General features: G+C 33.2%; 2 protein-coding genes across 2 annotated transcripts; both read right to left on the reverse strand.

The window, feature by feature from the left end:
• Positions 1-1,093: 1,093 nt before the first annotated feature.
• On the reverse strand, positions 1,094-38,809 carry LOC142329545 (pickpocket protein 28-like). Its single transcript, XM_075374215.1, has 9 exons — positions 38,771-38,809; positions 33,527-33,747; positions 24,864-25,103; positions 13,363-13,594; positions 11,213-11,483; positions 9,594-9,653; positions 5,036-5,204; positions 1,681-1,772; positions 1,094-1,158 (listed from the first exon to the last, which is right to left on the reverse strand). The coding sequence occupies exons 1-9, from the start codon at positions 38,801-38,803 to the stop codon at positions 1,094-1,096; spliced, it is 1,383 nt and encodes a 460-aa protein (XP_075230330.1). The 5' UTR covers positions 38,804-38,809.
• Positions 38,810-48,941: 10,132 nt separating this feature from the next.
• Positions 48,942-98,513, reverse strand: LOC142329546 (pickpocket protein 28-like). The gene is made up of 10 exons (XM_075374217.1): positions 98,456-98,513; positions 97,348-97,568; positions 80,091-80,330; positions 73,390-73,501; positions 72,679-72,845; positions 71,138-71,369; positions 65,501-65,771; positions 63,635-63,694; positions 55,876-56,038; positions 48,942-49,059 (listed from the first exon to the last, which is right to left on the reverse strand). Exons 1-10 carry the CDS (start codon positions 98,501-98,503, stop codon positions 48,942-48,944), a joined length of 1,632 nt encoding a protein of 543 aa, XP_075230332.1. The 5' UTR covers positions 98,504-98,513.
• Between the last annotated feature and the right edge of the window lie 10,275 nt (positions 98,514-108,788).

A 108,788-nucleotide genomic window follows, 5' to 3' on the forward strand; every position in this document is an offset into this window, starting at 1 on the left:
GATACCCTTTTGCTATGCTTTTGTGCAAAATTGTTCATGACATTTCAGGAAATTCAATGCATAATGAAGAAATTGTAAACCGTCAATTTTCTATAATTTTCAAAAACCAATGAAGGAGAGAATGCGGCACATATGAATAAATCTGCTGTCGCAGCTCTGCAGTGGTGATAATAGGAAACAGTAATTACTTTCAGATACCCCTTGTATATTATATGATCTAATTAAGCAAGGATTAAGGAGACCTAGTTTTACCTAACAGGCACTTCAACCATTCAATTTATTGTTCAGTATGTTAGAAAGTCTGTAAGAATTGTCTTCCATGAGATTACACCAAGAATTTGCAGGCTCAGTAATTTCCAGCATCTTTATAATCAACTAGAAGGGTTGGACCCCCACACAGTAACTAAAATGAGAAAGAAGGGAGGGGATAATGAGAGGGTGATCTACTCAAGAACAATAGAATCTCCAGGTAATGATTTTCCATTCTCTCCACAAACAACAACCTTGTTAATGTACACCATAAATTCTTTTTAATAGACCTTTCTAACGGCATCTTCAATGAAATATGGGATTAAACTTTGCTTGCTCTAATTGTTCTGATATTCATTTTCATTATTCTAACTCTTTATTGCCAACTAGATTATTCAAGTTTTTTTATCAGTTCTTGTTGCAATTAAATATAATAGAATATTCTGTATTATCATTACCTATATACTGTTTATGATCACTAGTGACTAATGACCAAATCACTCAAATTCATGCTACTTTAAAAAAAAAAAAAAAAAGTATATTCTTCGTATCGTTTTATACAATCGTAAAAAGTTATTTGAATACGAATGTAAAACTTTCAACATGTATTAATTAAATCACTCTTGTTTATTTATTTATCCTCCTGGCTACTGGAGGATTATGTCCAATTGCAGCTATTTATAAAAATACAGCTTGTAAAACATTATCCTTCCTAAGTTTTTTATAATTAAAAAAAAAATTTGCTGTGTGTGAAAAATGTCAAACGTGACTGGAGTTCAAATCCAGAACCTTCTTTGGAAAAGACAAAGATGCTACCATTGCCATGGAGATTAGCTTGCTAAGGTCATATACAGCTTAATAAAAGACAGAGTTCATTGCCCTGAAGACAATACTGTTTATCAGTAGATTCTGTAAAGATCAATAAAGTATTTTTACTCATAAATCTCAAATTAGAAAATTCAGTTTCAATTTTGATTTAGAAAGAACAGGAACCAACACAAATTAAAAAAAAAAAAAATTAACTATAAATGTTCAAATTATCGCGCTTCCATAACTATTATTTATGTATAATATTGATATAAAATCCCATTACACACAGTATGTATAGAGAATTTTTGTTTTAAGTAATTTTAATTACTGCCTGATCCACTCAGTTGGCACCTATAGTTTAGTTTTTTCCTAACGATTATAAACCCAATGTCGATTACACTCAACTGAAGTAATATTCAAAGAAAATCATTGTAACCATTTTTTACTTACTGAACAAAATACATAGCCAAGTATTTCAACTTCCTACAAGCATAGGAGGAAAAAACATACATTTAAGTACTTCTACGTAAAAAAATATTATAAAAACTTCAATAACTAAACAACAAAAAAGTATGTAGCTTTGAAGATTCATTTATAAAAAAATTAGTGAAAATTCCTTACCGATAAAATCTGAATTAGATAAAACACCAACTCTCACAATACTATTTACTTTTCTTGAACGAAAAATTGATTCGACCATAGTATATGTATTTCTGAAAATGCAATACAATAATATTCTGAATAATACTCAGACAGTACTATAAACATAAAAATGTGGCTAAGTATTGGATGACTTATTCAGCAATATGGGTCAAGCCATACAATACCTTAAGCAGTTTTTTCATTGTAAACCTTTCCAGCTTTGTCAGAAAGTCTTGGCAATTCAATCATTAAAAGTTTGATTTTTTATTTTCTTAATAAATATTAAAATATAAACAAAAAAAATTCTTGAATTTTTTTGCGGGCCTCTGCAACAAAGGGGCTTTTTTTATTAATTATAATGATTACCAAAATAAGATTTAAACATCAAAATTTTTAGATTTCTAAATTTCAAATAAATAATTTTTTTATTTAGGGAGCTCCCTTACTCTGTGGGGACAATTTAGTAAATTATTTTTAATAAAAAAAAACATCCTTAATAAAAACAAATTTAAAAAAAGAACTATTTAAAAAATAGAAAAAATAAAGTAAAACTTTTGTGATAGAAATGAAGAAAAATTAAACACAGTAGTAAAATAAATGAACTTACAACATTGAATGAGACAATATAATAATTTTTATTTACCGTTAAATTGTAGCACTAATATGTATAACATTTCAAAATACAATTTATTATAATATTTATAATAAAAAAAGAAAAGAATGTATTAAATAGAATGCAGATAGGAGAATTATAAAAAATTCTACATCGGAATGACAAATAAAAATCTTAAATACATTTTCATGAACAAGCAATTTCATATAAAGAAGAAAATTCTAATTATGCTGTTCACATCAGAGATAATAAGCAAACATTTTCAAGTATAGATAACATGCAAATACATGTATTAGAAATAGATCAATTTTAATCCATTACTCTCAAGAAATATAAATAATAAAAAAATAGCAATACAAATATAATTAATGAAGAAGTAAAGTTTGAACACGACTGAATTATGGAAATAGTACATTTAATTTAAATTATTCAGATTTAAATTTAAAAATGTATATTCAAATTACTGTGCAAACAACAACAGTTCAATTAACTGCATTAAAAATCTGATGTGGACAGCACATGACTTCCTTGTACACCTAATAAATTACATATACACATTTTTGCTGCACTTCATTTAAAGTTATTTCATTTGAAAGTGAGATACGATCCTCCAGTTCTTTAATAAAGTAGACAGTTACACAATTGCTGAAATATTAGTTTTTATTAACATCAGATATTTACACAATTATTAATTCAACAATCTTATATGAAATATTACCACAGAGCAAAACTCCCTTTATTACTCGTATATTTAGATCAGTATAATTTGTATCTTCGTGAGTTGCTTATTAACAAAAGTTTTAGATTTCTGGTGTGCCATATAAACAAAAGTTAGTAGTAATTAAACTATTCCATCTAGTGAACTCCTTATACTGCTTACAAATGTTAATTTCGACCAAATGGTGTAAAATATTCAGTTTTTATTATTCGATTATTTGGTGATAAATCAAAAATGAAAAAGAAACAATCATATAGGAAAATGAAAGATAAAATGAAGAAATATACCTCAGAAAAGTGCAAGAAGATGAATATGAAAGGGAAGAAAATGTTAAGAACAAGGGAAGAATAAAAAGAATTGAGTGACGATGATGAATATAAAGAGAGAGAAAATTTGAAGACTAGAGAACGTGTACACAAATTAAGATCAGAAAAATTATATCAAACCAAAGAGCAATTAAATGATTGGCAACACAAAAACAAATAAACAAAATGATGATCAACTCCAACTTAGGGAGAATATTGTCCAACAATATCAGAGGAATAATGAACTAAAAGATAAGAATATTTGGCAATTTAATAAAGTTCAGGTGTGTATGCTTCAGTGTATATGTTGTTCTTGTGAGGGTCTACTTTTCAATCACTCTGTAGTTAACTTTACTGTAGATGAAATTAAACAGAAATTCCAGAATAATTAAATAAAATTAAACTAAAAAATCCAAAAATAATACAATTCTAAATTATAATTTTCAATTAATATTAAATAATCAAATTTTTCACCAAATCTATTAAATACACGCATATGTAATAATGCCTATTAAATTACATACACACATTTTTAAAAGTACATAAAATTTTATTTCCCTAATATCTTCTGATTTTTTTGCACATTTTTTTATTGTTATTGAATAATTATTTATTGTAAAAATTATTTTACAATCACAAGTTAATATTTATTAATAATCAATGTATTTAAATTAAAAAAATAAGTTAAAAAAAATAAATAAAAAAGGTGAAAAAAAAACCCAAAGGAGATGATTCGAACCAGTGAGAATTCCCTTTAAAATCAAAATATTTCATTAATTAACAATTTTAATTATAATTTCGATTGGAATCAAAACGAGAGGTGTACAACTAGATGTTATAACAGTGCTAAATCCAAAATTTCAACATCCTATAATTAATCGTTTTTGAGTTATGCGAGATACATGTGTACATACCTATGTACAGACATCACACCGAGACTAGTCAAAATGGTTTCATTAATGGTCAAAATTGATACTTACATTGAAATCTGAAAACTGAAATGTTTCAAGGGGGTTGGCTTCTTTGTTTAGTCTTGTGTGTGTTTGTGTGAGCTTGTTTAGTTACCGGTCCAGATGCTGCTATTGGTGAAGAGTGGACCATGTGATACGCCAGCTGGATGCACAGCAACAACTCTCTCCTGCTAAATAAAGAATTCTTTTTTTTACTACTAAATATTAACTAATAATCCCTTTCTTGTAATAATATAATTAATAAATAAATAATAAATAAAAAGACCAATATAAAATACAATTAAAATAATCTTTAAATTAACTGACAACAGACTGCTACTAGCAGGAGAGAGTCGCCTGATAAAGAGAGAGCCCAGCGCACCACCATTGGTCTGCTCTGCGTCAATAGCAGCTAAAATAAAAATGTGCGCACATACAACAAACAAACAAACCCATGCCCATCCTTTTTTATGGAGAGGGATGTGGCTCTGATCAAGGTTTATCTAGTATTTTCTTACGGCAAATGCTAGATTTGTTACCTACTGAAGTAGGAGTAGGCAATTCCACTAATGCATACTGAGTAAGACACACTACCCATTACAGATTTGGTCAACAAAATATATAGTTACAATTATTGATTTGAATAAAATATTAATTTTTATAGTATTCAGACACAAAAGTTACAGTTGAAAAATACACAAATAATATTAGTCACAAAAATAAGTAACAGAAGATTTATAATACTTACAAGTTAATATCATCACCATCTGCAATGTTAAAAAGCTGAGTACTACGAGTCCAATTTCGATGCTGTGAAATAACATCTACATCATAAGATAGTTCATTGCAACCCGGCAAACAGCCACAAGTACTGAACAATGCTTCACGATGTCTAGTATCAGATGATGATGATGCCACTAAAATATAAAAGGAAAGTCTAATTATTTTCTGAAACAAATCTAAGACAAATTAATAGTTTTAACAGCAAAGATAACTGTTATCGCTTTTCCTGTGAATAGTCTTAAATGAGCTGATTCAGTAAAAGCAAAGGTTTATTGCTTAATGACATCACCAAGAATGGAAAAACTAGCTTTACAGTAAGCATGTCATACAGTAGTTTGGTTTTTTGTCTGGTCTCTAATTGGGAAATAGTGTCCATAGTCATAGAAGATCATCCTTCCTTCCTAGATAGGAGTCCTGCCGGTTTCTATAAAGTTGCTGCTTGATGCTTCAGAGAAAACCAGTGTTCCAATTGCTGCAGCATTCTTCTAACGAATAAAGAATAATAGATTAGGAGAGAGTGAGAGGGAAGAAGGGGACAATTAACTCACAGAGGGGCTAACTATGATTGGACTAGTTTACTACATTAAAGAAGTCCCATTTTAGGATGTTATTTGCAAAAATGAAAAATACTATAAAAAATGTTTCTCCTCAACATATTTAAGAAGCAGTTTCATTAAATCTTTATTGACCCAATCAAGATTTAATGGGGGTCTCAAACCCACAATGATGTAAACTTGCTCTAAAAGATCATCTTTCTCAAGTAACTCTGTTATTACTTAATTTTTAATTACTAAATTACTAAGCTTCTTAAAAACGGATATAATACACAATTTCTGACTAAAATTCTTTAATTTGATACAAATACTGGTCATTAGTCATTATCATCATTGATTTTCATAAAATTTTAATTAAAATTTGATTATTTTATTTAAAAGAAGGAAAGTTTCAGTTCATAAAAAGGATTTCACAATATCATTTCTACAATGACCTACATGCGACCAAATATCTTGAATCATTCTAAATTACAAAATTTAAAAAAAACTATTAAAAACCTAAATGCAATATAAGAAATAAAAATTTAAACTTCATTCCATAACAACTGAAGACTGCAAGAAATTTACTGAACTTTAAAGTTTTTAGTTTCACAATCTATTATGAAACTATAGTTTTTATAACAAACATTTTATTATAGTTTTTAGTCATAAACAAAAACTATTATGCAACTTGGAACATAAGACAGTAACCTCAAGAACAACATGATCACATGCCAGGTTTACTAAGAAAAATGAGGAGTGTGGTATCCTAGAAATGTAGCTGATGTTCATCTACCTAACTGACACTATACAAATGACAACTTACCTTAAAATTCACAAAAGTTTTTTTTTTTTTTTTTGGGTGAAAAACACTTTCGTGTTATCATCGCCCATCAAAATAATAACTAGGGTGTTCCTTCTGGGATATTAAAATATTACGACACTAATAGGATTAAAGCTACGATGAAAACTAATATAATAATAGGAATAACATTAAAATAGTAAAAGAAATGCAACAATTAGGATAATATATGTAACACTAATAACAAAATAATATCAAAATTTATGACGGGTTAAATCTTATTAAGTACATTAATTCTTCTTAGAAATAGCAAGCATTTTGGATAGCTGTTTCCAGTGATACAAAGAAATTAATAAAAGATTGACATTGGCAGAAACAACATTGTTTTGGAGATATCAGTGTGCTTCTCTAAATATCAAGTAAGCTTTTTGTTCACCATTATCTCCATCAATTTGCACAAAACGCTTGTCAAGAAGATAGGTCGGTCATCTAAGGAGCATGCTTTGTCTCTACCAGATTTAAAGACTAGTATGACAATTGCTTCCTACCATGTGAGTGAGAAGACTCACACGTAGAAGAAATCATTATAACCCACCGGGTTGGTCTAGTGGTTAACGCGTCTTCCCAAATCAGCTGATTTGGAAGTCGAGAGTTACAGCATTCAAGTCCTAGTAAAGCCAGTTATTTTTACACGGATTTGAATACTAGATCGTAGATACCGGTGTTCTTTAGTGGTTGGGTTTCAATTAACCACACATCTCAGGAACGGTCGAACTGAGAATGTACAAGACTACACTTCATTTACACTCATACATATATCATCCTCATTCATCCTCTGAAGAATTATCTAAACGGTAGTTACCGGAGGCTAAACAGGAAAAAGAAAGAAGAAATCATTATAAATGCAGAGTACATGATGAAGGGCCAAATTGGGAAAGCATACTGAGATGGATCTTATCAGGAACAGGGGAGCTGTCACGTGAGTTTTTTAATGCATGTGACAACTCGTCGAATGTAAAATGAGCATTTAATTCGTCAACTGAATAACCAATTTTTTACGGTATTATTTCCATTTGTATCTTAAATTTATTAGTACAAAGTACCAGTTGATGATGACATAAATGTGCATGATCCATCTTTCAGTAGACAAAGGTTCAAGTCCTGTCTTACTCTGTTTATGATATTTCCTCGATGGGAACAGATTGTTGAGCCCCATGAAATATAGTGGGCATTAAAGTCTTCTACTATTAACAATGAGATGTTATTTGAACGATTTTGTATATATAGATTTTGTAGAAATAGTGCATCTAACTCAAAGTTTGGTGAGAATTATAGATTGCACATGTTTAATTTGAATGAAAAAGAGATCTTTATGGCGATTGTGGGAATGTGGGTAGCCTGTGGTATCCTTTAGCTGATACCCCATCTAGCAAGAAGATAGAAACCCCACCACTTTCTTTACTATCAACAAGACAGTTGAATTTTTCACAGAAATAACCTCTGAGAGTTACTTCATCTTGTTGTAGCAAGTGTGTTTCCTGGAAGCGCATTACTGAGTGTTTTTGTGCATATATCAATACCCTAACATCTACAATCTGGGAACGAAGACCTTGAACGTTCCAATGGATAATGTTCATAGATAGAGGTAACTATAGATACAGAATATATATATATATATATATATATATATATGTAGAATTACAGATAAATAAAAATTATTTATAGGTGATTCTGATTTTCTGTTGTAAATAACATTGTGTGCAGATTATTTGTTGAATATTACCCCGTTTTTCTTTCTTGTGTTTGTAACTTTTACTAAGTACTTGGTTTCTTCGGGCACTTCAGGCACAAAATCTGAACAAGCTGTTTTAATTCACTGTAGGTTCCACATTGTTTATTACTCACATTTGCAGTGGCAGCAAAAGAGACATCTGGTTTAACAAGGTTCCAGGAGATCAGTGTCTTTATGTATTTTTTTTTTTTTTTTTGTGTGACCAGAAACGATAATTTCTGCTCGGTACAAATTTTGAAAATTGTTTTTTCTTCTTTAAAAGTTGGGCAATCTCTTGAGCAAGCAGAATGAGATCCTCCACAGTTAATGCATCTTTCTTCCTTCTAACAGTCAGTATCTTTGTAGCCTTCTTTTGCACATATTACAGTGTTTGGGCAAGAAATTGTTGGTATGGCCATACTCTGACACTGGAAACATCACCGTGGGTTAAGGATGAATATCCTTATCAGACAAAGCTAATCGAGGTCTTTTCACAATACTAATGTTGGTGGTTTTATTCAAATGGACTACCAACCATCATGGAGTTTATCTGTGGAATACTAATTATGGTCATACTAGTATCAGGAAAATACAGGACCACCTCTGCAGAGCCTACGCATACTGAGGCTAGAGCACAAGACTCACTACTTAGAGCCATCCACTCATCAGCATGATAGTTTCCACCTTGGATTACAGTTGCGCTTTGTAAGGTGTCACAAAACCACTGAGGGTAACTGCAATACGAAACCATGAAGGATGTTGTTGTACAGTTGCGTAATAGTATATGTTGTACTTGATGAAGTGTATGTGTATAGTGTAAAGTGTTCTGCAGCTCTGTGTGTAATGGGAAGACAAGCTGCAGAGACTAGGCCTATAGGGATGCCACAAAGTCTTAAAGAATAAGAATCCCCATCGCAGTATTCACAAAAGCTGCTTATCATAAACATCACATCTGCAGAGGAAACAACACTTACCAACTTCTCCTTAACGAATAGCACATTAAATTGTAAAAAAAGTGAGGTAGCATTAAATGACTGATAATAATGTAGCCCTTTCTGTGAAAAACAGTGCCTTAGGACATTCTCACCACTCGGTAAAAGAATTTTTATATAATATAAAACTATCAGAATCAAACTTTTTAATAAAGGCAAAACTAATTCAGCCTTTTTTTGTTATTTCTTTAAAAGAAACACTAATAATGATTACAATAATAACAATAATAATAATAACAATTTACTTCAGGTATCATTATTTGTTTTGTTTTGACTACTGGAAATAAGTTCTAATTCACCTTTATTGATTTTATGTAACCTCAGTACATTTCAAAGAAATGTGGTTGCAACATTAAGTCCATTGGATTAATTTATTCAGTACACTCAAAACAAAATGTGCTCTTATAAATTCACAATTAACTTACTTATACTTTTACGGACGCAATCAACTTTCTTCTTTCCACATACTGGAGTATCATGAAAATCTAAAAAAAACAAACTAATGATAGATACATATTAACTAGTAATAATCCAAATGAGCACATGTACAAATTATACATGCATATACACATGAGTGTGCAGACACATGCACAAGATGCGAGCAAGGAAAGGCTACATTCTGATGTTTTTTTTATTTTATACAAAGAAAAAGGAATAAAGTAATTGAAGAAAAGATTTAGAATAGAGTAATTATCCAACAAGAAAAAATAAGAATTTTAAAATTTGCTGATTACATTATTCCATCAGAAACTAAAAATGAGCTAGAAGAAATTCTGAATGGCATAAATTGATTACTAGAGGAGAATTTTTTTTGAAAATAAATAAGAACAAACATAATGAAATTGACAAATTAAATATCGTGTTAGTTTATTATACAAATCATATTAAGGATATGAAATAAAAAACAATGACAAAGTAACTAAAACATTAAAAGCAGAGTGATAAAAGAAGAGCTTTCATGAAAAAAGGAAATCTTTTAGATTCAAATATTAATATAAGAATTAGAAAGACTTCTTGGAAATAATTTCTACTGTATACTGCTTATGGCAATGAAACATGAACAATAGAAAAAGCAGGAAAAAAGGAATAAAGTTGATAAAAATGTTGTCTTATAAAAGAACGTTGAAAATTAGCGGGGTTGATAAAAAAATCAAATGAAACAGTTTTATGATTAGATTGATTCCAGAAAAGAAAATTAGACTATAAATTTTGACACATAGGTTTAGTTAATTTGTTAACAGGCTGAAAGAAAATAAAAACTGTACAGATATGCAAAGATTTTAATATATAAAACAAACAACTGAAGACGTAAATTATAGTAATTATGTTAAAGTTACAAAATAAGCACAGAACATAAAAAAGAGTGACTAATACCATCAAACAAGTCAAATGACTGATGATTTAAATAAAAATCTTATGAAAATAAATGACGTCAAAAAAAGCACAGCAAAAAGTAAAACTTAAAACTAATTAAATCTATAATTTTTTTAAAATGATATAACAAATCAAGTTTTATAAGCCATTACAAATAAGAAGAGAAAAAAAATTTTCAAACAAAGTTTGTAGATTTTGTTTAAAAACGTATCCATTTAATTTATATAGAGGAAGCTTATTACAAAACTATCAAATTAGTATGCATTTGATTTTGAGTAGAAAATATGGATTAAAAGAAAACCTTTTTCTTCAAGCCGTATTAAAAATACAACTTATGTTTACAAATTAAACACATGAACAATGGAAAGGCAATACTTATTATTACTTATCAACAGTCCAAGATTAAAAATCATTAAAGTTAATCTTATATTCTGTAAAGCACAGCAAACAGTGCCAAGAAATTTTAATGTCAAATGTTCATTATGTAGTAATCATCAGCTTACATTCTACCACCAAAAATTACTTTTGTGTTCATAAGAAAATAATTCTAATGTATAAAAAAACAATATGGTATTTCTGCAGAAAAATGAATAACTTAGAATCGTATCAAATTAATTAAAACCAACACTCTCAAATAATTATAAAATAAAAAACATAATTAAACACTTACGTGGCTGATATATAGCATTGCAATAACAATTTTTAAGCGTTAAATTAGCTTCACATTCTGTTTCACAATTCTTATGGGTGTAAATATCAAAAAATAATAACTTTCTTTCATGGCCATAATAACAGCCTCGATCCTCTGGATCCCAACTACGTAAAGCAGAATCTGTCTCGATTAACTTGGGTGTTATATGAAGAAGCGTTCTTTTATTTACTTCTAAGTAAAGTAATGCATGTTGTAATGATGGAAGTTCACTTGGATTATGAACTATAGCCTAAATAAAATTTAGAAATATATTAAAATATTACAATTTTCTGTTCTTTTTTAAATTTATTTTAATAAATAATCTATTTATCAAAACAATAAGTAGATACAAATTTAAGAACAAGCAACTGACTTTCTTTACAGTTTCTCTGTTAAAATGTTAAGAATTTATTACCAAGACTTCTTCAATTTAAAGACAATAATTTTGTATTGTTTTATTAATTTTTTTTATTGCCTTTTCTATGGGAAACAGTTTCCTGTTTCCTCTTTCCAAAGAACGGATAGGTAAAAAAATATCAAAACAGAAATGGGCAAGTCAGAAGAGATGTTATGCAGAAAAGAATGCTATTGGAGCTAAACACAGATTTAGGAATTAAAAATAGATTGTTACAACTTAATGTTAGCAAAGATGGTAAATAGGAAAACCAGAAAAATAAACAACAATGGCTTTTAAAATTTCAAACACGTGAACGTGTTAAAAGGAAAATGTTTAATTAGCAGATTACAGAAAAGATATATGAACTGAAGAAAATTTTTTCATCAGTCAAGTAAAAAATAGGAGGATTTTGCAAAAACCACTAAAAAGCTCCTGTGAAAACTTTGATGGTCTAGAATTTGAGCCATGAATGGTTAGTGAATCTGTTTCTAAAATAAAATGTAAAGAATTAAAAATAATAAAGCAAAAGAAAAATAGAGATAAATGAATTAAGTTATAGAAAATCTGCTGAGGCAGAAAGATTTTTACAGTAAGAAATTGGAAAAATTAATTTAACGAAATGATTGATTACAAACAAAAAAATAATAAAAGCATTACTACATGGAAAATACTTCAATATGTAATAACTAAATAAATATATGCTAAAAGATTATAACAACTTGAAAAGTTTTAGTAGGTAATTCCTTAATAATAGAATATTAATAATCAGAAATTAATTGTGAGTGATAGAATTAATATAGAGTACATGAATGTCCAATAAGATGAAAAATTTGAATAACTATATCATGAATACATAAATAATCTTTCCCACAACAAATAAATTCTATGATATTTATACTTACTTAATTACTCAAAGGCTTCAGGAATTCATAACTATACTAACAATGGTTTGCCAATTCTCTGTATCTTGAGCCAACCTGACCCAATCACTTCCTCAGTTCAAACCTAATATTGTTTTTCTAACGTCATCTGAGTCTACCCAAAGATCTCATTCCATTACATCACCGGCTAAAACCCAAGCAGCAACTCTTTTGTTCCCTATTTGCATGATATATCTCGGCTCAGGACAATTTTAATTTTAATCGCTCTATATCTGGACTCAAATAAAATCTATGCACCTCAGACTTAAATTGCACTTCCTTCATTGCCCAGTATGTTTGTCTGCTACAATACAGGAGCAAATATTTTTTCTATAATTTTTTCTCAAAAATTCTAAACTTCTTTACATCCACTAAATTCTATGACCATGTCTCACAATCGCTGAACACAACCAGTAAAATTACTGTTTTTTCCTACTTTTAACCCATTTTGAAAGTAATCAAGAACTCAATAGCTTAATTCTGGAATAAAAAGGCATTTACTAGAAATAATATTTTCTCAACTCCCTCATCAATTTCATTATGGTTCATTAGAATCATACCTAGATTTTAAATTCATCAACTCTTTCCAAACACCTCCCATTCACATGAAGGCTAAGACCATCATTTGAGCTCCTACACAAATCTTATGCACTGGCATAATTTCTAATTGGTTTGAAGTTCCTTTCATTTTACAAAAAATATTTTGACATGGAATTTAAAACAAATAAAACATTAAAGAAAACAAACAGGAGAAATAAAAAAACATTGTAATTTTATATTTATAACTCAGAATACAAATAAAATATGCTTACCAAAAAACCGTTGGACCTAGGTGTACAAAACTCCTGTCTTTCATTCATACCAAAATCTAACAAAAATGAAGCTGTATTTGCAAAATTGGCACCTGGCACTCTAAAAGGTAATACTTGAAAAGGATCCCCAATCTTTTTCACATATCCTGTATCTGGAGACCAGTCTGCAGTACTCATTATATATTTGTAAGGGTAATTTAACATAGACTCTAAAGGCATTGATGAACGAAAACTAAACAAAAAAAAAAAAAAAAAATTAATAAATATAACCGTGTATAGTATTAATACTTACTTACCCGTGCTAAAGCTACAATAGAACAGGTTAGTAGACACATATTTTTACCAGAGCCTTATTGTACGCACCTTTCTCATTCAACATAATGAACAGAATCATATTATATGGTTCATTGTTTTCAAATATTTTAGATTATCTTTTGTTAAATTCTATCACACTAGGTAATATATGTATATATCTTTTAAGTCATGAAATCGCTACAGAGATTTCCTGCAAAAGTTGATCATCTGAGAGCAAAGAAAATCTGCAAGCAGCAGTAATTAAAATGCTCTAGCTCTCATGAGTTAAAAAAAGATTAGGAGTCAACTGAGGAAAGAATCACAGCAAAAGTAAAAATCTCAGTGAAACTGAACAATAACTAAACAGAATTATTACAGTAACATGTAAAAAACCTTCAAAAGCTTCTAAGAAAGACTTGACAGTTTGATATTGCACAAATATCTCTATAGAACTGCAATAAATTATAGCAACATCATATTCTAAAAAAAAAACAAAAATAAAAATAAAATTAATACAATTAAAAAAACTGATTTATTCTTTTTTAAATCTTAATTACAAAAATCATGAATAATTAAAGACAATTTGAATTTTTTAAAATAAATATACTTAACTTACTTATCAATAATAGTTTTAGAATAAAACCCTCGTGGTGGCAATAAATTAAAAGAATGACAAAGTCCCACAATCATTGAAGAAAACTGAATAAGTTTACATGGATTATCTTCCTCAACATTACACCAGGTGAGCCTCTTAAAGATTTTTTTACATGTTTTCATCTGCATCTACAATAAAAAATAGGCATAAAAATACTTTCATTTTTACTTTCATTTTTCTTGGATTATAATAGTCCAAGTAAATAACCATAGTTTAATGATGACATTTAAAAAAAGATTTTTTTTACAACAATCCCTCATTACCTTTTTCCTTTCGATGAGTGACATGGATTTTCTACAATTTTAACGACTGAAACTATTTAAATTTCAAGTAGTTTAGATAATTTCTATTTCTTTACTTGCATACTTACAGTTTTCACAGAACAATTATCTCTCATCATAATTTGTGTTATTAAAACAACACATTATTTTATGTATAAGAGTGTTGATAACAACATGCAGGCTTGTTAACAACAGTGTTTTATAAGTTTAAGACATTTTATAAGTTTATAAAAGTCAACTTATTTAAATTTACTTTATATATATATATATATATATATAAAGTAAATTAAAATTTGATCTTGTAAAAAAAAGAAAAATTAATTTCTTACAATCTGTTGATAAGAAATTTACTCACCGTAAAAAAATCAGTATTAACAGTACTAAAATTTCCCTCAGTATCAGATAAATTTAAAACTTTATCATTTGAATCCTGACACAATAAAGCAGCAATGTTTAGTGAATCAGATCTAAAACAAATAAAATTAATAATTGTGTGGCCTGAAGGTACAGGACACCATGTCACGTTTTAATTTTTTTACATGAGAACAGATTAAATTTTTAAAATTCATTATTTCTTAATCTCTGAATACATATGTTTTCTTCTATCACACATTCTATTGAAAAAAAAAACATTATTTTAATCTAAACTAATGTATTTTCCAACTGTTTAATTTTAAAAAATGGACATAGTGATTTTTACTGCTAAATGAGTTTTAATTTTAAAAAAAAATTTCCAACACTATGTCCATAATCGGTGAAAGAAAAATGACAAATATTATTATTTTTTTTTTTTTGTCTTCAGTCATTTGACTGGATTGATGCAGCTCTCCAAGATTCCCAATCTAGTGCTAGTCGTTTCATTTCAGTATACCATCTACATCCTACATCCCTAATAATTTGTTTTACATATTCTAAACGTGGCCTGCCTACACAATTTTTCCCTTCTACCTGTCTTTCCAATATTAAAGCGACTATTCCAGGATGCCTTAGTATGTGGCCTATAAGTCTGTCTCTTCTTTTAACTATATTTTTCCAAATGCTTCTTTCTTCATCTATTTGCCGCAATACGTCTTCATTTGTCACTTTATCCACCCATCTGGTTTTTAACATTCTCCTATAGCACCGCATATCAAAAGCTTCTAATCTTTTCTTCTCAGATACTCCGATCGTCCAAGTTTCACTTCCATATAAAGCGACACTCCAAACATACACTTTTAAAAATCTTTTCCTGACATATAAATTAATTTTTGATGTAAACAAATTATATTTCTTACTGAAGGCTCGTTTAGCTTGTGCTATTCGGCATTTTATATTGCTCCTGCTTCGTCCATCTTTAGTAATTCTACTTCCCAAATAACAAAATTCTTCTACCTCCATAATCTTTTCTCCTCCTATTTTCATATTCAGTGGTCCATCTTTGTTATTTCTACTACATTTCATTACTTTTGTTTTGTCCTTGTTTATTTTCTTGCGATAGTTCTTGCGTAGGACTTCTCTATGCCGATCATTGTTTCTTCTAAATCCTTTTTACTCTCGGCTAGAATTACTATATCATCAGCAAATCGTAGCATCTTTATCTTTTCACCTTGTATTGTTACTCCGAATCTAAATTGTTCTTTAACATCATTAACTGCTAGTTCCATGTAAAGATTAAAAAGTAACGGAGATAGGGATCATCCTTGTCGGACTCCCTTTCTTATTACGGCTTCTTTCTTATGTTCTTCAATTGTTACTGTTGCTGTTTGGTTCCTGTACATGTTAGCAATTGTTCTTCTATCTCTGTATTTGAACCCTAATTTTTTTTAAATGATGAACATTTTATTCCAGTCTACGTTATCGAATGACTTTTCTAGGTCTATAAACGCCAAGTATGTTGGTTTGTTTTTCTTTAATCTTAAATAGAGTCTTTAATCTTAAATATTATTAAATTTTTTAATAAAAAAAACAAATTGTAGGTAAAAATATTAACTTACGTCTTAAAATAAATAGTGATAACCTTCAAAAAAAAACCTTATTTGGAAGTTAACAAAAAAATCATTATTTTTAGACATGAAAAGACTAATCTAATGTATTACAACTAAATTCCATACATGTAATGGGATTTAAAATCACAAAATGTCTTATTAATACAACAAAAACCAAAAGTTGAGTTGAACTCAAATTGTAACCATAAAATATTACAAACAAAACAATACAAAATTATAATCTTATGTTGACTACATGTTATTACAAAAGAAAATTGTTTAAGTATTAGAAATAAATTATTAGAATTGAAATATAATCATAATACTATAATAAGTTTACGAAAAATTATTTAATAAGTTTATATAGAATTATATTTATACAAAAGCAAACATTTAAAAAAAAAAATAAATAATTTTATACATCTTTATCAATTAGTTCTTCAACGTAATCTTCCACATTTTGGTTCATAATATTGTGGTAAAAATGATTACACTTGAATGGTCAAAAACTGAAGGAAGATAATATATATCACTGTATTTCAGCACTGAAGTTGGTTTTGGATTGTATCTCATAACATCACGTGGATCTGGAAATACTAAGATTTTTTTTTAGTTTCTTCTTAAATTTATTTCCATAAAATCTGAACCTGCATTCTTTTGCTTTACTTAAAAATATAGAGGAATTTGAAATGTTTTAATTCATTCAATTCCATGTCACATACAGGTTAATTCTTTGAACACTAATAAAATAATGCTTCCAATCCCAACGTGGACCCAAAAAGCAAGTGTAGGCCTCAGTTTATTGTATACGACAATGACCGGCGGCTATCTGACGAGGATGTTCTGTCCCTTATTAGGGAGCAGAACACTGAGTTAGATGAGGCCATGTTTAACCAAGAGTATAGGCTACTCTTCAATACTGGGAAGCGTGATGCCCAATGGCATCACAGTGTGTTTGAATTTGGTGCTGGTCCCTTTAAGAAGTTTGTGTCTGAGGGTAAGTTGTATCTCAATCTCATATCTTGTTGAGTCAGGGAGTCCATTGATGTGCAAGGTTACTTTAAGTGCTGTCGTTTTGGCCACAGAGCAAATTTCTATAAGTATGCGTGCATTGTGGCAAGGAAAGTCACAAGCGTGACAACTGTCTGCAGATAGCCGAGGCTTTATCCTGCATCAACTGTAAAAGGTTGCGCAAAGAGTGCAGACATTCGGTCAACAGTAAGGACTGTAGCTGTTTCTTACATGTGGTAGAATTGTACTTCAATTCCCTGGAAAATTAGAACTTCTCATAGATGCTTGATGTCTGTGTGTAGTGTTAAGTGAACTGTTGTTGTGAGTCTCAGGGTTGCTTTTTGAAGCGTCCTTTAATAGCAGGATGATCTACAAAGTCATGAAGTTTTTATGGTCTCTCACATGCTTAATGATTTGCTCATTCTTCGATGCAAAAGGCTGTTGGTTTAGGTCTATTGCAATTGCCAAATCACTTCTTTGGCACGAGTTAGGTGATGAACTGTGAGCATTTTCTGCGGGCTTTTGTTCCTGTTTGCAGGGATGCTTTTGCATCAAGGATGGTTTGATCTAATCTCCTTGTTTTGAGTTGTTTCGGTCTTGACTAAAGTGCTGTTTTAGTAGTTATAGGGGACCTGGTAGAGAACTATTTCATGGCAGTTTCTACTGCTGTATTTTTGACAATTTACTTGGCTAGCTTACTTCTCCTCACATCTTGCACTGGTGATTGTGGGTTCATTTAGCTGTTAGTTACCCGGGTAGCTAGGTTACCACCTGGATACTTTGGTTGGCCGGAGGTAAGCGTATTTGGCACCAAACCCCGGTTAGAGTAATTCAAGTGTCAATGGGGGTCGTGCTCAGGAGTGTGATTCTCACTCTCCCAAGTACAATTTCACTAACTTTAGTATGGCAATTTGTTGAACTGGAGTGCACTAATAAGGGGCACATTAGTAAATGTTAATTGCGACCAACTTAGTATTAAATCCAATTGGTCCTCAAACTTGGAGGGAAGGTGGGAGACTAGAGGTTGTACTCAACTCCTGAACAGACAACCTGAGGAACTTTGGTACATTTTCAGTTACACTGGTTAGCACTACAATCACTAAATTTAACATTATGATGTCATGGTATGAAATTACTAAATTTATAGTATTGTAAAGTGGGTTCATACAATTTCAGGTGGTGAAAGAATGATATAGAGTTAGGCACGCGGGGGTCTTTGATCTTCTGCAGGTAGGCAGTTAGTTTTAGCAGTTCCTGTGGGCTACGTGGTTGAATTAGGTGATGATTTCTAAGAAGGAAAATTTTTTACAAGGCAAATTTTTAAGACACTAATAGCTAGGAATGAAGGAGGTGGTGTGGCAACCAGAAATGTTACAAGGCGGATGTTCTTCTCCCTCGGGGGGGATTGAGATGCTCCCAATCCCTAGGTGTCAGTATTATTAAAAATATTTGTGTCTTTTCAATCAGTGTATACAGTTTATTGGCTGCATATTTTTACATTATCTCAACAAAAACTTGTGATTAATACCACCATTGGATATTATGTAAAATATAAAAGAAGCAAAAGACAAGTCAAATTTTTATTTTGTCCAAAGCTACAGTTATTTCTTCAGTAGGAGTGTTATGATCAGCCTACATTAGAATAGCTGAAGCTATTTCATTTCTTCCAACATCTGCCTTATATTCATCCCACAAGATGCAATATGTGATCCCACTTGAAATATCTTTAATTGTGTAATTTTTTTTGTTTTCAGTCATTTGACTGGCTTGATGCAGCTCTCTAATATTCCCTATCTAGTGCCAGTCACATCATTTCGGTATACTCCCTACATCCTACATCCTTAATAATTTGGTTTACATATTTCAAACGTGGCCTGCCTGCACAATTTTTTCCATCTACATGTCCCTCCAGTATTAAAGCAATTATTTCAGAGTGCCTTAATATCTGGCTATTAACTATTTTAACTATTTTTTTCCAAATGGTTCTTTCTTCACCAATTTGCCACAACACCTCCTTATTTGTCGCTTTATCCACCCATCTGATTTTTAACATTCTCTTATAACACCACATTTCAAAAGCTTTTAATCTTTTCTTCTCAGGTACTCCAATTGTCTAAGTTTCACTTTCATATAAAGCTACACTCCAGACATATACTTTCAAAAATGTTTTCCTGACATTTAAATTCATTTTCGCTGTAAGCAAATTATATTTCTGATTGAATGCTCGTTTTGTCTGTGCTATTTGGCATTTTATATTGCTCCTGCTTCGACCATCTTTAGTAATTCTACTTCACAAATAACAAAATTCTCCTACTCCTGTAATCTTTTCAATTCCTATTTTTATATTCAGTGATCTATCTTCATTATTTCTACTGCAATTCGTTACTTTGGTTTTGTTCTTGTTTATTTTCATGTGGTAGTTCTTACATAGGACTTCATCCATGCCATTTATTGTTTCTTCTAAATTATTTTTTACTCTCAGTAAGTATTACTATATCATCAGCAAATTGTAGCATCTTTATCTTTTCACCTTGCACTGTACTCCGAATCTAAATTTTTCTTTTCATCATTAACTGCCAGTTCTATTTAAAGATTAAAAAGTAATGGGATAGGGAACATCCTTGTCCGACACCCACTTTTATTACGGTTTTTTTCTTGTTCTTCAATTATTATCGTTGTAGTTTGGTTCCTGTAAATGTTAGCAATTTTTCTTCTATCTCTATACTTAAACCCTAAATTTTTCAAAATGCTGAACATTTTATTCCAGTCTACATTATCAAATGCCTTTTCTAAGTCTATAAATGCCAAGTATGTTGGTTTGTTTTTCTTTAATCTTCCTTCCAGTATTAATCTGAATGCTGAAATTGTTTCCCTTGTCATTATACTTTAAGTGAAACCAAATTGGTCTTCTCCTAATACTTCTTCTCTTCTCCTCTCAATTCTTCGATACAGAATTCTAATTAAGATTTTTTATGTACGAATAGTTAAGTTAGTTGTTCTCTATTCAAATTTATCTACTCCTGCTTTCTTTGGTATCATGACAATAACACGCTTTTTGAGTCTGACAGAACTTCCCCTTTTTCGTAAATATTACACACCAGTTTGTATAATCTATCTATCTCTTTCTCACCTGTACTGTGCAGTAATTCTGCAGGTATCCCATCTATCCCAGGAGCCTAACTGCCATTAAAATCTTTTAATGCTCTCTTAAATTCAAGTCTCAGTATTGTATCTCTCTTTTCATCCTCTTCGACTTCCTCTTCTTCCTCTTATAACAACATTTTCTAATTCATTTCCTCTGTATAACTCTTCAATAATTCCACCCACTTATCGACCTTTTCTTTTGTATTATAAATCGGTTTACCTACTTTGTTTAACACATTATTAGATTTTAATTAATGTACCACAAAATTTTCCTTAACTTTCCTGTTTCCTCCATCTATTTTACCAATGATCATTTCTCTTTCCACTTCTGATCACTTTTCTTTAATCTACTCTTCTTTCACTAATTTGCACTTCCTGTTTATAGTATTTCTTAACTATCGATAGTTCCTTTTACCTTCTTCATCACTAGCATTCTTATACTTTCTACATTCATCCATCAGCTGTATTACATCCTTTGATATCCAAGGTTTTCTACCAATTCTCTTTGTTCCGCCTAAGTTAAGTTTAAGTAAGCTGATTTAAGAATTTCCTTTTTAACATTCTCCCATTCTTCTTCTGCATTTTCTACCTTACCTTTTTTACTCAGATCTCTAACTCTGTCCTCCTAAAAATCTTCTTTACCTCTCCTTCTTCAAGCTTCTCTAAATTCCACCGATTCATCTGCAACCTTTTTATCAGGTTTTTAAACTCCAGTCTACATTTCATTATGGCTAAATTATGGTCGCTATCAATGTCTGCTCCTGGATAAGCTTTGCAGTCGATAGTTAATTTCTAAATCTTTGTTTAACCATGATATAATCTATCTGATTAGGTGATACTTGCAGTATCACCTGGCTTTTTCCATGTGTGTATTCTTCTATTATGATTTTTAAAGTGGGTGTTGGCAATTACTAGATTACACTTCATGTAATACTCAATAAGTCAGTTCCCTCTTTCAGCCCAGCCCGTATTCACCCACAATATTTCCTTCCTCGCCTTTTCCAATGCTTACATTCCAATCTCCAACTATTATTAAATTTTCATCCTCTTTTATGTGATTAATTGCTTTGTCAATTTCTTTGTATACACACTCTTAACTCATCATCATCATGGGCACTTGTAGGCATATAAAAGTTACCAATTGTTGTCGGCTTAGATTTTGATTTTATCCTTATTACAAAGATTCTATCTCTATGCATTTTGAAATACTCTACTCACTTCCCTATCTTCTTGTTCATTACAAAACCTACTCCTGCCTGCCCTTTATTTGAAGTTGAGTTAATTATTCTAAAATCACCTGACTAAAAGTTGTTTTCCTCTACCCACCGAACCTTGCTACTTCCTACTGCATCTACATTTAACCTATCCATTTTCCTCTTTAAATTTCCTAACCAACCAATCTATTTTAGAGTTCTAACATTCCATGCTCTGACTCTAGAATGTTATTTTTTTTAATTTTCTGGTGAACTGTTCCTGGTAGTCCCCATTCGAAGATCCAATCAGGAGACTATTTTTCCTCCGAAATATTTTACCAAGGAAGGCGCCTCCATCTTTGTTGCATGAAAATGCAGAGAGCTACATTTTCTTGGAAAGTGAAGCAGCTGTCGTTTTTTATTGCTTTCAGCTGCACAGAATTCAGAAGATTGAGTAATGCTGATATGGCCATTTAAGTCCTCCTGACCTACGCCCTCAACAACTATCGAAAGAGCTGCTGCTCTCTTTCAGGAATCATTCCTTAGTCTGGCTCTCAACAGATACCTCTCCGATATGGTTGCACCTTTGATCCAGCTACTTTCTCTGTATCACTAAGCACTCAAGCCCCCTCAACACTGTCAAGGTCTCATGATTCACAGACCAAGATTGTGCAATTAAGTGACCAAAACTTTCTTTTGTAAAAATTTAAGTTATTAGTTAATAGCAGAGTAGGGAGATATTTCTGCAAATCAGCAGTCAGGACTTTGTAAGTCTGGTTGTAGCTTGTGAATCAATAGATTTCAGTATATATTTTTGTTTTGCATCCTAAAGGTATAAATCATTACTCTCTTGAATTATTTTCTTTTCAGCTGAATTTAAGCTTCAATTTACTCTTCAATTTTGCTGCAATTCAGTTGCATATATCATATGAGACTGTACTTGGCTGCTTAAATGATAATTTGAATTTTGTGTTAAAAATATCAATACAAAGGTTCTCCTTTGGTTTTTCTCTTTTATCTATTTTATTTTCAACACAAATCTTTAGATACAAAGAAAACAGTTTTCTTAAATTTAAATGTGAACTTAAAAACTGTTTGCTAGTCTTACCTCTAAGTATTGACTTATGTATTTTGGAACCAAATTTATGTGCTTTATTACATTCTGAATTGCTGTGTCTAGAGTTTTGTTAAATAGTATATGTCATCCTCATCAATCTATTACAATTAATCTGCCAGGACCTTGTATTTTAATCGCATGAATAACAAAAGTATTAGATATGAACTGGGTGTTAAAAAATATAAGTTTATAAACCTGTACTTCGACCTCTTTGAAAGTATAAAGAGTGGAATTCTCATTTGGTTTTATATCATCCTTCACCCTACTTTGTTTCTGGGTTTTATTTTGATACATAACAATACAAATTGTTTTTTCAGACCATGGCTTTTTCTGGAACACCAGAATGAATAAAAAATTTCTTTCCATTCATTATCTGAAATTTTTTCATAGCATTGCATTCTTCACAAGCAAGAAGTTTGTTTTATTTTGCCAGATCATCTTTACCATTATTATTTGTATAGCTTTCACCACCTAAGTACTTTTTTTGTACACTACAAATCCATTTTTTATAGATCATGTGGTGTTTTTTGCCTCACTGTTCTATTAAAGTTTTCTTTAATACCTTTCCACTGAGGTTTAGGTGTATCATCTTCTGATTCTTAACTAATATCAAAAAGTGGTTTATTTATTTTTTATTGTAAAAAGTCAAGAGTTATAAATACTAAATAAAATTGTGTAAATGAAAAAAAATTTTACTATTCAATTAAATTTAAAAATAAAAAATACTGACTGCAATTAGAGTAACAGTACACAAAGACCTACATTTGACATGTTCAATACATTTGACATACTCAATAAGAATATGGTAATAACTTGGAAAAATTATTATTACTATTTTAACTTGTCGCAATGTGTTATTTTTCATTTTTTAGAAAAATAATACTTCAAATACAAGCCATGATAATATTAATCAAAGGCACACAACACTATGTGTACTTTGTATGCAAAAATACTGTCCTGCTCAGAAGTACATTACACTACATGTACATGGCGTGCAAAAATATATTGTAAATAAATATGCCTGAATGTAGAGCTGTTTATCTCTATAAAAACAGTACATGATGACAATCTAAAAGTAATTATCTCTGTTTACATTCAGAACTAGGGATGATATTGTATACCACTGGAAAGAGCAGAAAAAGAAGTACGCAAGCTGCATTCATAAACTCTTTTTTGAATAAACTAGACATGGTAACCTTTATCTTTGAACCACAGAATAATTATAATTTTTTATACAAAGCTGAAATAAGAAATTGGAATTTAATTAAACATGATCGTATAATTTTAATATAGTGCAATAATTACGATTCAAACACATATTTTCTGACAGTCTTTTCATAGAACATGTGTAAATATTTTATACAGTTTTCTACAGTAGAAAATAGAAAAAAACACATAGGGAATACATGTAGCGAGAATCAATATCTTAAAACTTGGTTTTATCTGTTGAAATCTTATCCTTACTTCACAATCTTCAATTTTCAGGAAGCTGAACCTGAGTCATTCCAGGTGTTACAGTCATCAATGATTAAGAATCAGTATGATTCAAGCACATATTTTCTAAACAGTCTTTTCATAGAACATGTATATTTATCTTACAGGGTATTCTACAGTAGAAAATAGAAAAAAAATGGGGAATACATGTAGTTAGAAACAATTTCTCAAAACTTAGCTTTATGAAATCTTATCCTTATTTGACACTCTACAATTTTCAGGAAGCTGAACCTGACTCATTCCACATGTTACAGAGTCAACAAGTTATGAAGGTACATAGTTGTTAAACAGGATCCTAAAAGTTACATAAAACTTAAAAACTAAAAATTAAACCGCTGTATTAATTACTCATATGTTGTCAAATTTCCCATCTGATATTTCATAAACAAATCTGAAATGTTGAAAAGCGATATAGGTATCTGATTGTCACTGCAGAATGTGATTGCAGGGAATGGAACATCCCAAACAGGTACCATTTTTCCATTTAGAGTCATTAAAATAGGATTATTTATGTATGCAAGAATCTGAGATTTTATTGTAAATACCATTCCAACACAAACCAAAACTACAGCAATTATCCAATATAATCTGCAAACAAAATAAAAGAAACAATTTAAATAATCAAAATTTACATTAGTAAAAGTAAAACATAAAATTATTTTATTTTTTATTTAAAGATGACTTCTTTTTATTTATTTCTGAATAACAATTAAATTATGTAAAACCACAGAAAATTTAATAAGGTTCTGTTGAATATCATGAATAGATGTAATTGTTGAACTACAATTATATTTTATACAAATGCAAACATATTTCTGTTATGATTCTTATTATGTTTCAAAGATTACTTTCTTAGCACCCATAAAATAAGTAAATTTCTCACACAAATGAATTTATGTAAATAGCATAGTTCTTGAGCTACGTGGATTTGAGAAGATTTTCAAATTACTACTTCCAGTATTGTTAGTGTTTTAATACAGCAGAAACTTAAAAACAGCTAGTTTAATGTTAAAATGAGTGGTGAAAATGTAGATGAAAGATTATAAATCTTTCATCTACATGTAACTTATTTTAATAATTTCCCGGATTACAAAATTTATTCACTATTTTTAATCAGCCTAGATAATATCTTGCTTAATAATCATAATTTATGTAATATCCAGTATTTTATTCATATATTTAATACCAATATTCTGAATTTTATAAAAACTCTCCTCCATTTCAATAATTATAATGAAAAATAAAAATTTAATTCTGTAATAATAAAAATATAATTTAATATCTTATATTTAAAATGATACATTGATAAATGACCAGCAACAGTCATTTAAAATGAAATGTTTAACTACTCATTCTAACTACTAATTCTTAACATTTGTGGCCGTGGTTATAATACCTAGTGTGAACAGTGGGATAGCAAGTAGTAAATAGCAAACAACACCAATTGGCCACTAGCAGCCAACCAACATAGCAAAGTTATTTTCCATAAAACAAATTTCTGTATTTCTGATTCAATCCCAATCAGCCTTAGCCCTTTTTATATACTACAAATGGATGTAGTTACGCAGAAAGGAACTAACCCAAAAAATTTAAAAATGTGTTTTATATTAGAATAATGATGGCACAGGACTCTTTTACTTAATGTAAAATAGAACTAATCCTCATCTTTGTTTATATTTATAATAATTACATTTGAACTAATCCAAATTTCATTTTTCAATGAAATATGGTTTGCAAAAGAGAACTAACCAACAAAACTGCAGATTAGTTCTGTTTTGCTTTCATATGGTAAATGTATGTTTCTGGTAAACATAAGCAAATAATTTTTAATTCAAGGTTAGGTAATGTTTTCTTTTTCTTTTTTTCTGTTTAGCTTCTGGAACCACCACAAGGTATAGCTTCACAGGATGATATATATGATTGTAGGTAAAGTGTAGTCTTGTGCAATCTCAGATCAACCATTTCTGAGATTTGTGATTAATTGAAACCTAACCACCAAAGAACACTGATATCCACGATCTAATATTCAGATCTCAATAAAAGTAACTGCCTTTACTAGGATTTAATCAGGTAATGGTTTGGCTAATATTGTTTGATGTTCTGTTGACTGCTCTTTTCGTTCTGTTGATTCTAATTTTATTTTGTAATAAAACACTATTGTATAAAATCTGATATTTTTAAACATATCTTGTTCTGTTTTAATACATGATTAGTGAATAACTATCAGAATACTGTAAAAGATTTCAGAGAATGAAAAGCTATTTTCATTGCTAGGTTAGTGGGAATTTGTGTGAATATTAATAAACTTGTATGTTTGGTTGTAAATTTCTTTTCTTAAAACTTATAATAGAAACATAATCGACTTTTATTTCTTTATATGTAAAGTGTGAATACATTTTCTAGTTAATAACAAAAGTTTTCAGTGAAGACAAAAAGGAAATTTGTAAGGCTAATGTTTTATGTTATTATTATTACTATTACTGGGTCCCCACGGCTGGTGAAAAGATACAAAATCAATAAAATCGATGAGAAGAAATTCAAAAGAAAAAGATCTCCTCAAGGGTGGTAGCCTCTGAAAACATCACCAATGAGGGAAGGGGGGACGCTAGCGCTGAAGCCGTAGTTCTTCGACCATGCGGCTGATCGCTTCTGCATGCGACGCTTCCATGCCCCACGGAGGGGCGTTAAAAACGCTTTTAACTCCGCACGATGGAGCGATATAATTCGGGACCTGGAGCAATCGTTCCACGTGCCTCAATACATTCTTAGAATGGTGGTCGCATACCTGAGGAACCGGGATCTCATTTACGAGACCCCGTATCGCAGTCCTACGCCAGCGCAGCCTGCCGCTGGCGTAGGACTGCGATCACGTCAGGGGCAACGCAGGGGTCGATTCTCGGCCCCGACCTTTAAAACGCCGTCTACGATGGCTTGCTGAGGCTGGAGATGCCTGAAGAATCTGTCTTGGTTGGGTACGCTGACGACGTTGCGCGACTTATAGCAGACCGCGACGTGGAGCGCGCCCAACTGAGGCTCAGCCCAACCATGCACAGAATCGGTGCCTGGCTGGACGACCATGGATTGCCTCTAGCCCTCAGCAAAACGGGGATCGTGGTTCTAACGAAGAGGCGTATCGACACCCTTCTCTCCCAGCGGGCCGGAGTAGAGGTTGTCGAGACCAAGCTGGCCGCAAAGTACCTCAGTATGATGATTGACCGAAAACTTAGCTTTGCTGAGCAGCTTCGGAGAGCCGCCGTCAAAGCTGCGAGAGCTTTGACGGCTCTCACACCGGCTCATGACGAATGTCGGCGGACCGAAGGCCAGCAGATGGTGATTGCTGATGTCCACAGTGCATTCCACCCTGTTATACGGGTCGGAAGTGTGGGCCCAGGCATTAAGAACTGCAAGAAACCGAAAGCGGCTCGCGCAGATGCAACGCACCGCAGCCTTACGAGTCGCTTCCGCGAATCGGACGGTCTCCGAGCCTGCAGTACTGGTTGTCGCCGGCGTCATACCTGTTGCTGTTTTGGCAAGGGAGTGCCAGGTGATCTACAGGAGGCGATGGGCAGGCGAAGACCGGGAGACCATTGCCAACGAGGAACGCACTCGCAAGTTCCTCGCATGGCCAAGAGACCTGGGACCACGAGACCAGAGGACGATGGACCGCACGGCTTATCCCTCTGGTCAGACCGTGGACAGAGCGGCGGGATGGAGAGGTGGAGCACTACATGACCCAATTTTTAACTGGTCACGGGTACTTCTGCGCTTATCTCCATGTCATAGGGAAAGCGCCGTCCCCCGACTGCCTCTATTGCCCTGGTGTACGGGACGACGCTGAGCACACCTTTTCCAAATGTGCTTGATGGGCGGCAGATCGAGGGAGACTAGAGACGGTTCTCGGAGCATTGAGGCCCCACAATGTGGCTGCGATGATGCTCTGTAATCTGAGCAACTGGGAAAGTGTAGCCCAATTCGTCGGAAACGTTCTCAGGACCAAAAAGGTTGACCTGCATAGTCCTGAAAATTAAGTAGCACCTAATCAGGCTAATATAAGAGGACTCGACCGGAAGTAATGTGTTAAACGGTTCCGAGTCGAGTCCTGGTAGAAAGGGGGGTGGTTTTTGTCAGTGGTCTGCTGATAATGATTGGATAATACCATCAGCGGGAGTCCGACACTCCATGCGTAAATGCATTTCCACCTCCCTCCACCAAAAAAAAAATTATTATTATTATTATTATTATTACACTGTTGTCACATCATGAGTTAACTAGATTTAAATCTAATTTCTACTTCGGACACACGTAAAGACATGGATGAAATGGCAAATGATATTCCAACTGAGAATATAACCTTGATGTTTTTAATTAATTATCTCCTGCACCTTCTTTAGATGATTAGCTCTCATCGTTCACATCTGATGCTGAGACAGACCCCATGTATTAACCTGACACAACTGATGAAAGTGATTCATCCTTTTATTATGTTCTACCAATTCCACAAAAAAAATGGTAGTAATAAAAGATACATAGCTATTTCATCTTCTCCATATAATAAAGAATATGACAAATTAAACTGATTCTATTCATTTTGAAGAAAATCTATTAGTTGAAAAAAGTTGCAATGGTTGACCTAAGAATAGAAAAAGAGAGGATCAATGATTCTATTCGGAGAATGAATAAAAAAGGTAATATTCTAACAAAAAACGTTATAATTATTAAAAAATCAAAGTTTTACCTAAGCCTTTATTGATTTTGATTGGAAGTGTATATGAAAATGTAAGGACAGATTCACTTACTAGTGAAAGGGAGAAAGAATTCAACAAGTTTATTCACTTGGTTCTGACAATGCTTAAACTATGTATACAGCAGTAAATGTTAAAGAAGTAACCAAATAACAATGTTACATTAAAAAATAAATTAAAAGAAGAACATAGAAGTAGAAGGAAGTTTACTAGGGAATTTTTTACTTGAAATATTAATGTGTCAGAAAATATTCCTTAATACATTCCAAATATCTTCAAAAAGAGTTAATAATGCTCTTGTTAAAAATCATAGTGATGATGCAGATAGTATAATAGAAAATGAGGTAAAAATTGTAGTTTTAAGAAAATAACACCTGAAGAAGAGGAAAGTAATATTGAACACATCAATAGATTTACTCATTATCAATCACATTACTGTCGCTCAGAGGCACAATCAAATTACTTGCCTTTAGGACTGAAGCTTCATAAGATGTACAATACCTACGAAAAAAAAACACAAAGGTTCAATAGCTGTTAGCTTTTCAACATATAAAAACATATTTTACGGTGAGTTTAATTTGAGATTCATATCATTAAAAAAATATACTTGCAACAAATGTGATACATTTGACATCTTAATAAACAATGAAAAAGACGAAGATAAAAACTTAATATTATGAGAGAACATTATCATATTAAACTGTGGAAAGAAGCCCATGATCTAATGAAAGAAGACTTAAAAGGAGCAACAAAAGTAGATAATTTTGAATGCCTGACTTATAACATGAAAAAACCCTTCCCTTACCAAGAATTCCAAAAAAAATTATGTTTTACAAATGCCAATTGTAGATTTACAACTAAATCCACTTGTGGCATCCACTCAGGGAAGTTAGATAGAGGATTGTGCTATGTTTGGGTAAAAGGAGTAGCTGGCAGAAGGGCCCAGGAAATAGGCTCTAGTCTAATTACACACATTAATGAAAATGTATCGGGTAAGGTTACTGAACTGTCTGAGGCGATTCGTATGGAGGACAAAATTGAAATATTAAAATTGTATTATTATTAAAAACATTTTTACAAGTTCATCCTACATTAGAAAAGATTGCTCTACGCTACCTAATTCCTAGACACAGCTTCCTGCCAAATGACAGTGATTTCAGCAAAATTGAATCTCATTAGCCTAAACAACAAAGAAAGTACCTTCCATAACCTATATAAAGGTAATAAACCATTGACAGTTAAGGAAATACAAAATGAAAACTTTTTGAGACCGAGCAGATAGAAAAATTATAACTAATAGGAAGAAGGAAAAAGTAAATTGGCTGAAAATAAGGGAAATGATTTTAGAGAAGGAAAATCCATTTTCAGTTATCATGACAGAAGATTTCACTGTTGACAGAGTTGAAGTAGATTTGTCAAAAAAAAAGTTAGTAGACACCCTAAGCAGTATTTGATAGATTATGTAGTTCGACTATGGCCCAAAAGGATAGGAATAGCACCAAAAACTCAAAGTTATTAATCCCATCAGACATCTTTTGTGAAGGATACTATTCCTTTTTATGAGCAGTTGTTTGCTTCAAATAATACTGAAGATGATTTGGATGGTTTTGGGGATAATCCAAATTTCAATGTAAAATAAAAACTTTTTAGAATTTTATTTTTGACCTAAAAAGAAAATACAACAATAGGCTATAAGAGTTAATGTAAATCTAATTTTACCCGAACTTGACTTTGTTAAAATAAAAAATAGTGTTTGATTATTAACTTTGTATTATTCTTTTTCAAAAAGGTAAAAAGGAACTACGCTACATTTGTGGCACAGTTCCTTTTAGAAAACTAACCAGTTTGAAATCTTATATATAATGGAACTAACCCTCAGTTTTTTTGTTTTTTTTTAACTTTAAAGAGTATTAAATTCTTATTTAACTAGCTAAAAAGAGCATTTTTTATTAAGTATGTGGTGAAAAAATTATTTCCATACAGAAAGGTTTAATATTTTTATAACAAAATGAACTTCAATTGTTACTTATTCAGAAACTATAAATTGTGGGTTAGTACCTTTTCTCATAACGTCTAATTCATCTGTTATTGTAGGTAACTGTAATCGTTTTTAATTACCAATAATAATCATAAATTAATAAAATAAAAATATTCAGTGATATTGTTTATTAATGTCAGTGGAAATGACAATTAAAAAATTTGTTTATTTATATAACATACTTTAATCTACTTGTCATAAGCTTTCCAACAATGTGGGATTTGTTACGCATAACAAATGTCAAATAACCTTTAATAATCTTTTGCCATTTATAAACCACTGACTGAGAGATTTTTTCAGTATTTTTCACTCGAAAATCCTGAACTACCTAATATTTTAATATTTTTTATGTAAATCACCAAGAGTTAAATATTCTTGCTAAACAACCATTATAAAAACAAAAACAAAGATTACTTTCTTATTGCTGATGAAATTTGGTTATCTTTTTTTTATTTCATCTTAATGCGGTTTTATAAATTAATTAAAAATTTAAACTTTTATAACAACAAACTGAATAATAAAACATATATAAATAACTTATTTCAAGATGTCTGTAGTTGCCTTTATGACAATTGACAGCTAATGGTCAAGAGTTGGTAACAAAGATGACTGAAAACCTTTTGATGAAAAAACATTTTATCACATAATTCAGTTTCATTTGTTAAGAAAATTAAAATATTAAATCATCACTGAACACTAAGAACATAGAAAAAAGCTTTGTTGTTGATGATCAAATTAAGTTGTCTAACTCTTCATTGTTCACATTCTACCGTTCCAGAACAATTCACATTATTTCAAACAATTCTCATTCATCACATGAAAAACATACTAGTGACTAGTTAATAATAAATTTTGATCATTTTCATGTTTTGAACATAAAACTATTTTAATGTCCTATTTTCACAGTCAGCATCATTAAAATATCCCACCAGTTTAGTCTAATGGTGAACTCGTCATCGCAATCAGCTGATTTCGAAGTCGAGAGTTCTAAGGTTCAAATCCTAGTAAAGTCAGTTACTTTTATTTGGGTTTGAATATTAGATCATGAATACTGTTATTCTTTGGTGGATGGGTTTCAATTAACCGCACATCTCAGGAATGGTCGACCTGAGACTATACAAGATTATATTTCATTTACATTTATAAATATCGTTATTCATCTTCTGAAGTAATACCTAATGGTGGTTCCAGAGGCTAAACAGAAAAGGAAAAGAAAAGTAACATTAAAATGTTCTTATTAATTTTAAATAATTAAAATTCACACAAAAATAATAAACAGAAGTCAAGGTAAGTGGCAGGCTCTAACTGTTGAATTATATAAACCAGTTGACAAAGTCTCCCTTAAGTGTACAACTGTCATGAAAGAAATTAACATTTACAAACGATCAATACTTATAGATTTAATGAACCGTTACGGTAATCATCATAATTAAAACACATTTTATACAACATATATTACAGTTTTCATTGAACTCAAACTAGTGAGAACAATGAACTCCAGTATATTTCAAAAATATTTTTATTAGAGTAATGCAGCAATGAATGTCTTGTATTTTTTAAATGTAAAAATATAATATTACAAACATATTTTGTTTTTAAAGAGGGAGTGTATTTTCATAAATAATTTCCAGTAATTATTATTCACAATATTAATATATACTGGGTAATATTGGAAGTGTAATTTATTAATATATTTAATTAATAATTCAATTTTAAAGAGATACGTAACATTTAACTGAATTGAAACAAGAGATGCTTTTGAAATATTACTAAATTAAATAATTCGGGTCTGCAAAACCCTGTTAATGATCAGAATGTAAGTAATAATTACAATCGCCAAACTAGTTTTAAAAAAATTATTTATTATATATTTACTTAGTATTTTTTTTAATATATATATATATATGTATACATAAAATGTATATGTATATATTATGCAAATACTGGTTTTGATTAGATTTAGTTATTTGTGATTCATATTCTATTTGCCCAGTAGTAGGGAACAAAGAAAATTATATTAGTGAAGAAGAAAAGAATGCACAAAAACATCTCAAAATATTTCTGAAAATTTGGGAAACATTATCATTTTTAACAGAAAAAATTAAACTGTATTCAGAAATTTATACAAGAAAATATATCCCTTTCACCTTGCAGTTAGTTAATAAGGTATGATTTTTTTTAATAAATATTCAAGTCAAGTGATTTTTATAACAAAATTCATCTAAGTTTACCTTTCGTATAAAGGTCGTCCAGCTTCTCCAAAATATCGAAGTCCATGCAGTGATGTCATATCACAATAACTTTTAAGATACATACTGAAGATTTCCCAATATCTTTTATCAATAGTAGCAGCAATTCCTGTTGCTGCTGAACCGGGTAAGGAAGATGCTGATAAATTACCATGACTTGCTAGAGATTTTCTTCTCACATAATTACCATAGTAAGGTTGTCTCTGAAAGTATAATTAGTAATATACATGCTGTGAAATACCAATAAAACAAATCATTACTTAAATTATTTAATTTTAATATGGTAAAGTAAAAGTATATTGAATATATTTTATGCAGTTAAAATGAAACACATTTATAATCATATTAATTAAAGGAAAAACAACTCGATCAACCATCAATAACATCCATCCAAAAATAAGAAATAGTATTAGAAATTCAAGTGTGCACAAAAATTATATGAAAAATGATGAAGGTGGTCTTGTTAAGAACAGTATCTAAACCAAACATTTTTCTACAACACAAACACAGAAGTATAATGCCAACATGCAATAATACAAGTCAATTTACATGGCTAGAATAGATTTATAACTGATGTGGTCATTTAACAACCAGAAAGTACAGCATAATTGTTTTACTGTTGCAAGACAGAATGTTAATTGTTAACTTTCTTTTTCCCTTTTTCTTTTTTACCTTTTTTAAACTAAAAAATAAAAATTAGATACAAATTTTAACTATTAAATAACCACTGGAAATTAAATCAATACTGGCAATTAAAACTGAATTAATGAAAAAAAAAACCACAAGAACTAAACACATTAAGCAGTAGCATCGAAATAAGGAAAGTTTATTCATATTTATAAAACATATGATGTATGTAATGTTTAGGATTGGACATTTTAAATTTTCTCCTAAATAACAATTTTGACAAAAGTCAAACTGAGCCTCGACAAAGTATGCCTGGCTAAATCCAGAAAAGAGGAGAAATTTGTTCGCAAACTGAATCCAAACTTCACAATTCATTTATCATCAAATCATATCCCACTATCACCTCACTAGATCACATCTAGAGTTGTAACTCAGGACGTAGTCTCACCACAGGTGACACTTTGGTAGTCAATAACCATGAAAGGTCTTTTAAGGATTGCTCCACTGGCTGAACCAAACAACACCATTCAGAGTTCAGTGAAGGCGGCACTTGGATACGCTGGGCTGCTGCTTAGAAGATAACTTGCAGTCAGAAGCATTGGAATGCCCTAATAACGCACACATAAACAAGAACAATACAAAATCCAAAATCAAACCAAAGAAAATCACAGCTACACTTCCACACACAATGTAAGCTCATTCATGTAATTTGGTATACTAAAAATAATAACCGTCTTGATGGACTAACACAAAATTTTCATCATGGGACTGCAGAAAATAAGAAAAAAACAACAGGACACCATGAAATTTCAAAGATATATGCTCCACAAAGTTATACCTAGAAAGAGAGTGAGGAAAAGTGTCCCACAGTTTGGAATAGGCTTTCTAATCAGCCTCAAATAATATACTTTGCATAAGAAATCAAGACACAATCCTCAAGAATCTCAACTCATGCTAAAAGCATCTAATTAAATCTACACCATAATAAATGTCCATACCCCCCACTAATAATAAAAACAAATCTCTTAAAGGACAAAAAGAAAACATTCTGAGACCTACTTAATTAAACCATAAATAACAACCCCAAAAATCATGTTAAACAACCAATCGGAGACTTCAGTGCTCAACTAGACTAAGAAAGAAGATACTGTAACATCACCAGAAAATGGCTCACCAAAAAGAGAACAAATGAAAACAGACAGAGGCTCATCAATCTCTGCAGAAACCACAACCCAATCTTGAAATCCATATATTTCAAGTAGACATCTCAAAACCTGAAACTCCTCCTGCTTTTTCTAAAGTACTGCCATTCTTCTTTTTCTAAAGAAGAATGACCACTAGATCATGTCTTCATGGAGAAACATCACCATAAATAGATTTACAATATAAAAGTCTTTGGAGAAAGTAGTCACAGACTCAGATCACTACATAGTCAAAATTAAAATTAAATTCCCTACCTAAAGGAAGTATCAAAACCAAGCCCCTAAAACTAAAAGAAAAATGGACCTTACCTAACTAATCAAGAATGAAAATTACAAAAAAGCAACCGAAAAAATAACAATCACGATAAACTCGAAGATCTAGTCAACAACCTCAAACAAATTGCAGAATTAGCCCCAATAAAAATCCCATAAAAAAATCTATGGTGGAACAGCGAATGTGAGGAAAGACATCAAGCATTGCCTCCCACAATAAAAGAAGTCTACCTAGCACTGGATGAGATGAAGAATTACAAAGCAGTGGGAAAGATCAGACCTTTGTAGAGATCTGGAAACAAGCAAAACCAACAAAAATCATTCTTCATCAATAGCTTGTCAACATCTGGATCAAAGAACTACCTGAACACTGGATAACAGCGCTCATCCATCTACTACACAAAAAACCAGACAAAACAAACCTACACTCACTTCTAGACACAACATACAAAATTCTTTCAAGAATTGTCTTCAAAAGGATTGGTTTACAACTCAAGAAAGAACTAGGAGAATACCAGGGAAGTTTCAGAGCCTACAGAAGCTGTCCAAACCAGATCATGAGTCTCAAGCTAATAATGGATGATAACAGAAAAAGAAGCAGAAACATGGTAATAATGTTAGTAGTCTTGAAGAAAGCATATAACTACATCCAAAGAGAATCCCTACTAAAAATTCTAACATACCTCAGGCTACAGCCCAAATTAATAAACACGATAAAACTGATCCTCACAAACAGTAAGTCAAAAGTGAACTCTTGGAACCATTTGAGGTCAAAACAGGACTGCGCCAAGGCGATGAACTCTAATCGCTACTATTTAACTGCGCTCTGGAAATGGTATTGAGGGAATGACTCGAAAAATGCCCCCCAAAAATAAAAATAGGCCATAAAATCAAAACAAGCTGCCTTGGTTTTGCTGACGACTTGGCACTGCTAGCAAATGAAATCGACGAAGCTAACACAGGTATTAGAATTTCAAAACATTTCAAACAAAATTGGACTCAAAATATCATTTCAAAAGACAGAAATTATGCCCCAAAAATAAACACAATTAAAATAAGTAATCATAGACTATAGTAAAGTCAAAATACTAACCCAATTTAAGTACCATGGATAAATAATAACAAAAAACCTCAAACCCAAACAAGAACAAACAAACTAGCTAAAGCAGAGAAATTATCCTAGTAGATCTGCAGTAAAAAAGTCTATCCATAAATGCAAAAATAAGACACTGCAACACATATAAAATTGGAAGCCACATGCGCAGCAGAAAATTCTTCCACCTGAATGAACAATCAAAGACCGACAGACAAAAAAAATCAAAAGTTGAATTGAGAGAACCTGCATCAAGAAAAAGGTATCTTTCTGATACTTTTCCGGCAGTGGTGGATGCACCACTGCCGGAATCTTGCATCATGAGGATGCAAGATTCAAGACTTCTGAATGGTTGGTACAGTACAATCTCGACTCATAAAACACCAACAGAGGATGAAGATAGATCAGTGAAATAAAAAAGGATCTGAAGGTTGCACCAAAAGATATGACAGACAAAATAAAATTAAACAAAAAAAAATCAACAACACACTCGCTTTACACTGACAAGAATGAAACTCACAACAAGAATATATTCAACACCAGAAAGGGTATGGAGATCAGGACGTATGAAAAGCAAGTCCTGAACAGTCAAAGCCACTTGGATAAAGGACTGACTAAAGTGATCCTATGCGGTCATAAAAGATGAAAAGAAAACATATGATGCATATTAAGCACCTGAAAAACAAGAGGCACTATTCAGACTTGCTTTCTCTGAGAGAAGCAGTTTTCACTGTACAGCCAGTCCCTTTTGTTACAATTAAAGATTTACATTTGGGCTGATTATCTACTGTCCACTGGCTTTAATAGGTAAGGATACACATAACTAGAAATTATTTTCTGCTTCTCATTTTTCTGAATATTTTTTCACTAATGATTATCACCATCAATTGAAATTTTTCTATTAGTAAAAATAAGGCAATGTATTAAAAAAACTTCACATATCCACTTTTCTTAACATTCCTGATGTGGGATACTTGTTATAAGAATGACTACACTAGTTTAAGGAGTCTCACATTAGGTTGGCAACAACCCTTTTGATTACAGTTCGTAACATAGAAATGTATAGATTAATTTTTGATGGAATGCACCAGAACAACATTCCAGCACCTCGTTTGAATATGTCATGCCACATACAATAATAATTCACATATGTTTTAAGATCCAGAATGTCTTAAAATGATCAGTTACAAAGTTTGTTTTTTAGCCCAAGATAATATTTAACTAATAATGACAAATTTTCCAATTTAATAAATTGTATTTAGACATACTTCTTTATCAAAAAATAAAATAAAAATTATAATTCGTATGAACTTTGGAAGTGCAAAATCATTAAACATGCTTTACTGGTCCTATTTTTAAGCTTAACTATACCATGAAATTATTTTATTCTATACAACACAATTGTTTGAAACAACGGCACTTTCACCCCCAAGTTATCAGCGAGAAATAAATGCAGCTTTTATTGTTTTTAAGTCATTTGCAGCTTTTCTTATATTCATTTGTATTGTAAATTATAGTGTATTTATAATTAATGACGTTATAAATTATGACTCAAACATAATAGTTTCTCTTTGGCAGAGAAAACTGCCTTGTTCCAGCCTTTCAAATTCTAAAAAATAATCACTGCATATGTATATGTATCCACTTTTATTTTTCTGTTGTAAGACCGATACTCTTAAAATAAACTTATTAATATTTATATTTATTTTTAAATCATTTTATTAGTTTACTTATTTTTACATCTTACTATTTTATTCTTATTACTAATTTTATAGTGTAAATTTATTTATTAACTTAAATTATATCTGGGTGTTAGTTTTCCCTAAAAAACTCTTTTAAAATTAAAACTCAACATATAAAAATATTTGTATGAGAAGACTGCTGCATGCTAATTCCACTTTTTTCATATTTAAAAAAAAATTTGCTTATTTAACTCAATGTGTAGTCAGAATTTTAAACTGACATTAATGATTATATTAAATAAAATTTTACATTAATAAATGTAACTTAGTGGTAAGTAATTTAAGTTACCTTTATATAATTATTGACATGTATCATTTTCATACTGGAATTATGCATTCAAAAGAAAAAGTAACAAAGTATGCTCGTTGGAGTACAATGTTTAATAAAAGATATGCATGCAGCTTATCTGACATCTATTTTGATCAAGATAGGGTATAAAACACCATAATAAACAATATTTTATTGTTTTTCATGTCTCAGTTAATGTAAAAAATAAAAATTCCACAATTAAGTTGACATTAGTGATGACCCTCAGGCATGCAATTTGAATAGAATACAATGGATTATATGATAAGTAGTAATTTCATCTTATGTCTAATTACTATCAAACTAAAATTATTACACACCTTTTTTTAAAAACACTATCTGAATACCTTCAATTTAAAAAAAAAAGTAAACAATGATATTTTATAAGATCACAATCTTTTTTTATAACTTTTACTTACTCATATGAAAGCTATGTATTTATTTATTCAAGCCAGTAACTACAGGTTGCTGCCAAATTATAGTACTATTTTTTAAATTTATTTTACTTTTCTAGTGAATTTATCTAGAATAACCATAATAAAAGGGAAAATATGATGATCATGAGGTATTGATTTTTTTGTAAATCTTATGTTTTAGGATCCAACTAATTCACCTACGCCAAAAATACTTATATATGTACGTACCATACTGCTTTTGGCTTTATATTTCAGGATTTACCGATCTGATTTTCTTCAAATTTGGCTTAAATATGTGGAAATATGGGCATTGATCATACTAACTTTTTCAAAATTCATTAAGCAGGTGGTAATACCGCAAAAAACCCAATTTGATTTTTTTCAGAGGCATTTACAGAAAACTTTATTAAAATAAATTTGTTAAGCTTAAGCTTAACTTTTTAGAATAGTTTTTCTTAAAATTTATCCCCCACCTTCAAAATACATAGATTGGCTCAAACTCTTTTAATTTTTATTAAAAAAATTTTTCGGACTTTTCTTCATCACTTAAAGGGCTATTAAAATTAAAGTAATTTTAGCATCTATATTATATTCCAGACCCAAAATGAGAAAATAATTTTTTTCATTATTTTCAAAGAATTATTATAGGTACTTTATTTTTTCAATAATTTTAAACAATTCTCTTTTAAATTACTATTTTTTGTTAGGGACCACTTCTTTATAAATAAATTTTGACTAAATTTTCCCAACAAAGCAAGGAAGCTCCTAAATTAAACTTTTTTTATTTATAATTATGGAATTTTGAAGCTTAGATCTAATTTTTGTAACCATGACTTGACTGGCATAGTAGGAAAAGTCATGAAATACTTTGCCAGATTTTCTTTTGTGACTGGGGTATGTATAAAAAAAATTACAAGAAAATTAATATACGCTTTTAAGTATTATAAAAATTTTATTACCCAATAAAGGTAAATAACACATTCTGTACATACAGATGAGTAATACCGTTTTTAAAAATCCTTCAACAAACACATTAAAAGTATTTTCAAATAAAGAATACTTAGTCATTTTATTTATTTTTCCATCACATGGATACCAATGTCATATAAAAATTTCTTCATGCACTATGGCTCTAGGATTTCAAATAATGTTGTTCTACGAAATTCCTCAACATAGTACTTCCATTTCTTGAACTATAAATATCAGGAATACTTAGCACTATAGGACTGTGACTTACAGCTATAAGTTATTCTTTTACAATCAGTTTGCCTAAAACATTTTGTTTTGCTTAAAAATGAACACTGAAGGAATACTTAATAATTTGTATCTTTAAAAGAATGCATTCTTACACTCACCATATATCTGAGTTTCTTTTGTAGTTGAAAAACTCTCTCGAAGTGTGTTTAGTTGATCACAAAACAATATTTAGGTAAAATTTGACTTCACCTAAATATTAGTCAACAAAAAAAAATAATTCAGGTTATTTTTTTGCAAATGTAATCAATATGACTAAAGAGAGGTCATTATTCCAAGAGGTGCTGATATATCATAGCATGCAATTATTTATTAGCAAAAACATAACTATTAAAAATAATTTGCAAATAGACTTTTATCTCATAAGAAACTATTCTACAACAGGATTTCAGTTGGCTGTTGAAAATAAACTACATTATAAACATCAACAACCTGTTACCTCTTACACAGCCACCTCCATGCATGCAGTTCAATGATGATTGATCAGCAATGGTCAATCAAAAATGGAATCTGTCATTGTTCTTCCCAACATCTGTGAGGTGAACAGTAGAATTGCGATATAGCATTGCTGATAACAGATATATTGACGATCATTTCATGCAAATAGTAATAATATTTATGAGTAACAATATTGAGAGTCTGATGCCAGAAATTTGAAGAATTGCATGAAAAACAAAGAAAGAACACTGAACCATGATGAATGAACTTAGTCAAATTGTATATGAACTTCATATGATTTCTTAACTTTCATTTAAATTCCGATAAATTTTGAAAACAACCTTTTATATATCAATCCAAAAATAAACAGCAGAACATCTCACAAAGGATGTTGCAGTTCATCTGCATGATACAATGCACAACCCTTAAATGAACAGTTGCACAAGGTTTACTTGATTAGTTTAAGGGGGTAATTTCAATTATATTTTAAAACCTGGATTCAGTACCAAATTTGCTCTGCCTCTTCTAGCTGGGTATTTTGATTAGCAAATTTCTTATTTAAAGTATTTAAAAGCTGGTGTCACATGGTGCAATAACTGAATGCGGGTAGTGACACCTATGTGAAGTGGGTAAATTTTAAATGTGGTAATCTTTTTTCCACCTCCAACCATTGGAAGTCAACTATGGTGCAGTTCTCATATTTTCTTTTATCGATTACATAAAATTATTCTCAATACGAGGATATTATATTGCATATTAAATTCTATTGATAATTTTTTTATTATCAAATAATATGAAAAAAAATAAAAATAAAATTAAAATTCAATTATTTGTGCTGTTTAATACGTACCTTTTAAAATATAAATTGCTCACATATATCAGTATACAATCGCTTAAAAATTGATAATGCATTCAGTATCAATCTTTCATTATCAAAGGACATGAAACTAAAAAAAACTAAAACCTCTCCTATCATATTACCTTCTAGTAGCTCTGTTATTTACTAATATCATAGCTGTTAAAAAAACAATATGTAATAAGCCAATGCATTTTTTTATATCACAAATAATTAGTTTATCATTGAAGGAACAATTTGAGGGCAAAGAAATTTGTAAGAATTCAAAAGGTAAAATAAAAGTGTTATGTTAAAAAAAAAAATATAAAAATAAAATGAAAAGCTGATGTTCTTTTAACTGAATGTAAAATTCAACTTGTAAACAAAAAAGAATAAAACAAAAGAATTGTTTAAATAACAGGAAGGTAAACAAAATAATGAAATAAGCAAGAAAATAAAAAATATAATATTTTATTTTATAAGTTGAATTTAAAACTTTCTTACTCTAAGGCAGTAAAATTACATGACATTAATGACATAAGCAAGACATAAAAGTAGATTGTACAATCAAGGAGAACTTTCATATGTAAAAGAAATTTGATGGTAAACATCATATTATACGTTTTATGAATTAGAAAAAAAATATTTATATGAAGTGCAGTGCTTTATGTTAGCAAAACATAAACAATAATAGGAAAACTAGAAGGCCAAAAAAATAATATAGGAAATGTTAAGATGTGTAGATAAATTTTGAAACAAGGTTCTAAGATGAATTAACTGAAAAGAAACTACTCTAATTGTCATTAAAATGGTTACATAACAGATTAAAGGTCGGGTAACTTTTTAAAATAAAATAAGTGTTAGAAATAAAAATCTTGCCAGAGAATAAAGATTAGAATATGTAAAGAGGAAATAATTAAATATACAAGGTATTATAAATACTTGGAAATAAAAGATAGAGAGAAAAAATCAAAAAGAAATACAAAAGTATGTCAAACTGATCACTGCTGATGAAAAAACTAATAAATAAAACAATAATTATTTATGCCTTAGAGATATAGGGAAAGTGTAATAAATTAAACCTAGAACATTATTAGCTAATGTGTTCAGTAGCTATTATTATTGTCTTCATAAGCCTAATAATGAAAAATCGGTACACAAAATTTATTTCCTATATTTTTCACAAAGAAGTTGGTGAAAGTTATGTAAAACTACTAATTTTTTTAATGACAAACAAAAACAAACCTCTTTAATATGATATATAAAATCTCATGTTATAACACTTTTTTCTATTTTAACCATCTAAGTTAGTACTGATAGTTTTCACTTTAATATTGGCTGATGTTATTACTGGTGGTTTTGCAGCAAACATTCAACTATCACAGTGCAGTCAAAAAGGGGGTTAGATCTGAATTGTACCATTTAATTATCACAATTTTGTTTATTGTATACTTCATAAAGTGTGTTATGCTGTAGCACTTTCTTGAACATATAAAATATCAAGGTTGCTGTTAATACTGGATTTTGGTGAATTTGTGATTTGCAGTATTTAGTGTCGGGGAAAAGTAAGTACAACAGAAAGGAAGGAAATTTGGGGGAGATTAGTTGCATAATGCAGTGAATATCTTCAAAAAAAGTTTGTTATACATTTTAACAGACTTCTTCAATTTTTGAAGAACAGAAATATTGTTAAGTAACCATTTAGATATTGTACAGAAATTAAAATTGAATTTAGATATGACTTAAACTTTCTATAAGAAGCTTCTCCTATGTCAGAGTACCTAAATCTTTCATTTGTAAATGGAGACTAAAAAAAGTAATTTACAAAAATTCTTAAGAATAAAATAGATTTCTTTTTTAATCTATATTATTCAACACAATGACAGGGTTATAAATATATTGTTTTTTTTTCAAAAGAATTTGAAAATGTATTTATTATATTTTCTAAGTACTGAACTTTTCTTTCAGAAGGGAACAATTCTTTGCATGGTAACACTCATTTCAGTCAACAGTGGTGACAAGCCAAACCTGGATTAACTTTTTTATCATAATGATTCACACTCAATAAATATCATTAGAAATAGCGACTGTATAATAAAGAGTGTCCCATATAAAACGCAACCCAACCTTATATTGGTAGGTATTGAAATAATAAAAAGGCATGTGTAAATGTAAATTTTATTATTACCATCCATTACCTTACATTTAGAGTAAATGTTGGAAGTGGCCGCCATCTTCTTGAATACAAGCTTCAATTCTTTTTACAGCGTTTCTTGCAACTTTTTTCAAAGTTTGTGTCCGGATATTTAATACAGCTTGTTCAATATTGACTTTCAATTGTTCAAGTGTTCGTGGTTTGTTGTTGTAGGCTTTTTCTTTGAGGTAGCCCCGAAGAAAAAATCCGCCGCAGTCAAATCTGGAGATCTTGGTGGCCACAAGCCTCGTCCGATAACACGATTATCAAGGAATTCCTCGACGAAATCAGAAGTTGAACCTGCATAGTGCGATGTCGCACCGTCATCTTATAGCCAGCAGTGTCTGTCTTCCTCTTCCAAGAGTGCAATGAACTGAAATAAAATATCCTGATATCGTTCTGCATTAATGGTGTACTGGAAAAAAATAGGACCTATTATTTTCTTCCGCGATATCGCACACCACACGCCCAACTTCTGCGGGTGTAATTGTTTTTCGTGATAATCGTGGGGATTTTCAGCACTCCAAATTCTACCGTTTTGGCTGTTTACGTAGCCATCCAAATGAAACTGTGCTTCATCTGTGAAAAATAACGAACCCATAACATTAATTCCCTCACGCAGAAATCGACGGAACCATTGACAATATTGTAGCCGTTTTTCTTTGACGGGCTCAAAAAGTCGATGAACCGTTTGAATGCGATAAGGTCGTAATTGTAATTGTTTGGTCGCCCGAACAGTTGATTTAGACAAATTAATTTCAGCAGACAAACGTCTGATCAATTTATTTGGCGAGCCGAGTAATCGGTCTTTGATTTCAGCGACTGTATCTGTATTCAACACTGACGCAGATCTTTTGTGTTCCTTGTTAACAGAACCGGTCTCTCTAAATTTTGCAACTAACCTTAATACTGATGTTTTGTTAGAAGCCGGTTTAACCGGGTACTTATGGCGAAACAAATCTTGTACTGCAACCGCTGATTTCGTACTGAAGTACGACTCGACAATGAAAACACGTTCATCTAGCGAAAACACCATCTTGTCTCTAGCCATACACTGAACGTTATGATTGCATTGTTGTTACTATCGGTAGTGTTCTACTGCGTCACCGCGATGTTCAGATGTTGGACGAGTCCATTTCAGTAACGAGTAGGGGAGTAGCTTGACTTTTGAAATTTCATGGATGAGCGATTGATGGGTTGCGTTTTATATGGGTCACTGTATAATATAGTTAATGAATTTGAGAATGAATGCATTTGTTCAATGATCGCTCGGAAAGTCAAGGTTAGGGAAGCTGTTAAATTAAACAGCTCTAGCCCGGATAATAACTTAAGAAACATAATTTAACTTTCAATAATAAATGGTAATAATAATTAAGCTAATAATAAATAAGGTTCTCTATACATTTAAATTAACGTTTGAAATATCCTGGCCCTAAAGATTAGAATGTATATATGAAACTCAGCAGTTTAAACTTTATAAAATCAACTTTTTATTTTTATAGAAACAGAAATTTTATCAATATCAACTGAATATTTACAGATCATATTTAAAATACAACTTTCAACTTCTAACATGGTAACTGGAAACAAAAAAAAGCATCAAGCTTTTAAATTAAATGGCTTTCCTAGCATAAGAAATAAGTAAAATTTGTTACTATCCCCACATATTGTAAAATAATCATGAAACTAATACTTTAAAATCAACACATTTATTGCAAAACACATTATACACTAATAACTAATTATGCAATTAAATTAGAATTTTTAAAAACAAGAATTCATGGAAACTTGTACAATCAACAAATTTTGAAGAGGGATAAATTAAAAACTTACATACTTCAAATATATTTATTATATCAAAATGGTAATCAGTAAGAGAAAATTTTACCCTTTGATGTTTTATTTCAGGTATGACATCCCTTACATCTGGTATCACCTCACCCACTAGACAATTTTTTTTTTTTTTTTGAATAAATGTAGGCCATATTGTACTTTTGTGTAGTATAATTAATCTAAAACAAGGTATACGCGCATGCATAAAGCACAGTATATCAATAACCTATTCTCAAAAAAGTGCAAGAAAAAAATTGCACATACTAAAATGCAAATACCTTATACAACAATAATTAGCACTAAATAAGGCTGTACACAAAAAAAAAAGTTTAACTTAAAAATTAATTATTAAGAAGACAAAAAATACTATTCAAGAAAAACATGATCAGCTTTTAAATTTTTTTTGCCATTTATTTACAATAATCTTAATAATCCTTCATCATAACAATCACTATTACTTTTAAATCATGGCCTAGCCAAAAACAGATTATCAAGATCTTTACGATCATTCATGTAAGGCAGAATCCAGTGTAAAGTTTTGTAGCACTTTTCTGTAGATTTCAATTTGGAGTTTTAGTAGATTTCTTTACTCTTGCAGCAAAAGCATCACAACTAATAGGAATATTTTTTACAGCACCAGAAATATTTTTAATTTGTTTATTATTCACTTTACTGAATTTTTTATTCCATTTATTTCTTTTCCAGGTATTAGTCAACCAACGCATAGAACCAAAATAAAACATTTCAAAAACACTTATAAAACTGAATCCCAAAAACAATCCCATCAAACCACCAATATTAGCTGAAAAATAAAAGGAAAATAATATAATTGAAATATTATTATATATAATTAAATAAATAAGTAAATTAAATTAAATTTTAATTAAAATCTTATATGAAACGATCTGATAAACTGTTTCTAATTCTACTCAGTTATTACCGAACACAACAAATTTAATAAATTTGTAATGTGATGTTAAATAAGATTAAACCTGATCATAAATAACACATAACATAGAAAAATTTGATTTTGTATTTAAGGTTAATTAATTTATACAGTAAAAATTTATCTTATTAAAAAATTCATAAAATATATGTTAGCTCTGGCCCCACTGTTTCAAGTTTCTTTTTATTTTTATATGAAAAATGATGTGCATACAATGGTTATATACTGATGTAACAGATGATTTTTTTTCAAAGACATAGAAATACACAAAGAACCATTCTTAGACCTGATTCTGTAACCAAATCATTATTCATGACAGAAGGGCATCCACTCGTTTGCTCATCATGCATATTATTGTGTCCCTCATTAAACTGCCCCATTTGCTTTCTAACCGTTCCATTACTCATAGCTTTTTGACCGTAAACTTCACTAATTTTCCACTGAATATCAGTTGTTTTGACATTTCTTCATTTCAAAAATCGAACAACTGCTCTAATTACATAATCGGCGGGATTGTCGATCGACTTGAACATTAAAGCAATATTTAAACAATTATCAACAAATGTCACTGTACTTATAGTAGCAACGAAATTCTTTCCTTCACTGGCTTATAGAAGCCAATGAAGGAAGAATGTGGCACACACGCATAAATCTGCCATTGCAGTTCTGCAGAGGTGATAAAAGGAAACATTAATTACTTTCAGATATTCCTTGTATATTATACAATTTAATTAAGCAAGGATTAAGGAGACCTAGTTTTATGTAATAGGCATCTCAGGCATTAAATTTATTGTGTATATCAGCAAATCTGAAAAAACTGCCTTCCATGAGATTGCACCAAGAATTCATGGGCTCAAGGATTCCCAGGATCTTTATTACCAACAAGAAGGGTTGGATCCATGTAAAACTAAAGTGAGAAAGATGGGAGGGGATGATGAGAAAGGGCGATCTACTCAAAAGAAATGAACTCAAGATGAAAAATAGGATAGTTCAAACTTCTTTCCAGGTAATGAGAGCATCCATTCTCTTCACAATTAATAACGCTGTTTAAGAACACCATAAATCCTGTTCAATAGGCCTTTCTGTCAGCATCTTCAATGAACTACAGGATTAAACTTTGCATGCTCTAATTGTTCTAATATCCATTTTTATTGCTCTAATTTTTTATTGTCATAATTGTAAATCAACTGGATTACTGAGGGTTTTTTTATCAGTTCTTGTTACTTTTAATTAATTTAACTTAAATATAATAAAAAATCTTTTGTATTATTATTACCTATACCATTCACGATCATTAGCGGCTAACTACTAATCGATTATTAATGGCCACCACTCAAACTCATGCTACTTAAAAAAAAGGAAAAAATACTATTCTTCATTTCATTTTATAGAATAATAAAAAGATATTTTCATGTTTTTTGAAACATAATTTAAATCACACTTGTTTATTTATTTATCCTCTTGGATACTACAGGGTTATGTCCAATTGTAGCTACTTATAAAAATACAGCTTGCAAAACATGTTTTCCATACAATTAAAAAAAAAATTGCATCATGTGAAAAATGTCAAACTTGACTGAAATTGAAATCCAGAACCTTGTGTATAAAAGACGAAGATGCTACCATTGCCATGGAAATTGATTTAGTAAGCTCATATACAGCTAAATAAAAGATAGCCCTGAAGATGCCCTGAAGACAATATTGTTTATCAGCAAATTCTGTAAAAATCGATGAAGTATTTTTGCTTATAATCTCAAATTAGAAAATTCAGTTTCAATTTTGATTTAGGAAGAATAGGAACCGATAAAAATTAACAAACATTTTTATCTAAGTGCTCAAATTATCATGCTTTCATTACTATTATTTACACATAATATTGATATAAAATACCATTACACAAAAATAAATATCACATTTTTATTTTAAATAATTTAAGTGATTCTCCACTCAGTAGGTACCTACCGGTTTTTTTTCCTTTTCAAACTATTATGTACCCAATATCACTTATACGCCCAACTAAAACATTACTCAAAGAAAATCATTGTAATCATTTTTGACTTGCTGAACAGAAGAAAAAGCAAACCTTATCATTCAAACACATTACTCTACTATAGGCATTGGGAAATAAAGTATATATTTAAGTAATTTTACACTAACTTTTAACTTTAAAAAAATATATATATAAAAATATGTAATAACTAAACAACAGAAAAAAAAGTAATACTGATGACTGATTTTTAGGAAGATAGTGAAATTTCCTTACCGATAAAATCTGAATTAGATAAAACACCAACTCTCACAATACTATTCACTTGTCTTGAACGAAAAAACGATTCGACAATAGTATATGTATTTCTGAAAAAGAGATTAATAATAATATTCTAATCATACTTAGACAGTACTTATAAAAATAAAAAAGTGGCTAACTTATCCGGCTACGCTGTCAAGTCATAAAATACCTTGCTCAGATTTTTCATTGCAAAACCTTTCCAGCTCTGCCAGAATGGCTTTACAATCCAATTCATTAAAAATTTCATTTTTATTTAAATAATAAAAATTAAAACACAAGTAAAAAAATAAATTTTCAAAAATGTTTTTTTTAAATTTTGGGCCCCGCAGCAATATGGCTTTTTTATTAATTATAATGATTTCCTAAATAAGATTTAAGCATTAAAATTTCCAAAAGAGCAAAGATAAAAAGATTTAAAGCCAAATAACAAAGAGTAGAATATTCATTTTTTAGAGGTGAGGAATAAAATTTATAAAAAAAACTTTCTAAAAATATTAATATATAGGGGATAAGGTTAACAAATTTGCTTAAGTTTTCTCCAAAACTAACAACTGATGCAACAAAGGCTGAAACAAGAACACAAAAATTTTCAAAAACTGCTGTGTTTAAGGTCTGGGATTTGTAATTTTGGAAAATTGTAAACATATTTTGATAGCCCTATATAAGATGTATATAATGCAAAAACGTTTTAAAATATTAAAACTGAAGGGAGATATAGCAAAAAGCTTGGGATTGATTTTTATAAAAAATCTGTTTTTGGATTATTTAAAAATAATGTAGGAAATAAATTTGTCAAAGTAATATTTTTTCTAAAGTGCTTCTGAAAAAGATCAAAAATTGTTTTTTCTCAATATTCCCCACCCCCTGAATGAATTTTTAAAAAAATAATATATTATCAGTGTCCCATATATGGAAATATCTGAGCCAGATATGAAGAAAATTAGATCAGTCAACCCTGAGATACAAGGCCAAAAGCAAAAGTGATACACACACCTACATACGTATGAACATACATACACACATATTCACCAGGCATGTAAAAAATACAGTAGTATGTAAATTAATCTGAACACAGATGAATAAAACGTAACTTTATTTAGAAAAAAAAATCATTCCTGTACATTTTGTGAATATCTAGTAGTTAATATGTGCTTCTTCATTCTTAATTACTTTATGCACGAGGTCTGTTCAAAAAATAACCGACCTTTATTTCTTTAGTATGTAAATATTTATTTCTTTAGTATGTAAATTAATCTGAACACAGATGAATAAAACGTAACTTTATTTAGAAAAAAAAATCATTCCTGTACATTTTGTGAATATCTAGTAGTTAATATGTGCTTCTTCATTCTTAATTACTTTATGCACGAGGTCTGTTCAAAAAATAACCGACCTTTATTTCTTTAATCTTTATTATTAATTTTACAGATTATTGATCCTTGTCTCATTCAAAGTATTCCCCTCCCCTATTCACACGCTTTTCCCAGCGTTGTTTCCACTTCGCAAAGTAGTCTTGGATAGCTTTATTTGAAATGTTGAAATGGCCTTTAAGGTTGGTAATGAATTTGGTATAATGTCTTTACAGATTATTGATCCTTGTCTCATTCAAAGTATTCCCCTCCCCTATTCACACGCTTTTCCCAGCGTTGTTTCCACTTCGCAAAGTAGTCTTGGATAGCTTTATTTGAAATGTTGAAATGGCCTTTAAGGTTGGTAATGAATTTGGTATAATGTCATCAACAGTCTAAAAACAGCGTCCTTAATTTCAGAAATAAGAAAATATCTCAAGGCACTAGGTCTGGTAAGTAGGGAGGGTGAAGGAGGACAGTCATCTGATTTTTGACACAAAACTTACAAATTATCAAAGCTGAGTGTGCCGGTGCGTCATTGTGGTGAAGGAACCATGAGTTGTCTTGCCACAATTCCGGTTTCTTTTAGCGGAATTTTTCAACAGTTGTAAAACATCTTAAGAGTACGCACGGTTCACTATTTTGCCTTCAGGCAATAATTCAAAATGCACAATTCCATTAAAATTGAAAAAAAAGAGAGAGCATCACTTTGACATTGGATCGAGGCTGATGTGCTTTCTTGGTGCACGGAGATCTTTTGCCAATCCATTGTGATGATTGAACTTTTGTCTCAATGACGACGTAAATCCAACTTTTGTCTCCGGTTATGATTCCTTTATATGAATATCTCATTGTCAATGGCTTGTTTAAAAAAACGTGGCTGACAAATGCCCAGTCGATGTTCTTTCTGCTGATCGGCAATCCAACGAGGAACAAACTTTGCTGCAACTTGATGCATGTTCAATTTTTCAGTCAAAGTCATGGCATAATCCATTTGAGATACTATCTTTTTCTGCAAGTTCTCTGACAGTCAATCGACGATTTGCACACGCCAGATCATTGATTTTCTGAATGTGGGTGTCATCAGTTGAAGTCGAAGGGGTTCAACCAGACAAAGCCTTCAAGCTATCTTCAACTGACTGACGACCACTTTTAAATTGTGAAAACCATTCATAACATTGCATACAACCCAGAGCATCTTATCTGTAGGCTTGTTTCAAAAGTTGAAACGTTTCTGTGAAAATTTTCCTGTTTCACGCAAAACTTTACGTTGTATCATTGCTCCCGTAAATCACTCTTAACACTTAAACACGTTGCACTCAAATAACAATAATATGAAAACTAAATGAGATATTGACAATCCAAGAACATGTGGTTACAGAGGTTATGTGGAACACAATGTTCCACACGAACCACACATCATTAAATATCTCTGTTGGCACACTGTTAAAAATGTTCTGGTATTTTCTGAACCTTGTACGTGATTAGACATCAATTCAACCAAGTGTACTACTCATTTTTTTTTTTGTGAAAAAATACTAATATTTTTTTCTTTAATGAGGTAAATTTTTAAGGTACAATTTATTTTTGAGTCATTTTTTATTATTGCCATGAGATTTTCAATCGGGTTTAAATCTGGGGAGTTGTCTGGCTGCAGGAGCACTTTATAGTTTCATTCCTAGAAAACTTTTTCCACTTTTTTGACAGTACAACATGCTGCCAAAACTTGTTGGAATATTTCAATGCCTTGTGGATATTTTTTTTGAAGTTGTGTCACAACTCTTTCCTTCAGAATCTTGATATATTCATCACTTTTCATGTACCATCTACTGGAACTAATGAAAAAGGTATCTTCAAATGTGAAACAACCCCAAAAACTTTTTCTGAGCATATTTAACCGATTGTTGGATATGAGCTAGTGATGTATTTTCATCTGATGCTTTTCTAACATATGGAACCCTTTGTCTCTGAATATGGAAATTTGACTTATTGAAAACGTAACATTTTTACAGTCTTCTTTGGTGCAGTTAGCTGTGCTTTGACCCACAAGAGCGTTTTTTTTTTTTTTTACATTGTTGGTGTTAAAAGCTGGTTTTTAGCTGGCTGACAAGCTTTCCATCCGGCTGCAAAAAGTTGGCATCTAACAGTTCTCAAGTGTAAATCTGTTGCACTGGCTGCTAATCCTTGATTTAAGTCCACAGCAGATAATTTTGGATTAAGTTTACTTTTTCTCACAAATATCCTGTGTTAGAGAAGTTTTTCTTTTACAGCCACATTTGCCTTTCCTTTGAGGTGAAAGGGAACCGGTTTATTTGAAATGTTTTAAAATAGCATACTGTCCCTAGTCCAACATTACACTCAGAAACTGTATGTCATTGTATCATACTGGTATGCTCATAAAGAGAAACAATTTTCTTAATTAACTTTTAAGCACTTTGTTTGGCTTCTGTTATCATCTACAATTTAATGAACATCCTGCAATATTAAAAAGGAAGTTCTATTAAGGTTCATTACTACTGATATGCAAATAAACATCTAATCATGACACAATTCATATCTTGCAGCAGGACATGACCTACCAATCTAAGTTATTATTTTCTGAGTATGAAACAAGGCAAATGAAAATCAGCGCATTATAAACACTTAAAAACAGGACAAACATCTGTCAAGAATTCAGTCAAGAAGACAACTATCAACAGGATCCAACCAACACGGTCCTTAAAAAAATGTAATTAAAATATTAAAAATTTCATTGAATTTTAATTAAAATTTTCAAAATAATATGACCAATTAATTAATACATCATATGATCATAGTTTTAATCAATTATTACTCCATTCAACAAATTTAATAAATTTATTATGCGATTAATAAGAATAAACCTAACATTTTAGAGCTTATATCCCCTAAAATTAGAGGAGCATATAATAACGTTCTATCAAATAGACTGTATTTACCACAAATGCAAGGCTATCAGAGTGTTACTTAGTCAAATAATTACAAAAAAGACATAAGAACACAAAACGCAGTGAAAGCTTAACCTTGAACAAGCTGTAATATTGTAAAAATAGAATTCCTTTAGTACTATTACTAGGAATAAAATATGGGCTTACCAAAAGTTTATTATATAAAATAAATCACTAATGTGATATAGACCATCCTCTAATCTACAAAATTTAGCAAACTTTCTTACATTAAAAAAAAAAAATTAATGGCTCAAATAATTTCAATTAATTTTTAGGTATATATTAAACTACTCATAAATAATAATAAAAGATAAACAATACGTCGTTTTCAAAAAGTAATAATAGGCAGATTTTTAATATAAAAGATGTGTAATTGATATTAAAATCACTTATTCTTTTAGGATGAACTAACTGAATTTCTCTCATTTTTTTTTGTTTTAATTTCTTATCACCAAGAAAGGAAACCCGAGTCAAAATTCTGAAAATTTTTGTCTCTTAAATAATTGTATAGCGAGTGGAAGAAATATATAAACGGAAAAATAGTATAATGGCAGAAAAATATATCAAAGGTTAAGGCTTGAAATTGGCTTGTAGCAGTGTTTTACACACACATACGCACACGCTTGCATATTTGTGTAAACACACACACCCACACACACATACACCCCCCCCCCCCACACACACACACACACTGCCACTGCATCTGAAGAATGGAACACAGTTTATAAAAATGAATTTTTATGTTTACCAACAGATTTACTTTTTTCCTGTTAAAATATAGAAATACTATACAGGTATACAGAGGTAACACGCTACCTAAAATTAGGAATATACTGAAATATGATTAACAGAGCCATTAATTATAGAGAAGATAATGTAGACTCAAGATAGATTTTGATTAAATATATATAGTAACTAAAAATAATTATAATATAAAGGTTGAATAGATTAGTTAGGAAATCTCGATTTAAAGATAATCAAATAAATAAACTTATAACATTAAATGAGACAATGTAATATTTTTTACTTACCATTAAATTGTAATACTAACTTATAAAGCTTCTTAAAAACATTTTTACGAACATTTACAAGCGGTTAAATATAGTGAAGAAAAATCTAATTATGCTGTTCACATTAGAGATAAACATTTTCAAGTACAGACAACATGCAAATACATGTATTAGAAGTAGATAAATTTTAATCCATTACACTCGAGAAATATAAATAATAAAAAATGGCAATACAAATGTAACTAATGAAGAAGTAAAATTTGAACACGACGACTAAATTAGGGAAAAGGTACATTTAATTTAAATCATTTGAATTTAAATTTAAAAATATATATTCAAATTACCGAACAAAAAACAACAGTTTTATTATCTGCATTAAAAAATAAAGTATTAAGTAAATGGAAAAATTAATATTTATTAACAAATATAACATTTCTTTAAAAATAAATACAATATTTTTATATTATATTTTATTTTTATAAAATTTACAGCTACGTGGATAAACCTATTTCAATTTTGAAAATAATATTTTCAGGCCATCATCACCCATCAAATGTTCACAAAATTTATCATTAAAACATCTAGACGTATTTTCAAAACTTAAAGCATGAAAAAAATGATGTCAGATAAGATTTACGCAACTGATAGAATAATGAAATTACTGACATTTTAAAAAAATTACTTAATTTTTACATGCGATTGAAACTTTACAAAGACTCTTGATGGGTCCATTTCATTAAACAATAATTAAAAATGTAATAAAAATAAATAATAAAACTGATAAACCAAGTATTTTAAAAAATATTATAATTATTCACCGGCCAAATTTCAGTTAAAACTGAGGTGGAGGCACAACAGTCTTAAGTCACTTTTTTAATATTACGTACTTATTATAATTTTCATTTTTAACACTATGCATTTAACTATCTATCAACTGATTCACGGTCTCAAGGTTTGTTTGTGGTTTGTTTTATTACAGAAAAAACTAATTTAAATTTCAATCAGGTGTCTACATTTTTCTGCCTTCTAAACTCCAGATTAATAAATTTGACTTCAGTTAAAAGGAGTTATGATTAATTAAAATTTAGCTCTGCACTGCACCAAATTAAATATATATTCAATTTATTTTCAATTAATGCTCTCTTAATTGTTATTTTATTCTGAACTAATATTATTTCATGTAATTATTTTTATATATCAACAAGAACCATGACCGCTTATCCTTTTATATTTATCTTCAGTTCTGATCAAGGTTTACCCACTATTTACTATTTTCTTACAGGCAGATACTAGAACATCTAGCATCTGCCTAGGTAACATCTAGCATGTTACCTACTGGAAAAGGAGTAGGTAATTCCAGGAATGCATAGATTGAGTAGGACACACTACTTATTACAGATTTGGTCAAAAAAATATATGATTAAAATTACTGATTTGAAAAAAAATATTAATTTTTATAATACTATTAACACACATTAAATATAAATTACTGTTGAAAGATGCAGAAATAATATGAGTCACGTAAAAATAAATAATGGAAGATTTATATTATTTACAATTTAATATCATTATCTTCAATATTAAAAAGTTGAGTATTATGCGTCCAATTTTGATGCTGTGAAATAACTTCTACATCATAAGATAGTTCGTTGCAACCCGGCAAACAACCACAAGTGCTGAACAATGCTTCACGATGACTAGTATCAGATGATGATGCCACTAAAATATAAAAGAAAAGTCCAATTACTTTCTGAAACAAATCTATAACAAGCGAATATAAAAATAAATGAAATAACAATAAGATAAAAAATACAAATAAAAGATAAAAACAAATAGTACAAAGATAAAACAAAGCTATAACTCTTGGTTTGCTGGCATTTCTCCCACCACCACCCCGTTCAGTCACCATAAAGCATAAGACTGAATGTCTGTGTCACAAATGGCAACTGAGCCTAGAACAGTTTAGCGATCAGTATACTAACATAGCTCCTAGAGTTTACCTAACAGTGTAAGCAGACTAAGCGTGGCGCCATACACCATCGGCTTAGGTGTGCCAACAGTTCACTCGTCATATATTTACTAAAATGGTATGTGCACCCTGTCAACTACTAAAAATATATATGACATCAATAAATATAATTTATTTCGTCTAAGCAGCAATTCACTGCCACGCCTAGGTCACTGAATGACAGCAAGCATTTTATAGTGCTTGGAGCCATTATAATTGGCTGGTAGTCAGCCATACTCAGGGTTACCTTCCACAGCGATGTGATAAGTCTTTCCCTTAAGCAAACTACGGATGCCGGTTGAACAAAGCAACTGCAACTACAAACTCCCACACAGTGCACAATGCAGCACTCGCCACATTGACTCGCTGCTTGTGAGCGGCCAATTTTCCCTTTGACCTTTAAGTTCCAGGGTGGCCTGGTCTCTGCCCCCTCCAGCCCCAAGAGCAGGGCAGTCAAACATCAGGTGTTCATTTGACTGGACCTCCAAGCAGATGCACAGCTCATCAGTTGCCAGGCAGAACTGAAACAAATATCGGTTAAACTTAACACGGTTGGTTGGACCTGGGCACCCATTGCCCTTAAGTACGAGCTTGAGGCATAACAACTCCCCAGATCCTGTATAAACTTATACAAGGATCTTCCCTTAGTCATGGTATCACATTCCAGCTGTCATGCTTCCGTTGCGAGGCTCTGCAGCCTCTTCTGGAGGCGGGAGATGGGCAACTTTACAAAATTTAGATCCGGTGCATAATCTGTAACTGCGTATTGATCTTTGATTTCATGCGTTTGATCCCGTAGTGGCGAAGAGGTGCAAAGAGTTACAGGAGAATACAGAAGGTCTCCAGCTGCTCGAGGCTCACTGCAGGTAGTTGTCACACTTGTAGGCTTGTAGCCAACATCTCTGGATAGAAGGAATACAGTGAGCATTTTGTTCATATACTGTTAGGTCAGGGACCTAACCTTGACCATGACCAATGACCAATGACCATGACCAATTTTAGAGAGGTAGGTAAAAAGCCTAGCTGGAGAAGAGGGCCAGAGCTTTTTCTTTCGACCTTATCAAAAACTGGTTCTGACAATGATGATTCGGAAATGGATATAGGGATGACCACCCGAGAGGGTATGAACCCACTCATTGAAGAATTTTCACAAGCCAGGGGCAGGCCTGGCTGCTCTGCCCCATAACCATGATGTTTTGGATGAAGCATCTAAAAACACAGTATCCAGGAGTGCCTTGTAAGTTACCACAGATGTTAAAGTGTGGTCTCAACCACCAAACCCGCATCAAACACTGGACAGTACGTGCAATGGCTTTGGTTGGTTGCGCTCCAACTCGCGCAAGGAGTATTGCCAAAACTTTAGTTTGGCTTCCTTGATGGTATGAACATACTCGTTACGGGCACGCCGGTAGATTCGCAGACGCTCAGCGCACACGTAGTCGACGATAATCCCCGTCTGGTGACGACGCTGGTATCTATTCCTAGCGGACCTCTTACGCGCAGCACACTAACGTCAGAAGACCACAACTTTTTGACTGCCAAGTGGCGGACATGACGGCTCCAGGCAGTCTCTGATCAGCAAACTGGTCATCGCTTAAGGGTCCGTCCATTGGCCGAGGCCGCCGTAGGACCCTATCGCAGCCAGTCTTGATGGCCCGGCCGAATTGCTCAGCCATCAATTCCACCTCCAACCTGTGCTCCATGCGCCATTTTAATCCCTGCAAGGCAGCTGTGCACTCGCGCTGCAGCCTGTGCTGATCCAGGCCCCCGACCGAATCTGGAGCCCTTAGACCACCTCCGTAAACGATCCCATAGGATATAAGACTATGATCGCTCACACTGGCCTCGGAGCAGACAGTCCAACTACTTGTACATTGCAGCAAGTCGCCCGTCACCAAAGTGACGTCGATGTAACTTTCTCCCGGTTCGGAAGATAAAAGTTAGCGGTTGTTCTGCATCATTAATCGAGTAGAGGTTCCTGGCTTCAACGAACTGTTCGAGACCAGCGCCTTTGGGGTCACTGAGCGGTGAACCCCAGGCGGCAGAATTGGCATTAGTGTACAGAGCAACCAGCACTCTGTTGCCCGGGAGACCGTCCAGAATTCTACCCGACTAGCAAGTTATCGATACTCCATCCAAGCTGGAAGTATCTTGACACTAGTACGACATCGAACGTACCCCTTGTGATTCGCACGACTTGTGAAAAGCACATCGGACCGATGGGATATCCAGAAGACACCCGACGAATCTGAGCCAACCACAATCGCGAAGAGCGGGCGTCCCCCACGAGAATAAATAACATCCACCCTATCCGCGAACACGTGCGGCTCCTGGACCAAGGGTAGCCCGAGGTTGTACTCCTCAAGGATCCTCATGGCTTCAGTGGTGGCCTCCCGGGAATGATGCAGATTTAACTGCCCCAGGCGCAAGCGTTCAGCATGATGGAGGAGTCAGTTCTCAAAGGCTTACTCCCAACTCAGGCATCACCATAAACTGTATTTTTCAGAGCTCTCGCCCGAGCAATATCATATGCCTGCACTGCCTACCACCGACCCAGTATCCAGCGTCGCTGCCTTTCACCAAGGGACAGGCGGCGCACTTGGCAGGCGTAGACTTGGCTGGGCAATTGGCTGTCCTGTGCCCCGGAAGAGCACAGTGACCACACATTTCCAACTGCGCTCTGCAGCGGGAAGAGATGCGACCAAAGCCCTGTTCCTTAAAGCATCGGGCGACCTCTATATGGTCGACGACCCTACATGAGGTCCACCCAAAAAAGACACGTCCACCGGCCACCAAGACCTGCCGGATCTTTGGCGAGGTCTCATACACCCAGTGACTCTTTGGGGCTTCCTTCCTCCTTAGCTGCCGAACCGCTTTGGTTTCCCGAAGAAAATCTTCGACGGCCATATCCAATAACGGATTTTGACCGTGCATGGCCTTGAGAATTTCGGGCTTCTCTACCCTTGTCGCCCTTGGCATATCATACACCAATATCTGAGGCCTCCGCTAGGCCAGCAACTGGGCCTTCAGCCCGTTCTTTACCAAAACCCGACCTCAAGCAGCTGCTTTGCTTGCCGTTCAACTACAAAAATGACGCCATGGTCCCTTGTTTGTGTGACCCAGGAGACTTGGATCCTTTCTTTCCTCGGTTCTAGAACCTTCTTAAGGGTTAGCTCCGTCGCTACCGACGAAGCCCCAGGACCAGGTATTATTGGGACCACCTTGACAGTGGCTCGCTTAATTTTGGCCGCCGGCGTCTGGGCTGGCAGCGGTGGACCAATCCGCTTAAGCGAGGGCGCGGCAGCCATTGCGGCGAAGGAGACAGGCTTTTTCATCTTCTCCTCCACCCGTTTAAACTTGTGGAGCTCGCCAAGTGCTTCACTCGTCACCGGCTTGAAGCCCCTAACTCCCTCCATTACCTGGTCAACCTCGCCGGATAGCCGTGACACGACCGAATCTTAGGCAAGGTTGACGCCCTGGAGTCTCACACATTTAAGTACTAGATCCGAGACCAACGCAAGCACACTCACTCAAGTAGGAGTCGCCTAACTGTCGAAGCTCCAATGCAACCCTCGACTCCTTTTTAGAGGATATTTTGGACCATTCTGCCCGTACCTCCTCGACCACCCAAAATTGTCGGACCCAGAGTTCACCTGCCGCACAGCAGGCTTCCCTCCAGAAACCTCGCGCTCAGGACCGATCAATTAGTGGAAACCGACCACCCTACTTCCAACCGTGTACGGCTCCTGAATCAAGAGAACCTCGAGGTCGAGTTCTTCAAGGATTCTCATGGCTTCATTGGTTGCCGCCGGGAACGATGCAGGTTTAACTGCCCCAGGCGCAAGCGTTCGATATGCTGAGCCCGTCCTCGAAAGCTTCCCCCAATTCAGGTATCGCCATACGCCGTATTATTCACGATCTTCGCCCGTCTATGTCGTGCTACCTGAATTGCACGTCCCCAACTCGGTATCCAGCATCAAAGCCTTTCACCAAGACACAGGGAGCGCACTTCGCAAGCGCGATCTAGTTAGGGCAGTTAGCTGCCCTGTGCCCAACAAGGGCGTAATGACCAAATGAGAGGTGTGACCAAAACCTTGACATTTGAAGCATCAGGGTACTTCTATATGGTCTACAACCTTGCAAGAGGTCCACCCGCCGACCACCGGTCAGCAAGATCTGCTGGATCTCTGGCAAGGTCTCAAATATCCAGTGGCTCTTTGCAGCCTCTTTCCGCCCCAACTGCTGGACCACCCTGGTCCCCTTGAGAAAGTCCTTGACAGTCATATCCAACACAGGATTTTGGCTGTGTATGGCCCTGAGGATTTCAGGCTCCTCTACTCTCGTTGTTTTCGGAAAATCATAGACCAATATTTGCGGCCTCTGCTCGGCCAGCAACTGAGCCTTCAGCTCATTCTTCTTCATAACATCGGCCTCCAGCAGCCACTTCACCTGCTGCTCATTTATAACCTTTAGCACAATGCCACTTTCCCGGTTGCCCGGTTGGCACCCTGGAGGCTTTCACACTTTAAAGCCAGCTCAGCAATCATCAAACTACACTCGGACAGATAAGAGTCAACTAACTGTCAAGCTTCCACCGAAATTCAAGATTCCTTCTTTGAGAATTTAGTCCATGCAGACCGTATCTTCTCAATCCTCCCCAAACCATCAGTCCCAGAGCCAGACCTCCTGCATAGGGCTGACCACTACATCACCGTCTTTCACCACCCTTGACTTCATGAGGAGGCGCCCTTTGGACTGGTTTCGCCCTCCACAGCCTTGCTCTCCCTGGATGGTTCCAACTACCATTTTCCCCACACAGCTCGACGCAGAGATTTCAGCAGGAATTTTAGTGCAATTCGCCGGTGCCAAGGACGCTCCTATCTATATACAATATCTATCTACATAATCTCTTTTTCTGAGAATAGTCTTAAATGAGGTGGACTAATAAAAGTAAAGGCTTATTACTCATTGATATCACCAATAGATTCAGCACTAAACTAATGAGCTATTGAATAGTAATTTATGATTTCTTGCTAGTTTCAGCCAGTTTAAGAATCTTTAGATTAGATATGTTATATTTCATAAAGAATGGAAAAAACTAGCTTTACAGTCAACATGTCAAACAGTATTTGATTTTTTGTCTGGCCTGAACCAAGGCAATGTTAACTGCAAAAATGGAAAATACTACAAAAAGATTTCTCCTCGAGATGTTTAAGAGGCAGTTTCATTTCAATCGAATCAAGGTTTAACGGTATCTCAAAGTCACAATGATGTAAATTTGCTCTAAAAGATCATTTTTCTCAAGTAACCGTATTATTAATTTATTTTCGGTTACTAAATAACTAAGCTTCTTAAAAACTGATATAATATGCAATTTCTGACTAAAATTCCTTAATTTGATACAAATAATGATCATTAGTCATTACCATCACTGATTTTCATAAAATTTTAATTAAAATTTGATTATTTTATTTAAAATAAGAAAACTTAAGTTTATAAGAGGGTGACATTAATGTTTTAACAATATCATTTCTATAATACCTTACATGTGACCAAGTATCTTGAATCATTCTAAATTTCAGGATTAAAAAAAAATGAAAACAATTCAAACCTAAATGCAATAAGAAATAAAAATCTAAACTTCATTGCAATTAAAGACTGCATGCAATTTACTGAACTTATGTATTTTTTTTCACAATCTAAGAGATACATTTACCTTTTCAGTTGCTGTTAAAAATCATAAAGAATATTTACCTCATAATAAAGTAAATATTCTTTCCTCATAAGAATATCTACTTTATTGAAATGTTTATTGATATGCAAAATTTAATAGGTATGAATTATCTGTATCATTCATTTTAATGTATGTTTACATAAAAGCCATAAACAAAAAATATTCTATAACTTTGCACAACAGTAACCTTAATAACAAAATTACATGTCAGGCTTGCAAGGAAAAGTAAAGAGTATGGTCCCCTGGAAATGCAACTGTGATGTTCCAGCTACCTAAATAAACTTTTACTGTGTATAAATGACTCCTTACCTTTGTAAATCACAAAAGCTACTTATCATGTACATCATACCTCTTGTAGAAAGCAACCCTTAAAAGATCTTAAACACATAGCAAATTACAACCATAAAAAAAAATTGAGACACAAATGAATGATAATAATGTAATCCTTTCAGTGAGAAATAATGGCTTACGACACACCCACCACCATTCAGTTGCAGAATCTTTCTTTATATGAAACCATCAAACTCTTTTTAATAAAAGCTTTTAATAAAAAACAAAACTAATTTCACTTTAAACTAATTTCTTTAAAAAAAAATCCCTGTTTGCACGTCAAAAGGCAGAGGTAGATTTCACTGCTGCAAAGTGAAAAAAAAGATTTCCACCTTAAAGTTAAGAAAAACTTCAAATTTACTCTACTCAATACGACAATGGTTGCACGTGAAAAAAGTTTCACATCTTTAGCATACGACAAGCCCCATCTTACAATTCCAGCAATATTTTGGTCATCTCTTGCCGTAAGGGTTGGTCATATCAAAAATTGTTTCAGACAAAAGTTTTAGGTAACTTTTAGAGGCCTAACGATCCTTTAAACAGATTCGATAATGTGCCTATTAAGGGAGGTTTTTTTTGCTTTTGAAACCCCATTTTTTTCACCTCCTGAGCCAATGGTTGATCAAATCAAAAAAGTTTACTTAGATAAGTTTTAGGCCCTTATCCAAAGAACAGAAGGAACTTAAAGAAATTTGATATTATACTTAACAAGAAAGTTATAGCAATATTTTGTTGTTTCAAAAAGCTCCCGCATTCCACTCCCATGGTCCAATTTTGCTCATTAATGAACTCGACTGAGATTTTGGGTCATTATATTTTATGTATCAATTTGAAAGTGATTAGCGCAAAATTATGGCAGTTATTGTATACACAAGAAAGTGAAATATATATATATATATATATATATGTAAATATAAACTTTTGAACTGGAGGTGGTTTTGGGGTCTGGGGAAGTGAAACGCAAAGATATGTCAAAATTTTCCGGAAGTCGAACCATGGTACCCGTTACAGTAGGTAGCGTTCTTATGAAATCTATATAAAAACACAAAAGATTTACTTCAGATATAATTTTGTTATATATTTGATTTGGCTATTGGAAGTACATTCTAACTCTACCTTTATCAATTTTATGTAACCAAAGTACATTTCTAAGAAATATTTCAACATTAACTCAGATGGATTATTTTATCCAATACACTCACAACAAAATATAATATTATAAATTCTCAACTAACTTACTCACTTATACTCTTAAGGATACAACCAATATTCTTCTTTCCGCATATTGGAGTACGATAAAAACCTAAAAAAACAAATAAAGTTAGATATATATCGACTAGTAAATGATGGAAATGAAAACATTGGATATGCATATAAACATGAATATGCAGACTCATGCGCACGATGTGAACAAGACAAGGATGTGTTCTGATGCTTTTTTAACTTACACATAGAAGTAATGTAGGAATTGAAGAAAGTTTAAGAGTAGAATAACTAGCATAATATAAAAATTTTAAATGTTTAAATTTCTTGATGACATTAATTCATCACAAACCAAAAATGAGCTAAAAGGAAATTCTGAATGGTATGAACTCATTACTAAAAGAGAGGTTTTTTGAAAATAAATAAGAGTAATAGAAATGTAATGAAATATGACAATTTAAGTATATGACAGTTAAAAATACTTACCTTACAAGAACTTACAGAATTTTGCTATTTCGGAAACAAAATTCAGTAGACAAAATTAACTCATTAAAAGCAGAGTGACACAAGCCACAAGAGATTTCATGAAAAAACTAAGTCTGTTAGAATCAAATATCAACCTATGAATTAGAAAGACATTCTTAAATTAATGTATATAATGTAGTGTTTATTGTATTGATACATAAACAATAAAAAAGCAGAAAAGTAAGGAATAATGGCACAAAAATGTTTAGTTAAGAGGATGTTGGAAATTAGCTGGGTTGACAAAAACATCAAATGAAACGCTTTTACGATGACTACATAGAATCTAGAAAGGACAAACTATATTAATAGCCCACATATTTAACACCCAGTTAGTTAATTAATTAAAAGAAGGATGTGCAGAAAATAAAAACTGTATAGATGTACAGAGTGGAATATATATTAAACAAATAACTGAGAATATAACTTGTATTAGTAATGTTACAGTTACAAAATAAGCACAAAATATAAAAGTGACTAATACCATCAAATCAACCAAATGACTGATGACTTAAATAAAAACCTTATGAAAATAAATGACTTCAAAACACACTAAAAAGTAATAATTAAAACTAATTAAATGAATAATTTTTTAAACTGGCAAAATGAATCAAGTTTTATAAAAATATCCTTTAATAAATTATTACAAAATGTTTTCAGTCATCGGTCCAATGATCTTAAGAAAATGAAAATTATCATAAAGGTTGCAGAAAATGTTTTGAAGAAATTATTAAAAATATTATAAATATAAAATTTAGTTTTGTTTGTCTTATATTAATTTTATTGCAATTTTGCTTGAAAATAATTTTAATGCTACAATGATGAGAACTTTATATAGTTTTGCTGTGGTAGACCGACATTAAGCAATAATATGATAGAACATTTAGAAATTAAAAATAACAAGAAAAAAAATTTCAAATCAATTTTGTCAATTTTTCTTTAAAAACTTACCCTTTTAAATTATATGGAGGAAACTTACTAAAAAACTATGAAATCAGTATATTTAGACTTGAGTAGAACATATGGATTAAACAAAAAGCCTGTTTCTTTTTGAAGTTGTATTAAAAATATGATTCCACAAGAACAGTAGAGGAAAGTATAATGAATCATTACTTATTAACAACCCAAAATTAAATACCGTTAAAATTAAGATTATATTTTATAGCAATGCAAGACATAAATGTTCATTTATGTAATAATCATCGGCTTACATTCCTCCAGCAACAATTCTTTATTGTTTTCAGAAGAAAATAATTTTAATACGTAAAAAAAGATATGATAATTCTGCTATGGTATTAATAACTTGAATTATATCAAATTAATTAAAACTAATTATCGATACATTCAAATAATTATAAAATAAAGAACATAATTAAACACTTACGCGGCTGGTATATAGTATTGCAATAACAATTTTTAAGTGTTAAATTAGCTTCACATTCTAGTTCACAATTCTTATAGGTGTAAATATCAAAAAATAATAACTTTCTTTCATGACCATAATAACAGCCCCGATCCTCTGGATCCCAGCTACGTAAAGCAGAATCTGTCTCGATTAAATTGGGTGTTATATGAAGAACTGTTCTCTTATCTACTTCTAAGTAAAGTACAGCATGTTGGAATGATGGCAATTCACTTGGATTATGAACAATAGCCTAAATAAAATATAAAACTATATTAAAATATTATAATTTTTTGTTTTTATTTATTTATTTTAATAAATAATCTAATTATCAAAACAATAAATAAATACAAATTTAACGAGAACGTACCAGTAAACAGGCTTTTTAAACAGTTTCCCTGTTAGAATGTTAGTAATTTATAAGAAAAATTAAAATTTGAAGGCAATTGTTCTGTTATATTATTTTTTAATCTCTTTTCTAGACAAATCTCAACCCTCACTTTAATTTTAGACAGAAAGTTACAGAAACTGGAATCCATAGCTGTACATTTATCATAGATGAGTTCTAGCTAAAGAAACCAAAATCAAAATGAAAATTTTCTATAAGAGTAAAGCTAACAAGAGTAAAACAAACATAATAAACTGCAATGAAAAGCAATATAGTAAGAAGTAAAATATTAATCAAAACAAAATACACCAAATATTTCACAATTAAAAAAAATTTTCCAAATTTTTTAGGATGGCATCGTTTGGCAACAATGGACATAAACCTAATGAGGTTGTTAATGGATTGAGATTGTTATGTTTAATAACATGTCTAGAGATAGGGGAATTTGTATTTAACACACTGAATGTCAGAGAAAAGAGTTGTGATTATATATAGTTTCGATTGCACAAGATGTGATTCTTGCAGCTTCTGACTTTTAAAAGGAACGGTAGGTTTCAGGGGTACATCAAGGGCTTCAAGGCTGGCATGGGCGAGCGGGGAAAAGTATCTACTGGTTCCGCCACTATTAATTAAGAAGAAATTGGTTTCAGAAGTGGTCTGGCCTCCCCCCCCGTGTTGTCGCCAAAGGTGTTACTGATTAATAACTGGTGTTACCCCTGAGGCATTTAAAGGAGAGACTATTAAAAAGTTAGAGGCTAAGAAGCAGGCACTATGAATCGTTAGTGTAAAAGAAAACTCAAAAGGTGTAAAAATCGTTGTGAATGACCGTGAAACCAAGAATAATACTCGACGAAATGAAGAGGTGAATCAATATATCATTAAATCAATTGTTGTTAAGCCTCTGCAGCCCCGTATGATTGTATATGATGTGCCACAAGAACTAGTGATAAGGCTTCTTGGATGCCATTCATGTCCAGAACACGAAATATAAGTCTGCTGAATTTAATAATCTTGTTAAGGTCATATTTCTTGATGGTTGAAGGGAAAGTGACAAGGTCCATTACATTATAGAGTGTAAGATGAGGAGGGAAGGGTTGCTCATATGCCCAAACTGTTCTTGTATTGGCAAATTGGCCAGACACAACTGTCGATCAGATGAATGTCCTGCATACATCATCTGAGGCACATTTTATGCTGCCGGTACAACATATGATAGTTAATACTTTTATTTATATTTTTGTGTTTATTGTTTTGGTTTCTATTGTGTCTTGTTTTTAATTACCTTTATGTTTCGTCAGCCTTAGTATTTCATGCTTGTTTTTGTTTTTTTTTGGGGGGGGTGTAATTTAATATTGTGGTGGTTATATCTGGTTTATGTGTTTGTTTTTGGGTTATTTTGGTGTTCTGTTTATGGTTTATGTTCTTGTTTTGGTGTTTAATGTTTCGCAGTTTGTTTTTCATATTTTTAATGTTTTTATTTAGGTCTATTTTGTTGTTTCTGTTTTTATTTTGTTTTTTTGTTTATGTCTAGGTTATGAATAGGTTTACATGTTTATTTATGTTTTTGTTTTGGTAGTAAAGATTAATTGTTCTATAACAGTTGAGTTTTATTTTTGATTTACAAGGTTTTGTTTGTTTTAGATGTTATTTTATATTTCGGATTATTCTAGCTTTATTTATAGTTTGTGACTTTGTTTTTTGTTAACTTTTTGTTTTGGCGTTTTAGTTTAGGTTATTTACATGTTTAGTGTTTTGTGTTTTCCTTGTTCATAGTTTATCTTCTTGTTTTTTGTCTGGTATTGCATGTCTAGCTCACTTTTTAATGTTTATGGGTGGTTAGGGTGGAACAGCTCAATAGATACAGTATTGTTTGAAACAATTGTAAGTACGTTCATTTAGATTAGTGTTAGTACACTGATGTGTATGTCATTCGTGGCATCCTGATAGAGGCAATCAAGACTGGGAGATGTCTGTTGCTGAAGTACTAAAGATGACCTCTGGTAAAGCCCCTAAGGGCTAGGTATTGAGGGGGTGTAGTATGGCGACCTAACTGCCATTGAAGGTGACTTCCCTTTGGGTCAGAGTGACTCATGAAGAAACTTTCAGGACTAATTCTACAGGTGAAAATAATGAAAAAAGGTCATATAACATAGGTCTGGAAATGCTTTGTTTTCCAGTTACTGCTAGCAAAAGATTTTGTCTGGATTTCAGCTCTTCTAAAAAAATAACCCTTACTGTAATTTTTGGGACCCAAATTAAACAGTAAAGTTGGTTGTTTTCTTATGTAATTTGAGCTGGGAAATAGGAAAAAACAGGTCCAAGAACTCTAACTCCAGTAGTTTTTTAAGATATTTGACATAAAACACCAAATTTTGTGTTGAAAAATAAGTTTTTTTAGGTTTGTAGTACAATAGCAGAAGTTAAATGACTATCAATGCAAAAGATTTAGTAACAAAACTTGCAGAGAATTTAATTCTGAATATAAATACAGCCAATAAAAATTAAATAAAAATTGTTTAAAATCAGTTTTATATTGAAACAAAACAGACGAAAAAGACAGAAAATTGTATTATTCTTTCTGAATCTAATAGAGATTATTCTTAACACACTAAAACAAAAATAAATAAAATACATGAAAAGTTAATTGTAACAGAATAACAAACCTCAGTATTTCGAAATTTCCTCCTTCACAAAGTACACAGCACTCTGCCTGACGTAAAATATTTCCGGTGACTTTCTGGATGATCTCAGGTTCATTTCCTACAAATTCAATACCATTTCGTACTTTAATGAGTAACTCTTCTTTAGTATTAACTTTTTGTTGGTATACTATCATTTTCATATGGCCCCAAATAAAGCAATCTAGTGGTGTTATGTCAGGTAATAATCATGGTGGCCAACTGATTGGTGAATGTCCAATCCGGTTTAATAAATTAGCATTCTTGTGATTTCTAGACAGTAAAGGAAAATGGAATAATCGTACTCTAAAATCACTTGCAATTTAGTTTGTAAAGGTACATCCTCCAAAAAAGACAGCAATTTTTTTCAAGAAATGAACATTGCATCTCCTTTAAGGTTTTCATTAAAAGCAAATGGTCCCAGAATTTTGCCATAAATAATGTCAAACCAAACATTAATGTAAAGCTATGTTGTAAACTTTTTTCCACAATACTATGGTGGATTGTCTTTGCTCCATAAATGACTATTTTTAGAATTGAAGACCGTTTCTCATAAAAGTGGCTTCATCAGTAAATAAAATTGAATTTACCTCATCAGCGTTGCCTAGACGCCAATGACAAAATTTTAATCGCTGGCGGTAATCTGTCAGGTTTTTCGTTCGAAAATGCTGATACAACGAAAAATGTTTATTAGGTAAAGAAAGAATAATATGATTTTCTGTCTATTTTTCGTCTGGTTTGTTTCAATAAAAAACCAATTTCTAAAAGTTTTTATTGGCTGTATTTACATTAATTTTCTCAGAATAAAATTCTCTATAAGTTTTGTTACCAAATCTTTCGCACTTATTAGTCATTTAACAAAGCTATTGTACTCACTAAGAACCTAAAAAAAAAACTTGTTTTTCAACACTGAATTTTGTGATTTATATCATAAAAAATATGGGAGTTAATGTTCTGGGACCCGTTAACCTACTTCCCAGCTCAGATTACATAAGAAAACACCAACTTTACTCCTTAATTTCATCCCAAAAATTACAGTATGCATGCTTTTTATTAGAAGAGCTGAAACCGGATGAAATCTTTCCCTAGCAGTAACTCAAAAACAAAGCATTTTCAGACCTATGTTTATATGAACGTTTTTCATTATTTTTACCAGTAGAACATGTTCTGAAAATTTCTCCATTTCTTCATGGGCCAATCTGTACAGTTACATGGAAAAATAATGTAATAAGTAAGTTTTTATGTAATTATTAAATAAATATAATGTTCAAATATTTTAACAAATTTTTTAATGGACAATTCCCTAATAACAGAATGTAACTGTATTAAAAAAAAAAATAATTAATTAAGTGAAGGAATTAATATGAATACTTGAATGTCCAATAAGATGTAAAAATTAAAATAACTGTTGTTATGAAATGATAAATAATCTATCCTCACAACAAATAACCTCTAAGGCTTACTCCAAGGCCTCATACTTACTTACTCCAAGACCTCTCTCTCTTTTTCCTGTTTAGCCTCCGGTAACTACTGTTTAGATAATACTTCAGAGGATGTATGAGGATGATATGTATGAGTGTAAATGAAGTGTAGTCTTGTACATTCTCAGTTCGACTATTCCTGAGATGTGTGGTTAATTGAAACCCAACCACCAAAGAAAACCGGTATCCATGATCTAGTATTCAAATCTGTGTAAAAATAACTGCCTTTACTAGGACTTAAACACTGGAACTCTCGGCTTCCAAATCAGCTGATCTGGGAAGACGCGTTCACCACTAGATCAACCTGGTGGGTTTACTCCAAGACCTCAAGAATTCATAAATGCACTTGACTGAATCACTTCCTTAGTTCAAACCAAATATTATCTTGCCAATGTCCAAAGGTCTCATTACATTAAATCTCCAACTAAAACCAAGCAGTTACTATTTTGTTCCTACTCGCATGATATAATCTCACACAGCACAATCTAAGACTTTTAATCACTTTTAACTGTATCTGGACTCTATGCAGCTCAGAGCTGTGGTACTTAATGGCACTTCCTTCATTGCCCAGTACATTTGTCTACTACAGAACCAAACATTTTTTCTAGGATTTTTATTCTCAAAAATTCTAAACTTCTTTGCATTTACTAAGCTCAATGACCATGTATCACAACCACTCAAGACAACCAGTAAAATTATTGTTTTTTCCTAATTTCAACCCATTTTGATAGTAATCAAGAACTAAGTAGTTTAATTGAGTTATAAAAAGGCATTTACTAGAAGTAATCTTTTCTGAACTCCCTCATAATTTTCATTATGGTTCGTTAGAAACACACCTGGATTTTTAATTTTACCAAATCTTTTGAAACACCTCCCATTTACGTGAAGACTGAGACTATCATTTGAGCTCCTACACAAAACCTATATACAGGCATAATTTCTGATCGGTTCAAAGTTCATTATCATTTTATAAAAATATTTCAACATTGAATTTAAATAAAATAAACTGGAAAATAAAAAAAAAATGTTATTTTATATTTATAACTCAGAGTACAAATAAAAAACTGCTTACCACAAAACCATTGGACTTTGGTGTACAAAACTCCTGTATTTCATCCGTACCAAAATCTAACAAAAATGAAGCAGTATTTGCAAAATTGGCACCTGGAACTCTAAAAGGTAATACTTGAAAAGGATTCCCAATCTTTTTCACATATCCTGTATCTGGAGACCAATCTGCAGTACTCATTATATGTTTGTAAGGGTAATTACGCTTAAACTCTACAGGCATTGATGAAATAAAACTAAACAAAAAGAGAAAAAATAACAATATAGTACACTATATACAGTATATTAACACTTACCCGTGCTAAAAGTACAGTAGAACAGGTTAGTAGTTGTACATATATTTACCAGTGTCTTAGCAGTATGCACTTTCTCATTTAACATACTGGACAGAGCCATATTATATAGTTCATTGTTTTCAAATATTTAAAATTATTTTTTGTTGAATTCTGTCATGCCAGATAATATAAATGTTTACAGTTATGCAACTGCTATTCTCATGTGGTAAATTCTAAATTATGTTCAGTAATACAATAATTAATGATCATTACACAATGCAATAACATCTAGTGTTACTTCTGAACTGAACGAAAATGATTTACATGATTTTAATGATCCAAAAAGTAGTCTATTTTCAAAAAATTTGCAGTTCAGATAGTAATTTGGTATAGAAGTGATTCTTTCATAAAAAGTTCACATTTTTCCAAAAAAGTATTACTTTTTTATTTTTTGACAGTTTTTAATAGTAAGTAATAGTTCCAAGTTTATAATTTAGCAAATTAATACTTCGCATGCAGTTACACATCAACATTGGACTAACTAGCAATTCAAGCGTGAGTATTGATGTATTCAGTTGCCAGATATTAAAATTTATGTTTAATGTCAAAATTATTTCAAGATTACCTTTAACAGCTTAGAAATAAAAGAAAAAAATTATGAACCTTAAAATTGAAACAAAATGGATGGCATTGTGAACCAAGCATAGAACAGAAATATAAGTACATTAATATCCTACACTAAGTGTTAAGTAGGAGAAAATTAAATTAAATTAAATTAAATTTTACGGCACAATTATATTATTATAAATCTAAACTTTTAATTTAATAGGTCTTAGTATAGGATCAAAATTCTGATACATTTAAAATTTAAAAATACAACAGTAAATTATAATGGGCAGAAAATACTATGCACTAATGCAGAACTAAATAAATTTGATATGTGTTAATTTACTTTACTATTTTATTATTAACTAACTAAATTACTAACTGACGTAAGAATCACAGCAAAAGTAAATATCTCAGAGAAGCTGAATAGTAACTAAAGGGAATTATTACAGTAACTCTCAAAAAAACCTTCAAAACTCCAAAAAAAATTGGCAGTTTGATATTGCACATGTTTCAAAAGATCTGCAATAAATAGTAGCAACATCACATTCTTAAAAAAGTATAATGTGATTAAAAAACTGATATATTCTTTAAATCTGAAGTATAAAAATCACAAACAATGAAAGCCAATTTGAATTTTAAAAAATAAACACACTTAACTTACTCATCAATGACAGCTTTAGAATAAAACCCAAATGGTGGCATTAAATTAAAAGAATGACATACTCCCATAATCACTGAAGAGAACTGAATAAGTTCACATGGATTATCTTCTTCAACATTACACCAGGTGAGCCTCTTAAAAATTTTGTTACATGTTTTCAGCTGTATCTACAGAAAAAAATAGGAATAAAAATACTTTTATTAGATTATAATAGTCCTACTAAATAAACACTGTTTAATGATGAGATTTAAAAAAAAATTTTATAACATTCATTGCCTTTTTCCTTTCTACATGTTACATGTTATTTTCTACAATTTTAACCAGTAAAACTATTTAAATTTTGAAGTTTTTAGGTACTTTCTATTTCTTTGCTGTATATACTTACAGTTTTCACAGAACAATTATCTCTCATTATAATTTGTATTATTCAAACACATTATTTTATAAATTCGTGTTGAACAACATGAAGGCAACAGTGGATGTTAACATCCATATTATAGAATGTGTTAATTTAGGAAATATTACAATAAATGCATTTCAGGGTATAAAATATAATAAGAAGTTACCAGGAAGTGGTTTTTAAAAATAAAAAAAGTAAACATTTATGTGGATAAAAAAGTCTAATTATTTAAATTTACTTTAAACTTAATGATCTCACAGAAACTACAAAAACTGATTTCTTACAAGGTATTTATAAAGAAATTTACTCACCATTAAAAAATCAGTATTAACAGTCCTAAACTTCTCCTCAGTATCATATAAATTTAAAACTTTATCATTTGAATCTTGACATAATAAAGCAGCAATGTGTAGTGAATCAGATCTAAAACAAACAAAATTCATAATTCTATGGCTCAGAAGTATAGAACACCATGTCATATTTTTAATTTTTTAGAGGAGAGCAGATTTAAGTTTTAAAATTCACTATTTCTTAAACTCTAAATTCATGTGTTTTCTTCTATCATACTTTTTATTGAAAAAACCATTACTTTAATCTAAATTAATGTATCCTAATAAAATTTAATGTATTTTCCAACTGTTTAATCTGAAAAAAAGGGCACAGTTTTTTATATAAATGAGTTTTAATTTTTTAATTTTTTTCCAACACTATGTCCTCAATCGGTGAAAAAAAAGACATACCTTATAAAAGTTTACAGTTTTTTTAATAAAAAAAAAAACTATATGTAAAAATATTAACTTACATCCTAAAGAATGTATTGATTGATTAGCTATAAAAACATCATAATTTGATAACATAAAAATCAGTATTTTAAGACATCGAAAGACTGTACTATCTAATGTGTAACAGAAAAATTCTATGCACAAAATGAAATTTAAAATCACGAAATATCTTATTAACCATTAAAAAACAAAATTTGAGTCGAATTAAAATTGTAACTACAAAATATTACACAAAACAATACAACATTAAAGTTTTATGTTGACTAAATTTAATGTAAAATGTTATTATACAAAAAATTGTTTACCATACAATTTAAACATAATCATAATACTGAAATAAGCTTATTAAAAAATGTTTTATTTTAATCTAGTAGAAATAATTATTTTCACAATTCAGATATATTAATACTTTACAAAAATATCAAACATAAAAAAATTTTAAAATATTACATTTTTATTTAAAAAATAAGAGAATTAGGAATAGAATTATTTAAACTAAACATTTTATAAAGAAAAATAGTTTTATATGTCTTTATCAATCGGTTCTTCAAGGTAATCTTCCACATCATTTGGTTCACAATATTCTCATAAAAATAGTTCTACTCGAGTGGTAAAAACCGAAACAAAAATAATATCATTGTACTTCAGCCTTAAAATTGGTTTTGGATCGTCCCTAATATTATTAAGTGGATCTGGAAATACTATCATTTTTTCTTAAGTTTCTTCTTAAATTAATTTTCATAAAATCTGAACCTGCACTGTTTTTTGTTTGAAAAATAATATTCCAATAGTCTGTTGCTCTACTCAAAGATGAACAAATTTTGACTGTTAATTAACAAGTTTTCTGCAAACAAAGCATTACTTTAGCTTATCATACAGCGATTTGAACTTTTTGAACTCTTTCAATTTCATGTTGTATAAAATATATTTTTTTAACACTGGCAAACTAACTGCTGAGAATCCCTTGGTCCCAGTAACATTAAAGAATCCATTTTTGTGTTCTTTCAATCAATGCATACATGCTTCAGCTTCCAAATTCGTATGCCCTCTTAATATCTTGAATCTTGCAGGGAAAGCCTGGTAATGACCCCAACTGCCACACCATCCCTTCTGTTCCTACCCATTATGGGCTTTACCAGAGGTCATCTTTCAGACCTCTAAACCTAGTAACACATCACAGTCATCAGTTTGTCTGTCAGGATGCCACCGATGCAAATACCTCAGCAGATTTTTCCATTGGTGTATTTACACAACATACTATTACTTTCGTATGGCTTCTTCCAACCATGACTGCCTACTATAACTTGAAACCCTCAACAATCAAATTAACCGATTTGCAGAAATGCGATCCCCACATCCCCTCTAACACTGAAGGTTTCACAAAAATAACTCTTCCCACATCTAACTTCAGTTAGCCTATTTATAACTTGATTGAGTCTTTTAAACGCCAAAAGTACTTCTATTCTTATAGCAACAGAACAAGTGTTGATCGCAACAATGGCAATTTTGTCCGACAATTCAATTTACTCAAAAGTTCTCTTGATTTACTCAAAAATCAAAAAAACAAATTCACAAATTTAATAAGCTTCTAATGAAAACATATCAAATCTCTCTCTGCTCTTTTCCACTTTTGGGAGCAAAGTCCTCCCACGCCACAGCTCCATCAGAGAGTTCTCAACACAACCGTTCTTATCCTAAAAGCAAATATCTCAACTAATCGGGACTCGTTGCCAAACAACTATCTTGGCAATATAAGTGACTCAGGTGGGACCCTAGCCAACCGGGTTGCTATTCTATCTATACGTCCGTAACATCATCAGACCCCTTTATTCATCCTTCGCCGGGCTAAGAATCTCAGGAAGCCGGCAACTATGTTCCACTCCCTTTTGGTTTTCCAGTTAACTTGCAAATGATAACCATAATTATTGATCTTCACAAGCTCTCTAACTACTTTGGTTCGTTCAGCTTTGTACCAGGGCAGACATACAAGTGTTGGTGCGCATCTCAATAGCCCTACATTCCAGACATAAGCCTGAATTAATCAAACAAAATCTGGCCAACCTATCTTGAAAAGCACCATGACCATTAATAAAGTGTGTAATATGCCAATACGGGGAAATCCACCTAACAACCTGCATACTTCTCATGTCAGGAAAAATACCATGGGCATAACGGCCATTGGACAATTTAGTTCAACTGACCTACCGTAAATGGAAACTTGGGTCATTTATTTCTTTTATGCGCCCAGAGGTAAGTTGGTCTACCTTCTTGGCATCGTAATGTAATTGGCGCTCAGTTGCAAGGATAGCAATGGGCTTAATACAAAGATAACAATGACCGCCTTTCGAGAGACAGCCTAAAGGCACCAATCACAAATAATAATGGGAGAACTGGACTTTCAACAAGATATTCCTATAAAAATTGTTCCTCATTCGATAAGCCCAGACAGTTGCCACATACAGCATTAAAACTTCACATACATCCCGAAGACATACTCAGACTCAACAGAAAAAACAATGCTTCTTACCTTAAGAGTAGCATCTTCCATGTTCCTGTCTGGTTGAAAACTATACTGATTATCCATCAAAAACTTTCTAGAATTCAACCTGTAACTAATATGCAGATACAAAACCTTCTCAAAAACCTTTACGTTAACTGGCAAAACTGTTAAAGACCTATAAAAAGCTCATGGTGGGACCCTTATCTTTAAACAATTTAAGCAAACCTTTTTTCCAAAAAACAGGGAAATAGCCAGTCACAGAATCCTATTAAAAATTGTAATCAAACTACCAACACAAATTCCAACAGAACGGCAAGGAGTTCTACTGTGATTCCATTGAAATAAGAGCCTTATTCCTAACAGAATTACAATATCTGACATACCTCTGGCTCTGTAATTTCCACAGATAATACATCAAAACAAAAAGCAGCATCTTCCTCTCAGACTCGCAGATGACACAAGGTTTCATTAGCCACATCAACTAGCAATAAATCATTCACTAGAATATTTTAAATCTTCAGTTTTATTAGAAACAACAACCTGCTGGATTGAGAGACCTGACAAATGAATATTTTTCTTACACTTATGCCCTAGGACACTCTATACACAACACCCCAAGGAGCCACACCTATGGATATAATGTAAAATAAATAAAAAGCACAATACAAAAGTCATATTTTTATGAGGGTAAGTCAAGAATTATCTTCACTTTTGACATAACACACCTTTAAGGTTGTCATACTGCCTTCTGGTTACAGTTGATACGACTGCAGTCAGTGTGTGAAATTTGATCTTGATCGCATCATTTGCCTTTCAGGTATTACATATAAACATGTTCATGCTCCGCAATTTTCACAAGGAGAAACAACAATCAGTGATCCAATTTGGTTTTATTTCAATAATATCCAATCTCTCTGGTGTGAAAGGGGATGAAATTCATTGTAGAATTTTATTACAATATGGGAACAGCGCTTCATCACATAAAACTGTTTTTCTGTGGATCACAAAGTTTAAAAGTGGCCGGACGAGTGAGATGCACAAAAAGGGAGCAAAATGCCTGTCAACTTCCACTACAGATGACAAAATTAAGCAAACTCAAAAGATGGTTCTGGTGAATAGGCGAATTACCATAGTTGAGATAGCGTCTTCTTTGAACATCATCATAGTCATCAGCCCACCAAATCATCCATAACGAGTTTGGCTTTACGGAAGCCAAACTTTCTTTGTGATGTGTACAAAGAAAGCTTGCTGCAGAACACAAGCTCAAACATGTTGACATCTGCCACCACTAACTTGATTGCTTCAATAAAGAAGGCGACAAATTTTTGAATAGAATAGTCACTGCTGATGAAATATGAGTCTATCACTCTGAGCCAGAATTGAAATCTCAGAGTGTGGATTGGAAACACTCAGGATCTCTGATGAAAAAAAATTCAAGCCTGAGTCATCACTGGATTATGTTAACTGTTTCTTGGGATGCAAAAGGGCCTTTACTGGAAGACTTCATAGAAAAGGGGACTACAATCAACAGCACAAGTTACTGTGAAATGTTACAAAACAAGCTGATGTCAGCAATTAGCAACAAACACCAATGTCTATTGTCAAAGAAAGTGTTGTTACATGACAATGCATGCCCACACATGGCTTACCATACCGTTAATCATCACATTGAATTTTCAGGTACTAACATCCTTCCTTCAGTACAGACCTTTCTCCCTCTGATTTTCATCTGTTTGGGCCACTCAAGGATGCTTTGTGAGGTCGTCAATTTTCCACAAACTTAAAAGTGCAGGAAGCGGTGCAAAAGAAGCTTCCTGACTAACCAAAACCTTTTTCTTGGAAGAAATATGCAAGCTTATGGACTGCTGGACCAAGTGTATTGACAAGGAAGGTAACAAAAAAAGTGATCCACACGTTGAACTCCTGAAATAATCCAGAAGGGGTTAATAATTTTTATTATCCCCTAACTTTCTATTAATAAATTGCAGAACAAAAAGTGTAGATAACTTTTTTAAAACAATTACATCAGACCATAGTTATTTCTTCAGCGGGCCGGTTGGGAAAGTTGGGATCAGCCCACTTTAAATAGTTGAAGCTATTTCATTCCCTCCACCTCCTGCCATAGCTTCATCCCACAACATGCAATATGCGGTCCCACTTGAACTATCATATATTGTGCAATTAATTGACCACAATGTTTTTTTTTACATACATTTAAACTTTAGTTAATAGCAACATAGGGAGATATTTCTGCAAATCAAGAATCAGGACTTTGTAAGTCTGACTGCAGCCCGTGAATCAATATATTTCAGTGTTTGTCTGTTCTGCATCTGAAAGATGCATCATAAATCTCTTGAAAAACATAATTTAAACCCTTACTTTGACCTCATTAATTTTAAAAGTATATAGAATTGAATTCTCTTTTGGCTTTGTACCATCCTTCACCCTGCTTCATTCCTTGGGTTTTATTTCAATAAAAAACAATACAAATTGACTTTTAAGATCTTGACTTTTGTTAGTGAAATTTTTTTTCACAGCATTTCATTCTACACAAGCATGGTGATTTCATTTCTTTTACCAGAACATCTTTACCCATTTTACTTGAAAGCTTTTACCCACTAAATGGTTTGTTTTTTATACATAACAAACCCATTTTCAGAGTTCCTATGGTGTTTTTTGCCTTTCTTTTGATTAAAGTTATCTTTAATACCTTTTGTTGAGGTTTAATTATATCATCTACTGATTCTTAACTACCATCAAAAAGTGTTTTTTTTTTTTTTTAATATAAAAAGTCAATAGTTATAAATATTAAAAAAAATTGTTTAAACATTCTACTATTAAGTAAAATTAAAAAAAAATTACAACTGAAAATAGTGTAATATTGCACGAAGACCTAGAACATTTGACATGTGAATATGCATTAAATAACAGTATAGTAGCTTAATATTAACTTGGAAAAACTATTATGACTATATTACTTTATCACAATGTGTGTTTAAACAAGTCTGTTAAAAAATAAAATAATGAGATAATGAAGTTCATTTTTTAGAGCAATAATACTTCAAATCCAAGCCATGATAATGTTATTCAGAATCACAAAACACCATTTGAACTTGATGTGCAAAAATATTATTCTATTCAAAGTAAACAAATATATAATATAGACTTAAATATCTATAACAAAAAAGAAAATTACATGGAGTTGATTTAAAAGCAGTTAATATTGTTCATATTCTGAACTGGAGAGAGTGCTATAAACTACTGAAAAGAGTGGAAAAAGAAGTACTATAAGGTACTTTCATAAATTCTTTTTTGACAAAATTTGACATGGTGTCACTTATCTCTAGACAACAGAATTATTATAATTTTATAAGTATAAAAAAATATTGTAATAATTGGGTTTTGAATAAACTTATATGTATAAATTTAAACAGTATGCACTGACTATGATTCAAGTACATTTCCTAGTACAATCATTTCACAAAAAAATGTAGGGTGAAAAAAAAATAGCATGGGGAATACACTTAGTTTGAATAAATTTGTTGAAGTTGGGCTTTATCTATTGACATCTTACCCTTATTTCACATATTTCAATTTTCATGAAGCTGGACCTAAGTCAATCCGGGTATTACAGATCATCAAATTATTAAGATACACAGTTTTTAACCAAGTTACTAAAAGCTATATAAAACTTAATGCTAAAAGTTAAACCAAACAATATATTAATTACTCATATTTTGTTAAATTTCCCATCTGATATTTCATAAACAAATCTGAAATGTTGAAAATTGATAAAGGTATTTGATTGTCACTACAGAATGTAATTGCAGGGAATGGAACATCCAAAACAGGTACCATTTTTCCATTTAGTGACATTAAAATAGGATTATTTATGTATGCAAGAATCTGAGATTTTATTGCAAATACCATTCCAACACAAACCAAAACTACAGCAATTATCCAATATAATCTGTAAACAAAATAAAAGAAGCAATTTAAATAATCAAAATATGCATTAGTACGAGTATAACATACATTTATTTCATTTTTTATTTAAAGGTAACTTATTTTTCCAAATTTATTTCTGAATGACAATTAAATAATGTAAAAGCCACAGAACAATTAGTAAGGTACTGTTGGAGATCATAAGGAGATGTAATTCTTGAACTACAATATTTTACACAAATGCACATTTCTATTATGATTCTTATTATTTTTTAAAGGACTACTTTCTTAGCAACCATAAAATAAGTAAATTTCTCACACAAATGAATTTATGTATAACAGTACAGTTTTCCAATATTTATTGCCCACACTGTGCCACTGACATCCTCCTATTTTCTCCAAGGATATGTGGAATATTCACACAACATCGTACAACAGCTACGACAGTTTTTTTCTATTCTTTTGTATGAAACACTGTTATTTCATATAACAAGAATGTTAAATGATAAACTAAGATAAGATGAATATTAAACAATAAACTACCATGTTTGGGCAATTTATAGATCTCCACCTTTAAATAGGTTTCAAAAGAGGGTTGTTAAACCCATACCTAGGTCCCTGTGTTATTAACTCATTTACAGGTTGCTAGATATGTCTAGTTTCCTAAGTTTTAAAATATTTAATTTTCTTATTGCTTAAATGAGTATGTACAATATGATCTAAAAAAATGTTAGTAATTTAATATTTTCGGCTTCAATTTGTCCACCACAATCTTATTATTGAAAATGTGTGCAGAATTCCCACCATACCCAGCCAACAATTGCAACTGTCACCATTATATTTTATAATTTGTTCTACACAATTTTTGTGCAAAATTACCTTCTTGTACAATCTGCAAGATTATTAAAACAGTATATAGATATTAAGTTAATAAATTTGAATGATTCTGTATAACTCACAAGGTTAGCAAATATGAACAAGAACCTCCGTTTTATAACCTAACAAGAATGTATTATTTTTTATCATACTTCATAGCATTGTCCATTTGATAAACTATGGATATTCTGTGGACTACAAAGCCTAAGAACACACTACAGATCCTAATTAGACCACAGATGATAATTTTAGGATGTCCTAGGGACTAAGTGTATCAGATCTCAAAAATAACCGTGGGAAGTTATATGTCATTTCTATATCCTAAGGATCATCCCTTAATATCAGGGCCTAGTCAGGATACATTCCAGGATATTCTGCATATCATACTATGACATTCATAGGCTAACTTCTTGAGCTGTATGGATGTGAGAAGATTTTAAAATTTCCACTTCAATTTTGTTAGTGTTTTAATGCAGCAGAAACTTAAAAACAGCTGGTTTAATGTTATAATCTTTCATCTTCTAGTAACTTATTTTTAAAATTTCCTAGATTACAAAATTTATTCACTATTTTTAATCAAACCAGATTATATCTTCCTTAATAATCATAATTTACATAACAGTCAGTATTTGATTCATATATTTATTATTACCGATATTCTGAATGTTTTAAAAACTCTCCTAAATTTCAAATTGAAATTTAATAAAAAATAAAAATTTAACTCTGTAATAATAAAAATATAATTCAAGATTTTTATTTAAAATGATCATTGATAAATGACCAACAATAGTCATTTAAAATGAAATTTTTAACTACTAATTCTTAACATTTATGGCTGCGGTTACAATACCCAGGGTGAACAGTGGGGTAGCAAGTGGTAAATAGCAAACAACACCAATTGGCTGGCCACTAGCAGCCAACCAACATAGCCATAAGTTATTTTCTATAAAACACATTTCTGTATTTCTGATTCAATCCCACTCAGCCTTAGTCCTTTTTATATACTACAAAATTGGATGCAGTTTTGCAGAAAGGAACTAACCCACAAAATTTAAAAATGTGTTTTATATTAGAATAATGATGGCTCAGGACTCTTTTACTTAATGCAAAATAGAACTAATCCTCATCTTTGTTTATATTTATAATAATTACATTTGAATTAATCCAAATTTTACTTTTCAATGAAATATGGTTTGCAAAAAAGAACTAACCAACAAAACTGTGGATTAGTTTTGTTTTACTTTCATATGATAATTCATGTGTTTTAGATAGATTTCATAAGAAAGCTACCTATTGTTATAGGTACCATGATTTCCAGGAAATTTTGACATATCTTTGTGCATATCACTTTTTTCGACATATCACTTTCAAATTGATACATAAAATATAACGACCCAAAATCTCGGTCAAATTCGTTAATGGGCAAAATCGAACCTTGGTGGTGGAAAAAGGGGTCTTTAAAAAAAAAAACTAAAAATGCCACTACAACTTTCTTATTATGTAAAATATCAAACCGTTTAAAGTTCCTACTATTCTTTGGATAAGGGCCTAAAATTTATCTAAGTACAGTTTTTTGATATGACCAATATATGGCACAGGAGGTGGAAAAAATGTGATTTAGGAGACAAAAAAAAATCATACCACCCTTAATAGGCACAGTATAAATCGGTTTAAAATGGTCGTTAGTCCTCTAAAAATTACCTAAAACTTTTGTCTGAACAATTTTTGATATGACTAATCCTTACAGCAAGAGATGACCAAAATAAATGTTGCTGGAATTGTAAGATGAGGCTTGTCATACGCTAAACATGTGAAACTTTTTTTCACATACAACTATTGTCGTATCGAGTAAATTTGAAGTTTTTCTTAACTTTAAGGTGGAATTTTTTTTTATCCGCTACTTAGCACCAGTGAAATCTACCTATTTTAGATATTGTTGAAAGAAATGTTTCCCAGTATATTGGTGGACAGAAAACATCGCTCGGAAATGTAGTGCCTTGGGGCTAGGAGGCTCACGCAGAAAACGCATTTATACTTACAAGGACAGTTATACATGGCCTGATATAGGAGGTACAGAAGCGAGCTCAATAAGCTTATTAGAGACTTTAACATCTTGGAAGTAATTCATCTCGAAAATTGATACGGAGACCCACGGGGAAATCCATTTAAAATTGCTGTTAAAATAGCACTAAGAGCTAAAATCCCCTTATTACTGTACACCAGAAAGGTTCAGAACATAATTGAAGGACTGTTCCTCATGGGAATTGGGTCGTTGAGGAAGTTGAAGACGATGTGAATTTCCCTCCACTTTTCATCAGAGGAGATTACAGCCACAGTGAATGGATGCCTCTGGATAAGGCACCAGGACCAGACCTTTTGCCAAATTTGGCAGTTAAGGTGGCTGTTGGAGTGGATCCTGATGCTTTTTTGAGGGTATACAATAATTGTTTAGTTGAGGATGTTCCCCCAGAGGTGGAGACGGCAGCGCCAGGTCTTGGTTTCCAAGCTGGGGAGAGACCTGGTACTGTCATCCTCTTATAGACCACTGGCGATGATCGACAGCATGCCAAAGATACTCAAGCACATACTCCTGCAGAGGCTGACAAGAGTTATTGAGGACGCAGGGGGACTATCGGATAAACAATTCAGTTTTTACAGAGGAAGACCTGCTATGGACACAGTGTCTGAAGTTGTTGGTATGGCAAGGAGAATCACTGGGGGAAGGAAGATCTGCATGCTTGTAGCACTTGACGTTCACAACGCATTTAACTATGTGACCCATGACGTCATTAGGACTGCACATTAGAAAGCATGATAGTCACCCCATACCTGAGAAAGATAATTCTCTCCTATCTTAATGAGCCCAAATTGATCTGCGAAGTGAAGGACAGAGCGGACGAACAGTGCATAGATAGAGGAGTTCTTCAAGGGTCGATCCTTGGCCGGCACATTGGAATATAGCGTATGAGAATTTTCGGTTCAAGGAACATCTACAATATGTAGCTAAAAAGGCTGTTGATGACTTTTACACAATCCTTAGAATCATGACCTTGAAGAAGGTCCTGGACCTGCGGAAGGAAAGGATCCAGATTTTCCGGGTCACAAAAATAAGGTACCATGGAATCGTTTTAGAGATTGCTAATGAGTAGCAGGTGAAGCGGCTGTTGGAGGCCGATGTTCTTAGGAAGAACGGGTTGAAGGCTCAGCTACTGGCCGAGTGGAGGCCGCAAATAATGTTCTACGATTTACCAACGGCAACGAGGGTTGAGGAACCCGAATCCTCAGGGCTATACACAGCCAAAATCCTGTGCTGGATATGACTGTCGAGGACTTCCTCAACGGAACCAGGGTGGTCCGGCAGTTGGGGCAGAAAGAGGCCCCGAAAAGACACTGGATAATTGAGACCTTGCCGAAGATCCGGCAGGTCTTGGTGGTCGGTGGTCGGCTGTCCTTGGGTGGACCTCTTGTAGGGTTGCCGACCATACATAAGTACTCCGGTGCTTCAAATGTCAAGGCTTTTGGCACACCTCTCTCCGCTACAGAGCACAGTTGGAGATGTGTGGTCATTGCGCCTTTGCTAGGCACAGAACAGTTAACTGCCCAAATAAGACCGCGCCTGCAAAGTGCGTTCCCTGTGTCTTGGTGAAAGGCTTTGATGCCGGACACTGGGTCGGGGGCAAACAACGCAGATCGCATGACATAGCCTGGGCGAAGATCGTCAACAATACAGCGTATGAATTGGGGAAACAATACAGCGCCTGAATTGGGGAAAGCTTTCGAGGACGGTCGTCACTATATCGAACGCTTGCGCTCGGAAAGTTAAATGTGCATCGTTCCCCGTTCATTGGCGGCCACCAATGAAGCCATCGCGATACTTAAGAAGTACGACCTCGAGGTCCTCTTCGTACAGGAGCCGTACACGGTCGGGGATAGGGTGGTCGGCTTCAACGGGGTTAATGTTATTCATTCTCGTGGGGAACTGCCGCTCTCTGCGATCGTGGTCGGCTCGGTCTTGTTGGGTGTTTTCTGGATGCCTCAGTTTTCTGATGAGCAATTCGCCGTCGTGCAAGTCACGATAGGTATGCTCGATCTTCTACTGGTGTCGGGATACTTCCAGCTTGGATGGAGTATCGACGACTTGTTAGCGAAGTTGGGGCGGATTCTGGACGGTCTCCCGGGTATCAGAGTGCTGGTTGCTCTGCATGCTAAGGCCATGTCTTCCGCCTGGGGCTCACCACGCACTGACTCCAGAGACGCTGGTCTCGTACAGTTCGTTGAAGCCAGAAACCTCTACTTGCTTACCGAGGCAAACCAACCGTCGACTTTCTCTTCCGAACTGGGGGAAAGTTACATCAACGTCACCTTCGTGACGAGCGATCTGCTTAGGTGAACAAGTACTTGGACTGTCTGACCCGAGGCCATTGTGAGTGATAATAGGCTGTGATAATAGGCTTATAACCTATGACATCGCTTACGATGGTGGTCCAAGAGCTCCAGATTCGGGTTGCTATAACATAAGGGGGCTGGATCAGCACAGGCTGCGGCGCTAGTGAGCGGCAACAGGGGTTGGAATGGCGCATGGATCTCAGGGAGGAGGTGAAATTGATGGTTGAACAATTCGGCCATCAAAACTGACTGCGATAGGGTCCTACGGCGGCCTCGGCAAATGGACGGAGCCTTAGGTAGTGGCCAGTCCGCTGATGGGAGAATGCCTGGAGCCGTCGTGACCGCTGCTTCCAGGGAGTCGTCTGTTAAACACAGGCGGCGGAAACCCGGAAAAAAGTGGTGGTCCTCTGACCTTAGCGTGCTGCGCGAAAAAGCTAAGTCCGCTAGGAGAAGATAACAGCGTCGCTCCCTAACAGGGATTATCGTTGACGAAGTGCGCGCTGAGGGTCTGCGGATCTCCATGCGCGCCCGTAATGAGTACGTTCATGCCATCAAGGAAACCAAATTCAAGTCTTGGCAAGACTTCATGCTTGAGTTGCAACGCAATCCCTGGCAGCTCGCGAAGTCATGTTACAGGCCAAAGCCATTGCACGTGCATTCCAGTGTTCGATGCGGGTTTAATGGTCATGACCACACTATAACTTCTCTGGCGACTAACCAGGCGTTCCTGGATACTCCGTTTCCAGATGCTCCGGAGGATGAAGCAGACGTCGGCGTTAGGGCGCGTGAGACACCACTCCCTGGCGTACAGGCTGTGGAACCCGTAGATATAGACCGAATGGTTTTTAGAACGGCACTGAGAAAGGCACCGGTGATTGACCAACTTGACCCGGATATTTTCTATCATCTGCTGCCTGTCATAAGAAAGCCGCTTATGAGGCTGTTCTCGGGGTGCCTAAACTGGGGTTGCTTTTCGACCTGTTATAAAGTGGCTTTGGTGAGGGTGCTCTCAAAACCAGGAAAGGATTCGTGTGTGGACAGCAGTTATCGACCCACCAGCATCTTGCCGGTAATCGGCAAGTTGCTTAAAAGATTGGTTGTGGAACGGCTCTGGGAAAGCATCGATATGAACTCATTTCTAAATCGGCGCCACTATGGCTTCATGGAAGGGGTTGGGACCGAGGATTGCATCTTAAATGCTCTTGCCGAGGTGGAAAGCGCCGACTGTAAATATGTTTTCGCAATTTTTATTGACATACAGGCAGCATCTCCTTCCTTTCGTTCGAGTTCTGTCCTCTATGAGTTGGAACGCCGGTATGTTCCCGTAGTCCGTAGTCAGACAAGTAGTACGTGACTACTTGTCTGATCGTACAGCTCTCTTTAAGGATACGCACCTAATTGTGAAAAAGTCCGTCAACAGACGAAGCCTGCAGGATTCCGTTCTCGGTCCGTTGCTGTGGAACCTGGTATTCGACAGATTATTGGGACTGACACTCCTGGAAGTGGTCACAGCCCAGTCTTTCGCCGAAGACTGTTAGTTCGTGGTAACTCACGACCGCAGCTAGAAGACCGAGCGCAGGCGGCTTTGACAACCGCAGAGGGTTGGATCGACATTCAAAATTTAAGGATTTCTGTGCCCAAGACGAAATTTTCGCTTCTCAATGGTGCAGACAAATTATTGTACAGTTGCAACCCCCACATTAAGAATAAAGGTTGTGTAATCAGCCGAGTGAAAGTTCATAAGTACCTAGGTGTTTTGTTTGATGAGAAGTGGGTGTTTAGCAACCACAATAGGCAAGTAGCGGCGGACGCAGTCTCAGTGATGCACAGGCTCAGGAGGATTGCACGGGCTGTCGGGCCGTCATTTGTACATGATGTACCGAGGTGTCTTCGAAAGTATGACCTCTTACACGCGTCCGTTTGGGCGCACAGGTTGGAAAGTAATCGAGCATTTATTCAACACTTAAGGAGTGCACAGCACAGAGCCTTAATTGTATGCACTGGTGTTTTTAAAACAACCTCCTACGAGGCTACCACTCTATTGCGAACGGCTCTCCTAATCGATTTAGTGGTGAAAGTTCGGGCGGCCTTGTGGAAATTGCGAAGAGGCAGGGAGGCCGAGGTATTTGGGATGCGGTTTCGAGTTGGCTATGTACCGGAGCGGAACGATGATTTCAATGCACTGGTTCTAAATTTCGAACAGTTGCCCATCCCCCGCCTGCGGAGGAGGCATTACAGCCTCGCGATGGAAGCATGGCAGCAGGAATGGCAGGCCACGACTAAAGGAAGGTCCTTGTATAAATTTATACAGGATCTGACGGAATGGTATGCCTCTGCTTCGCTTTTAAGAGCAACAGGAGCCCAAGTGCTCTCCAACCATGTAAATTCACACCAATATTTGTTTAGGTTCCACCTGGAAGCTGATGCTGATGAGCTGTGCGTCTGCAGGGAAGTCCAATCGAACGAACACATGCTCGATTGCCCAGCTCTTGGGGGAGCCAGAACTCAGGCCACCCTGGAACTTAGAGATCAAGGGAAAAATTGGCCACTCATAAGCGGCGAGTTGATGTGGCGAGAACCGCATTGTCGGACCGTGTGGGATTTCCTTGATGCGGTTGCTTTATTTAACCGACATCAGTAGTTTACCTAAGGAAAATGGCTCCTACCGCGCTGCTGGCTACCGACCAGATTAAGGCTCCAAGAGCTTTAATGGTGGACAGGTACTTGCTGGCATTCAGCGGCCTAGGGGTGGCTGCGAATTTCTGTCCTTGACAAAATAAATTAAGTATTGATAGTCATATATGTTTTAGTAGTTGACGGGGTGCGCCTACACATTTTAGTGACACATGACAAGTGGGCTGTTGGAAACACAAGCGAGTGGTGTAGGGTACCATGCTTATTCTGCTCACGCTTTTAGGTTAGCTCTAGGAGGAAGTTAGAACACTGGTCGCTAAACTATTTCGTGGCACAGTAGCCATTTGTGGCACAGACATCGGTCTTATTCTTTAGGGCAACCGAATGGGATGGTGGCGGGAGAAATGCCAAGCAAACCAAATCCATAGTCATTCACCTCAATTGGGGGTTGAACTATCAGGCCATGCGTATCCTTTACAAAGGTATCAGTGATAAATCACTGCTATGTGATATATATCTAAGGCTATTATGATATATCCTGCGCCAGTCTGGGTTTCCTCCTCTTGTTAGCTGTTATAGGCAGTTATAGAAAGTCTCGTTAGAGGCAGTATGTGTTATAGCCGGTGCCAAACCAATAGATATCTTGGCTGTTGAACGTTAAGAGTGATATGTTTCCAAGGCAAATAACCTCTTGACGTCGGAATAAAAGCAGGAGATTGAAAACCGGAGCCTTGCGTTTTGGCAGGTCAGGTTGGACGAGTCCCCAACAGGTCACTACACGCATGATATATTTCCTATAGTATTTAATCTGAGTGCGGTTAGGTGGATTTCTCCCAATCGGTATATCACGCAGTTTCTTTCCGGGCATGATGCTTTTCAGGCAGATTTGGCTAGGTTTCGTTTGGTGGATTCTAGTCAATGCCCGCATTGTAGGACTGACGATACAGTGGACCATGTCCTCCATGTCTGTCCCCAATATGAGGTCGAGCGTTGACGAGCGGTTAGGGAACTTGAGAGAATATATTCCTTTCTGGATTTCCGCATTAATTGGATGATCCGCGAGGACTGGTCTATAGCGGCTGGTTTTCTTCGTGCTCTCGCGGTATGTAGGACTGCAGAAGATGAGAATGTTTTATCGCAGTATTTGGTCGTGGCAGGATCCCGGGTGGCTAGGGTTCCGGTATAGGCATGGATTGGTTGGTGGTAGGCGTATGGCATCGGGCCATAGTTATGTTGGTATCGTTTGTGGTTCGATTAAGGGGCTACTGCGGGTATGGTAGTCCTTGCAGCCGAGAGGCGTGGCTGTCTCGCCGAGGCTGTGACTTGTTGGTTATGACTTGGTAATATCACGCGGGACTCCATGACGGAACTGGGTGGAAGTGCGGAGGTTTGTCCCTGGCGTTTATGCGGACCGGAATGGGATCAAATTTCCCTTGTTAGGTGACCTAATTTGGTTAACTTATTGGGTGTATGTCTGAATTTGTATGTTGCGTAAAACATGCTTTTGACTGGTATGAGTGAAGCGCTGATTTGACTTACTACTTGTTCATTTTTGAGGCATTTACAGTCACGAACAGTGTTGTCAAAATTGGAATAGTTGCAGGGTTCATGCTTCCATGATTTCGGTTAGTTAGTTTTGAGGGTGTCAAGTTAGAAACGGTGTGAAGATGTTCGTTGAAGGCCTATGTGAAGGCGAAATCTAATTCGTAATTATTTAATCATATAAATGTCTGCCGAGGCATTTACATTGGTGGCATTCTGACTGATGACTGACATGTAATCGGTTAGAGAGTCAAAAGAAGTCCTTCAGGGCTCGGAATGGAGGGAGTGGTGTGGCGACAGGTAACGTCACAAGGTGGGTGTCTTCCCTTACGGGGTTGGCATGTGTAATAGTGTGTTTTGCACTCCTCTACCGCTGGACGTCACTCTTGTATGTTACGCAGACGACTTGGCCCTCGTGGTGGAGTCAAGTACCACGAGAGAGTCCATCGCCCGGATACAAGGCTCGTACACAACAATCAAAACTTTGATGGCTGGAGTAGGATTAACTATGGCTCCAGATAAGATGGAGATTGTTGTGATTACAACAACCAAGCAAAGGCCAACATTGAAGATGGTGCTTGAGAGCCAAAGAATAATTTCAAGGACTGCGATAAAATATCTTGAAATATGGGTGGACGCCAGCATGTGTTTCGGCACCCACGTCTTGGAAGCTTGCTCGAAGGCTGAAAAGGTGAAACATCTGGTTGCCAGATTACTGACGAACTGTGAGGGACCAAGGTAGCAGAGGAGGAGGCTGCTCTCTGGAGTGATATACAACACGTTACTTTACGGTGCGGAGGGATCACTACAAACGGTGTATACAGGGATGCTCTCGAATCGATACACAGAAGGAGCTGGCTCCGTATTACAGCTGCATATCGCTCGGTTTCTCGAGAGGCAGTGGAAGTGTTGGCGGGAATACTACCTGTCGATCTGGAGGTCACCTGTAGGCAGAAGATTAAAGAGCACCGGGTGTCAACACCGGTGGAAAAAAGGAGAGTGGATAGCTCCATTATGGAAGAAATGAGGAGAGAATGGTGGATGCGGCGGGACACAAGTGATGAGGCCGATGAACACACCGCATACTTGGGAATCTGGGAAGTTAGTGCAAGAGGGCTCACAGTTTCTAGTGAGCCATGGTGGGTTCAGAGAATCTCTGGTCTCTCTTCACGAGCAGAGATTGCGTTGTATAAAGTCTTTTTCAGTGCTTTTTTTTGAGCTGGTGGTCGAGTGTGTACCTTCCCCAGTTTCACAATCTTGCTGTCTGAGAACTTTTACAATGGTTTTGTGCCCTTATTGTTAGAAGATTCATAATCCTTTTCCCGGAGATTCAGAGATTTTGGCGCAGGATTTGTTCGAGCACCCGCCTCATCGCGGCGAAATAGTGGCCACGACTGCTGGTCGCAAGTCCCTGTTACAAGCAAAGGGGCCTTAACCCTTCGTTCTGCTCGCGCTCTTTTAGAGCGGAGGCCGTAATCTGTAACGGTGTGTTGATCTTTGATTTCACACATTTGATCCAGTACCGGCGAAGAGGTGCAAAGAGTGACAGGGGAATACAGAAGGTCTTTAGCTGCCCGTGGCTCGCTGTGGGTAGTCGTCACTCTTGTGGGCTTGTGTCCAATATCTGTGATAGAAGGAATACAGTGAACATTTTGTTCGTATACTGTTAGGTTAGGGTATCTCTGACCATGATTGATGTGAATGAGGTAGGTAGGAAGCCCAGACGGGGGAGGGGGCGGGGCTTTATCCTTCGATCAACTCGAACACTGGTTCCGACAACGATAGTTCAGAAGTAGATATAGGGATGAACACCCGGGAAGGTATGAAGCCACTTATTGAAGAGTTTTATAAGCCGGGAGCAGGTCCGGCAGTTCTGCTCCATAGGCAGTTCCATCAGAACTGATGTTTTGACGGAACTTGTCTTCCTATTTAACTAACCCCAAATGTACTAGTGCAGCTACCAAGAAGAGATTATTGCCTCGGCTCGAATTCTTCCGAGTGGCTTTCACAGCTCTCGTCGAGAGCTTCGAAAATCTTGCCTCGAAGCCTAAAGAAATAACCGTAGTCCAGAAACCGGCCCCGGCCCCAATGCAACCGCTTAGGTATACTGAGGTGGTCAGGGGCAGATATGAAACCAGCCAGTCCTCTAAGAAACCTGAGGTTGCATTTGTTAGTAGGGGGAAGGGCTCGACTGTGTTCAGCCGTCAGCTGTAAAAAGTCCTCCAGGTTGCCCTTCTGGGAGACCGCAAAGACCTTAAAATAAGACACATTAAGAGATAGCAAGGGATTAGTTGTGGTAGCGGATGATACGCAAACCATCCAGGCAAATAGAGATTCCACGGCGGTTAAGCGATTGAACATGAAAATAAATCCGAAGAGAACTCGTAGGCCCCGTATTATAGTCTACGATATTGACCGTAAGCTGACCGACGAAGATGTCTTGCCCTCATTAGGGAGCAGAACACTGATTTGGATGAAGCCGCCTTCCGGCTGGACTGCAGGTTGGTTTGCTTGGCATTTCTCCCGCTACCACCCCATTTGGTCGCTCTAAAGCATGAGATCGAATGTCTGTGCCACAAACGGCTACTGAGCCTCGAAACAGTTTAGCGACCAGTGTCCTAAATAGCTCCTAGAGCTTACCTAACAGCGTGAGCGGACTAAGCGCAGTGCCATACACCACGGGCTTATATGTCCCAATCGCTCACTTGTCATATATTTACTAAAATGGGTAGGCGCACCCGGTCAACTATAAAATGTATATATGACATCCATAAATTACAACTTACTTTGTCAAGACAGCAATTCGCTGCCACGCCTAGGTCGCTGAATCAGGCATAGGTACCTGTCCACCGTATTAAAGCGCCCGGAGTCCTAACTGGCTGGTGTCAGCCATAAATTTCAAGGTTAGCTTCCCATAGCAGTGCCCTAGGAGTCCTTCCCTTAAGTAAACTACTGATGTCGGTTGAACATAGCCACCGCATACAGAAACTTCCACACGATCCGACAATTTTCCACTCGCCGCTTGTGAGTGGCCAATTTTCCCCTTGACCTCTTAGTTTCAGGGTGGCCCGAAACTCTCTAGTCGCCCTAGAGCAGGGCAGTAGAGTATTAGATGTGCATTGGACTGGACCTCCCCGCAGACGCACAGCTCATCAGCTACCAGGCAGAACCGAAACAGTTATTGGTTCAAATTAACATGGTTGGTGAGCACCTGGACACACGTTGCTCTTAAAAACGAACTCGAGGCATACTATCCACCAAATTCCGTATAAACGTGTACAAGGATCTCCCCTTAGTCGTGGTGTCCCATTCCAGCTATCATGCTTCCATCTCGAGGCTCTGCAGCCTGAGGGCGGGAGATAGGCAATTGATCCGGTGCATTGTGATCACCGTTCCGTTTCGGTACTGGTCCGGGCCGAAACGCATCCCTAATACCTCGGCCTCCCGCCCTCTTCGCAATCTCCAAACGAGCGCGTTTCTCTGGACGCCGGAGCGCAATCTCTGACGTCCAAACGAGCGCCGCGTAAGTGAAAATGCTTTCGAAGACACCTCGGTACACCATCTACATTTGACTACCAGACAACCCACAATTCTAGCAATCCTCCTAAATTTGTGCATCACTGAGATGGCGTCAACGCTACTTGCCTAATGTGGTTGCTAAACAACAACTTCTTATGAAACAAAACACCTAGGTACTTATGAACTCTCACTTGGCTGATTACACAACCTTTATTCTTAATGTGGGGGTTTCGACTGTACAATAATTTGTCTTAGACCCCCTACGTAAACGACCTCATAGGTTATAAGCCTATGATCACTCACACTGGCCTCTAGCCAGGCGGTCCAACTACTTGTACTTCGCAGCAAATCGCCCGTCACCAAAGTGACATCGATGTAACTTTACCCCATTTCGGAAGAGAGAGTTGGCGGTTGTTCTGCATCATTAATCAAGTAGAGGTTCCTGGTTTCCACGAACTGTTCGAGACCAACGCCTTTGGGGTGAGTGAGTGGTGAACCCCAGGCGGGAGACCTGGCATTATCGTTCAGAGCAACCAGCACTCTGGTGCCCGGGAGACCGTCCAGAATCCTGCCAAATTTCATCGATACTCCATCCAAGCTGGAAGTACGAATCCACTGTACCCCTCGTGACTCGCACGACGGTGAATTGCTCATCCGACCATTGGGGCATCAAAAAGACACCCAATGAATCTGAACCAACCACGACCGCGGAGAGCGGCCGTCCCCCACGAGAATGAATAACATCCATCTCGTGGATGCCGACCACCCTACCCCCGACCACCTGCGGCTCCTGGATCAAAAGGACCTCGAGGTTATACTCCTCAAGAGGCCTCATGGGTACTCATCTTCATTGGTGGCCACCCGGGCCACCAGTGAAGATTCAACTGCCCCAGGCGCAAGCGTTCAACATGGTGGAGTCTATCCTCAAAGGCTTTCCCCAATTCAGGCATTGCCATAAGCTGTTTTTTACAGCTCACCTGTTCAATATCATATGCCCCGCACTGCCTACCCCCGACTCTGTGTCCAGCATCGCTGCCTTTCACCAAGATAAAGGCGGCGCACTTGGCAGGCGCAGACTTGGCTGAGCAACTGGCTGCCCTGTTCCCTGGAAGAGCACAGTTACTACACATCTTCTACTGCGCCCTGCAGTGGAGAAAGCCCTGCAGTGTGACCAAAGCCCTGAAACTTGTAGCAGCAGGCGACCTCTATATGGTCGACGACCCTACATGAGGTCCACCTGAAAAATAAACGTCCACCGGCCACCAACACCTACCGGATCTTTGGCGAGGTCTCCAACAGCCACTGACTCTTTCGGGCTTCCTTCCTTCCCAGCTGCCTGACCACCTTGGTTCCTCGAAGGTAATCCTCGACGGACATATTCAATGTAGGATTTTGCCCGTGCACGGCCTTGAGGATTTCGGGCTTATTCACCCTTGTTGCCCTTGGCATATTGTATACCAATATTTGCGGCCTCCGCTCGGCCAGCACCTTGGAAATTTAGCGTTCCTTACGCTCATTAGCCAAGATATCTATTGGTTTGACTCCGGCTATAACACACACTGCCTCCCGCGAGACTGTTCTATAACAGCCAGCAAAAGGAGTCGCTGGGCCAGCAAAACTGAGTCGCTCAGCAAAATGCCCGCGCAACAGCTAAAAGCAATGCGGTGAGCCCAGTTTGTTTGGGCTCCTGTCTGTTTGTGAGCGCCTGTCTGGACTCACAGGTGCAGCATACAGCATAATAGCTTTGCTGACACCTTTGTAAAGGATACCGCATGGTACGGTAATTCAACCCCCAATCGGGATGGATGATTCTGCGGATTCTGTAAAAAACATCAGCCCCCTCTTTTGCTACATACTGCAGATGTTCCTTGAACCGAAAATTCTTATCAAGGATAACACCCAGGTATTTCTGATTCGTAACGTACCGAATGGGGGAGACTAGCTATCTGAACCCGGATTCGTCGGGTAGCAGCCAATCGGCTCTTAAGCAACATCATTGTGGTTTTCTCTGAGCTGAAAATTATCTTATGTTGGAATCTCCACAGTCGAAGTGTCTCACAAGCAGCTCGGAAGTCTACTTAGTTATGCAAATCCCCTTCAATCAGTAGCATCGAGTCGTCGCTTACGCCGACGACACGAAAACTACATGGCAACCTTAAATGCAACATCGCGTCGAATTCTATGATCCAAAGAAGGGGGCTAGAACACTGTCCAGAGAAAATCCTGTAGTTAAGGTCTTACGAACCTTCAGCCGCCGTCACGCAAGGCAACGGTCCGATGGCTGAAATAACTTGAGAGCACTTCTAGTTCGTTTCGTGAATACTTACGCTTCTACATCTGAAAAAGGGCAGAGGGCCACCATAAATTGTTAAATGCACCTGATATGTCCAGAAAGATCCCTAACACATATTTACATGGACTAGAGGAAGCTACATCCATCACCTTTAGTATAGCATCCTAAGTGCTCTTGCCCAGTCAGAAACCATATTGGTTCTCCATTAGCAAATGACCAGTGACCAATAATTACAAAATAGGACCTTTTCAAGCACGAGCAAGAGCGTTAGTGGACGGTAAGAACTAACCGTCGGATCTTTGTCGCCACCTCTGAACAACAACTCCAAGTCTCCAAGCTTCCAACAGGCCGGACAGTGGCCAGCGAAGAGCAACCTATTGTATATTCTAGTTAGAGGACCAAGGACTGCTGGAAGCGCTCAGATGAGGAGCTCCACTATGATACGATTATATCCAGCGGCCTTGTACCGTGCCATACTACAGATCACCAAGCACAGTTCCACCTCAGTGATCTCAGAAAATTGTAGTTGGTCTCAAAAATCGCAACTTCCTGCCTGATACGCCAGTGGTATGAAACCTCACCCACCTTAGTGTCATCCAGAAGCAAATCATTCAGCAAACTGAGAGTTACACAGCAATGAACTACATTGTATTTTACTTTTTCATCTACTGCTGTAGCTGTAGAAGGTAAAGTATCGTAATCTGTTCCAATTTGGGCATATACAGTTTTCACTGGATGTTGACATTTTGACACCCATAAACCAAATGGAAATTTTCCAGATGTTAATGTTTGTGTGTGTGTGTGTGTGTGTGTGTGTGTGTGTGTGTGTGTGTGTATGTGTGTGTGTTTGGTGTTGGCTCTAAATCACCTTATATTTCAGAGCTACTGAACCGATGTTGACCAAACTTGGTCAGATTACTTCTATATATGGGACATTGAGGCCATTAAATTTTCAACATAAAAGGTCAACGGGGTGGGGCTGTAGAGCAAGATCACTCTCAGTATCTCGAGATTTCACCTAATTAAGGTAATATTTTTCTTAGGCATATTTGTTAACAAATAAAAAATAATATTTCCATAAAAATGTTTTTGCAAAATCAACACCCCTACCCCAAAAATTGCTCAAAATAAACTAGCGGCTATGTGGGTATACTGCATATTAGTACCCCCCTCTCAGCACAAGAAATGCTAGTTTAGTACTGAGATACAGCTACTGTAATCGTCTGCTATGTTGTGATGTCACAAGCGACCAATAGAATTAAATAAATGATTAATATTTAAAGTGTAAAAAATATTTAAAGTGAATGCTAGTACCGTCACACCCACGTGAATGAAATACGGTATGCGTGTGCAGTTTAGTTAGAATCATTGAATTAAACAAACAAAAAATATTATATTTAAATAAAACGATAAATATTTTAAATTAAGTTGTCCGTGTATGCAAGTGTAAGCTGTGCATCAGAAAAAAGCCGCAAGACGGGAAAGTCCTACAACTGTGTTAGCTTTTTTTTAATATACGTGTTGGGTAAATATTGGTTTTGAATAGTTACCAATTTGCGACTGGTATTATAATTAACCAGTAAAACGGGACAAACAAAATTACATTAGCGGAGAAAAAAAAAGCACCTAGAAAGTCTAAAAATATTTCTAAAAATTTGAAGAACATTATCATTAGTACCAAGGAAAATGAAAATATATTCAGTAATTTTACAAAAAAAAAACCTTTCATAGTATGCCTTTAATAAAATTTCAAAACAAATGAAATTTTGTAACAAAATTCATTTGAATTTACCTTTCATGAAAAGGTCGTCCAACTTCTGCAAAATATCGAAATCCGTGCAATGTTGTCACATTACAATAACTTTTAAAATACATATTGAAGATTTCCCAATATCCTTTATGAATAGTAGCAGCAGTTCCTGTTGCTGCTAAACCGGCTAAGGAAGATGCTGATAAATTACCATGACTTGCTAGAGATTTTCTTCTCACATAATTACCATAGTAAGGTTGTCTCTGAAAGTATAATTAGTAATATACATGCTGTGAAATACCAATAAAACAAATCATTACTTAAATTATTTAATTTTAATATGGTAAAGTTAAAGTATATTGAATATATTTTATGCAGTTAAAATGAAAAACATTTACAATCATATTAATTAAAGGAAAAACAACTCGATCAACCATCAATAACATCCATCCAAAAATAAGAAATAGTATTAGAAATTCAAGCTGTGCACAAAAATAATATGAAAAATGATGAAGGTGGACTTGTTAAGAACAGCATCTAAACCAAACATTTTTCTACAACACAAACACAGAAGTATAATGCTAACATGCAATAATACAAGTCAATTTACATGGCTAGAATAGATTTATAACTGATGTGGTCATTTAACAACCAGAAAGTTACTGTTGCAAGACAGAATGTTGATGTTACTTTATTTTTGCCTTTTTATTTTTTACATTATCTAAATTAAAAAACAAAAATTACATACAAATTTTAACTATTAAATATTAAAATAGAATTTAAAAAAAATAAAACACAAGAACAAAATGCATTAGGCAGTAACATTAAAATAAATAAAGTTTATAAATCATATGATGTAAATTGATTTATTTTTAATATGATGAGTGCAAATTTATTTATTTTTAATTGGAAAGTATATTTGGGTGTTAGTTTCTCGTAAAACACTCTTTTAAAATTAAAACTTAAGTTATAAGAATATTTGTGTGAGAAGACCGCTGCATGCTAATTCAAGTTTTTTCATATTTTTAAAAACAAATTTTGCCTATTTTACTCAATGTGCAGTCAGGAAAAAAATTAAAACTGAATAATTCTAAACTGATATTAATGATTACATTAATAAATCTAATTTAGTGGAAATAATTTAAGTTACCTTTATATGATTATTGACAGGTATCGTTTTCATATTAGAATTATGCATTCAGTAAGAAAAAGTAACAAAGTATGGCCCAATGAATACAGTGTTTAATAAAAAATATGCATGTAGCTTATCTGACATCTATTTTGATGAAGATAGGGGTTAAAACACTATAATAAATAACTTTTTATACTTTCTCATGTCTCAATAAATGTAACACGTAAAAATTCAATAATTAAGTTGACACTGCTGATTACCCTCAGGCATGCAAACTGATTAGAATGATAATGTATTATATGTTAAATAGAATATCATCTTATGTCTGATTACTATCAGACTAAAATTACGCTCCAAATTATTAAACACACTTTTTTTTAAAACACTTTACATTTTATTTTTGCATGTACAAGTTATATATTTATTTAATTGTTGAAGATTTTAACTAACTATAGGTTGCTGCCAGATTATAATTACAGTGCTATTTTTTTTTTTTGGATAATAAAATATTTATAAAAAAATTACCTGAAAATTTATATACACTTTTTAAGTACTGTGGAAAATGTTATTGTACAATTTAGATAAAATGATTCATTTTGTATTACAAATACCTAATATTTTTCTATAAAAATTCTTCAATAAACACGTTACATGTGTTTTCAAATAAAAAATGTTTTAGACATTTTATAAAAAGTTTTCCATTCACGGGTACAAGTGTCATATAAAAGTTTTTCCCTGTACACTATGACCCTAGATTTCAAATAATGTTTATGAAATTCCACAAACCTAGTACTTTCATTTCTAGAGTTGTATCTTAATTTCTTTTAAATTCAGTTTGCCTAAAATGTTTTATTACTTAAAAAAAAAATAATGAAAGAACAATCAATAGTAGATCTTCAATACTGTTCACGCATAATGTATTTTCTAATTACTAGCATACATCTAATGACTTTCTTTTATAAAAACTATCTAACTGTGTTTAGTTGATCTCAAAACAATACTGAGTATATAAGCGATTACCAATCTTCGATTAACTTCTCTTATCAATTTATTATAGGTAGGATTTCAATTTGCCTAGATATTAATCTTACAACAAAAATAATTGATATTATTTTTTAGCAAATGTAATCAACATGGCCAAAGAGAGGTCTTTATTCCAAGAGGTGCTGGTACATCTTGCAGGTGATTATTTATTAGCAAAAACATAACTACTCAAAATAATTTGCAAATAAACTCTTTATATCAATTTATTTATTTTATTTTATAAGAAGCCTATTATAAAATAACTATATAGCCTGCAAAATAACTTTATAATAAATGGCCTATTATAAACATCAGGCTGTTAAAAATAAATTACAATATAACCATCAACAACTTAAATTACCTCGTACACACCCAACTCCAACCATGCAGTTCGATGATGATTGATAAGGCAATAGTCAATCAAAAATGGAACGTGTTATTTTTCTTCCCAACATCTGTGAGGTGAACAGTAAATTGTGATATAGCATTGCTGATAACAGATACATTGATAATCATTTCATGTAAATAGTAATAACATTCATGAGTAACAACATTGAGAGTCTGATGGCAGAGATTTGTAGAAGATCTACACAAGTACATGAAAAACGAAGAAAGAACACTGAACTTAGTAAAATTGTATTTGATCTTCGTATGATTTCTTAACTTTCATTTAAATTCCCATAAATTTTGAAAACAACCTTTTATAGATTAATCCAAAAATAAACAGCAGTACATCTCACAAAGGATGTTGTAGTTCTTCTGCATGATATAATGCACAGCCCTACAATGGATAGTCACTCAAGGTTTACTTGATTAGTTTAAATAGGGTAATTTCAATCATATTCCTAAAACTCGGATTCAGTACCAAATAAGTGCTGTCTTTCTGTAAAAACCATGAAAAGCCTTGAATATTGGAAAATAATATCAGATCATAACAAAAAATTAAATAACTTTGCCTTAGATATGGATGCATTAAAGTCTGAAAACAAATTTTTGAAGACTGACGTAATTAATTAAAAAAATAAATGTGATGAATTAGAACAAAGTAATCAAAATTATTAAGTCAAAATCCAAACAGTGGATGAATTACCCGATGAAAAAGTCACGGCGATCTTTAGAAATTAGGAGGAAAATTTGAATCTACTGTTGAGGACAAAATTGATTGTAAATGAAGATAAAATGATTATTTATTTTGTGCGCCTATGAAAATTAAAAGTAAATAACCAGCAGAAATAATTAAACAATTTTTGAAAGTAAGTTCGAAATAAATTTTTACAAAGTAGCAGGAATAAAGATGATTTTTCTACAAGGCATCTTGATATGACTAGAGATAATCCTATATAGAGTGAGGGAAACATATGGAAACCTTCAACAACTTTCCAAACAAAATACTGTAACTTTTAGAATAAGGTATCAGTCAACCACTTACTTTTGACAAGAAATAAAAATTCAATCCCTTCTGAAGGGATGCAACTCCATTATTTTAAATAGTAACATCCTTTGTGTGATAAATCATTTTAAAGGTCTCTTTAAGACAAGAAAAATCTTATAAATAAAAAGTTGGTACAACAGCTATATCCAAAATGATAACAGAATAAAGTGGATTTTGAAAATTACTAAATTTAGTGTTGAAATAATAAAATTAAATAAAAAGAGATTAAATCGAATTAAATTAAAATTTAATCTAATCTAAATAGAATTTATTTTAAAAGTTAAATTTAAATTATAAAAAAATGTTTTTTTTAACACAAAAAATTGTTTTTTCCAATTTAATGAGTAATAAATAAATAAAATGTTGTCATCTAATCATGCTGATCACTGATGGTCTTTTACCATTGTTGCAAAAATGAAACTTACTTCATTGTGTAATATTCCATTTAGAATGTTTCATTACTACACGGTTAGTTTCTAATGAGAATTTATTGTGATCAGTTGGCTAATTGATTTTGTCTACTTTTACCATATTTGTAAGCTACTTTTGTTATTTATCTTTTTTTACAATTTTTGTAATTTTTTTCAAATTAATTTTTTCGGTGCTACCTGCTAACATTACTGTCAACATGTCACTTAGTGAACAGTAGGATCACATTTTTAATGATGACGGGCTTTCATGATAGAGTTAGGTCACATAATGAGCTTTGTGAACTGTTCAATGCAACATTTAATAACCATAATCCTATTTCAAAAGGTAGTGTCAAAAACCATCAAATTATTTGAAGAAACAGGAAGCATTAATAACAGGGGAAAACTAGGGAGGCCTAAATGTGCAACAAATTGTTAGAGATTCCGCAAGAATTTATTGAGAATCCTCATTCCTAAACTCAAAACAGCAGCATGAGAACACAGCATTATCAAAGTTCAGTGATTCAAATGTTAAAAAGTGAAAATTTCAAACCCTTCATAATTCATTTGGTGTAAAAACTTAATGAAGATGACTATGAACGAAGACTTAAGTTCAGCAAAATTATGATGAACAATATTTGTACAGATTCCAATTTATTAAACGACATAGCTTTTAGTGATGAGGCTACATTTTTTTAATGGCACTGTAAATTACCACGACTGTCGATACTAGAGTGATATTAATCCACAATGGTACTGTGAGAAACATGTACAGTAACAAGTCAACAAGTCAAGGTAAATAAATTAAGGCAGGTATTGTTGGTGGACAATAGATAGAACCCATATTTATTAAAGGAAATTTAAACGCAGTGAAATATGAGACTTTGCTTCTCTACCACATCATTCCAAACACTCAAAATGTTGACTCCAACTTCCAAAATATTTGGTTTCAACAAGATGGCGCCCCCACCTCATTTTGGTCTTCAGGTACATGAAATTTTACATGTATTTTTTTCTGGAAGATGGACTGACTAAAGGGATCAAATAGAATGGTCAGCGAGATCACCTGAATTGTCACCAACAGATTATTTTCTATGGTGCCTTAAAAATAAATACTTAAAAAGTATTGTTTATCATAATAAACTCCCAAGATATAGATGATTTTTGCACAAAATATCACCAGAGAATCATTAGATAATGCGGTATCATACTTTTAACCGACTGGCACACTGTCAGATAACAGGAGAACATTTCAAACATTTATTAAAATGAAATGTAAGTAAATAAGCAAATGTTAAGCTTAATAAATACTTTTTACTTTCCTTTCTAGATAGCGCTATAGCTCCAGAAGAGAATATATCTGGGCGCTATATCCAATCTGGGCATATGTGGTTTCATCAGATCTCGATGTATTCACACCTACTGAAACCAAAAAACCGAATGGAAATTATCTAGATGTTAATTTCCATATGTACATGTGTGTGTTCGGTGTCAGCCTCTAAATCACCTTATATCTCCCGAACTACTAGATCAATTTTGACCAAACTCGGTCAGATTATTTCTATATATGGGGCATTGATGGCAATAAATGTTCAACTTAAAAAGTCTAGGGGATGAAGCGGTAGAGCAAAGTCACTCTCAGCATCTTGAGATTTCACCTAATTAAGGTCATATTTTTCTTAGACATATTTTTTAACAATTAAATAATAACATTTGCAAAAAACGTTTTCGCAAAATTGCATTCCCACCCCAAAAAATGATCTAAACTAGTGGCTAAGTGGGCATACTGCGTCAATAATACCCTTGTCACTACAAGAAGCGCTAGTGTCGCAGTCTGCCATCTTTGAATTTCCCTTTCTTCCTGTGGGAAATTCCTTTTTCGTCCTCTTGGACCGGGAAATTTGAAATTCCACAGAGTTGCCAATCAAATTACTTTTTTTACACTTGAAATATAAATTGTTTTATTTTATTTACATAGTATTTCCAAGGTTGGTAGCACTATTAATGGGTAAAAAGGTGGCTCGGTTTGGCTGGGTCTCAAACTCAATCGCCCAGTTGACTCTGTATCTGGTGCGTTACACCTCGCGGCTACACCAGTCTGTCAATCACACAAGCGAAACTTGTTCTATGTAAGTTTGAAATTACATTAGTTTAGTTAGTGGCCGCAAGTACCGCCACATCCGCACGAATTAAATATGGTAAGTGTATGCGCACTTTAGTTACAATCATTGAATTAAATAAATGAAAAAATATTATATTTAAATAAAATGATAAATATTTTAAATTAAGGTGTGTATGTAAGCAGTGCATCAGAAACAATCCACAGTTGTCAGGGTATTTTTTTTAAATTTGTATAGATTTATTTATTTGCAATAACTATTCCTTAAATTTATCAATGTAATTTTTTCAACATTCAAATTTCATCCCACCATTATTTAGGGTACAGACATTGTACCAACTTTTTATTTAACCATTTTTTTTGTCTTAAAGAGATCTTTAAAATGACGTATCAAGCAAAAGATGTTCCCTTTAAAATACTTGAGTTACAACAGCTGAGCTATCACCCAAGAAAGGGTTGAAATTCTATTTCTTGCCAAAAATTAAAAGTAGTTAACAGGTACCTTATCCAGAAAGTTACAGTATTCCATCTGCAATGGTTTTGAAGTTGTTGAGAGGTTTCCGTACTCTGAAGTTCTGAAGTATGGAAACCTCTCAACAACTATATATATATATATATATATATTAAATTGGAAAAACAATTCTTTTGTTATCGCATTTGTCCATATTCCTTATGTACTAATACCTCAAAGACAAAAGTATAAAAAAACTGTTTACCACCAAGAGTACAGAATTCAATAATGTTTCTTACCTTATTCTTATTATTTTTTAATAGCACTTTCGAGGTTTTCCCTCATCATCAGTTAAATGTTTTCTACCAAATCACATATTCAATTCCAACCATTAAAATTATAACATATAAAAATATGTAGTCATAAATATTAAAAAATATAAAATTAAAAATTATTATTATTTTTTATTATGTGGCTAGCAACACATACAGTACTGTACTAAAAAATTTTAATTTTATATTTTTTAATATTTATGACTACATATTTTTATGTGTTATAATTTTAACAGTTTGACTTTAATGTGTGATTTGGAAGAAAAATTTTAACTGATGATGAGGGAAAACCACGAAAGCGCTATTAGAAAGAAATAAGCATAAGGTAGGAAGCATTATCAAATTCTGTACTCTCTTGGTGGTAAATGGTTTTTATGGTTTTTTTATCGTTGCATATATATATAAATGAAATAATATGATTAAAACTCTTTTACTTAATCTTGCTCATGAGTTCAAAGATAAGAATGGATTTAAATGTTTATGGATTAAGAGGGTAAAATACTGATCAATCATAATTTGATCATTCCATTTCCTCTTTATTTTTAATGAACATATATTATTGCGTTGACAGAGACTTGGATAAGTGGAGAGGAATTAAATTTATTTGATTTGCTGAATTATACATTTTTTTAATGTGGGGATAATAGCTAAGGCTGGAGGTGTTGTTTAAGTTACAAGTGATCTTATAGCTACTACGACACAAACTATTTCTTTTAAATCATGGAATTTCAATTTGTTAAACAGTGAAATTAATGTTCTATGTTCTTTTACTTCAGTTACGTTAATAGATGGATGGATAAAAAAAAGGTGACTTGGAAAGTTTTAATAAGGATGTGAAAATTATTCTGAAAAATCTTTAAAAGAATATTATTTTTGTTAGAGATAGGAATTTAAGTTTGTTCTGGAGATGTAGATTTACAAATAACAACTACTTATCTATATTAATTTCAAATGCGTTGGAATCAATTGTCTATGTATCAACAAGGATTAGTACAAAGTCTACTACTTGTATTGATCATGTGTTTGTGAGGAGGTGCAATAAAAAAGATTGGGTGTTTAAGTCAGGTGACTTGAATATTACACATCATTGTTTAATTAAACTTAAGTTAGTTTTAAAATATGTAACAAGAATAAATGAAGACTACAGTCAACTTGTACCGATAAAATTAATTTTGAAATGTTAAATAAAAATCTGAAAATTTGTGACTGGTTAAATGTTTGCAGTTGTAATTGTCCTCCTCATGGTTTTCAGATTTTTTTGGATATTTTGTCTAATGAACTTGACAAATATAAACAGTAAACATTTTTTCTAAGAAAAAAGTTAAAAACCACGGTTAACAAGTCAATTATTTGAAAAGATTAGAATCAAAAATGCTTTATATAAAGACAGATACTTGTGTGCTAAGAAAAGAATTTACTGTCTATAAAAATAATTTAATAAATAATATTAGAAATAGAAAGAATTAATATATTTTACTAATATTTTTGAAGTTTACTCTAAAACCATTAAAAAGCCAGTGGAGACTGGTAAATGAAATCGGTGGCCAACAGTCAAATGGTGGGGAAATTACAAGAATTGAAAGTGAAGGTAAAATATTCAATCTTCTGTTGATGTTGCTAATGCTTTGAATGAGTATATTTTAAATAGCGGCATTAAAGTGAAAATGTCTATCGATTTGTTTGGTGATGTGAAGTTAAAAGAACATTTTTTTGAAAATGCTATTAATAATCCTTATTTTTATAACCGGTTGAAAACAATGAAATTGTTAACATTATGAATAATTTAAAAGTAAACAATTCTTCTGGTTTTCATCATTTTTCTAATAATATCATTAAATCAATAATCCCAAAATAGCTATGTTCTTTTGTTTATATTAATCTTAGTTTTTCTACTGGCATTTTCACACAAATATTAAAAACAGATATTTTTGTAGCATCCCAAAGGCAGGTAGCTCGTTAAATGATACACTAACCTATTTTGCTTTCTTTATTTCTCTAAAATACTGGAAAAATTGATCAAGGATAGACTTTTTTAGAGTAAGTATAGATATTTTTTTTAGCAAAAATCAGTGTGGTTACTTGGATAAAACGAGCACTGAATCTGCTTCATTGTTATATAAATTACATTTAGAGTGGTTTAAAAAATAAAAATTTGACTAACTTAACTTTACTAACTTTATGTTTTGATTGAAAAGTTAAATAAAATAGGAGTTAGAGCAACTACTAAAAGTTGGTTTAAGAGTTATTGGAGTAATAGAGAATAATGCGTAAAAATAAATAATATAAAAACGATACGGTAACTTTAAATTTGGGGTTTTTAACAGTTTAATATGAAAAAAAGATTAATTAATCTGTTCATCATTAATGGTGAATTGCTGCCTTTGCTGATGATATTGCCTTGTTTTAAACCGGCAGTAGTTTAGACAATAATAGAAATATGCTTGAGGAGGATTTGATGCAAATTGGTTCTCATTTAGTAAGAATGAAAAAGACTATAAATTATAACAAAACAAATATAATGAACCTTTCTCTAAATAATTGTAAAAATGTCGGTCACCTAATTTCTAAATGATATATAATTGTTTTTTATAAGAGGGCCTCATGCTTAATTAATTGCTACAAAATTGATGCTGTTGTTTATAAATATTTAGGTTTAATGTTGAACAGAAATCTGAAATGGTCTGAGTACATTTAATTGGCAAATAAAAAAACTATTACAAATTTCTAGAATTTTATATTTTGTTCAGCAAATGCGTTCAGTAAATAGATAATAATATATTTTTCCCTATGTCAATCTAAATTTGAGTATAGTCTTTGTTGTTGATGTTGGGGGGGAAGGAAGGTTGCTAGTAAAATTATTTTAAAACCAGTTAGCAATACTCAGAAAAAGTTAGTTTGAATAATTTTAAGGAAAAGAAAAGATAAACACAGTTTTCCATTATTTTATTTTTTAGAGATTATTCCCTTGAGGCGCTTATTTGTTTTTAAAGAGTGTACTATTGTTTAATTATCACAAAATGACTACTCACCAAATTACTTTTTTATTATGTTTTTATTGGAATAAAAATATAACACTGTTAGATAGATGGAGAATACTCTTCTATATGTGTTAAGTTTTGCAAATGAGTGCTAGTGAGAAAGTCAGGAATCAATAATATAATTATTAGAAAAATTATACCATGAGTAATTCAATAAACAATAAATATTATATTTATTAAATGACAAAGGTTAAAATCATCTATGTAAACAGATAATTGGAGTCAATAATAGTTTCTATGCACAACAGCAATTAAATTTGTCCTTGAACTAAAACAAGCTCTTTTATATGTAGTTATAACTACCTACCTAACAATTTTCACAGCACACATATTCTCCTCAAATTGGTGTACACCATTTGAAAGATAACAAAATTACTTTCATCAGGAAAAGCTTAAATTTCACAACAAATTTATTTTTTCATTACTTCTGAACTGATATCACATCTACACAATACAATAACCTAAGATCTGCAAAATAAAATATGTGAAGCAGTTGGCTTTTTTAATTTTTTTCTTTGCACATATTTTTATTATGATAAAATACAGCCGATTGAGTTCCAAATGATATACAAAAAAAAAAAAAAAAACTGAACAAAAATTTAACAAAGAAGTTAAAACATTTTAAAAATAATATTATTTATTACAGCAGTAATTATGAAAGACTACATGTTTAGTTTAAGTTCAAATATTTTTCTACTTAAAAAAAAAGGTTCAATATTTTTCTATGTAAAAATCAAAACTTGAAAAAACACAACAGGATTAATTTTATAAATAATATTTATATTTTGTGGCAGGGAATAATAGAACAAAACAATTAATATAACTTAAAGCATTTATATAAGATTTTATTCATAATTATCTTTAATTTCTGAATGTGTTCTTTTTCCTTTTTAAGAATATTCACTCATTTCATGAGGTTTTACAATGATGTGGTTCTTCATTCATGAGGTTCTGGAATACCTTCCATAATCGCTAGTGTAATACCACTGATTTTGCTATCTTTGTGATTTAAACCTTCTTTCAGAATCTTTGTGGTTTCAATTCTTCTAAAAATCTTGGGCTCATTTAAAAAAAATTGACGTTTTTAAACAGCTCTATAAAATGAAGTCAGCAAGGGGAAGACCTTAGAGCTGTAAAGAGGCCATATGCCTGAAACCAGCAGAACTGTTTTTCTGCTTCAAGTACTACAATATGTACAGTAGTGTAAGCACTGTATCAAAAAACTGTACCCACAATCTGATAAAGCGCATCACCACACACTTTAAATATCAGACTGTAGGTAGGTCTCACGAGAGTCTTGATTTTTCCTTCTACAAAATTGTTTATATTATGAAGCTAAATCAAGACTTTAAGAAAAAAGTATTATCCTGAATACAAAGTATGATGTCCTGATCAAAACTATTAAGCAAATTGCTAAAATAAATACCTTTATGTATTGTTAGACTTAATTTGAAGGCATATCTATCTAACTGAAGGCACACCTATCTGTATGGTCACTTCCATCTTAATGAATTATCTGAAAGTTAATTATGAATTTCATCTACTT

The sequence above is a fragment of the Lycorma delicatula genome, chromosome 8, assembly GCF_047948215.1.
Source record: "Lycorma delicatula isolate Av1 chromosome 8, ASM4794821v1, whole genome shotgun sequence".
Lineage (NCBI taxonomy): Eukaryota > Metazoa > Arthropoda > Insecta > Hemiptera > Fulgoridae > Lycorma > Lycorma delicatula.

What these genes read in the sequence shown, in the direction of transcription:
- LOC142329545 (XM_075374215.1), bottom strand. Translation starts at nt 38,803, where the DNA reads ATGAAAATGATACATGTCAATAATTATATAAAG. An exon ending in GGAAATTTGACAACATATGA is followed by an intron (nt 13,595 to 24,863) that starts GTAATTAATACA and finishes TTTTTTGTTTAG; the next exon opens with TTTTCGTTCATCAATGCCTT. An exon ending in TTGCGTCCGTAAAAGTATAA is followed by an intron (nt 5,205 to 9,593) that starts GTAAGTTAATTG and finishes TTTATATTTTAG; the next exon opens with TGGCATCATCATCATCTGAT.
- LOC142329546 (XM_075374217.1), bottom strand. Translation starts at nt 98,503, where the DNA reads ATGCATAATTCTAATATGAAAACGATACCTGTCAATAATCATATAAAG. An exon ending in GGAAATTTAACAAAATATGA is followed by an intron (nt 73,502 to 80,090) that starts GTAATTAATATA and finishes TGTTTGTTTTAG; the next exon opens with ATCTGATTCACTACACATTG. An exon ending in CAAAGTCCAATGGTTTTGTG is followed by an intron (nt 65,772 to 71,137) that starts GTAAGCAGTTTT and finishes TATTTTATTTAG; the next exon opens with GCTATTGTTCATAATCCAAG.